Source organism: Aphelocoma coerulescens, chromosome 5 (genome assembly GCF_041296385.1).
Source record: "Aphelocoma coerulescens isolate FSJ_1873_10779 chromosome 5, UR_Acoe_1.0, whole genome shotgun sequence".
Lineage (NCBI taxonomy): Eukaryota > Metazoa > Chordata > Aves > Passeriformes > Corvidae > Aphelocoma > Aphelocoma coerulescens.
In genome coordinates, this window is record NC_091019.1 from 23,228,491 (window position 1) to 23,345,655 (window position 117,165).

The following is a 117,165-nucleotide window of genomic DNA, read 5'->3' on the forward strand; positions in this document are numbered from 1 at the left end:
TGCTGCTGACCTATCATTTCAATCTATTTCTTTAATGACAGTTCTGCAGAGTCTGCTTGTTGGAGATCCTGAGAGTGGCAGTCTGAGCATAACACAAATGTCTTCCCATCTTTTCTGTTCACATTTAATGGGGGTGAGAACAAATGCCCTAAAAGACTTCACATCATCAGGCACCTGACATATCTTATGAACACTTTCAAGAGCCAGGCACAAGAGCTCAAGCACTGACTCATTTATTGCTTTGATATTAAAAACAGAGAGTCACAGAGCACAGGGGAGATAGAATCCATTCTGTGTATGGAAATTGCCTGGCTTCATGTTCTGCATGGCACTTCAGACTGAAAAAAACCCACAAATAAACAAAACAAAATAAAACAAAGGAAACAAACAAAAATAAACCCCTCATACAATCCCATGTGTCCAAGAGCTTTTCTGTGAAATCAACTATGGAGTCAAAACAATAGAAAAGCTTCCAGATATCTGTATTCCAGGCTGAGACAAGTTTGTAAATACTTCCAGAAATTGCCAACAAGCCTGCAGGGTAACATCTCTAATGCACACCTCCCTGATACGAAATGCAGAGCACCTTAACTTCTTCAGCCCTCCCCCAGTCACAACCAGCTATAAATCCTGCCCTTCACTTGTTGGAATATCTCATCATGAGGCATGCATTTTTTAGGCTGAGAAATACAAATCCACCTTGACAGAGCCAGTCAGGCATATACATAGGCTATGCTGCTGATAGGTTAGTACCAAGCACTCCTAGTGTGAGAATAACTTAGAGTGACACTAAGCAGGTAACATTTTTGCACACTAACTTGTTGCCAGTTTAGTTTATTCCAAACTCCCCACCTTTCCCCCAGAGAAACAAGCTGTATTGGCAATAGCAGTGTTTTGAAGATAACCCTGCATCTGTACTAGGTAGCCTTGCAGGCACAACTCTTCACCCCTAGCCAGCTAGTCTAAGTTACTTCCTTGCAACAGGACGAACTGAAACACACAGGCCACACTTGCAAGAGGGTCTGAGCCTGAGCTGCCTTTCCTCCAGGAGGCCATGGGTTCAGGCAGTACAGAAGGGCAGCATAAGGTGCTCTCACCACCAAGTAAGCTGGCACCAGAGAGGCTGCATCAGGAGGAACCCGCCATCAGCAGAAAAGGAGCCCTGCAAATCAGCCAGTGTAGGTTACTGGGGTGTGGAGAATCGATACTGCCCTGATGGAAGCTCCTGATACCCACATCTACCCTCATCCAGTGACTCAGAACACAAAGAGAGGAAATGTGGAGGGACAGGAATGTGCAGCACTGAGGAAGCAGGGGCATCATTTTGCTCCAGCCTGTCTGCAGCAGTTCTCACATGGCCAGGGCAGTCCTGAGTCCTACAGGTGGAGGCACATTGTTCCATGTACTCAATGCCCCTCTCCTGACAGCAATCTCAAGTGGTCCCTTTAAAAATGGCTCTCACTACTTTGGGAGCTCACTGGCACCAGCTCATTGCCAGGAACCAAAGGTGGTAACCAGGGGTGGGAACAAGCTATTTGTGGACAGTTGAGGAAATGCTGGATAGAAACAGAGGTGTTTGGTAACCTGACTGATAAAGAAGAAAGGGTGCAGATAGAGCTGGAGAAGTACTCCAGGTGGGAACAAGCTGTATAAAAAAGTCTTAAGAGGGTGAAATGTAGAAAAAATATGCCAGAGCAGAATAAAAGGACTCTATTCCCATCCCACCCTGGAATCCTGAATCCCAGTTCAGAGTAAATGAAGGGCTTCGTGTGTTGTGCTAGTGAGAGAGATCACCACGAAGCAACAGCTCAGGCTCACCCCCTGCAGTCTCCAGGAAAGGAGCTCACAGCCCTGCAGAGGTTGATGTGGCAGTCACCAGACCCACAGCTTGGCATTGAGGTGTGTTAGGTGTGGCTTTGGGTATGCACTAAAACCAACGTTGAATGGAAAGTGTCTGTCAGTACTCAGTGAAGGGAGAGAAAATTTCATGAGCCTGGGAACTACTGGAGGGGACTGACTAATTTTGGTAGTCCAAAACGGTCTGTGCTGGGAAATAACTTCCATGGCAATGCCTCTGAAGTGTGGGGGCGGAGGCGTTGCACTGAAGCCTTGAGCTGTGGGAGAGTATCACACAAAGATATGCAATGCTAGCACAGGCCAGAACTTGCCTGAGCCAGAGGGTGCCTACTCATGGCTGGTACAGTCCTCCCTGTGGCAGGCTACAGCTGCATCCCCTCTGTCAGCTGCAGCTCCAGCCATGCAGGATGCTCCCTCCTGTCCTGGAGAGCACTGGCACACCTCTGGGAGTTTTGGAGCTGCTAATAGTTGCAGGCTCTGGTGCAATGGAGACTGGCTCTGTGCGTGGTTTGCCAGCCTTCCTTGCCCAGCAGACTGTTAGCTGAGGCACGGCCACTCAACTCCAGCATAGATACAGTGTCCAGAAAAGTCCCCATCTGCTTCCCCGTGATCCTAATCCTGTCAAAGCCCATTAGAGTTTGGCATTTGTCTTGAATGCAAAATAACTTTCACTGCAGGGGAGAAATCTTCAAGTCTCTGTTCAGTTCCTGTTTCTTCTGCCTTTATTGGGCGGAATTGCTGCCTGCAATGAGAGCTACTCCACATCACAGAGAAGCTGGGTACTGGCATGCCAGGAGGGGAAAAAGGAGAATAAAACATTCACTACTCCAAAAACAGTGTGAAACACCAGCTGTCAGGTATTCCATGAGCCTAGCTTTGCCAGGTAGCTAAAATCAAGTTAATATAAGAAACAACATGGGGAAGCCAGAAATTATTTTGTTATCTTTCTTCTTGCTAGAATTCTGGGTCTGGACAGTGGCCAGCTCTCCCTTCCCCAGTACAGGGCTGTGAAGCCTGGAGACTTTCTGCTTTATCTCTGAGCTGCTCATTGCCATGTCTGCAAAGCACTAACAAGACATCTGACTGACCCAAATATATCAGTGATCACAGTTTCAGGAATGCTTAACATGCTGTAAATTGAACAGCTTGGCTGATGTTTCACCCTCTACCAATTGTCTGGTTTTAAAAAATATTGCAGCTTGTAAGCAGGACGTTTAGCCACAGGGATGGCTCAGCTAAACTCTGGCCTGTACTTCTTTCAAAGAGTGCAGTTAGGAGGCAGAGTATTTGGGGGAGGTGATGTTTTCCCAGCTATTGATCTAAGGGTGTAGTCACAGTATAGCTTGTTGATTAACTGCTTAGCTTACAAGAGGCAAGCTGTAATTGAAATTAATGTCATCCACAGCCTGGAGGTTATATTCACCTTAATACCAGGAAATGTAGTGTCCTTATCCATGGCAATGGTTCTGCTCCAGGGGGAATTCCCAGTGCAGACACTGGCAGCTGGATGCTCACTAGAAGCACAACTCACCTGAAAGAAACACAAATTCATATAAAGCAAAATACATGTCCAACCTACATATGGAATAAAATTAGTTTTTTTGCTTTCAATAATTTTCCAACAACCTAGGAGTTTTCTTAAACCTATTTCAAGCTAGAAAGTGGCAGAGAACAGAGGAAATTCTGTGTCATTTATTTGGTAAAAATACTGTTGGATAAAAGCCTCCTGCGCAGGGTAACGGTACTGTTCTCATCGACCACTGTGAATTGTAGCAGGCACCAGCTCCAAATCACACACCGGGTGTTCACCGCGCAGCTCGGGTGGTTTCAAAGGGTGAAAGTGTAAAGCGTCATCTGGCAATAAGGCTTCAGGGTCGGAACAGCACGAGACCCGAATTCTTGGGTAGCAAGAGGAATGTGTCACAGCTTGTATTGCCTCTGAGGGGAGCCGGGCTGGTCAGTATCTCTCGTTATCATTATTACCGGTGCCGGCGGTGCCGCCGGCGGCCGCAGCGCGGAGCCATGAGCGGCAGGAGGTGCTGCTGCAACACGGCCGCGGCCGCACGGAGCGGCGGGGAGGCGCCCGCCGCGCTCTGCCCGGGAATTCGAGGCAGAAGACAGGGAAAAAAGACACCGAATTCAACTTCTGCCTTTTTTTCCTTTTTTTTTTTTCCTTTTTTTTTTTTTTTTTTTTTTTTTTTGGTGTGTGTGTGTTTCGGTTGGTTTGGATTTTTTTTGTGCGGGGCGAGGTGTATGTGTTTGTATAAGTGTGAGTTCTTAAGGTGGATTAGGAGAGTTTGAATGTTTTTAACAAAATTCTGAGAAAGAACGAATTCCCTAACTCTTACACCGAAAGTAAACAAACTGTATTCCATCAAACTTGGAAGACTGGGGTGTGGCTGAAAAACTAGGAGTTGTTGTGATACCTCAAGAGAGCAAAGAGTTCAAGAGACGTGAAAGAGAATTTTTTTCTTTTGCAGTATTTAAGATTCTGCGCGCCGTGGTTTTGCTATGCTGATCCAACTCCAATAACTACTTTGGAGGATAGCCACGGCAATGATAGCAGAAGGGAGAGGTGTTTAATCTCGCTCGGCTCACAAACGTGTTCTTCCCAAGAGAGGTCGCCAGTAAAATACCGAAAAAGCAGATCTAAGCTTCTTTGCCTTGCGAAGGCAGAAAAATTGAAATGGGGAATAGAGAAATAGCTACTCTTCTAAACACCTCAAAGGGACACAACTTGAAAGAAAGGTTGGCTGTCGTTCCGTCGGGCAGGATATCCCGCAAGGTGGGTTAACCCCTCTCAAGAGAGCTAAAATGCCAGGAAAAGCTTGGTCCGCACACTCCGTAACCTGATATTGAGCACCGCGCACACCCCGGCGTGTAAGGACGCGAAGGGCACTGCCCTCCGTGCAGGCGGGCGCCCACCGGCCGCCACAGAAGGGGGAAGAAGAGGTGATGCCCCGTGAGGTCTCACTACCGCGCCTCGCCCACGGTCACTGGCGGCCCTGCCCGGCAGGGAGCCCCGGCATCACGCCGCGGTGTCCGGGCGTGTCGGGTCCGGTTCCGCTGCCGGGCGGACAGGTGTCTGTCCGGGTGTGTACCGCGCGGCGCTCGTGTTTGCAGCGATCCCTTTGTGCAACCACCTGCCGGCTCCCGGCCCCCGCGCGGCCCTGAGCGCCGGCTGGGGCTGAGGGTGGTGGAGCGGAGGGGGAGCCGCTCTGCCGCTGACCGCGGCGCGACCCCGCCGTGCTGCCGTGGGCGGGAGGCGGCGCGGCCGCGCCCGGGGCTCCGCGGCCGCCCGTGCACCGGCGCGGGGGGCGGCCCCACTGGCGTGCGCACCGCCTTCCTCTTCCCCTTCCCCCTCCCCGCTTTCCTTCCTCGGTGTGCAGGCTCCTTTGTGCTGCCCGCAGCGGCGAGGAGGAACCGGCGGGCCAAGAGCCCCCGCCGCAGCGCTCTCCCTTCCCGCTGGACGGGCGACCGGCGCGGCTCCCACGCCATCCGCGACCCTTCCGCCTCCTCGACGGGGCGCCCTGCCGTGTGTGGGACCACCGACGTCGCCGCGCGGGCCATCGCCGTTTTAAGCGGAGGGCCACGCCGGGAGACGGGGCGGGCCGGGCGCGCCCCCCCGGCTCCCCCACGTGGTGCGGTGCCCGTGTCTCCCGGCCGCCGGCGGAGCTGGGCGCACACGGCGTGGGGCAGCCGCCGGGGCTCGCCCGCTCCCGCTGCCGCTCCCCGGGCGGCAGATCCGGCCCGCGGCCATGCGCCAGCGCTGCGCTGAGCGGCCGAGCGGCGGGGCTGTACCGCCGCCGCGTCCCGCGGTAGCGGCGTGAAGCGGCGTGAGGATGAAGCGGGCGACGCGGGCCGCGCCGGGGCCCCTGCCCGTGCTGGGGCTGCTGCTGCTGGGCGCCCTGCCGGGGCTCTGGACGGTGCTGCTGCGGCGGGAGGCGGCGGCGCTGCCGGAGCCGCGCTTGCCCGCCGGGCAGCCCCCGGGGCGATGGGGCTGGGGGCGCTCCTCGGCGGTGCGGGGCGAGTCCGGCGGCGGCGGCGGGCAGAAAACTTTTCGGACGCTGCTGGCGGTGCCGGCGGCGGCGACGGACCGGGAGGAGCGGGACGGCGAGGAACAGCTCGCTGTAACCGACTCGCAGCCGCCGGCCGACACCGGCTCTCCGGTGGAGCGGGGCATCTTCTGGAGCCGTGAGCTGGAGGAGCAGGTGCCGCCGGGCTTCGCGGCGGAGGAGGCGGCGGCGTGGCTGTCGGCCGCCCGCGCAGCCCGCGTGGCCTCGCTGGAGCGGGGCGGCTGCGGGCGCAGCTCCAACCGGCTGGCGCGGCTGTCGGATGGGAGCCGCGCCTGCGTCCGCTATGGCATCAACCCGGAGCAGATCCAGGGCGAGGCGCTCTCGTATCACCTGGCCGGGGTGCTGGGCATGCAGGAGCGGCTGCCGCCCATGGCCCTCGCCCTGGTGGAAGCCCGCGGGCAGCAGTGGGAGCCGGTGCGCGAGGAGCTGCGCGGCTCGCACTGGGCCGAGGGCGCCGTGGTCAGCCTGACCCGCTGGGTGGACAATCTCACCGCCGTGGTGGCTCCCGCGCCCTGGGGCGCCGAGGCGAGCGCCGGCCGGCGGCTGCAGCCGTTGTCGGCGGGGGAGCTGGTCGGGCTGCCGCCGTCACAGCTGGTGGAGCTGGTGCAGTGGAGCGATCTGATCCTCTTCGACTACCTGACTGCCAACTTCGACCGCCTGGTCAGCAACCTCTTCAGCCTGCAGTGGGACCCACGGGTGATGCGCCGCGCCACCAGCAACCTGCTCCGCGCCCCCGACGGCGGGCTCGTCTTCATGGACAACGAGGCGGGGCTGGTGCACGGCTACCGCCTCCTCGCCATGTGGGACCCCTACAACGAGCCGCTGCTCCGCTCCGTGTGCGTGTTCCGTGAGGGCACGGCCCGCCGGGTGGCCGAGCTGCACCGTCGCCGCAGCGCTGCCGCCGAGCTGCGCCGCCGCTACCGGGCCCGGGAGCCGCTCTGGGCGCGCCTCGGCTTCCTCTCCGAGCGCCAGGCCGAGCTCCTGCAGGCCCGCGTCGACTTCGTGCACCGCCACATCGCCCACTGCCGCGCACAGGCCGCCGTGCTCTGAGGGCCCCGGCGCGGCCGCAGCGCTCCGCCTTGCCTCTGCTCCCGGGCAGCGGGACGTGCTTGCCCAGGCAGCTGCCGCGGGCCGGAGCTGACCCAGCCTGCCACCTCGGTGCCCCGTAGTCGCTGCGACTGCCGGGGCCGGGGCTGCTGGGGGTGGGGACGGCCGCCGGGAGCGGCGGGAATAATGGGCTACCTGCCTGCCGGGGCTGTCGAGAGGAGCGAGTAATTCGCTTTGTCAAGGTCTCTGAAGATGCAGAGCGCAATCGGTATAATTACGGCCCAGTTCCGCTCCAGGACTCTGCCCCCAGAGTTGGAAAAATGAGAGGGTTCAGCATCTTCAGTGCTTTCCTTAACTACCTTGGTGCACTCGCCCTTGTAGGAGACCCCATAGGAAAGCAGTCGTCTTTGTCTGGATTGGGGTCGAGGAACTTTTTTCCTTCCAACGAAGGCAGGCAGAAACATTTTTTATATATTCTTCCTTTTGCAACAGCATATTTAAGTATGAATGTTGATGTTCATAGACCAAGAACTGATTGCACAATAGGGGAGCCCCTAACTAGCAAAACTGCCCTATTTATGAAACTTGTTTCCTACCAATTTTCTTTAACGAGAGTGAACCTTTCCACTGATTGTTAAATCTTGTTGATGAGAAGTGTATAGGAAGCCCATATTCCCTTTGCTCTTAGTTTTTTTGTGGATTCATCGGGTTAAATTGTTCTGATTCTTAAGGGTTTGTTTGTAATCATCACCATCATAATTTCATCTCACCGGTAAAGTAACTGACTAATGGGTGGCACAAGAAGATCTCCCATTTTTAAAAAATACTGCTATGTGCTAAGACTTTGACACAATAGTTAAAGTGGAGGAAAAACTGTTTCATGCACTTTACTTTGACTTTTTAAAATTTTTTTTATAGAAGACCTTTTTATTTTACAAAGTCTGCCTTTTATGTACATTATATATGTTCATAAACTTTTGTGTAACATACTAAAGAAACTGATATTTCAGTAAAGTGTGTTAATGTTTTGCCTTCTTTGGCCTGGATGTTTGCCTGAGCTTTGACAGGGAAGCATGTGTCTCCTCAGTCTTTCCTGATGTTCGATGCAGGCCACCACTTTGCAGCTTCTCACTCCACTGATCAGAATGAACTTTTACTCATTCCTCTGAGGCAAGGAGGGGTAGCTTTCAAACACTACCCTTCTCTCATTCCTAGGTGTCCCTGAAAGAGGAAAAACTCTTCGAGTGCCTAAAGTAGTGTGAGCACTTCAGCTGAATAGACATTTATCTGGTTTTCAAAGGCTGAAATGAGCTGCCTCTCTCAGGGCTAACCTTGAGATAACTGAAGCAGTTAGTTTCAGCAAACTGATAGCCCACACTGGTGTGGGCTAGCTGCTGTCAGCCTTTTTGGGTGCTGGGACTGGATACCAGCCTGGTACATGTCATGTCAGCTGTTTCTGCTCCAGAGGCATGTCCAGGGATGGCAGTTGCTTTCAGTGGTGTTCATACTGTCTTCTCTTCCCATTTTGGTTATCTTTGCAATGAAGAGATTGAGGCAGAATTGAAGAATAAGAAAGCTTTTTAATCATGCTGAAATAGTTGGTGGGTTTTTTTTTCCCTACACAAGTTCTGTTTTAGGGCGAATCAGTAGCAGTGGGTGTACAAAATAAAATATTGGCATCTCTTGCTTGCTTCTTTACGTGTACCAGTATTCATAGAAGGGGCCATTGTATGGCTCGAAATAACAGCCAGAATAAGGACAAAGGATAAACTAATCCTTTTTGACCCCAAATGCCAGTATATGTCCTGCTATAATCAAACAACAGCATAATCTCTTCTACATCTGGACAGACAGCTCTTGATGAAGGCAGCAGCATGGCCCAGTGGCTGCTGTGCAAGTAGGTGCTGTTTTCGGTGTTGAGCAGTAACCCTCCCTTGAGCTCAGGGAGGGCTGTGCATTCTTACCTGCAGGAGGTCTTTGGTCTATTAATATTCATTATTTAGATTAAACATCATATACAGACAATTTTCATTGGCCATTACAGTTTTGGGGGGGGGTTGGGGGTAGCTTTTTTTAAAAGACAACAGTTTTACAAACAAAATTAATGGTTGATTAATTAGATGTGTTAGATATTGCATCTTTGTGTATGAGTATTTATTTCAAAATGTCCCAGCAGCCTCCAAGACTAGCTTTCATTCAGCTGCTGAACTGTCAAGGCTTTCTATTGAACTTGTATTTATAGTTCACTGCATTTATCTCTATGAACAATGCACAGAATCCCATGTGACATTCCCTTGTCATTTACATGATAATACACAACTTAACTGTAGTTCTTAATTCTTCTTTAGGATTGCTTTGTAACTCAAGTTACAAAAAGCAGCAGTTTCTGTCGCATTCACCTCATGAAAATATATTTAAATAATAAACTGCTGGCACACATTTTAAACCACTGTGAAGAGCAAACTGCTGTTCCACAAGCATCTAAGATTTTATTTCTGTTTAAGTACTTCTATAATTATGGCACAACTGTGGCTTTGATGGCTAATGGGAAGTAAATCTCGTTTTCAGTGTCTTTAGAGCCAGAGTGTAGATAATTACCCCTCTCAAGAAGAAACATGATTTCCTCTTTGGTGACTGGTAACTACCTCAAGTTATATATAAGTTACATGTTCAAAAATGGTGTAGTTGTAGGTTGGTGTGAAACTAGACATGCTGTGCTAGGGAAGCTGTGCCCTGGGAAATGTGTTCATTCAAAAAGGACAGACAAAACTAGCATAGATGGATGATGATATTTCACTTTGTTGCTCTATTTTATTCTTCTGGTGCAATCATCTGCTTCTGTAAAAGCTTTGAATTATCATTATATTAAGGCAAACTTACTCTTTTCTGTGTGATTTCTTTAAGGCAAGCAGTGGTTTGTAAATTAGTGGTCTCATACACTTTTTGCATGCTATTTTAGCAGAACCAAGGGATGAAACTCTGTAAAACTTGAGGTGGTATAATTTTAATGGCACTCATCTAACTCTGCTTACTTCCAGTAGAGTTTCCTTTGAGTCAGAGTAGTCAGACAGGCAAGGAAAACCATTCAGAACAGGAAGACCTGAGGACCTGAAAGTTGTGAGTAGAAATTTGTTAATAGTAGGATAGGCAGATTCTGGCTGTGCATTGCCAGCAGCTCAGCAGCACTGCCTGAGGCTCAAGGAATTGTCTGCGCAGCCCGTATCAGAATGGAGCTGTAGGGCTTTAGATGTCACTCAGCAGAACACTTAAGGATGCACTTCCCACTGCTTTTCACAGGCTTTCCATGAAGTGTGTGCTGACAAGGGAGGCTGCACTGGTGCCCTGGTCAGGTGTGGCCTCTTGTACAGATCTGAAGAGGCTGGGTGGGGGTCACAGCCCAGAGGTGGTCTGGGTCTGTCCCAAATGTGAGACAGGAGGTGCTTAACTAAGTAAAGTAGGTAGGAGACCTAGGTGCTTAACTGATAACAGAAGCTTCAGGAAAACAAAACAGAACAAAACAAAACCACCAACCAAAAAAATCCCCCAAAAACCTGTCAAAAACCAAACCAAAAAGAAACCCAATCAAAAAGAAAAAAAAAAGGAAATATATATAGAGAGGATGTATTTAAATCCCCAGTTAAAATCAGAATGACTCTCCTGATTTTTTCTTTCATTGGAATCTGAGGAGGCTTGTAGAGTTAGGGGGTTGCTGCTACTCCCAGCTTGAGTTCAGTCAGTGGGACATTACCTCCAAACACCACCACAGTGAAGGGAGGACCGGGTTCATAGTTTCTGAGAACTAAAGGGTATCAAAATTGTGCTTGCAGTGGCTACTGCACCCCCAGGGTGCACTGAACAGCAAAGCATGTGAATTCAGTGGGGTTCCCACTTGGTGAAAAAAGCAAGAATGGCATTTGCAGCACAAATCTCCTTTGCTTCTGTTTGCTTGCATCTGAAGTAATTTCCAGTATGGATTTATTTTCAGTGAGGATTTCCCTTTGAGAATTTCCTTCACAGCTTGGGAAGTTCTTCCCAGCTGCAGAGTTCCCTTACCTCTCACACAAAGCAGCTGCCCCAGGGATAGAACTGTGTTGACCTCTGGTGCCACACTTCACTGCCCTGCTGAGGCTGTGTCAGCCCATTCAAAGATTGGGGAAATAACTCAGAGCCAGTGGAAGACAGTGAAAATATAGTTAGTAACACTTTGACTCACTGGTTATACAGCATTCTCTTGACATCACCAGCATATTTTTTTGCTTTCCCTTTGAAGTTTGATGCCTTTTTTAATGTTAATAAACTTAGAATTATCTCACTGACATTACTAGGTGGTCCAGGACTGTGAGATATGAGATTATATTAAAACTTAATCCCATTTTGCGTGTTACTCCTACTTTGCAACCACAGCATGAAATTTAATCACTCCTTCAGAGCTGTGTTCCCTGGGTTAAATGTGGCAAAGCTCCCAGGAGAAGGGGCTGGGCTGCACAGTAAGCAGTGCCTGCTGGGCACCCACAGAGCTGCTGTGACTCTCAGTGACCTAGAAAACCTTTTACCTTGCTGGCTTGGGTGCTAATACAGCTCTCCCTTCTGAAGCAATGCATGCTCATCTGAGCAGAAGTTACTTCCCAACAGGAAGTATTTTATTGTGGATCAGCTGGTGTTTTAACGAACATTAGCAGTCCCACACTCAGAGACTGTTTAATCTGAGTGCACTTTGGGTATGGGGCAGGAACAAGGTGTTAAACTTGTGAAGTTTTAACACCCTCGTGTGCTGTGGCTTCCATTGCCCACTCCAGTGCTGGACGAGTTTATGGGAAAGAAGGACACACACAAGGCTGCATGAATCAGGACTGCTGCTGGGTGCAGGTGTGAAAGGAACTGTGCAAGTGAAGGGGACTGATCCCATCTGAGAGGAAACCAGTGCTGTACTGAAGGAAAAGAGTTCTGGCTGGATTATTGGAGGATGAACAACAACAATAAGACAACAAAGAGGGTCTGATGTTGCAAATGGATTGTCTGGTTTTGTGTGATTCTGCTATTCAGCCACTTCTTGTGTGGTTTGGCTTGTGGGAGTTTGTGTGTGTGGCACTTTGTCCATTTCTGCGAGAAAACAAACACAAGGGAATACTGACTGCAAAATACAGCGATTGCTGCTGCAGGGAAAATTGAGCAGACATCCTGAAGACCCAGACCCTTCCAGTTCCTATCCCAAGGAGGGATATGCAGGTAAGGGGATTTCAGGTGGAATACAAACAGAATGCAAGCTGGTTACAGGGACAATTAAGACAGGGAGATATAAATTGTACTGCCAGGATGTCACCATGCTTGTCTACCCTCTGTCACCTGGGCTTTTTCAAGTGACACACTGTCAAGCCAGTCTTTGTTGTCAGTCCAGCAGAATGTGTTTTATAAGAAGTAGTCAAAGGCATGAAAATTACAAAAAAGAAGAAAAAAGATGTTGAGGCACTTTAAAACAGGGAAATTCCATCCCAGATGCTGCGACCAAGTAGCAAACATCCTTTGATGAAATTGGATGGCTGCAGGGATAGTGTGTCTCCCACAGCCCCTTTCTGTACCTTCTGTGACAGCCTCTGAAATGGGTCATTTTTAGCCAGTCTGTGTCACAGAACAAGGAGAAAAACGTGTACCGGGAGATTTTTGGCACTCCTGGGGACCTGCCCTTTCCATGTGTAGACTGTTGACAATTAGTGATCTTGAAAGAATAGGATCATTTTCAAAATCTCTCATTAAATGTTTTTGTTATCTGGTGGATTTCAGCCTGTGTAACATTATGTATCCTCAATGATTTTTATTGCCTTCAGCATTTTACTCAACCAATTCAATATTATTTGCCAAAACTCATGAAGTACTTTCCCCCTTCCGAGTTGTGAGCAGTTCACTAAAACTCTCTTTTGCTGCCAAAAAAACCATTATATAATTTAATATCCAAGTATGTACAGTTAAGGTTTTCCCAAACTATTTGGACTAGATGATGCTGTTAGCCTTGGGGCATCCTCAGACCTTACACCTGCAGGTGTGTGATGGTGAGGATTAAGAGGTTTGGGATCAGTGTGGTTTTGTTTGAGGAGTGAGGCTGGGATGGTCTCCTTGCTGCTGCCGCTTGCTGCTCCTTATGTTCCCCAAAAGCATGTGCAGGAGTTAAAATTACAATTGGTCTGTATGGTCTGAGTTGATTTTCCTCTTTTAACTAAAATGTAGCTGAAGGGCTTTGTTCCCAATAGTATCTCCCAGAAAGCAAAAGACAGCTGTTTTAAGTGTCCATGTCCATCGTGTCCTGTCCCTCACCAACTATCCCTTCCTTAAACTCCCTCTTCCTGCCAAAAGCCTTCTCCCCTCATGGTGGGATTTTAAAAGATGCCTTGCAGTGAAGACAGGCAGGCACTTACCTCAAGTGATAGCAATGCAGTAATGCCACCCAGTAATGAGGTAAGGAAGAAGCACATTTTTTATCAGTATCTCCAGCCCCAGCACAAAAGAAGGGAGGTGTATTTCTGCATAATGTATGTTTCAGTCAGAAAAGACATAATTTTTTAATGTGCCTGTTTTGCCAGTTTCCTTTGTGTGTCCTGCTGTGGGGTAAAGGCCATTAATAAACTATGATTTCAAGCTGCTGCTGTGAATATTTTTTAGCCATACATGATTTCTTGTAGGCATCTAGAAGTCTGCTCCCAGAATTTATTTGTTTAAGTGATTGCAGTTAGTCAATTTGCTTTAGTTTGGCTGGGTCTCTATCACCCCCAAAGTTTTCAATGTCCTTTACTATATTCAAGCTAAGGGGAGCTAATTGCTTCCTTTGCTTTTTTGAAAACATGCAGGATTTGCTCATCAGAAAAAGAGTTACTTTTTATTTTTCAACGGTGCAGTTCAAAGTGAGGTGGCACAGATTATGGATGAACCTGGATGAGGATCGGAAGGATATTAATGGTATTATTTCCTTTCACACCAGCTACCCAGCAAAGCAACTGCCTTGTGGAGTTATTCCTGGTTTGATAGCCACCAGAGATCAAAATTAAACCCTCTGCTTGTGATTTGTTAAATGCAAGTAGCATGCTAAAGTATTTTCTGATTTACAGCCCTGCCGGCGTAAGAGCATGAATTTCCCTGCAGTTTGGATGCAAAAACTGCTCATGAGTATATCCACAATGAGTGTTATTTAAGATATGCTTTTAGAAACAACAAGGGGGACTGACAGTGGTGCCTCTTGCTGCTTTCTTTGCTGACTAACCCAGCAGACTGCTGGGATCCCAGCTAACCAGAGCCTGTTGTGAGAGTCAGGATGACAGGAGGTTTTAAGACCTCTAGCAAGATACATTTCAGGTTGTGCCAAAAATGAAGCCATTATCTTCTAACTCATAAAAACAATGAAGATGAGTGGTTGGAGCTGATACAGTTAAACGGATGCTCCTGGGTTGCCTTCTGTTTTTCTTTAATCACAGAATCACAGAATGAATAAGGTAGGAAGGGACCACTGGAAGTCATCTAGTCCAACCTACCTGCTCAAGCAGGGTCTCCTAGAGCATGCTACTCAGGATTGTGTCCAGACAGCTTTTGAATATCTCCAGCGAAGGAGACAGTCTTCTTTAAGGAAAAAATTATATCGTTTCCACTCCTTAGGTTTCTATTGGTGCTTCAGGTGATTAAATAAGAAATGTAATTCACTTACTAGTGAATAGTCCAGATAGTTATTTTACTCCTCCCAGTATGTTGCTCCTCCCAGTCAAGGTGCATAAACAAGGCACTTTTTGTCAATAATGAGTCTCCAGGCAGTTTCATTTCCTAGACCTTTTTCTACACAATCAGGGCAGTGCAGTAACTACCATTGGTATTCCTTGAAATGAAGCTATACCCATGCAAATAATTAAAATCAATCACGTATTTTATAAGAGACAATATTTAGGATATTTTCCTTGTGAATCTTAACAAAGAGGCTACAATTCTTTTCCTCTTTCAGACTGTCAGGTTTAGCTCCTTTATGTTGAAGGCAGAGGAGACAACTGCTTCATGTGACAACATCTATTTCCGATTAAACAGCACAGCAATCCCATCTGTCTTAGCAGTGCTTTTGGTGACACCAGGAAGGTTGTCTCTGATCAAAGAGGCACAGTAGAGGTAGGCTACTTACTGAAGTATGGATCTAAGGCTTGGCTGCTTCATGGTGATGTACTGATGCTTTGTGAGTGTATGGAGAGTTTGGGTTAGTATGTAGATCACGGATGCATATGCAGCATCAGAAATTGATGGGAATTGTGACAGCAGTGAATTCAACTGTTAGATAGGCTCTGTTTCACACTGGGAGAAGAAAACCCTCAGATCAGCCCCACCACAACCATCCCCCTTCCTCCTCCTTCACCTCCCTCTCTCTTCGGCTGAAAATAGATGTTTAAGCCACAGAGCAAGCCAAAGCAAATTCAGGCAGGATCAAAACAGGTGGCCCATGAAGCTGCAATGTCTGTGCTAACCCCAGTGTAATCCTGTGTCAGTGGACTGGCAGCTGGTGCAGAGGGTGGAGCTGGGCTCCTCCAGGAGCAGTCACCCTCTCTGCCACAGAGCCATGTCATGGCTCTGTGCTCTGGCTGGCCACATCGCCAGCTGTGCTGGGGAGCAGGAACTGGGACAGGCATAGCTCTCTTTCTACACCAGAGGGAAACCGGACACATAATCTCTAGAAGATACAAAGTGGCAAAAAACCCCCTGATGTTTCCATAAATTGGCTAATGCAAGGTATCTTCTTGCTCCAGGCTTGGTGCTTTTCCCTGCCAGGATCATCCACAGCACTTCAGCAGCTAAGGCTGCTCTTGAGACACAGTTTGACCTCAGAGGTGGGAAGCAAAAGTAGAAGGATCCATCAGGAAGAAGGGAGACATCCTGCAAGTCAAGGCTTCAGCTGTGAGCTGCTCAGCTGAAGTTTGTGGTCCTTGCCAGTGAAAAGGCTGGAATAGGGGCACTGCCAAAACATAGAGGTGGGATGGCTGCTTCTGCAAGAGGCTCAGCAGAGTCCAACCAGCAGGGAAGAACATGCTTCAGCAAACTCACCTGTTCTGATGGCATTTAAAATGCTTAAATCCATATTATCTGGAAAGAGAACTGGAGTGTACTGACTCCTCACTTTGTTCAAACTGCTCCACTCCTTCTCTTTGACATCCAGGTCATTTTTGCTGCAGTCCACACTTTGCTTCAAGTTCTCAGATGTCACTGATGTTCACATGTGCTGGTGCCTGTTATACCATACACAGGCTAGTCTTTCTGCCCCAGGGTCATGCTCCCTCCTCTTTGCTACTCTGCATCAGGAGGACCTACCCACACACATGGTGCCCCAGAAACACCAGCTAGGGCGGTGAGGAACACATGACATGCTCTTTTATGTTGAAATGCAAATAAGTGTTTTCCTCATTGTAATTTTTCAATCTGCTGTCATTTTAATGATACCCATCCATTTCTTTCAATTCCAGCAACTATCAGTATGTTCAGAGTCATCAAGAGAATTTTTTCTCAGAAAGTATACTCACTGAAAAACTTTAAAAATTATCCTGCCTGATATGAATTACTCACAAAGCTTTTTAATATTTCAGTTCTCCGTTTGCATAATAGCTGAAAAATATAGGTGTGCCGGATGGAGTCTTTTGTGCATTAGAAATTACAGAAATTTGACTTCTAACATTTCAGATGTGCATACATCTTCCTGAAATTGTTAGGAAAGGGCATATACAAGAAAAGCATTTCCAACATCTCTGAACAACTGCCAAGAATCTAAGATATAGCATGGATGCATAATAAAGAATAATATTCATGCTTAATGATAATGACATGGACCATTCAGAGACAATAAATACTGCGGTAATATTGATGATGTGCTTTGAACTTTTGCAGAGCATTTCATGATGGATTCAAAGCATTTTATGAAGATGAGTTAGGCATCACAGTGCTGTTGTGGCATGTGTCTTACTGTTCTCATGTTACAGAGAGAAAACAGCTATAGAGAAACCATGAGAGGATGTTGCATGGCACTGGCAGAGCCAGAGCACCTAACTTAGCAGGAAAGCACAGCCGGTGATGGGTTAGCTCCAGCAAATACTGCATTGAAGGCGGAAGGGAGCAAAGGCAATTCTTGCATCCGTGCAGCCAAGACTTGGGCACAGAGTTTGTCCTACCAGCCATGCTGTGCAGGCAGCAGCACTCTCTCACTTCAGTGGTGCTCTCGATGCTGCTGGATGGCAGGAGCCTTCACCATCCGCCATGGGCAGGAGGGGCCCTTGTTCGTGGCCCCTCTAGTGACCCACTTCCCCAGAGCTGGCAGCTGCCAGGCTCAGGCTGCTCATGCTGCTGCCAGGAGCCAGCAGAAAGCTCACCCCTACTGCTTGGCTTCCCCCGAACCTCTGCCCAATGCCATGTTGCTGCCCTTGATGGAGCAGAACAGCCACACTGAAGAGCTCCCCTTGTTTCCTAAGAACGCCAGGCAGGCTTCAGGAAAAAGAAAAGGTGACACAGTCCTGGAATTATAGATACAAGCCTCATCCTTGCATAATTGCATGTAAAAGAAAACTGTGACACCTTTGTCTCATATTTCTCCTAGAGTCCTTTGTGTGACACATCTTGAAGGGCAGTGATGTGAATTCAGTGGAATAACCCAACTGCAAGTACTCCTCAGTATCCAGATGAATTATTTCTCTTTCCCCCATATTTACACCAGATCTTTCCGTTCTTAATGACCACAAACGTGGCATCAATGGCTCACATGCCTACATCTGTAGGCTTCTGGGATCCTGACCCTGGAAAGATGGCTTAATGCACAGCCATCAAGTATGCTATAAAATCTGTGAGGTTTTACCCAGCAGTGCTGTATTAACTGCATGCATTTTCTGCCAAGACTGTGCTCTTTGTGCCTGCTTTTGCTAGCAGCCAGACAGAGCATCTTTGGATACACTATTAACAAGAGACCAGGCAGAAGCTCTGTGTTGGTGGAGCTGTTCAGGTCAAGCTTTTCCTCTTAATGTACTGTTCACGCAGGAGTGCCAGGCTTGCAATGTGCGGGCAGGAGCTTGCACGGTGGTTTGTCCAACGTGATGCTCTCCTCCCTCTGGGGCTGTCTCTGGGCTTCTTGTAGCAGGCAGTGCCCACACCCACCCACCACTGGCCTGACCCCATACCTGGGTTTCCTTCGCCTCAGCAGGGGGACATGCAGCCCCGCAGCACACCTGATTCCAAGTTGTTCCTGGAAGAGCAGAGCTTTAAAGCTGAAATTTGAAAATTTGTGATTGGAGGAGTCAGTGCAACACTATATATTAGCACAGGCATTTTCACTTACAGGGGGCATGGTAATGACTTGAACAGATTTGGGATTTCAGTGCCCTTTTTTCATGTGGATGTGGATAGACATTCAACTAGGAAATGGTTTTTCCACTGCCTTGCTGTTGGAGTAGGAATTTGCACTTTGTGTGGATCATAATGACTGTAAAATGAAAACCTTACAAGAAATGTATAGTTCTATGCATTTTACTCATACTCTATTTGTGTAAATAAAACCCTAGGGCAAAAGCAGAAGAAAATCAGGCCATTTTATGCTGATGACTGCCTAATTTATTCACTGTTCCCAACTTCGGAATAACTGGGTTTGAAAAAAGAACCGAAACCTTTATTAAGACAAAGTAATGAATTTAAATCACTAAACATAGGTGAGGCTTCTGTAGATCATCAGCTATCAAACACAATTTTATCACAAATGTCACCTAATATTAGCAAAAATTTCCACGGTTCAGGAACACAGGACGGACTTTCTTTTGATTTAAATCACTGCAGCTTGAAAACTGATTTTCTAGCTTTCTGCCAGTAGAAGTCAGATCAGAATCAGGTTTAGAATATTATTAGTCGAAAATATAAATGTTTGATAATGCTTGGTAGGTTTTTATGTCGTTGTTTTGTTGTGATTTTTTGTTTGTTTGTTTATGGGGGACTTTTATTTTGTTTTGGGTTTTTTTTGGTGAGGGTTTTTTTTGAGTGAGTATTGGGTGTTTTTTTCCTAAAATTACTTTTTGAGACTAACTTGTTTGAATGTTTGTCTGTTGAGAGCTGCTGATGACTCTGCATTAGACTGTGAGTACTGTCAGCTGAAACAAATCTGGAATTCATATTCTCCTCACAGAGTCTCAAGTTTTGCTCTATCAACACTTTTCTTAAGTTCACTGCATTAAGGATTCAATATGACAGGTTTGCACCTGGAGGCAAAGCCCGTTCCCTTCCCTCCCCTCCTTCCCTGAAACCCCAAGTCTTTAATTTTCCTTTGTTCAGTTTGAAATGATATGTAAAGTATGTGTTGCCATGGTTGCAAAACTGAGAGCCTATTGATCCTCCCCTTTCCAGGTAGATTTCAAGCAGAATATTTAACATCAGAGGGCACTATGGCATGGATTCCCAGACAAAGACAGATTGGGGCAGGAAGAAACTACTTGAAAATTGCAGTTCCCATAGCTCAAAAGTATCCTGGTGAAATAAAGCAACTTGTGCTCCCTGGGGAAGCTGCTGGACTTGTTCCCCATGTGCTTGCCAGCACTCCCTCTCCTCCTCCATGCGTTCCCACCATGCCAGTGACATGGTTCATTCCCATTTCCCCCCCAAACACGCTCAGATTTGAGCTGTGTCCCAGATAATAAATTTGGTGTGTATGCCACAGATGGAGTAGCAATGGTGTTTTAAATGCCGTAGGAGAGTGCTGTGAGGGTGGATGTCTGTGAGTGCTGCCAGAGGATCCACAGCTGCTGAATATCCCAGCAGGGTCAAGCTGCTCATGCAGCTAGGGCAAGCAGGTAGGGAGAGTGGAACACACTGCTACTCATGGCTCAGGGACTTCTGGAGACAACACCTCTGCTGCTATGTTTTTCTCTTGCAGCAGATGAGAGCAAGCACCTGTTTTTTATGCACAGTACACGGGGTAGTGTTGAGCGGCTGTAAGAGGCAATCATCTCACAAGAGTGTTATCATGCCAGAGAGGGACACAGTTGGGTTGTGGTATAAATAAATACATTTCCAAAGTGGTTTACTATGTTTCCCTAACTTAATTTCAACCTTATTTTTTTATACCTATTGTTTTTGCCATGGCTTCATACCCTTTCCTTTCAGGAGCAGCATACTTAACAGAACATCAATTTTCCATTGCAATTACGTTGGACTGTGGCCTCCACAGAACTCCACTAAAATTGTTTTATTTAATTTTGTCTAAAGAGTGTAGTGTTGCCTCCACAGACTTGCACCAAAATTGACTCATTTTACTTCAGATTAATTTTTTCCCCACAAGATTGCATTCTTACAGCCAGCACTTGTTCTTCGTTGCCGTAAGCACACGCTTTCATCCAGCCTGGGTCATGTGTTAAATGCCTTTTCAGAGGGGTTATACTTTTTATTGCTGGGCAAGCTCTAAGTACTCCTGGGCAGAGCACCACCAGAGCCCTGCTCAGCAGTGCCTGGTTCACAGCGGAGGAGACCAGAGGTGAGCACCAAGCTGAAATTAGCTTCTCATTCAGGCAGCTCAGTGTCTCTGTTACTGGGGCAGAGGAAGGTGAGGGCATTTGCAGAAGCACCAGGGACCATTGTTTCCCTTGTTTCCAGCAATCACCCCATTGTAGGGCCCTTGCTCCTTTGTCATTCATAAGAGCCACTGCTGCAGAAAGGCGCTTTCTTTTTTCTTTCTGAAAAGGGCTTTAATAAAGCTATTGTATTTGATCACTGGCTAAGGAAACAATAATTTAGCATAATAGAAAAAGATCATTAATGTTCAATGAACCTAACACTCTGCTCCAGTTTTTTGTTGCCCTAGAGAGATGGAGTAAACTCTTCTTCCTTAATTGAAGACTAAATAGAGTACATTTCATTTTTCATTTGCAGCACTTTTTCCAATAGGTTTGTGATGTTCGCTAATGTGTGCTGAAAGGGGTGGACTGCCTGGCAACAGCAGAGAAATTGGGTAGGAGGGTTTAGAGCACATAAAAACTCACTTGTTCTTCATCAGACAGCTCTCTAGGGCCTTTGACTTCTTTCTTGACATGCTTAATTTCTAAAGCCCCTAAGGACCGTGCCAAGGAGATGCAGTAGTCCATTACATCACAAAATAGGAACAGAGGACAGTGCTCCTGTCCCCAGATATCCCACAGCCATCTCTCCATGGGACACCTACATCCAGGGACACTGCTAAAATTGGGGTCAGGATGGCATTTTGACTGGAAATGCAATGTTGTATGAAACCAAGCAGATAAAAGCTTACAGGCATAAGCTTTGCACCACTGCAGCTCTGGATTCAAATCCAAGGCCCACTCCCAGGAAAGTGCAGCCATTGTACTTTGCACTGGAGACAGCTCAGGGCTGCCTCCATCTCTGCAAATCACTTCAAACACTTTAGCATCATCATTTGCAGTCACCTGCACTCATGTCCCCCTCCAGAGCCACAGCACAGTTCCTGTCCTGAGCGCTCCCCTCACACGTGCGAGAAGGTGCCTCTGTGTCCTTTGCCAGTATTGTTGGCTTCGAGGTTGGCTCTGGCTGCTGTGGCTGGTGTGGGAGTGAGCTCTGGCCACGTTCACCTGTGTAAGACGAGGAGGTGAAACACATGGCAGACACTGCTGTTTCAGCTCTGCCCAAGGAGCTTGCTGAATAAAACGCCTGAGCTCAGCTGTCATGAAACAAGCAACTCCACAGAAAAGCTGTGGCACAGCTAATAGCATCAGTGTAGCCTTTATTTAGTGCAATAAAAAAGGGCACCGCTAAGGACTGGTTTTCCCCTAGAGTTTTCCTTGATGGATTTTGCCATCAGAGAATGCATCATCCTCATTCCCTGATGTGCAACAGAACTAGAGGATTCAACAATCAGCAGTAAGAAGCAAACTGAAGCAAACGGGGTAGCAGTGCTGCAGCAGGATCTTACCCTAAATAAATAATAAAGGACTTAACAGTGCATGTTGCTACACTGCCTGATGTTCAGGCCAGACATCACTGACAAAAGCCATGCCAATTGCAGTGATAATTAACAACAAGATTAACGATAATTGCTTGTTCCTAAGCCACAGCAAGTCCCTGGTGATGCAGAGCGGGTTTGCTGTCCCTGAAGAGTCTCTGTGTGGGCACGACTGGGTGTCATTGCAGAACGCTGCATGTTTGGGCTCCCAGGGTGCAATTTCTGGGGGTGCCGGGCTCTGCCGGGCCATGGACTCCCCACAAACTCTACCCACGGATCCCAGCCGGCAGCATTCCTGGTGTAAGGCCTGGGGGGCCACCCTGGCCCTGCACCGCAGTGGGAGCACCAGGCATGGGGGGTCGCGGTGCCCCGTGGCCCTGAGCGAGGGGGGTCTGAGGCGGAGCGTCGGCCTGTGAGGGGGGGAAGATGTCGCCATCGATGGCAAAGGCTGCTTTCCGTGAGGGAAACAGCTGGGAGCTCCTGGCGTAACATATTTGTGCCCGTGGATCTTGATAACCATCAAAGTGATTTCCTGGATGTCTCTGCCACCCAGCCGGCCTCTCCTGAGCACCGCCAGCCCACTGCCATATCACTCCTGGAGCAGCTGAGCCTGCAGGGCTGCCCTGTCAGGCAGCAGCTTGAGGCCTGTTCCAGGAACGTGCTGGTGCAGGGTGCCCTCATAAACCCAGTAGGTACTTCTGTAATGTCTCCTGAGAAGTTGCTTGATGGCTGCTTTCCTGGAAGCCAAATAAAAGGGCAAAGCAGTGGGAGGCTGTTAAACTACTAACTAGACATGGGCAGGGAGGATATTTGGATGAAGCTCCAGGGACTGGAATTTCATTACTCAGCTGACAGTCACGTTGTTCATTAACAGACAAAACAGTAATTGGAAGAAGCTAGCACCGTCTGTGTTCTCCCATGTTCCTTCACTGCTGGATGCTTTGGGAAGCTCCTCTTCAATCCAGTGCTAGTGAGGGAGGGGAATGGAATGGTTCAGGGTGGTCTGTTAGCAAAATATCAATCCTCAAGCCTTCAAGTTGCTTCCAACCATAACGGGCAGCTGCTGCCATGGGATGATTACTATGGGTAGTGCATACCCCAAAAGTGTTGCCTCAGCTGGCAGGGTTATCAAAAAGGCTAATGGTGAGGGTTTTTTTTCCAAGTGCTAGATTAAATCATGGTGTGAAAAACATGCTGTTATTACTTAACATATTTTGTATATAAGATTGTGATTTGAGTCTTCAGGATTTATAAGAACAGCTCCTGTTTTGTGCCCAGGGTCCATTGTGACTCTAGTGGAAATTAGGCATATTCAAGTTTTTCTGAGAAATAAGGGCTGTTATCTAGGGGAATGAAAGAAATGTAACATGAAGTCTTCATCTAGGGAGTAGTCTGTGGTCTTTCCTTAATGCTTCAGGTTACTCCTGAAGATCACAGCTTTTCCTTATTTCTTAAGGAGGTGTCACACCACAGACCTGTTCATACAAGTAAGGTTTCTGTATAGCTGTGCATGTTTTTGTTTGTCCATGTCTGCTTTTAGACATTAAGCAAACCAAGAACTCCAGAAAATCAGGGATAAACACAGGGTTGGGTTGAGTTTTTTTGGAGGGTTTTTTGGAGGAGGGAAGGATCTCTTGTTATATTTTGTGCTTTGGTTCAAGCTACTACTAAAAGAATGAAAGCCTTTGAGACAGCCTCACCTTCTTAAAGTCTTTTCTGGAGTCTGGTTTGGAACAAATTGACCTCTGGCTGGCTTGGTGTTGCAGTAAGATTACTGACAGTCCTTTCTGTCACTGCATACCCCCCCATGCTCCCTGGAAGTTGTTCATAATCTGCCTTTGATCCATGCTCTTAGGTATAAAGTACACAGGTTAAATTAATTGAGTGTTACTGATTTATATTTACCCAAATTTAATCATTACCCACCCATCTCCATTACCAACAAGATAAATAGTTGCTAGCTAAAGCTTTAATTTCCTTGGAGTACCATTTTTCTTGAAATGAGTTTGCAAGCTGGTGTTCATCATATGTCACCTGACACCTTCCCAGGCAATTGGTGCCTGGCTGTACCATCTGTGTGAGATGGGCTGTGGCTGAGGCAGCTCACACAGGTAAAATTGCAACGAGTTAGAAGTGCTCTGTAGGACAGCATCCACATCTATGTGTTGGTAGGCTTCCCGCTGTGTGGAGTGAAGGTGGGTCAGGTGGAGGCCAAATAAGATGGATTAGTCTGTGCTGGAAAGGCTTTAGTGGCTAACATTTTTTAGCATTGGGTAGATCACAATGTCTGCAATGTGTGTGTGTAAGCCTAAAGGACTCATCTCCTGTCCCAGCAGAGAGGTGCCCCTATATGTTGTCATTGTGCGAACTTATTAGTTTATTAATGCTTCCTTCAGAGAGAACAGTGATGCAAACCAGCTGGGACAGTATCTCATCCTGCAGAAGAGCCTTAGAGCAAGGGAAACCAAGGGTGCAGAGGGTGCCTCATGCTGATCAGTGGTCAGAGCTGTGGAGCTCCCAAAGTGGAGCCAGGTCACAGCTGAAGCTGGAATCAGGTGGAACTTGTACATGAGTCTCTCTGATTTCATGCTCAGTGTCTGCAGTGTCTCTTGAGAAAAGGAAAAATGTTCACGTTTTCTTCCTCTATCAGTCACTTCATGGGGATGTTAATGGACTATTGGGATACTTCTTGGCTCATTTAAATCATTCTGCCTTCTATCTTGGGTATTGCCAGTCCCTCAGGATACTTGACACCAATGCTGCTTGGAAAAAAGAGTATCTGTTTGGAAGCCATCCCGCTGGCATACCATCTGTTAGAAGTTTATGGTTTCCTTTGCTTGGCATCTTGGGGCACCTCTGTGAAAACATTGTGGCTTTTGATTTTTATCTCTTGCTGCTATTTATGCTTGTTATGTCACAAGCTGTTTGCTCAAGAGATTATTGTTCTGTCCAAAGTGGAGGATGCAGTACCTACGAAATGTAGTGATTGGCACTCCAGAAGTATCATGACACTTAGGGTGAGAAAGGCAGGTGAGGATCAGGGGAAATTCATTCATTTCCATGCACCAAACCCCAAATACGTGTGAAATGGGATTTTATTTTGTTTTGTGACTGTCAGGTAAATGAAGTTTAGAAGGGCTCTTCAGAAGTGGGATGAGTACCATGAAGTCAAAACGTCTTGAGGTAATGGTAATTGGTGGCAAGGGGGCAAGGCAAATATGGCAAGGGGGCATTCACCTGCATCAGAAGGAATTCTGTTAGTGTCAAACAAGGTGCATACAAAAAACCCCAGATTGTTGGTTCTGTTGTTGGAAGCCATCAGTGCCCTTGGGAGGTGATCTCCTTTCCTGCCTCTCACTGTCTCCAATGGTGCAGTTAGCTCAGCCTGGTCTTTGCCCCACACTCACTTTGTAAAGCTTCTGTACCAGCACTGATTACCCTCATCTTTGCTGTGGTATGCCCCTGGAAGGCTGAAACCATGGGTAGCTATGGCATCTACACCACTTGTTTGTTTCCACTGGGAGTGGAGGTAAGAACCAAAGTGCCTGATAGCAGATGATGCCTGCTCAGTGTAGCAGTTTCTTGTTCCTGGTGGGCCATGGTGGAAGGATAAAGCAAAAGTAGCAGCATGCTGATATAAAAATCCAGTCTTGTTAATATGTGGTTTGCATTACTGGGCAGAAACACAACGAGGACCTCCAGCATTCTTCCTGCTCTTCAGTGTGTGAACAAGAGGGAGTTTGTCAAGAGTGGTATCTGTGAGGGGCTAGACTTGGAAAGGAGCCTTAACTTAAGTGTCACATCTCCCAGCTTTGGAGTTATTAGGCAACTACTGTAATACCAAATGTTCATCTGATTTAGGGCCTAAGCTTCCCCTGTTATGTGTGAGAACAGTTACTGCCTGAGAGGGTGATTTAGGAAACCCAGAATGTGGATCCATGAGGTCGACAGATGCTTAGGAGAAATATATAGTTTTAAGCTTTATCCTTTGTCTTCCATGCCAAGGAGAACACCTGTTTCCTCTTGGGAAATACAGCAATGAATCTTCTCCCTTTTTTTGTATTCCAACCAATTATTTATGCAGAGAAGAGGAGATACTGAGATATTGAGTCCTGCCCCAGAAGGGCCAGCATACCAAGAGCTGGATCACTTCTCTTGAGACGACCTGGCTTCAGGTCTGTCAAACAGACAGCATCACTGACCCTGACCCTTGTTGGAATGGTGATGGCTATGAAGGAAAGGCGATCATGAAAGCATTGTTTAAATTTGTGTTATATGTCGCTTGCCTGGGGCAAAGGCAAAAGAATGCCTCAGTGGATGAACTAGATGGGAAACAATGTGCAAGGCTGCTGCCAGGCTCTTTGGTCTCTGAGACTTAGGCAGTCTCCTTGCTAGAGGAGGGGAAAGGAATATCTAGAGTATGTTGTTGGTAGACACTAAAATGTTTTTAGTATTAGATGGGAGTTGAGGATTGACATTTTGGAAGTCAGCATTTGAATCAATGTTTAGTTATCTAAGCCTCCCTCTAGCAAGGTGTCAGGACATTTTTTGGATTCTGTTCTGTTAAATGCTGTAGATGAAATCAGAAAATGCTCCTGGAAAACAGCTCCATTCGACTTTGCCTCAACTCTTTCCTTTTCCAGCAAGCTGCTGCCTCTCAAATAAGAGCAACGATTTTTTTTGCAGGGAGTTGTTGAAGCAAATTAAACAAATATTTCAGGTATTCCTAAAGTGCCTCACACTTCATATTTTCTCTCCTGAAGCATGAATCCTTGATTGCTTCCTTAATTAGTACTTTTAAAATCTCTCTACATTCCCATTTATAAATAAATCAAAATAGATATTCAGAGTATTAATTTATCAGGCACTCAGTGTGCACTCTAGAAAAGCGAATTTAACACCTGTGCATGCAAGAAATGAGTGCCCCCCACAAACTCCTGATCCACTGACTTTGTTGGTGGCAGTGGAGCATCCAGGAGCATCTCTCATAGCCCAGCTTCATTAACAAGGATACAAAAAAGCCATGAGAAAAAAGAATTGCCTGTGCAATTACATTTAATTTTCTTTCTAGTAGTTTTCCCAGTTCACTTGGCAGCTATTCTTTCCTCCTTTTTTTTTTTTTTCTTTTGCCAATTCATGCGTTCTTTCATTTTTTCCCCATTCTTTCTTGGTCCTTTTGACTGAACAAAAGCAGTCCCACAAGGGCAGGCTAATGTATTCATAGTTTTGCTGCAACTTGGCTGATAAAATAAGCTGAAAAAATTGCTGCCTCCTATTGTTTACTGAGAGTCTTTGTTGTGCTTTGTAGAGTTGAAATGAGTGCTGTCTCGTGCCCTCTGCTCCCCATCCTGACAGAACAGAGCCTGTTGTGTGGAACCTGTTCAGGCTGGAGATGGTGGGAAGGCTAAAGTTCAAGTTCACAGACCCAAAAGTAAGTTACAGAAATGATTGCTTGTTTGAGCATTCGCTTGCTTGCTGCTGCCTTTCATTCTCCTTGATCTAAGTGCAGTGTATTGTTAATGCCTATCTGAACATTGCATTAAACTCTAATTAAGCCTGCCAATCAAAAAAACTCAGAAAGCAGCCTTCTAGTGTGCCTAGTAGTAAGTTGTATTTTCACCCTCAATTTTCTGACTATGAACATGTAATGGGTTTTTGAGGGTTTGTTGTTTTGTGTTTTGTTTGTTCATTTTTCTCTGAACTGCAGACAAATACCTAATTAACTTATACCCCAATGTTTGCCTTAATGGCTAAATTTCATTATAAAATGGCTTTGAACAAGCATCACATGAAAGGTCCAGACCTTACCAGGCTGTAGCTAAGGTCACACTGGAGGATCACAGAGAACTCAAAGCTGTTCTTAGCTCTTCATGCAGTGTCAGAAAACGTGCTAGTGCTAACGTGATCAGGAAGGGTGAATATGAAAAATCATTCCATAAGGTCTTTTTGTAAATAGGAGAGTATTGGAGTACTGAATCCTCTATCTGACTTTGGAGCAAGAGCCACCAATAGTTACAGTTAGTGTAAATCCTAATTTGCTAACCAAAATCCAAAAGTGGAAGTATCAAATTATGTGGCTTTGGACCTTCCACTGAGGCACTAGGGGAGAGGAAGCTGGAGGTCAAAGCCACCATCTAGCAGTACCATTTTATAAACAACCCCAAAAGAAGAGAGGTGGTTCCTAGTCCACAACATATCTCTCGAATAAAGCATACTGGTAGGCTTGAGATTACAGTATTTGGTACAAGATTTTCCTGACTTTAAGGAAAAACAAATAGGGATCATACATTACAAAAAAAGTCCCAAACCTCAAAGTAAGTAATTTCCTTTCAGAAAGAAGCTTAGCTGCCTTGAGAAAAAGTGAACAGGATAAAATGGTAGCATAAACCAGAGACTAGAGTGAGACTAGGCAAATTACCCCAATAGCTCTTTCCCATCTCTAGCACTCAGCACCTGTTTTCCTGTGGAGCACAATGGTGGTTTCTGCCCTTTGGAACTGCTGATTCTCATATTTCAGTGCTTGTGAAGTTTGCATCAAGTGTAGAAGTGGTACAGCAGTTGCAAACCAAAGCTAGGTATCTGAAAGGCCATGGAGGAAGGTTGTGTCTGAAAACATGTTGCTCCTAGATAGGTTATCCTGGCTCATGGACCTTAGTAAAAGATCTCAAACTAATTAAACTTTAATACTATTTTTGGGGAAGGCTGACAGCTCTGCTCTAGCCTGACCCATTTCTCAATGTGCTTCTGTGCCTGTCTGATTTTTTTCCCCTTCCTTCCCCTGCTGTAATCCTTACGGAACATCTGCCCCAGTCAGGAGTAGACACTTGTTCTCTGGACGTCTCATCCTTGTGTCCTTGTTGGTACACTCAGGTCCTGAAATCCTTCCACCCTTTGTTCCTCTGCTGCTTCGCCCCTACAACTCCTTAAGACTTGATTAAGCCAAACGCTGAGACCCCGCAGGTGCTGTAGTTATTTTTAGCATTAATGTTAAAGCTCTGCAAAGGGTAGAGGAAAGTTTATAATTTTGTCTCCTACAAATCTCATGGCTTTTCCTTTCTCTTCTACAACTTGGATGGATTCCAACATCCCCAAAATACTCCAAATTGCCTTTTATTTCTTTAATTAAAGAGCTGTGAAAGCCAGCAGTTTTGCCTCATGACTGTGGGGCAGAGTGAGTCCCTCATCCCTTCTGAAGTTCAGCATGTTGAGTTCTTGTCTGCAGATATTGCAAATCTTCATCCTAGGAAGAGCCTTTTTAGCACCTTCTGTGGTGAGCTGGGAGAAGAAAGGTTGCTTAAGCATCTGAGCAGCACCCAAACACAACTTTCATAGCAGATGCTTGCATTATTTTCTACTTCAATGTTTTCATCCACTCTTCCATTTCCTTGACTTCAGCAAGTTCCCAGTTTGTACTTGTGCAAGAGTGGGGAAAGACTTGTTTTCATTAAGAAATGTCAAGAATTAATTTGTGTCTCTCTTTGCTTGTGCCTTGAATGTTACTCTCCTTCCTGGGCTCTGCACATTCAAGCGTGGCCATGGTGTTTCAGTATGACCAGGAATACAGCTCTCTCCATGGATTTTTTTCCCCCAAGTCAGGCATGCCATACACCATAGCTGTTTCCTGGTACGCCTAAGTCTTACATCCCTAACCCAAGTTTACATCCCACTTAAAATTAATTTGATGCATCAGGGAGCCAGATGTAATTATCCTGTATTTTCCATCACGTGTTTAGCCATGCAGGTGTGCCCCCTTGCGCCAGTTGGGAGCTGCTGTTTTCTCTGTGTGCTGCTCTGGCTTGCAGTTGTTGTCCTCCTCCCCATACACAGGGAGGGCTGCATGCCTGGTTTGTGGGGGCACAGAATGTCACTTGATGAAGAATCAAGAAAAGTTATTGCTATCTAAATGATTCTGCTTTTCCAAAAGCAAAATTTCTCTTTGGTGCAATATTTTCTAAAACCTTGATGATTATCAGCAATGCCTAGTAATGCGTCTTTGCAGCAAGGCTGTAGGCTTTGCGAAGTTTGGGGGTTTTGTGGCTCTGGACACAGGAGTAGTTGCTGTGTTAGACCACTCCACTTCTTCCTCCACTGAGCAAAGTTTGCAGTGTGGCTGTGCTGTGGTGCCAGCCATTGTAAGACTAACCAGCTAGGAGTGTCTCCAATTATACATTTCCTCATACAAACATGAAATCAATATGCTGAAGCAATTAACTAGACTTCATAAACTTCATCTGGCAAGCTTTCTGGAATCTGTTCAAAAAGGCAGCTGGGTTGGCTGAGATGGAAGTAAGCTCAGGTCATTTCTTTTGTTTAACTGGTGAGGAGGACACAGGCAAGCCAAAAGGGGAGAAGATTTAATTACCTTGCTTCAACCTCAAGTTTTAAAAAAATTTAAAAAAAAAACGATTCAAAGATACCTCTATATTTTCAGTGTTATCAGTGGAGAAATTAATCTTTTCAACATCTGAGTAGGATTAAAAATTTGTTCTTACTCTCTACCATCATCAACACTTCTTTTTGGTAGCAATCAGTGAGTTAATTCTGGTAACTTCTGGTTTTGAAAATTGTGGTTCTTTTGCCTGAAGACCTGAATGAGATGACTGCTGTTTTGACAAGCAGACCAAAGCTGTCAGGCTCCTTTTCCCTGTAGGTGACTGTACTTCATATTCCTGGTGCCAGATAGTATTTGACATTTAATTTAGGACCCTCAGTGCCTGCATATAAAGCTTTACTATGATAATAGTGATAAAGTATCTGAGTGTTGGATTTGACAGTCTTTTCCTTCTCCTGGTACATCCCCATGCCCAGTTTGGGCTGAAAGATCTGACTTGAATTGAGGAGACTTAACCCTGAATATTTTTTAATTAACTGAGAAGGCCTTACTTGAAGATAAATATCTAAATATTAATCTTATTCTGCCTATGAGATCTTTCACTGGCTCACTCCTAAGTTGGCAGGCAGAATTTATTCAGAGGAGAAGGAATGGGTGAGGGATAGGGTCAGCAGAAGGACCTTCTGTATGTAATTCATCCAATTACTCATTTTCTTACGAAACAGTACATCCTGCATTGATCAGTAGTGCATTTCCCATAGGAAAAATATAGTGTTAATAGTATCCACAAGGCTGTGTTTGTAGTGAGAAGGAGATAACTGGATTTTTTTCTGAAATCATGTTTAGCTGCATCTGCGTTGAGGGTGCTTTAGTCTATCCTGCAGGGGAAAGTAGGTCAGGTCAGTAGCTCTCAGAATCAGAGGTCAGTGATGCCATGGCAGCTTGTCCCCTTTGGGGACCAGGGGCTGCACTGTTCTGGAGGGCATGACAGAGGAGCAAATGACAGAGACAATATGCCTGTCTTTCATCAGCAGACAAACTTGGAAAGAGCTGAGGTGGTAATGCTGGGGCCCAGGCTGTGTCCAGTCAGTGGTGCATTGTCCTTGCAGTTCCTCTCCCTGGTGCACTTCCACAGGCTCTCTGCAGCAGCAGGAGTTGAAGATTGTGGTGTCAGTGCCTTAGGATCTTAAACACATGTTATTTTTATGCCTAACATACACATGGTAGCTGTCCTGCCCTCTGACTGCAGTAGGCTGTTTTACTCAGTAGTCTTTTAGTTGTGCAAAAGGTGGCACAGAAACAATTCTTGTCTCAGGAGATATAGGAACATAATGGAAACAGAGCTCAATTCTTTTCTCCTTTTGCCTTGCACCATTTAAAAATGCCCTTTTATTGGGATCAACACTGATGCTTTGTCACTTGTGTTAGTTGAGTGGTGAGAAAAAGCCATGGTGAATCATGCTTTTAATGTGCAGATTAAAATATTATTCATTAGTGTGTTGGAGACAGTCCTGGTAGAAAGCAACTGGGAGGTAAATTCCCACAGGAAGATAAGAATTGTTTTACGGAGTGTCTGGAATCTAATGTGTTTCCCCTGAAGAAGTTATGTACCCAGTCCTACAGCAGGGACTAGAAAAACTAGATGGATAATGTTGGAAGTCTTCTAATTTAAAGTGAGTGGGCATGGCACAGTATGGGGGAATGGATTTTCTCTGAGCAGAATAAACATTCCACATCAGGCTTTCAAAATAGTGCCTGCCTGCATGAAGGCCCCCAGTTCCTTGTGTCACTTCCAACCACCTACTTCCTCTGTAATTGTGTGGAGTGCACTTGTTTCTCACTAGCTCTTAGCAGTTGATAAGATTGCTATTTTAAAAAACCCAAACAGCCAAAACTCAAAACAAACAAACAAAAAGGCCTAACAAAAAATCCCCACTAAAATTGTCCTGTTGTTCTTGGACAAACCTGTGGCTACTTTAGGATACGTGTGATGGAAAAGGTGTGTAGTTGTTTAAGATGTGGTTAAAGCACAGGAGAGACAGCTCACACAGAGGGGCTGAAAGTTTGCTGGTGAAACTTCGCTCCAGTGCATACTTGTATTGCTGGGATTGAGAATAGCCAGTGGAGACTAGCCAGGATCCCCACTGCCAGTCCACATCATAAACAGTCTGCAAACATGCTGCTTTTTTGTACATTTTTTGTGTCAATGTTGCTTAGCCTACATTCTTATATCTCAGCAGATATACTTGTCTGAGGGATGGCTGGCAGGTCTTGCCTCGCCTTGCTCAAACCTCACTCAGGAGTTGGTTTTAAGCTACCACCACCTCTTTGCTAAGCTGTTGTGTTGCATACTTTGTAGTGCTATGGCAGAATAGCTCTTGACCATGGCTCAGGCTTTTACAGGAGACACACCTCTGTGATAGCAGGAGAGGCTCTAGTGAGAGCAGGAGATGAGGCAGTGGGGCTCACAGGTGCTTGTCTGCAGCAGGTTGTAGCCACTGCCACATCCATCCCACTGTTGCTGCCAGAGCAGAACACAGAAACCCACAAAAAATTCAGATGGAAAGATGTTCCAGGAAGCATCGAAGTCCGCCCTTCCCTTAGGGCAGGATCATTTGTGAAACAGGTATTTGTCTAACCTTGTAATGCTAAACTGTCTGCGGTGGTACTCCACAGACTCTTTGAAAAGTCAGTCCAAGTCTGTTACTACCTTGAGCATTAAAAAGCCTTTCCCAATATCTTTTTTAAAATATTCCTTGCTGTAAATTAAACCACTATTATTAGCTCTTGCATATTCCTACCACTACCACCTTCCATTTTTCATTAAGAATAACTATTGCAAGTACTTATTCCTTATTAATAAGTGGCTTGTTCAGTGTTCCCACTTGCAAAAGTGCTTCATACCAGAAACTCTAACATGAATTTCAGATTAATTCATTAAGTAAAGTGGGGGGAGGGTTGGTGGGATCTGGCTGAAGCGATCTAGAATAATTAGCTATGCTATTAGTATGTCAGGCACATAGAAGCACTATATGATAGTACCATTTATGAAATGACAAAGCAGAAAGACTACATTTGCCAGTTTTTGGTGGAATTGCACAGACTGCTGTAAGATTTTGCCTTGCCTGAGTGGGACAGCCAAAAGGAGGTGGAGGGGCTGATGAGTTGCAGGAAGAGGAAGCACTGGGAGGGTTACCTTACCTCAGGAACCATAAATGGACCTTAGTTCAACCATCAAAGAGAAGTCATCAGAGTTCTGGCTATTTGAGAAGCTTGAGTGGGGAAAGCATCTCACTTTTTAGTGAACCTAAGGGTAAATTACAGGAAAATAGACTGGAACTTGGGGAACAAAGGTTAAGTGCCATAAAAGACTAAATACACTGAAAGCAGGTCCAAAGAAGCAGGAGATAGGAAAACAGTTGTAAGAAGATGTAGAGGGCACAGAAATATAGAGACTGTGGGAAAGATACTGGAGACTTTCTCACTAGCATACCAGGAGCCCATGCTTTTGTTGCAGCTGCTGTACAGCAGAGCAGGGAGCAGCAGGGATTAGGTACAGCTAATCCCACACTGCATGGGTTTGGCATGTGCATGTCAATGTTTTGAGTGTTAATTATGACTGGGCAGCATCACACTGCAGGCCTGCTGGGCAGAGTTGTTCTCAGACCATGTGTTTCTTTATCATTTCCTTATTGAGGTTTATTATTTCACAGCAGAGAAATTAGAACCTGGTTTGGGATGTTAAACAAATAGATATGCTCTAGCAAGACATGAAGTGTCAGCTGAATAAGTAGAAAAATTAAGAACTCTTCAGCTGTGTTGAAAAAGGACTGTTGTTCATAATCCCTGCTTTATACTGGCCAATCTACCTGGCCACTGCAAATGAACGGCCGTCAAAAGGTAAAGGGCACATTGTGCTAAGGAAATGCTAAGCTATTGTTAGAGACATGTTTCTGAGGGAACTAAAGTGTATGTTAAACAGATGAACTTGGATATATGCAAAAGACTGTCCCTGAAATTGCTGAGAGGGGGAAATGTGGTTTTAATTGCCTGCTTTATACACTCATGAGTGTCTGGACCAGGAACAGAGAAGTGTGTTTGTCCTATCCTGTCAGCTGCCTGTAAGAGCAGGCGGGCTGCCTCTGCCCTCTCTCAAGGACTGCACAAGGTGCAAAGCAACAGAGGTGTGAGAGTCAGGAGACATGAACTCAGTGTCTTGTCAGCTGTAAACTTGATCTGACCCTGGACAAATCACCATACCAGGTGCCTGGGTCCTGCTCAGCGGCTCAGCGCTGGTCGTGTCACAGCACCACTGCTGTGGGGAGGGCCTGTGGATGAGTCCTCCTTAGTCCTGCAGTTGCTTAGTGCAGCTGCTCCGTGTCTCACTCCTTGTATTATGTGACCTGTTGTTCTCAAGTGAAAGATTTCCTTTTGTAAAGTACAGTGGTTGAAGTCTTACATCGTTGCATCTTAGAGATCCATGAAATTGAGTATAAGCCTCCCTTTGAACAGCCAGATTTTTTTAAAAGCCTAGTAGAATTGTTAGAGCTATGTTTAAAAATACCCAAAACAAACCACTAAAACAAGGTAAGTCAACTGTTCATCTGCATTTTCCTCTTTGAGAACCCAACAAGTGTACTGCAGAGGTAGTTTTAGAGCAAAGCAGAATTTGATGTCCTGATGGCTTGCTGGTGCTGCTATGTTTTCATTAAGGCTTTACTATGTTTTCAGGGCTTTTGGACAAAGGCTGAGGTCTTTCTGTCCTCATTAATGCCCTTGTCCACTGAGGGGCTAACACCCCTTTGACAATATTATTTGGTACATGTAGAGACTGTAGACCAGGGCTGATGTGGCATTTAGAATCATGTGTGGATTAAAATATCTCTGTGGTTATCCAGAGAGCTGCAAGGGGACTCTTAGCTGCAAGGGGGAGTACTTCTTCACAGCAGACAATTTTGCCCAAGGAGGGATTCCCAGCATGGGTGATGAACAACGCCAGGTGTAGATCTGGTGGAGAAGGGGAATCTCCTCACCTGCTGCTGGCATCTGCTCCAGTGATGGGGCACAGAACTGCTTCAGCAGGACAGACCCAGCTCTTTCAAATATTTAATTTTATTTTTCCATTCATTTATTACTTGACAAGCTGCCATTGTTTTCTGAGGAAAACAAGCAAGAGAAAGCAAGTTGCCTATTTTTTTTTCTTCTTATATAGCAGTAAAACTTGGAAGGTGCTTCAAGAAGCAGAAAAAAGGTGCTTCACTAGCCTGAGGGCTTTCCTCCATGACATGGAAAAAATGGATCCTTTCCAGGAAAGCATCAGTGCCAGACTTTTCCTGACAAAGATCGCATTTATCTCTCATTCTGGAAAGTCCCATTTAGGCAGCATAAGTGGGAAGACTGCCTGCCTTCTTTCTGTGCATTTCGTTGTAGGTGTGAGTACTCTCTAATTTTCCAAGGTGGTGCTGAATTTAACCATGCAATAGTTGGTGAGTAATGTGGCAGTCAAAAGTTGTTGAAAGTTACAGTAGTTTTGCAGTAGTGTTGGAAGTAGGTAGCTCTAAAGTGTAAGACATGGTGCTGCCACATTGCTACCAATTCCTTGATTTCTCAGGAAGCTGCATATAGAGCCTCCTGCAAGAGAGACATTAAATTTAAATTCAGATTGGAAATGCATAGTTATTCAGCTATCCCTGTGTGCAAAGGAAATTTTCAGGTATGTGCTACATGATCATCTGTAGCTCCAAAAACAATTAACTGACAGGCTGATACCCAGTGAGTGCCTCTGAGAAATACCTCCGCCTGACTTTGTCTCTACTTCTTATTTTTTTCATTCTCCCAAACTAATGAAGAGAAAAGCTGGACTGTGAATAGTGTAAGGATTGCAAATTCTCTCAAGGCATGGCCCTTACTTAGAGTAATCAGGTTTTATTTTGGGAAGAGCTCTGTGCAGAGGGTATTTTTAGCACTTGGTTCCAGTTACCTAATTAAACTTCTCGAAACAACAACAAAATGCATCACCTCTGGAGCAGACCAGAGTTTTGGAAAGCAGCCAGATAAGCTGACTGAGAATGAATAGAGAAATTCCTATTCCAAGTTTATAAACTTTAAGATCTCATGGGGTAGGCCTCCAGTGAGTTGTTGCTGCTGTGCAGACCAGGCAGGACATACTGTGGCAGGAGGAGGATGTCTCCTTTCTCTTTTCTTACCTTTCTCCTTTTCAAAACAGCAGCCATTCAGACAAGTGTCTGAAGTGATGCTTCTGTCTTGATTTTTATTATTAGATCTCCACTTTCAATTCCACTGCCCTGGTAAGCTCTTACTGGAAGATGCCTTGTGAGCAGTTGTGAAGAGAACTTTCCACACAGGCTTCCACCAGTATCTAACTGCGTTAATTAGAAGCAAACCTCTAGAAGAGAAAGTTATGTGCTGGTACCAGCCTTGCCCATCAGTCAGGGTTAACCTGTGCCAGTTCAAAGATGCTACCTGTGGATAGCATCTAGCATGACCTATAAAGGACTTTATTTTTCTGTCTCTGTTGCAATTGCAGTAAGAAATTTTAGTAGTACACCTAATAAGGTCACCTCAACACTGTCCTAAGCAGTTCAAACCAGATTATATTATTACCAGATAAAAAGCACTTTGGCTGAATTTTTCTGTCTGAGCTATCTACCTCACCATGTTATTATTTTTAAGTTGTCATCCAGAAAAAAAATGTCCAGCCTTTTTCAGCAATAGGACTAGAAGGAGAGCATTGATTTACATTAAAAGAAATGGGCAAACACATCTTGGCAACTGTCTTCTTAGGAGCTAGAGTGTCCTGAAAGCTTGCTAGCCAGTTTTGGGATTTGGGGCAGGACAGCCTGTGCCTGAGAAAGTGTGCCATGTCCTATGTTCTGGAGAGGAACCCATGGTTGCTGTCAGCCAGGATCTCAGCCTGCTCTGCTGCCAGAACTGGCAGCCCAACTCTCTCTCTCTTTTGCCATGTTCCTACTGGGCAATCCAGATAAAATTACCCAAGTTTTCCTCTGCATTTGCTGCCTGACCCAACTCCCCATGACATGACATGGCATTTCAAAGGAAGCAGGAGTACAGGATGAGGAGGCTGCACTTCTCTGCAGACACATGTCCTGTAGAACTTGCGGGCAACTAGTGCATTTGAACTCTACTGGCAGCTTGCTTTATTCCTTCTCCAGCTGATCAATACAAAGGCCAACTACTGTTACTCCTGTAAGATGATGTGTTTGCCCAAGTAAAGGAGGTCTGTGAAGCAGGTTGGTCGGCAAAGCACTGCCATTGATCTCTGAGGGTGACAATATGAGATCCTTTTCGGGTACTTTTGTTCTGTGTTTTTTTTCAGAATTTCTTCTTGCAGTTAATTTTGATTTTGATTTTCTACATATGGATCAATATTGAGACTGCAGGTAGTTTTGACCATGGTAGACCTATGCTGAGATTAATGATGTTAGAGAGGAATGAAAGTTACTGAATCCCTTCATGTTTTTCATAGAGGCCATACTATAAGCAGTGGATGGAATAGGCAAGGAGGAAAAAATCTAATGATATAATTAAGGCAATTACACAAGTTGGTGTAGGGATTTTTTTCTTCTCTCCTCCCCCCACCGAAAAATCTCAATGGATGCTTGAAAAATATCTCCTGATTATCTTAATTGAAGCAATTCTTATATTTAAACATCATAATCCTCTTTTTACATTTCCAAAGTGGTCAGCCCTCTCAGCAGCTTCTTGGAAGCTCACACAAAGATACCTCTTTCATTTGTGACTCAGTTCTTAAAGAGAGAAGGGGACCCTGTTGGGAGGTTATGTCCTTTCGTCCAGAACACTGAGTCCCAATTTTATTACTCCTTTGTCCTTCTGAACAGACCCTGAACAGATGAGATTTTACCTCTCGTACTCTGCACAGCTCAAGTGCATGTAGGTGAAGGAGGAAATTAGATCAAAGCTTCTATTTTGCTATGTTCTCTGTATGTACAAGGCACAAAGACAGTCTGTGCCCTGAGGAGCACTGGAAGCCACTCTGAAGAACGGTCACACCCCTTTTGTCTGCAAATTTTTCCCTGAGTTCAAGTATCTTTGCAAAATTCACAAAACTGTAAGGCTACTGCACTGTGGTCTCTGTGGAGCAACTGCAACTGCACTGAGTGAAAATGGTGGTGCATGTTTCCTTAGGTGTCCACATGGAATACATTGTAACAGGGCCTAGGAGCAGCAGTTTTGAGTTGAGTTTAGAGTAAGTTTTGGCTAAGAGGATTGTGTTAACAGACTTGACAGAAAAAACCTTCTGGGGCTGAATTCCTGGGTTCTGAGATGAGATGACTTTTCTTCTTTTTCTCTCTAATGAGAGAAGATGTCCATTTTGGCACTGTTGCACTGCTGAAATAGAGCAGCTACTCACAAACCTGGTCCCACTGCTTACCTGTGGGTAATGTGGACAGCAGCCTCTCTAAGTTTCAGTTCATTGTCACATCTCACCTCACATCTTATATGCATCTTTTGACAGAGAAGTCTGAGGTCACAGGGTCCAGAAGACATTCTGTGGCCTCTGCAAGCTCTTGCTCTTCTTCCAGAGGAGAATCTGAGACTGTGCATTTGTAGGACACGTTGAAATGCCTGCATGAGGAAAGGTGAACACAGTATATAGGCACTGGGTGGAAACTCCCCTTTTGGGACTGGGATAAAGGGAAAAAGGTTTCAGAGCGCTCATCATGTTTTGTGCTGAGCAATTTGGGAATATTGGAGTCAATACAGAAACTTAGTTGTAGAAAGAGTATTGGTAATCTTCTTTCTCTGGTAGATTCTCCTTTCCACAGAGAAGAATAATATTTTGTAGCTTACCCCCAGGATCTTCTGGATCATGAGACTGCCTGTCTCTTCAGGCTTCCTAGGTAACAGCAAAGACCTGTGGGATTTTTGCTTTATTTCTGGGGCTGCATCAGGGCATGGAGCCTGCATTGCCCCTAAACCTTTGGGGATGGTCCTGGCTATTCATTATAAAATGCTAAATATGTGCCTGTATTTCCCTAGGATATTTCTGTTGCCATCAAATGCAATTAATTGCTATATCTAAAGGGAATGTTTTACTGTATGAAAGTGTCAAGGGGAAAAAAATACTTCTTGTTCATGTGCCTGTGGTATGTGTGTGGTCTTAGTATCAAGGTCTGAACTTTGAGAACACAGTGATTTTCTTTGCTATGTACATACAGGAATGTGCGGGTAATATTTAATTAATTGAAGTACAAGGGACAAGCCAAAGTGGAAAAATGTGTGGAGAATATTGTATTTTGATGTCTTTCAAAAGATGTCCTATTTGAGAGGTGTGAATTTATGCATTTCATTTCAGGCTCCTGTTCAGAATGAATATTTATCAGGATTAGCAGCCTCTTCTTCATGAGAGGTATCAAACCAGGCTGCCAGTGTTTGTTCTCTGGTTTAAGACTCATTCTGTCAACTCAATACACCTTTTGAAAACTTCCTATTGATTTATGTGATGCCAACTATCTGCTGAGGTCTGTAGACACAGGCTAGATAGAAAAAGATGGTCAGTCACTTCACTGTATTCAGGAATGGTTTGATCCTGTAAGCAGAATGACTCCTAATTTGCCTCTGGCATTACAGATTCCCCTCTGTCAATCTAGTGAAAAGGAGTTTTAGTTTGGCATTGACCCCATGCTTTCATTTCCACAAACACCAGGACAGAAACATATTTCTCAAAGTCCTTTGTTTAGAGATAAAGGCAATAAATTTAAATTATGTTTCCTAGTCTTGAATATTCTGCTTTACATGGGGAGCCGGGAAATAAATGATAAGAGAAAACTCTTTGTTTATCCATATCAGTCACTCTGATGAAACCAGAAAATCAGTCATGATATTAAACTTCGTGTCCCCGGACCTTTGTGACCCTGCATAGAATATACTCTGACAAGGAGGAAAATCAGCTTAATAAGCTTTACATTTAGGAGCATGCTGAATCTGTAACTGCTACATAGTTTTTGAACATGATTTGTTTTGTTCATTATTTTTGCTCGGTGTGTTGTCAAAGTTGTGACAATCTAAGGACATCATAAATCCAAAGTCTGTAGAGGTAATGTTTTGCATTAAACCTGCAGATAGAGCTGGAAAAGAAGACACTTTCAAACACTCAATCGGCACTTAATTATGACTTGTGTGCCCAAAAGCCTCTCTGCTTCTCTGAGCTCTACTGTTTGGTCTTATCTGAGATTATCTGTCTGATCACAAACCCTGGTGCTTACAGAGCACAGGAATCTTGCTGGTTTCTGCTGGCTAAGGTATAGCCCCTGCCTCTGCCCACTCGCATATTTTTTTCAGGAACAAATGAACAAAATGGATTTTTCACCAAACAATTTTTTGTAGGTAAGGTAGGAACCCTTGAAGCAGTGAAGGAATGGCACAGTTTTGTTGGGAAAATACTCCTCCACCCTGTTGCTGCAACTGTTTAAAACTACTTTTCACCATGAGCCCATTTTTTAATATTAGCTTTTGAAACCTTCCCGAGTAAAATCAAATTACTTTAATCAAATTTCTTTTTAGTGTTTGTAGCCAAATTGCTAGTAACTGAGATAAGAAGTTTGGAAATGGCCATTATCTGGTAATTGACCATGTCAGTTTAGTTAAGCCTCTGCAGCTTTAGCTTATCTCGCCTCTGTATCCCCCAGTCTCAAGTCATACATTTCCTAGATGGTATTTTTTTTCCAGAATATTTTCTTCTTTGCTTCCCAGAATATCCTATAGGACTCTATGTTTGGTGATGTTCCTCTGAGTAGGAACAGAGACTCAGAAGTACCCTGAAGCACTGGTATATTACGGATTCTGTCAGGTAACAGGGGTTTGCATTCTTCTGGGTCTGTTAGCAGATCTGTGCTGCATCCCAGGAACTGTGGGTGCTGCATTCCCAGAGGGTCCTCATCCTTTTTCCAGAGGATGATTCACTAAAGGAAGGGGAGAATGAGTTTCAGGGTGAAATTCTCCTGTTGAAGGCACAACCCTGTGTGGACTCAGTTCTGAGGCCGCGTCCAAAAGTACAGCCAAAGTCCAGTTATGTGTTTCGGCTACACTTTATCTGCAGCCAGGCAGTCCTTTGAGGACAAACAGTGTAGGCTTAATGAAAAGAGGTTTTTCTTCCTAAGATCTGCAGGTAACCTGGAGAGGCAAAAATCTATATTCAGCAGCAGCAGTATTGATAAACTGTCTGGCAGGAGGACCAGAATGCTTTCCACCTCGAGAACCTGCAGGAAGCAGTGGCTCCTGCTTCTCTGTGGTGCTGACTGGATTCCATGTCCCTGTGGCAGATCTGATCAGCAGAAACCTAAGGACAAACCAGCACCTGCCTTCAATGAGCTGGCCTTGCTCAAACCTGAAATAAAAGAACATATGGCTTACTCTTCTTTTGCTTGTATCAGCATTAAATACGTTCATAAATGCCACTAAGTATCTGGGTTGATAAGCCATGACATGAGTAATAATGCAGGAAGTTGTGCAATCACACTTAGATGCCCACATATTGTCAGTGGTTACGAAGGGCGAAAAGCCAAATGTCTTCAGCCACTTAATACACAATTTCTGGTGTATTGTACATAAAATTCTTGAGTGCTGCTGTGAAGGAGTGCTTTATCATCTTTATAACTCAGATGACAAATAGAGATGCCCAGCTATTCAACGCTCACCTATAGTGCAGTATATATATGGCCTCCTGGCTGCCAAGGCATTGTTGACTCATATTCAACTTGCCATCAGCCAGGACCACCATGTCCCTTTGAGTGGTGCTACTCTTCAGTGTCTTGTTCCCCAATCTGTCCATACATCCTTGGTTGCCCCATCCCAGGTGCAGAATTCAGCATTTGCCCTTGTTAAACTTCATCCAGATTGTGATTGCCCAGAGTGAAAGAATTTTGCAGGGTGCAGCAAGATTAACACCTCCAACTAACTGGGTTTCTTTTTATTCCTCCAAAATAGGCATGTCACCTAATGATCACCTTCCATTAGTAAACTTGTCCTTAGAGCTAGCACTATATACAAAATCCTGCCATGGCCCAGTGTTGTCCTCAGTTATGTTAAGGTAGGTTTCTGCATCTGTCCTAGAATATGTTTTTCTTTCTGTTTCCTGATGGGGAGATGTTATGCTTTCATACTTTTTTTATTGCCTGCTCACTTTGGTTGTAAGTATTGGGTAGGTAATATTTGAGTTGGATAAACTATCATCCAAAATCCACTTAAAGCTGAATTTTATACCTCATGCACCTGAAGTAAATCTCCTGTGACACCTCTGGTTCTATAGTTTTGGTCTGAATCAAAACCACAAAGATGTTTAAGAGAAACTGTGGTTGTGGGAAGGAGAGGAGAAGCCTATCCAAACATTTTGGAAATGTACAGTTTGTATTTTCCTTGAAAACTTAAAAAACCTGTGATGTGGTTTCTTTGTTTTCTCCCAGACAGCTTTGACTTTTCCACATTAATCATTTTACTCATCAATTTGTTTTCCTTTGTCTTCCCCTCAGCAAAAGCTTAATGAAACCCTTGCTGTTTGTAGTTTCAGTATTTGTTGCAAGGTGAGGAAAATTGCTCCATTTACATCAGAAAGCAACCCAAGTGCTAGATACACAGGTATGAGTCAGGGCTTCAGGTTTCCAAGCCAGAGCTGTGGAGCCTGTTCTTCACATGGGGCTCCCAAATTGACATTTAAATTAGTGTTAAACCCCTAAAATGACTGTGCATATGCTTGAATATCAGTAGTCTTAGTGTGGAATTTAAACAAATTTTCATGCAGTCAATCAAATTTCTATAGGCAGGGTAAGTACCTCTTGTGCATAGCACTGTATGGGTGCTTGGGAGGAGAAAAGAGAGTTTGCAGTTCGGTATCAGTATTTCCTGAAGGCTTATATATTTCAACTGGAAGCTTATCATCTCAATAGATGCACTTTTAATTCACATAATTCTTTTAATTCGGCCCTCCAAAACTCAGCTCTGCCGAAATTCAGTTCATTGGACATTCAGTTCACTGGTATTACAGCAGTAAAAGTTGTAAGAAACTCCAATTTGAAAGAGCCCAGCAAGCCTGCACCAGAACTTTAACTTTTCTTAATGCTCTAGGGAGAGGTTAATTCTGCTCAATCACCTTTTATTCACCTGCAGCATAAAAGGAACTGCAGACACTTTAGTATCTGAATTGAAAGGTTGTTGAGTCACCATTATATCTCTGTAGTCTTTGTTCGCTTGCTATTTTGCAGCTGCTTTTACCATTATTCACTGAGTTGCCGCAGAAATCTCTGATAGTGGTACTAAGAGATTTTTATTTCCCTAGCAGTGGGAAATAAAGTGCTAATCCAAATCATTACTGCTAGCACCAGGGGGCTTTGCATTTAAAGTGCAGGTTGTACAGCAGAATTTGTAGCAGCAAGTGACTGTCTCCAGGCGTTTGGGAGCATATACTGGGTTATGTGTGTGAAGGTCTCTGCGATTTTGAATCAGACTTTATAGGACTTGCATGAAATATGCCTTGTCTGGGACTTGACCCCTTGACTACTAACATATTATAAGTCATTAATAACTTGGTAAGTATTTTGTCACAGCTTTACAGTTCTGCTATATGAGCTGAGCTGGATTTCCTCTTATGTGCAAGCTGTAATTTGTGAGTAGCACCAGATTAAGTTGCACTGTCCTGCTCATCTCTCAGAGGATGTCATGGAAGAGTACTATATATCTCTATGCAGTGATATTATATTATATTATATTATATTATATTATATTATATTATATTAATTATATTATACTGTATTTTGTGGAAAGGTATATAAGAAAGGCAAGTATGTCATGGATCCTGAAGTACCTTCTGCACTTTGGAATGGTACACAGACTGGAGTGCCAAGGAAAGCCAGAACAGGTGTTTGTTACCTTTACCATACTATATCTGAGTAGAAACCCCAGGGCCATAGGTTTTAGGTCATGAATGGGTTTGCCATGTGGGCCACTGGCTTTCCAGTACAGAAGCATGGGCTCAGCCCTTCCTATATAATCACATAGGGTGCACCAAGGCCCCTATAAATTGCTACACCATAAAAAAATCAGTAAAATAAAATAGTCTGAGAGGACTGAAATAGTGAGGAAAAGCTTACCCTTTATTCTGTTCTTCTTCCCAGTGTGTATGAAGAGACGAGCAAACCAGGGCAGCTGTTTGCTACACCAGGTCTCCCAGTTACCTATAGGGCTGCAGAGAACCACAGCAGCAGGGTTACACAGTAAGTTCAAAAGATACTTTAAGCCATTTTTTCCTGTTCAGATAAGCAATATTGGATAAAAAAGACACCATTCTGATCTAGGAGTTTGATAATTAGTGTATTTCATCATCACATTTAATTTCATAATCAGTTTGTGCAACTATGAGAGCTCAAAGCATGTTGTATCAAGTCAGACAGGCCTTCTATGACCTGCTTTCTGACAAAGCAGTCGGTGGCTTATACAGGAGGTGGCCTGCTCTTTTCAAAACCAAAGGAGCAAATCAGTACATGCTTTAAATCTAGAGACTCCAGACTAGTTCCACCAGTGTCCCACTAACTGATGTGTTAGGAATTCGGATTCCCTTATGCTACCCAGAACAGTTAATCAGGTATTAAGCAAATTTGCACCTGCTGTCTATAAGCAATTAATGATGCACAGGATTACTCTTTTTATTGCTCAAAAGGGAAGGAAAATGATTTTTAGAATGGTTTGTGGGTTTGGAGGAGAGGTAGAAGAAACAAGTATTTTGTTTATTTTCCTCTCCATTCAAATAAGTCCAGTGAAGTGATTCTTGCAATGGTGCTTGCAACTGAAGCTCGAGTGTCTCTGTGAAGAGATTTCACAGAGCAAAGTCAAAGCAATGAAATGGATTGCACAACTGGATCTCACTTGTGCTCTCCTCTGAGTTCAGAATTAAAATGAACTACAAACAAATGTAACAGTGTTTCCCTTATCCATTTTTCCTGTGAGAAAGTGGAATAAGAAAGGCACACAGCATAATAATGAAAAGAAAGCCATGTTTTTAGAATTCTATCTGTCACAGCCAGCAGTCTGGTGAATAGTCTCAGAGAAGGGGGTTGATTTCTAAGAACCCAACTGGTTTTTCACTTGTCCATGGGCTTTGTGTTTTACTCTGTATCTCAGGCCTTTCCCTCTGTAAGCCTTTCCCTCCTATAAGGGTGAAAAATAGTAGTGAGTGAATCTACACAGCCAGATTTCTGTCCTTGCCATGATGGATGGTGAGAAATCAGTAGCAAGAGGAGAAAATAATCTGCATTGTCATAGTTTATGTAAATGCCTAAATAACAATAATAAAATCATCTGTAAGCAAAGGTGTCTTAATGTAATGTCTTTCACACTGCTGCCCACAAGGCTTCAGCGGGCCTAAAAGGTGGTCTGAGCTGTGCTGAGCTATTCTGTACATGTTCAGTTTCTTAGTTATGCAAAGCATGTTAAATTGCATGTCTGCTGTGGTTTATGTGCCATAATCCCTTTCCAGATTGTCCAAGTACTTAGCAATCAATGCCTGCTTAGTGCAGTTCCATCACTCCGTTTTCTGGGTGAAAACAGTGGAGAACAGGGGAAAAGGTGTTTTTCATGTGTGCCCACTGCAAGAATTCCAGTCTGCACAAATCTTGTGTGCTTGATGCAGTTACCATCACCTGATAAAAGTAATCTTAATTCCTTCTGTAACATATGTGGCTTTGGAGAACACTGATTCTCTTCTGATACTTGCTTTAGACCTCTGGTTTTGTTGACTTGACTGGAGTTCGGTCTTATTGCAATGGATTGTGAGAAGAAAGAATTGTCCCTATGTGTTTTGCAGAATTTGCAGTTTAATTTAAACCTGCTATGAAAAAGAAATGGGATCTCTGAAAAGCTTGGTATCATAAAGCTTCTGGTATTTACACACCATCTGCTTCAATACACAATGGATAGCTGATCAGCTCCTTTCTGTAGCAGCAGGTAGCATGGTGCTCCTGTGAATGGATAATATTGGCCCCAGTCCTCTACTAGTGTAAGAGGAAAGAAAACAGGTCTTAGAGAGGGTGTACGTGTATATTCATTCTTCCTAAATTGCTGTGATCACATATTGTTGTGCAACCCAAATGCAGTAATAAAAGCATTTGGCCTGTTAGCTCCTTCATGACCCAGTCATCTGTAAGGATGATGCCCTCAGCCATCAGACTGTAAGATCTTGTGAGCTAATGACAGCAGGAGAAAGAGTATTGTTGCTAAGTGTTAGGTTCAGAAAGAATAGTTTTCCAAAGTGCTGAATCTAACACCCTTGACACACACTCTCTCTCTCTCTCTGTTTTCTCTCTCTTCTTTTTTTTTTTTTTCTTTCTGCCTGCAGAGCCAAAATGCAGGCAAGATACTTTTGTCCCCTGCTGTTCTATTCTGGCTTTCTTTGATATATGAAATTCAGTTTTGAGAGGAGAAGCTCTTAGAAACTTGTATGGGCCAATTGGGACTGGTCACAGCACTAATGTTGTAAAACCTTCTACTCCAATTTGTGCCAAAAGGTGCATGTTGTTAAAATGCCCAAACACATCTAAAAGCAGCTGAAATGGTTTGTTCTTAGCATGTGTTATGGATCCACAGGTCCCATTAGCTTTGTCTGGCCCTGTGCTTTGACTTTTGGTTAGTTGGGAACCAGTTTTTACACTACATTCTTTCACACTACATTTTTTTACACTACATTCTAAATGTCAAGCACATTTAGACTGGAGTGGGAAAGAAAGCTTCTCATCCTCAGATGAGATAAGTCCTTTACCAAAAGAGGTGAGAGAACAAGATCCCAAAGAGTTCCAGCATTGTTGTGTTTATTAAAGGAATTGTGTGCTTGAATCAAGAAGAAGCTGACAGAGGGAAATATGAACTGGTGGACACAAAATATTTTAAATGGCTGTGTTACAAAGGAAAAATTAGCAAATAATGTTCTTGAAGTCTTAGGTGTTTGTGGGTATGGGTTCTTCTGTGGGCAGATTTACTTTCAACTTTATAGCTATAAACCTAAGGAAACCCAGCTAGATGGCAACCCATTGGTCACTAGTATTATGTATCACCTGCGTTCAGTCTGAAATATTTTTCCTTAAAAATGAGGAAATTAACAAGCACAAGAATGTGAGAAACATTGTATATGATTCTTCCCATTACTTTCTATTTTTGATCCTTTTTCTTTTTAGTATCTCCAGCCTCTTATGTGCTTACAGAATTATATGTGCTCAAGTCCATCTGCTAAGGTTGCATCTGAGAAAAAATGGGGACTCATCTGAAGCACATCTGATGTGTCATTTAGGAATCTTTTTTTCTTGACTAATGTCAGCTTGTCAGCAATATTTAAGCTGCAAGCTCGTAAGCTGACCTGCTGAAGGGTTCTTTCTAGTTCTTTCTTTCCCAGATTCCTGCTGGACTTTTAGAATGCCTTGTCGTTCTGCACTGAACAGCCTACTTTGTTCTTAGTTTCCCCAAGGAAACTGATAGCATTTATAGACCATCAGCTGAGACTCAGGAGGGATGCTCACCTTTCTGAGGACCCACTCGCTTCACGTGGATGAAATCTTGGAGATCTTTGACTTGTGGATAGACTGAATTGAACGCTGTGGTGAGAATGAGTTGGTGAAGGTAACCGTGGGATGGAGCAAAAGCAGATCTTCCCGTGCTATCCTTGTGGGACTCTTGCTCTGGTACCATATGTTTTAATGCCATTTTGAGACTAGAGACAGGGAAGAGGAAGGAGTGCTAACTTCTTAGAAGCCAGTGATGGAGTGCTGCCTCCGCAGAGCAGCCCTGCTACACTTGTTGGTGCTAATTAGTTTGTATCTGTTGAGCTTCCTTATGACACAGTCTGTTCTAATTAACACCTCCCTGTAGATTGCTGCTGAACTCCAGAAATCTCGTTCATTTGTGACACACATTTCACCATCCCAGGGAGACAAATTTATTTTGTTGACAAAGGTGCTGATAATACTATCAGACTGCAATTTAATGTGTGTCTCAGAGATGGAGAGAGGTGACAAGACAGCCTGAGTGGGAGAATGAGTTAAAAATAACACTCAGAATTGCAGCTGTAGTTTGTCTACCAGGTTGAATTGTTGAGCCCCAGACCATATACTACTTTATTGGCTACAGACAATTATGGTTAGTGTTTATTCCTCTATCTCTCCCTCTTTATTCTAAGTAGTAACATAAAAAGATACAATAGATACAATTGCTAGAATGAGAAGCTCAGAAATTATATACATATCCTATGTGTATATTTATAGCTAAGCACACTATACACAGATCTCTGTGTCTCTCTATAGTCTATATATATAGTTTGCTTTAAAAAGTAAAAAAATCAGGAGCTATACGTAAGTTAAATATAAGCCTTGCAAATAGAATATAGCTGAAACTACTGCAAAATTTGGATCAGAGGCAGCAGCACCTAGGGACCTTACAACTGGTTTTAGAAATTTGCAACTAAATATATGAGACCTTTTTTACTTGGGCTGTGGCACCTGTCAGTGAGGCTGGCTGCTGCAGCAGAGAAAGGAGTCTGACTCCATATGTACAATGAAACAGCATTGGACAAGGAGACTTGTGCTATTTCCAACGTAGAAAAGAACTCTGGAAATTCTGGAAACCTCCCCCTGCCATCATAACTCCTCCTGCACTCACAGCATAGCCACAGTCTGTGCAGGCTGAAGCCTATCTGAAAGTGGGAAGTGCTGGCCAAGTGGTGGGGCATTTGGCTCCTTCTGCTAGGAGGAGGCACCAGCTAGAAGGCACCACCCTTGTAGTTTACATGATCTCCTCTATGTGAAAGTCCATATTTTATAGTTACAACCATTGAAGTCAGGAGTTTGTATGGCTGTTAGCATGAGTCCTTCCTGAGATTGGCTTTTCCTTCTCTGCACCTTATATTGCTCCCTTCCAACTGGCTTTATGTTTTACTCCTGTTCTGTAGCATGACAAAATCTCCTCTGGAAATGCAAAAAGCAATTTTTCTGCCTCAATGGCTAACTCAGAATGACTTGACTTTTGCCATTTCTCTTCAATCCTCTCTGCAACATAACAAATAGCTCATCTCATAGCGGGGTTCCCTCTAGCTATGTTGGCAGTACTCCTGTACTGTGGTATGCCAGAAACTATACTTTCTTACCACATTCTTATTTTCTTGGGTCCAGTTAGTAATTATTCTAAGCATCACATACATCCCTGAGAAGGCTGAAGAGACCAGAGTAAAACTGGCAAGGACAAAATGAGGCCTGAACACCCTGGTGCTACAAGTAGTGTAGAGAGCTTGCATGGAATTCTCTGAATTTTTCTGATATTGATCTCTAATTCTGTTTTTTATGGCCATGGGTTGCTTTTGCAGCCCCACTAACAAAGACTTCAATTTTATATATCAAGGATGATCTCTGTTGTTAAAACAACTTCCAAAAGTGACTTTGGGCACCCATTCAAACCTGGACTGCCTTTGGGAAGTCCAAGCCAAGGTAAAGCTGTCTTCCTCACAATAATGAGATATGAACAGGATCCCAGCAGAAGAATAAATCATGAACCAGAACAATCTGCTCACCTTACACAGACCAGTACTGAGTAAATAGCTTAGCTTTGCCACTGGGGAGTGGTTATCCATTGACTTCCCATCTGCCCATCTTCTGTCTCAGTTCGATTAGCAATGGCTGCAGATATGGGTGGAAGTGGGGATTCAACTAATTCTTAGTCAATTAAAAAGGGTTTTTGCAAAGAATACCTTTGAAGAGTAGCTGTTTAAATACAAAGCTTCCTGTTCTGAAGAAACATTTTTCTATTTCTGCTTTTCTCAAGTTTTCTTTCTGTTCAGCTTGGCTTCTGCTTAATCTGAAAGGAAAATGGTAAATTATGGCAAAAGTTGTGGAAAAGTCTAGCAGCCCAAGCACAAAATCTTCCTGGGATCATGAAAAGGCAAGTGGTTTGCTTGATTTGACAGGCTAGTACTTACCCTATGTTTTACATCTCAAAAAGCAATATTGCAACTCCCAGGCTCCATATAATGCTCATGTCACTTTTCCTGTACAAGTATAGGAAGTTGTTTTGTATCCAACTAAGTTGTATACAAAAGTAAGTTGTATACAAAAAAAGGCACAAAATAATTGGAAACTTGAGCAATAATGTCTGTGCTGATGCCTGAGGTGGCCACCTAAAAACAGAGGTTAGACAAGAATAAGAGAATAAAAGTATGTATTTATTTGAAGGGCCTTCAAAGGTACACCCTGGGCAGTCAAAGGGCTGCACCCAAGATGGACCCTGGGTCACGGGTTCTTCACCCTTTTATAAGTTTAGTCCATTTGCATATCAGTGTTAATTCTCCAATTATAACTTCAGTTAATGATGTAATTACCCCAAGTTTACCCTCCCTTCTTAAGATGTTAGTTTACACATTTGGGCCTAGGACAATCTGGGTGTCATTGGAGAGCAGGCCTGGAGAGGCTTTGTTATGTCTAACCAGCATGAGAGAGCAGAAGTTAACAGGCTACAAGAAACTTCAGAGTTACACACTAGGCAGTGCAGGATTTGAAAAATATGAAAGTTAAAACCTAAGGCATCATTGCAATTTGCAGGTGCTAGAATACAGACATTCAGTGTTTCCTATGCCAGGACTCCTCATGGAGGGACAGCCTAGCTTTGGAAACACCACTCTGCTCTTGCAGAGCTGATCGGCTTTCCCGTACTCGGAACAGAGGCCTGCTTCCTCCCAGGCTGAGGTAAAAACAGTGTTATTCAAAAACTAATGAAAAGAGCTCCCAGCTTCCATAGGAATACATAACAGGAGATTCAGGCTTCTGTATTCACTTTAACATTAGCAACATCTATTTAAGATAAGCAATATCTTCTGCTTTGAAGCATCTGTTTCATTAATCCTTTGCCTGCTGCTGTGCATTAGACACACAAAATGCTTCTCCAGCCACTTTGTGGCCCAAAGAGCAGAAGTGTTACTTTGGCCACTTCTTTCCATTTTTCAGATAGTGGTCCATTGCTCATTTGTTGTATTGTCTTAATTTCAGTGTACTTGTGAAGAAACACAGGCATGTGGCATGAGGCTAGGGAAGCATGGGATATGGAAGCATAGTCATTCATCATACAAAGAGATGTTGAGGCATTCCTGTAGGACTGACATGTGAGGGCCTCTCACAGGGAACATAAGCTGAGTTTTTTTTCCCCTTCTCATATGAAAGAAGAAAGCATTTTGTATAAATTTAGTCACTTTTTCTTTTGATTTAATTTCTACTAAAGCAAAGTAGTAATTCATTTTTAGAATAAACACCTCAGTAATCACAGCTGTCACTCTGAAAGCTTCAGCATGCTTCTGACAGACTCTCCGCCAAAACAGTTCATGTGAAGTGGCCTGTTAATTGCTTATTGTATTGATTTAATGAGGCCATTTTTCTTTAAGATGGTTTGGATTTAACAGAAATCTTCATGCTTGTATTTTCTACTAGCATCTTTAGTGGACTCACCTACATGCCACAGGCTTCTTAGGCATACCTTATGCATGTTAATTAAATGGGAAGGAATATCAGCATTCACAACAGGTAGCAAAAAACCCAAAGTAACAATACTTTGCTCTATGTCATGTGTATGACTCGAGGCACTTTCCATAAGACATATCTCATCCATTTGACATAGAGAGAAATGAAGACTGGGAAGTTTTGCTGAATTTCTACAGGTAACCATGGCAGAAGCCAAAGATTTGAGAGTTTCTTGGCCAGTTTCTCAGGTAAATAGCACTTTTCTTATACCTGTATGTTCTTGGTTATGTTGTTCAATACTGCCTTTGAGGAGGTGAGATTTTACAGTAGCTCCAGTTCAAACTTTGGTCCACTCAGGACAAAGATAATTGAAGGGTGTTTACAGATGCCACAGCTGGTCAGTTTTCTTTGTAGTGAAGAACTCTATTCTGTTTGTGTTGGTGTTCTTGAGGTGAAGAGCTGAAAGATTGTTCAGAGCTGCAAGATTGTTCAGAGCTGCAGGCAGCCAAGCAGTGCATTATGCTGCTTTTTGAAGAACAGCAGAACACACAGAATGTGCAGCCCTGTCGAAGGGTTTCAATAAATGCCTCGATGCAAGTCCCTGTGGCATGTGTGGGCTATTTTCCTTGTCGATGTTAATTGCTTATCAAAAGCGGCTCAGGTGTTGGGAAACCAATAGCAACTTGTAGTCTGCTGTGTTCAGGCCATGCCTACATCATCTTTGAAGCAACTTTTTCTATGTCCTGAGAGCACCTCAGTTAGTAAATCATGGGCAGACCTCAAGAGCGCTCCATCCATCCTGATATAGCATCCTCTGGCATGGTCTGGATGACCCCTTGCCAAGAACAGGCATGGTATGTAGACTTACTCTGCACATTGTGATTGACTCTTCAAATCCGGAGGCAATTTTTTAATGAGCGCATTGTTTTCAGTTTTAAAATGTTGCTCAACCCACTTTGCACATAGTTAACACAGACCATTTTACAAGGGCTTTTTCAGAGGGTGACCTGTCAGTATGGATGTGGCAGAAATCTGTAATGATGGTCTGACTTGTTTTAATTATTGGCCGGTGAACTCTCTTGATTTGCAGGGATTTGGTTGGGAGACTGTTCCTGTTAATTGTGCATCACTGAAGTGATTGTCAGGCTGGGCAGGTGGAGGGAGATCTCAGCTTTAGAAAAGCCAAGGAAATAAATAAAAGACAAGGTCAGGGAAATGTTTCTCTTTTGTGTTCAATATTTAACATTCATGTACTTTTCAACTTTCTTTGCTCCTTCTGTTATCATATCATTTATAACAAAATTTCATATTTGTTTTGTGCTCACTTAAGTTTATCTGGGAACTTGCATTGTGGCATCTTTGTCAAAGTCATGTCATTTCATGTTGCAGGAGGTGCAGGCCAGAGTGAGGTCTTCAATGAGTTCATTTTTTCTCACTAATTTAATCTGATTATTCTGAAATACCTGATTTTCCCATTAGAGAAAAACCCAAACCCCACAGATTTATCTCTAAACAAGCAGTTAACAAATCAGATGCACAGAAAACAAGGTACATTCAAAATACTTTTATTTTGATATTTTTATTATATGGCAATACAAAGCTGTAAATGCGTCCTGTCCCACACTGAGAATTTGCCCTGAACTGGAGGAATTTGGTTGCTCAAACAAAGGGTCCGTATTCAGGTGTGCAAAGAGCTGAAGGCTGTTACTTCTCCTATCCAATCCATATACTGCTGCTAAAGGAAATTAAAATAAGGGCCTGCATCCAGCTTTCCTCCGGTATTCAAATCTTGCTTCAGGCCTTGTATTGGCTGAATACGGCCTTTCCCGAAATACCTCTGCAGTGTCTTTAAAAAGAAAATATCATCAATGTAAAAAATAAATATTTGCATAACAAATAGCAGTTAACATTGGTGACCCCTTTTTTTTTTTTTTTTTTTGATGAGGCCTGGGTGATTTTTTCTTGTCCTACTGAATGTATCAGGGCTAGGAAAGTTATCTTTTAAAATCCCAGCCGTATTTGTGTAGCACTCCTTGGAGTACATAGACAGCTCCTCAGGATGACTCTCAAAGACGCTGCTGACAGCAAGATATCAAACAGCAGAAGTAAGGAAGTTTGCCCTCTCCCAAAGCTTCAGGGACTGACCCATTAGCAGGGCAAGAAGAGCCAAGTGTGTGCAGCATCTGGGAAGGAAGTGGCATAAGTCACTGCTGAAAGCTTTCCTGATCCCTTGGCTGTAACCTGTCTCACAGGATCACGATCCTATGGCTGCTGGAGGCCACCTGCTCCCATGCTCACTCAACAAACAGAGGATATATTCCTGTCTTCCTAGCTGAGTTTTCCTTTTCAGCTGCCTCCCAGAGGCTGAGTAGCTAGGGAAAGAGGAAAGTTCATTAGTTTCTCCGTTGGTGCAGAGTTTTCTGCTCTTCCCTCCCCAGGGGTTGTGTTTCACATGTAGAGTAATAAAACAGGATATTGTGGGAGAAGTTAATGGGAGGGTCAGGCCCTCTCAGTGTGAAGCCTTTTTTGATTAAAGGCTGCTGCTGAGAAACCTCTGGACTCTCACCCGCATGTGCCCTCACTAACAACACAATTAGCCCCTGAGAAATGGGACTATAAAATGAGAGAGGTGGGAGAAAATAGGTTTGGTGTTATGTGTCCCCCAGGACCTGTGTGTCTTCTGTCTCTGCACTTTCTTTTCTAAGAATGGTTGAACTAGAGCAGTCGATGTGGTGATATGTAGGATTTGAAGTAACTAGTGGCATATATGATACATAAGGATCTTGTGTGGTAACAAGGCAGAGACGTACAGAAGGCTGCCAGCTGCTCAGCTGTAACACTGTGGGGACCACACTGAGCACTATGATCAGGTCAGTCTGTCGTGAGGGTCTCACACAGGGCTCACAATGTGGCCAAGGCTTTGCTGCTTTTTCTTCAGTTGTTGCTCTTACATGGCAAACTCACCTGAGGCTGTTGGCAGAGACCATGGGACACAAAGACGACATCTGGGTATGTTGTTCTTCTGTGCAGTGGCTTTAAAGCCACACTAGAACACTCCTTCCCTTTTGCCCCTCCTCCTTTCCCGTCCCCTATTTTCTCTCTCCCTTTTCCCAGGATCTCAGTGGTTGGGGATGCCTTTATTCCTCTCCTCTCAGGCAGCTATCTCAGGGCCCTTACTCCACAGACTTCCCTGCCGGCAAACTTTTTGTTGCTGGGTAAGTTTTCTGTTGTTAACACAACATCTTGTCACTGTTTCCTGTTTTCACCCTCTTAGAAATTAATTTAAAATGCATAATTTGGTTTCTTATTATCTTTCTTCAAATATCTGCTTTCTTAGATTTTTTTTTTCTCAAGCTCCCACTTTTGCTTGTTCATTAGCAAGTAAGTGCTTATTAGAAATGTGTTCCTTCTTGTGTACTGTTTCCCAGACTTATTGGGATATGTAGTGTCAGAAATATTCTTCAGATACCCATTCTTAGGAGTTGGTTTGTGTCAGCTGAATAACACTTCTGAACTAAAAGCAATTCTCCTCCTCTTAAATTTCCCCAGGATGGGGGGAAAGGGGAAGCCCTCTGTGGTCTGAAAGTGATATACAGTGATAACCACCTGCACATTTTGCACAAAGCACCCGCCCAATGATTACTGACGCAAAGCTCTTAATATTTTACTGAGGTCCAAATTATGACTCATGCATTTGCATCAAACCTTTTATTGTAAGCCCCGTTTTCTTATAGAGGCTCAGGAAAACCAGTATTTCATTGTCTTAGGATTCTTGGACAAAGCATTATGCTTTTCTTGCAGTTGAAAGTGGAAGGAAAAGTTATGGCTGTATTTTACACAAAGAAGATGCCAGGTTTAGGTTTCTTGTTCACACTTGCCTGTGTTTAGTTTCTTTCTGAAAGATATCTTCAGCTCCCTTTTCCAGATGGAAAGGTAGGAACCTTTGAAATGTATTTAAGACCAAACAGGAATGCCTCAAATTTAAGAAGGGAGCTGAATGCCCTTTCTGAATTCAAGTTGGTGGCAGGACTGCAGGTGCCAAGTCACCACACTGTCATTTGGATACAAATCCTCTTGCTACAGTAGGTATTACTCTCCCTGTGATATCTCACCTCCCACCTCTGTCTAGCAGCATTCTTCTTATCCCTTCCTGTGTCTTCCCTGCTCCCCTGTCTGAAGACGATATTAGACACTCTCTAGGAAGCAGCTTCTCTTGGTCAGGTCTCTGTGTCTTATCTAAAAGATAACAGCTTGTAACTCCCTCCTGTTATTGCCTTGGTCCTTGGCTTAGGGCTGAGTGGAAGGACATGGGTGTCACCTACTGTGCTCCCCCTTCACTGCTCTGGTTTCTCCTCAGCCAGCCCTTTCAGGGTGCAACTGGGCTGGACCCTGTCACCTCTGTGAGACTCGATGGCTCACAGGGAGCGTGGTTGGGCACCATGGGCCGCTGCTGGGGCTGAGATCTACTGCCTCTGTGCTGCCCCAAGGACTGCCTCCCAGATGGTTTGGGCAGGAGAGGTTATGGGGAGGAGATGTGGAAGGTGGGTGTGCCCTAACAAAGTGACCTACTTCTGACCAACCTGCCAGCATGTCTGCAGCTCCCACTGCTAAAAGAACAGACTCCAGCCAGGCAAAGCTGGAGCTGCTATTGGTTTTACTTAATAAGAGGAACTGCCTGGGTTTCTTGCCCCCTCCTCTTCCTGGAATTTTACTGCTTGAGAAGAAGCTGCTGGAATTTGGAGAAAAGCAATTAACGAAGGAGTTGGGATTTTTGACTGACATAGTAATTACGCTGGAAAATGTAATTTTCCCTGCATATTAGAGATGGGATTATTTCAAGGAGATCTTATTAATGTGCTGTTCACCAACAAAAAGCCCAGTAACCTCTCTCTTAATAAGATTAGCATGGGGGTCATAATGCAGGAGGCTGCTAGGGTGATATATTCAAGGTTTTGTCCTAAAGAAATAAATTATCTTCTCCTGTCTGGTGAGGGCATACAGGAGTTGATTTCATTTAAAAGACATATACTCATTTTCTGATAGCTAGTGGATAACCTGTGCCCAAATTCCTTTGTCCAGATGCTGTACATCAGCAGCGAAATCCCATGGTTCAGGGGGGAGCCTGGAGCAGAGGTCAGAGCAGCTGAGAATGAGCAGGCAGGTAGATCCTCTGGCATCCCTTCTTAGATCAGTGACTTCCTCCTGTAACTGCAAGCATGACCCTCTACTGTCTGCTTCTCTTTCTCCGTCTATAACATGTGGATAATAATTGTCCACAAGTCATCTAAGATTAATGGCTGTTTGTGCAGTTCTCCAGCTCCCATGGAGCAAGGTCTGCACCCCTCGTCACAGACTACAGCTACTGCCATCATGTATGACCTGTTGTGCTCCGAAGGGACAGGAAATGGGAAGACAGAGGGATAGAAAGGGGTGCTGTCGGTTTGGTTGTAGTTCGAGCAACATGTGAAAATTCAGGCTTTTCTTGGACACCATAATGCAGATGCTTTTTCTGGTTACACCAGACTTCTTCCACACCCTGCCGATGGCTGTGGGTAAGCCAGAGAGTGACACTGCTAAAAGCATTTCCAGACAGCTTTCTTCTTCCTGACTCTGCTCACATCTGTCCACCATCTGTTTTGATTTTGCCTCTGTCATGCTACATGTAAACATCCTCTTGAAATGTTCAGGGCATGGAAAGTTTGGGAGTTCCTCCCTTCCAGCATGGGATGTGAGGTGCAGCCTCTGGCTGCTGCATTAAACATGGGAGATGCTGCCCAGTGCCATAGAGGAAAACCAGCTGGTTATTTACTATTGACACTGTTGGTCTGTGGGAATCTCAGTTATGGGTCAGGGATCCCGGTCATTGGGCTGAACGTGCAAACAGCAACAGAGTCCAGTCCATACTGTCCTGTTCTAACCTTTCCATGGCAAGCTCTACCACCATCCAGGAATATTTTTAAAGTTAAAACTACGAGTTAACTCTACCCCAAAAAGGGAGATATGTCAGATGGTAGAGTCTTCAAAGTCACTATTGATTTTTACCTGAATGGCACTGATGTATTGTAATAGAGTGCAGTGGTGTTAAACCCCTTGATAGCTTACCTGGGAAACCCAGGACATCTCTTGCATACAAGTTGTGTGCATAACTGCCATAGCATTCAAATAAATAAATGAAGCATTGTTTATCCTCTTGATTTCTTGATATCTCATTTACCTTTCAGACAATATGCAAAAATAGGGGTAGGAAAAGGCTACTTCAAATCTATGTAGGTTGAAAGTTTGCTCAGTCCAGTGTAGTGAGCGGCAGTCAGGAAGTATATTTTGATGCAGTTTCAGTTTGCTTATGAGCTAGATAGCGCCAACTTGTAACATTATGTTTATTATTCTTATAAAACCACAGGTAGAAGCGGTGCAATAAATTGCAGAGTCATAAAGCTTTCACTTCTGGGGCATACTCTGGTCATGTCCGAAGGTATTTGTGCAAGGTATTGTATGTTAAATGTTATTAATTTATGGTTTGACCCAGGGGAAGGGTAGCACGTCTGAGAACATTGCTTTGGTGGACTTGGTGAAAATTCAGAATACAAGGTGGTCCCTATACCAAACAAATGCTTTTTGAAAGGCATCTTTTTTAACTTAGATATCTTACAGTCTAAACAGATAAGCATGTTAGTGATAAGGCAGAAGAGCTCTGAGGTGAACAGAGGAGGACTTGCGGTGCTCTTGTTAGTGCCACAGTTATATTTCTTGGGCAAGGGATTGTAATAAGTTCTCTTTTTCCCCAAAACACCTTTCTTAAAGGCCACAGTGAGTTATCAGTTAAGTGAAGTAGTTGTATAGCTGAAAAACATCAATTCTTAAGAGTTTTTTTAATATACTCTGTGTCTCAGTGGAGTTGCAAATAGGATTTTCATATTTCTGGATAGGGAAATCATGGAAAGAGTTCTTCTGGCCACACAGTACTTGATTACTTTCTTTTAGCCAGTTGCAGGCATAACAGAATCTCAGTTATGCTGTACTATCTGCTCATCCTCTCTTTGTTAAGGCAGACTAAATATAAAAGACTGATGATCAGGGGGTTCATTGGTGATAGTGGAAGGAATTGATAGACAGTACAGTTTCTCACCATTCCTCAGTTACAGATTTTGGAGGTTCTCACTTTCTTCCTCCTAAAATATTGCTGTTATGTCTGTTTTTACAGAAGTCTCACTTGCCAAATGCAATTGCATTTTCAGTGTAGGTAAACCAGGTCAGAGTCAGTATCAGCAGAGATAACACTCCCCTTTAGTAAGTAAACAGAAACACTGAACATGTTTCTTTCCACTGAAAGCTGTATACATTGCTTCATCATCTGCTCAAATAATGGAGTGTTATTTATGTATTAATTTATGATTTCAATGCTAAGGAAAATTAATTCCCCTGCTCTTTGTTAGGCAATGCTTCTTTAGAATAAAGAGGGTGTAAAGGCTCCACTGGATTGCAATCATAAGAAGTCAGTAAAAGCAAATAGCATGATTTCAGTGAGTTACCACATGTTAATGTTAGGAGGGGCGGCCAGATCATCCTGATGTCCTCAGAAGTCAAAGCTGGGAATTTTATCTGGTGCTGCTGCACTGGACCTTTGTTCAGCCAAGGCATACCTATCCAGCAGGATCTCTGCATGGGACACAGGATTTGAGATACCTGTTCAAATGCATTTTAGCCTGGTCAGAACCAGAAGAGTGGTTGATTGGTAATGCAGGATGGGAGCAGGTGAACCATCTCGTAAGACAAATGATGTACCAAACTGCCTGACTGCCTTCTGCTCTCAGGGTCCTCTATGAGTAACACCAGCAGCCACATTACCCTGGTCTCCTTTGGGTTTAACCCTTTTTGGGGCTTTCACAGTATCACTTTTTTGCCTGTCAATCACTTTGGAGACAGTACTTCTGTCATCTGTGTCTCGTGTATCGTTGGATGTTCTCCTGTCAGGGTTTTACTGCCTGCTTGTATGCAACAAAGCAGAGGGAAGGCTGTTACTGGAAGGATACATGTTTAGTGTTTAGATTTTTTTTTCCACTGGTTTGTTTTACTGTCACAGTGAGACAGATATGGGGGAAAATGTGCAAAATGTGTACTCAGCTACTGTTGTAGTTGGGTGGTAACACTGTAGAATATTCTTGTGTTTGAAAGACAGAACTTTTCAGACTATTCTAATTGACATCCAACCTCCATATCTGGCAGGATTTCCAAGTCGACTTTTTTTTCTTTTTAAAAGTTTCTAATAACTTCCTTTTTAGCAGTTTGACTCTGCAACATTTGCAGTTTTAGTGTGATACGCTACTCTTGGTGCTTGTCTGTGGTGAAGTCTGGCACTGTGCATTTTTTTTTGTTGCACTTAGGAAGGAGCCTCTCTTGCTTGCACTTCGTTTGCCTCAGTAGTGGAGCTGGCCTCTGAAAGAGGGAAAATTGTGTCTTGCAAAGATAGTCTGACCAAAACCCGAGAATATTACGATTCCCCCTTTGCATCCAAAAGCTGGGCACAGACAACAGGAGAAATATATCTCAGTGTGGAAGCCCCACAGTTCGGGTTTAGCTGGGCACATGGGCCATTTCTGGAAAGGTTATGCCTGTTAGCCGCTGCCAAGGTGGAGTGTAAAGTCAGGCTCAGGTTCTTCTCACTGACTTGGGTCTTCAGAAATGGAACAGGGCAGCTTCCTGGCTGTATTTCAGAACGTGGTGAGAGAACTGTGTGACTTGTTATTTTCTTTTATGATGGGTTTGGAAGCCAGCAGAAAAAAACTCAAAGCAGGGTACCCTTCTCATGAATTCACTAGAGCAGCAATTTTGTATATTATTGAGCAATAGCAGCCAGTCCACAGCCTGCAAATGAATTTCTTGGTTGCTTTCTAGCTCCCTTTTTAGAAACATACAACAGTGTCTTTTTGGGCCTGATATACAGCTTGTGTGGAATGTGACTATTTTTTACAAAACATTTATATTGAAGCAAAGTGAAAACACAAAAGCAGAGCTTCTGAATGAGAGCCTTTTTTCTATTAGCACATTCTAACAAATATGAGGTGTTTTCAAGCTAGCTTACCAAGTTCTTGTGAAACTGACTGCAAAAGGAATCATATTTTAAAAGCACATAGGAACAATTTCTTCCTTGTCATCTATTTCCAAAAGCAGCTTAAAACACAAACATCACTAGTTTTCATAGAAACTTAATGACACTTGATTACAAAGATTGCTTTTGTGTATGAGAGCTCAAACCTATCTGTTCCTAGCCTCTGAACTTTTAATTTTTTTAATAAAATTTCTGAGGTCATAAATGTTATTGTTGTGAAAGCATTCTCAGGAGCATCATCTTAAGACGGCACCAGCAAATGGTTCTTCTCATTTCAAGCACAAAAAGTAGAGTTTCTAGATCTTTTTCAGTTTATAGGGCAAGCTTACAATGTAACTCCACCACCCTGCTGTGGCCTGTCTGTGTTAAAAAAGGAGTTTTGTATTACAGGGAGAAGTTAAGGGACAGCATAAAAGGAGTAGGAAAAAGAGACGTTTTACTGTGGATCACAGGTGTTTAGCAAACCCAAAGAGGTGCACAGGAGAGCTGACTTCATGTCCTCTGTGGGGAGAGCCACAGAGCTTCTGATTTCCATAATGTGCTGAAGGCACTGAGCCAAAATTAGCACTGATGGCACTGACCAATACAACACCTGTTTTTCAGTAGTGCTGCACTCATTTACTTCAACAACTCCCAGGTGCTCTGCTTCCTGTTGGGCATTTTTGCCCTGAGTTGTTGTGATGAATAGCTAACTACCTGAGATGCTTTCGATCTTCCATCACAGGGATATGGAAAAACAGAATTGCCAAATGCTGACACAACTTCTGCTGGTGGTGTGATTTGGTTACAGCCGTTGCTGACTGTCATAAATATGGCATCTGCATGGGCAGTCTGAATATTTGTCCCAGGAAATATTTCTGGCCTTACTGGTCTGTACATGCACACTTGTACATTCTCTTCTCATTTTTTGCACTTAGGTGAGCTTCATAGTAACCACTGCTTTGCCTTCAGTGAGATGAATTTGGTCTTTGCTGGATGGTTTGATGTAACAGTAGAAATAAAACTTGCATGCCTTAGGTGTCTTCTAATCCTGATTGTAGATGAAGAGAGAAATGAGATTTGGATTGAGTTACAGGTGCCTGTTCCAGCACTTAACCTTTCTGAGACTGCATAACATTTTCCAAGGGAATGGCTGAAACCCTCTCTTTTCAGATGTCTGAAAATTAGGTTGGATATGGCAGTAGCAAGCATCCTGTAGGGAACATTTTAGCAGTGTAAAGTGGTCTACATGGCTCAGAATCAGAGACAGAAAAAGATCCATTAAGTACAGAGCAACATTAATTGTGTGGCTGAGGTGCTAAAAACCACAAGCATTTGCATTTCTCTTTTGAGTCTTTGAAGCAGCAGCTTGCCAGTAGCTGAGTTCCTCTTAAATATATGTGACATAGCCATTTCCTTATTATCACTTTTATAGACAAGGGATCCAGTAGCACATTACTTCTTAACTATCCTGCCATTATGAAGGGATTTGCTGCTCATTGTAATAATGCCAATCATGATGAATTCATTTTGCATTCATGTAGATGTCATGAGCACTTTAGATTATTTTCTCCCCTAATTTAAATCAGTAAAGGGACACTTAAAAGCGGTATCCGTACAGCCATTGCTCTGCCAATGAGCAAAGGAAAAGCGTGCCTGTAGATTCAGGCTTGCATAATCCGCTGCGCAGCGGGGAAGCTTCCTCCTGGCTAGAAATTAGCAACCAGCCCTTCTGGATTGATTGACTCTTCCTTGTGACAGCATAGACCTTAATCAATTTGTTGCACACACAACAGGCACATCTGTGCTTGCCGAAGGCGTTCCACTGTCATTTAGTGGCTGGCTCAATTTAATGGACCACTTACTGTATCAGATACCTGCTTTGAGGGTCTTTTGGAACTGGGGAAGGGAAGGGAAGGAACTCTCTGTATTTATCAGAAGAACCATCCTCTTTCTTTTTTTGCAGTGTGCTCTGGGTGCTTCCCCTCACATAAGTGCACTTTATCTGTGAAAGGTTGGCGCTGCCATGATCAGCCTGTTGTCAGTGGATAAACTCTGTAGTTCAATGATGCAGAATGTGTGCTCAGTGAACTGGGAGAGAGAAATAATTTGGTGGCAGATGTTTGGAGTTCAAACAGCACTGAACTTCCAAGTGCTAATGTGAATTGCAGAGTGTGTGGGGAGGGTACAGGAGGGGAAAAGCACTGGGGGGACTAGAAGGCTTGTGCAGAATGAAGAGGGCCAAAAGGAGGCATTTAAATTACTCCAGAGCTCTCATATTTAACCCAATTAATCCTATTTAACCTCTACTGGGTCATAACACTGCAAAGGAGAACATGCAAGTTTTTACATACTATACACTCACATAATTTCCTGATGCTCTCTAAGATTTTTGAAGTTCTGAGCACTTCAGGTGGCTCTGGAAACCCACCAAAGCTATTTTGTGTATCACTGGGCACATAAGTTACTCAAGTTTCCCAACACTCTTGTAAGTCAGCTGAGAAAACAGTGGTGTTGAGGAATTAAGTCATTGAACTGAGGGTCATTGATGAGGTAAGCTGCAGGAAAGATTGGAATGTTGAAGCCTCAGTCCCCAGATTTCTGTCCTAGATTTCCAGTCGCCTCTGTTCTTTCCCCATGTCTTGGTAAGCAAGTCTGGTGCCATGTTATTATACCAGAATGGCCCCAACTGGCCCCAAAATATCTGTGACTTCATGCCAGCACTGTAAGGTTCAGGTCTGTGTCCGGAGCACTGAGTCATCAAATCAAGCACTCAGGTATGCAGCTGGCTGGCTTCATTTTCAGAGGCTGAAAGAGGGAAAGGATGGGAAACAAAAGAACAGGAGATGCAGTTTAAACAAGAGCAGCACAAGTAGGGAAAATGCTGAGTAGAAACCCATAGACATTTTTGATAATGCAGTCACGATCTCATCATGAATAAAACAATGTGTTTCACTTGACCACTCCATCTAATAAGGATTCACCTCCACTGGATTCTATCATTTTCAAAGTAATGAAATCTCTGCATCACCTTGAAAGAGATAATTTGACCTCTGTGTTTATATGCATGTACATGACAGCAATTTCTAGGGGCACCCAGTAGGTCCACTGCTACTTACTTTTTGAGGCAGGAGAAAGGCTTTTTCTGGTTTATTGGTTCAGACAGCTAGCTGGGAGTCATGGGCTTGAAACCACCCATCTTCCCCTGCTGCGATCAACACTCTTTTTCCACACCAAGAAGGCTGTCATGTGGTTCAGGCATAATCGCTTCAGACGCTGAACTGCAAGGAGGAATTCTTAATGTGAAAGGGGAGTGTGCAGATGGGGAGTGAAAGCAAAATAGCTGTTGTACTTCAGAAATAGATTCTTAGTTGATTTGGAAATATTCCTTTATGGATAAGCTCTTCCAGGTACAACTACACTTTAATGCTTTTTTTAGGTGGAAATTTATATTGGTTAGTATCTGCTGCTTTGTGCCCATGCTAGAAGAGACTGGGAGGGGGGCAATAAACCTGCCCAGGTCCTGTGGTCACTTTGTCATGTAGTCTTAGCATATATGCATCTTAGCATATGGTGCCAAGACTTCCATATACCTTATTTCATAGCTGAATCCAAGGTTTATAATTTTGGGACATTATTCTCTCTGGTTTAGTAGAAATGAAGGGAGCAGATTTAGTTTGGTCATGCCCCTCCTGTTGTGTAAAGTGGCAGAGCTGTGGAGATTCATCATACAAGCTGCCATAGCTTTCGGTCCTGGATCATTTTTTAACCATTCCCAAAAAATGCCAAGTATTTCCAGTACTGAAGGTCTAGCATCCTTCCTATCTCATGCTTCAGTTGAAGTTCAGGTAAGTTACACCTTCAGATGGAGGTTGTATAAACCTTGGTGATTTTTTTCTTGAATAGTTTTTATGGGGGTTTTTTTGGAAGCATCCAAGAATCAAGTCCAAATTAAATTTAGGAACAGCGGCAGACTGTGCAAACATATGTGAAGTTAGAGAGGAAAGCAGTTTGTTGTGAAAGGAGACTTTAGAATTTTTCACCTTCCAGGCAGTTGTGTAGCAGCAGTGCACACTGAACCTCGAGAGATTACTGTGAGTGAGAGTGTGACTGCGGTGCTCTTTGCTGATGATTTACTTGAGATGCAGAACTCTTTTTGTGTGCAGTGCTACTCTGCTACTCTGCAAGAAAAAAAAAGGAATCCAATAAATAGGCCAATGTTTGCCCCATTATCTCTTAATTTAAGTTGTTCTTTGGCATCAGTACTTACAGGCATGGCATCAAAGTGCCACTCAGAAATGCTTATGGAGATTACAGCTGGGAAATTACATCCTCTCTTAAGACAACACCAGTGCTACGTGGGTGAAGGACAATTTCCTAAGTGCAGTGACAGCAGCACTACCATCAGTGCTGCTTCTGCCAGGAGCCACGCGTTGCCCTAGAGGCAAAACTTAATGGTGCTCAAGCCTTGCAAGCTACCTCAGTGACCTGATGGTACCAGACTGTGAAATCTGTGTAGAAGAGCATTTATGGTAATTAATCCACTCTGTCCCCAAGCCACTGGTGGCAGACTGTAATATGTTTTTTGTCCAGTTTTAATCACAAGTGGATTGTATGGGAAATGAAAAAGAAGAACTGAAAAATTATATTGGATCATAGACCTGCTCTAGTTACTTCACAGGGTTTATTTTTAATTCCTGCCCTGGCTGTGTTCAGATGAGCCCAGCCAAAGTAAGGAAGACTGCATTACAAGAGGCCTGGAGACTTTACATTTCACCACTGGAACTGGGGATGGTTTGAGGATGGAGTGTGGGAATCCTGAGCTGGCCAGTCTATCCTGAAGAACAAATGATGATGGTGAGATTAACCTGAAATACCCTGCAGAGTTTCAAGGGAGGTGTTTTTCTAAACACTTTCTAAATGATTCTCAGCTTTTAAGAAATGTGTATTTTGCAAGAAATATGTAGTAGTCACTCTTCAAACAATAAATGTAAATTACCCTCTTTAGTGAAATCATGCATTTTTGTATAAGAGAGAACATTTTCCATTTTAAAGCTGCAATTACCCCTTGTTTTATCTGGTATAAAACCTTTGCATTAGCTGGCAGAGTGGCTCATTAAACCTTCTCCAGCTTGAGTGTGTGTGTGTTGGGCAGGCAAGGGCACATGCCACTGTCAGAGGTGAAGAAAGCTGTTGTGCTCCAGCTTCTTGGGAATGGCAGTTCCCACTCCAGTCCTCTCTGCCTGGAGCAGGCCTGGAGAAAATTTTGCTTCAGAGGGAGGCCACCACCCTGGCCTCTATGCCAGGATTGTGACACTGAGTTACAGCATATTATCAAGAAAGAGGGTTTATCTGCTTTAAGACATCTGGATGCTGAGTTCCAATTAAAAATAGAAGGGTAAGGACATCCATATTGCCCAGGCAGCTTCTGAAACATCAGTCTTAGTAGTAGTATAAATTCTAATTCATTAGTGTTAATTATAGAAGTGCTTCTAGAAATGACTCAGAGGTCTAAGAGGAAAATAGTCACTGTTTGAAAGACCTTGGTTAGCCATGTTTATACAAGAGTCCACTTGACCGCAGTGGGAATTCTGGTTTGCTTTGTTTGGGTTTTTGGACAAATGTTTGGATTTGGCCAGTATAACAGTAAACTCTTGCCAGAGTTTTTCTGTCAGCTGCTTTTTCCAGCTATGTTGGAGTGTACATGTCTTCTGAGAAGCATAGCTGGTTCCTGCAAGCAGGTATGCTGACCAGCTGTCTCCTGGGACACTTGGGCAGGGCTCCAGTAGACACATGGGCAGCAGGATGAGGCCTGGGTTAACGTGCTGCATCTCAGCTTTGTGCCTGCACACGTGCCAGTACTTCATGTTGGATGTGCCATTTGTGTTGCTCTGTTTGGCTGATCTGCAGGCACGCTACCAATTCTGTCCTAGCTACTGTTGCGTGTACATGCAGCTCAATTTTGATCAATGATTTTTAAAAGTCAATCTGTACCTTTTTCTGGCATCTAATGGCTCTGGGGGTAGGTAATTTTATTGTCTGGTCTAGAAATGGAAAATTATTGCAGTGCTACTTTTTTATTTATGGTCCCAGATGGAAAGCACTCAAGTCCTGAAAAACATCCAGATGTCTCTGTGGCACAGTTTCCCTACTCTTCTGAGGGCGTATGAGAGGGGCAATTCTATCCTTCATTTAGATATAAATGCTACCCATTTTTCTCATTTCTTAAATACTCTTTTTGAGTGCTTAATAATGGAAAAAAGTACTGCTCAGATTTTCTGCCCTTCTTACTCTATAAAGTGAGCTGTTGGAAGAGACATTTGCTGTTGCAAAATAATCCTCACTAAATTCACTGTTCCCAGAGGAGCCTGAAGATGAGCAGGCTGAGAGTCTGGGACACCAGACTGTACAACTGTACAAGACAGTTTAACTCTGCCCTTGGAGCTGCTGCCCACTGGAAGTGATGGAGAGCTGCTAGAGCTCAGGTTTGCATGGGAGCCCCTTATAGCAGTCATAGAGCCTGTCCCGGGCTCCCTGGCTAAATGGAAGCCTCATCACCCCAGCGCAATGCAGCCTCAGAAACCCTCTGAGGACACGAATTCCCTTTGACATAAATACCTCTTTGTCCATTTTGTCCAGTGTATCTGGAAAGGAAATTGCTAATGAGTCATGGTAATGAGTATGAGTTCTCAAACATTTAAGCAGAGCTAGTGAGCAAGCAATAACTGCAACCTTTTGTCTTCTAGTCTTCCTATCTTTTCCAATGTGTATTTAGTAGAAAATAGTGTTCCTGGTCCTTGTCATCTTTTATTATTGTTGTTCAATAGCTGGGATCCCTGGGAGATATTCCTGTTTTTAATGTGAGTGAATGTACTACTTAACTTACCAGATAATCATGGAGCTCCCCCTTCGTCACTGAGAGGAAGTGGAAGAATTAATTATGGAGACAATCAACTGTTCAACCTCAAAGACTGAAACAGTGTCAGACTGTGGTGTCTAATGAGGAGTGAAGTAACATGAATGAGATTTGTTCTGGGAGTTTCGTCTGTTCCTCTCAGTCTTCAGGTCATCTAAGTCAGAAAATTTTTATTCAGGCTGGATGTTTAAACTACAGTGAACATGATTGTTGGACAATCTCAGCCTTAACATTACTCTTATCCCAAGGGTGATTCCCACTTTTTACATTAAAAATTCTAAAAATCAGAAATAGAATTTTTAGGCCGTAGGTCTAAATTAATGAAGTAGCTTAAATAAGCACAAAAGTTTAAAACTAAGAGGAAAATTTCACGTGACTCCCTAGAGAGAAAGAACTGTCAAAAACTAGCTTGAGCTGCACTCAAAGTAAAGGCAAATAAAGCAAATAGAAAAAAGATCTTGCAATCAAATAATTACAAAGCGAGGGAAGAGTGGGGGGATGGAGGGAGATGCACTGTGTAATACGGGTGGGTTACAATTAAATGCAACATCAGTGAAGCTCCAAAACTAAGAAACTGCATTGCCTTTCTGTTCAGGAAAGATGATTTTGTTGGACCTGATCAAGCCAATACTTTCCCACCCTTGTTCAATACTGGACAAAAGGAAGGTGACAGTAGCTCTGAAGTAGAAAGGAGAAACAACTACCTCATTCTAGGTGGTGCAAAACTTTGGGACTTCAGTGGACATGCCGGAGGGGTTGGTTATATCTTTCCCAGAATCCTGCTACAATTTGTGCATGAAGTCCTGGTGTCAAAGTAAGAATCCTGTGGATTTTTAAAAGGAACATGTGAAATCTGAATTTACACCATTTGACTAAACAACAGGAAATCTCAGGGACAGGCAGACATACTAATCTAACCTCAGTTGCTATTCAGGAATATAGAGCAATTTGGGAAGCAGAGAATGACCAAAAATGGATGCAAAGTAGGAGAAACCCCAAAGATTATCCTGATTTGGAAGGGACCCACAAGGACTGACCAGTTGCTGAGTGGTGTGCACTTTGATTCTCCCGCTGGACCAGTGGAATAGCCTCCTGTGGAGAGGCACCCATCCTGCGCACTGCTGTGCCACACCCTGTTCACCAGCAGTCCCCAGGATTACTTAATGTGGCACTGGAGGCATCCACTGTCACTCCCAATCCCACCTACACCTCTGCAGCCACTCCCCAGGGAGCTGCCAGCTCCCAGCCGGTGTTGGTGCTCTCTGTGGCTGCCCTGGCTCTAGGAACTTGCCTGGTTTGCTGCAATTTCCTGCTCCACGGCAGGACGTGCCTGTGCCAGAGCTGTTATCCTCGGCAAATGACCAAATAAATATAACATAGGGTTTTCAGAGATTGTGCCAAATTTATATGATACCTTTAAGTAATGAAATAACTGATCATCTTGGCAAAGAAATGCAATAAACAGAAATTATTTGAAGCCACAATTCACAGGGAGTTGAACAAACTGGAGAAGATGGGGATTAGAAAGTAGCAGAAGCAGATGGGTAACAAGGAGATGCCAGGAAGTGACAGGAAGGTTGGAGGGAGGTTATTGAGACTCTTTCAGGGAATGGTTTGGGGACCAATCTTGCTTAATGTTTTTATTAGTGACTTTGGCTCAGAAAGTAGAGATAGTTAATGAAATAGCTTTCTGTTACTGACATGAAGTTGTGAGACACATCGATAAAAGGAAGATCAAGATACTGTGCAAGAAGAATTGGATGACCTTGAAGATTATGCAGTAGAAATGTTGTAAAATGGCATGGTACCAAGTACAAGGTTATTCACCTAAGGATTAAACATAATCTGCTTTGCTGGAAAATGGGCTCATAACTTAGAGAGGAGTGAGGCACTAGTGCTTGTGGCTTGGTCCAGATAAGACTAGCAGCATTTGTTTTGTCAGGAAATTCAATTATTTTATTGCAAAAAGGGGTTAGGTTAATTTGTGCAATATGTTTTTTGAAAACCTGTACTGTATTTTGCAGCATAAGATGCCAATTTGATGCAGCTGGGGAAAGGGCAAATGCAATTCTCTCTGTACAGTTGATAGAGAGGGGAATTGCAGCTGTTGTGTTTTTGGAATCAAGAGTGCAGTTCTGGTCACTCATATTCAAAAAGGATGAACTTAAAAATGTGTTCACTGATGGTTTGCTTTAAGGAAAAGGTAATAAAAAAGGAGAAGAAGATTTGTGTCACATAGTAAAATGATGGTGAAGAGGCAACAGGGGTTTGCCCTGTGTGTTGGAAAGAATAATTTAAGATAGCAGTCAGTCTTGGCACAAGAACAGCAGAGCATAGATTATTGAGGAATACATTCAGGCTAGCAATTAGAAGAAAGTTTTTAACTATAGGAAAGTGAGGCTCCAAAGTAGACTTCCACTTAGAGAATTTGGAACAGCACAATTTTGTTCCTAACAAAAAGGTGAAAATAGATGAGTTCAAGATGGAGCCTAGTCTGGACAGAATGTATTTACCTGTGATAGATGGAAACAGGATGATTCAGAGAAAATCTTTGTGTCCTGGGTTCTTCATTTTATCCCAGGATGAGTGAAGAGTGAATGGAGTTGCCCTGTGTCCCTGCAGATCTCAGTTTTACATATACATAGTAGGAAACACTCCACACTTGGGCTAAAGAGTATGGTTTGACCACATTTGGTGCAGCACTTTGAGAGCTTGAGGGGAGAGGAAGCGATTTGGCTGAGATGTTTGGTGAAGCAGGTGAGAGGAGCGTACTAGCAGATAGGAAACTATGTGGCAGCAATTAAAAGACAGGTTTACAGTGGTCTTTCTAATGAGAGCATCGTTTGAGACCTTGTGAAAGTAGATGAATACATCATCAATGACTACTCAGCTCTCTCTAGGGAAATGGACATGTGATGAGCCAGTGCATCAGTGCATGATGTGGTTTTGGTGAGTGCTGGGTGTGCTCTAGGGGCTCATCTCACTGTCTTAATTATGTGGATTTTTTTTAATCTTCCTTTTCCCTCTTTCTGTTATTACCCATCTGTCTAGTTATCAGATTGCATCATGAAATTTCTCAGCTCCTCATTTGCTAAGGAATATATTTATAATTCCTATAATTTGTAGGTGTTCAGTTTTTTAAAAAGAGGCACCTGAACATGAGCCAAGTGCAGCCTAAATAATTTTCTGATCTGAGGAAGTCAGGGGATTGTTGCTGGAAGAAACCCAAATATTTATGATTTAGCAAACAATCGCATTTCTAGGCAAAGGACTTTCTAATAAAAACAATTTTGAGATAAAAATCAACAGCTCAAAGAAATAATGTTCTCAAGTCATGCTTCTTTTGCCATTTTTAAGTACAGCCTTGCTTTAATGTGTCTTTGTTTACCATAAACCATGACTTCAAACCCAGTGCAGGCACAGCATCATCTCATACACTGTCATTGAACCATTTTGATGAATCAAGTAGGCTGAAATTTGATTCAGAAGAACAGTTTGGTCATGTCTCTTCTAGAAATCTAGCAGGGTCCTGGATATTACAGAAACAACAGTATCAAGCAGTCAGTCAGTTAAGTGCCTGCATCTTTCTCTTGAACTTTAGAAATGGACAAAGACAGTGTCTTGTGTAATAATTCATTTTTCTGCTGGCCCCAGTGCCCCTAATCAAAGGCATCATTCCAAGATGCTGAGTACAACATTTGGAACAGCACATTCTTGTTCTTATGAAAAATGGAGCTTGAATGGCAGCGAATGTGTGCATCTTTCATGAGGCAATGAACTGACTGCTTGTCAGCTGCTCCTCGCAGGTCACGTCTGTCAGGCAGCAAGAATGAATTGGAACCAGCCTGACATGGAGAGCCTGGTGGAATGCCCCATGGTGCTGTGAGCAGAAACAGCCACTGTGGGAATGGGTGGGGCAGTGGTACAGCTGGGGGCCGTGTGGACCGTCCTGGTCACTCCTCTTTACTTTGGGATGTTTACATGCATCTGTGATGCGAACTAGAGGATTTCATGCTTGTGCTGGAAGTTGGCCTGCTTTAAAGGAAGCTGGTCCTTACAAGATCATTCTGCTGTTGTGAGTGGCACAAAAGATGTTTCACACTGTTAAATGTGGCAGTGGTTCTTGTCCTGTTGCAGCTCCAATGCAAATGACTAAAAACACTCCTGCACCAGTTGCATGGGAGGAATTATGGCTTTCACTGGCTCTGAAATCACATTTCTTGTGAGACGCGGTGACAATACAGAAAAAATCAAGTATAGATGTATGGTATGGTTTACATTACAATGCATGTAGTAGTTCACAGAACACAAATAAGAAAGGGGTGAGAGGTCTGCTGTTCAGCCATATTTTGTAAACACTTTGAAAAGATGGTAGCCAATCTTAATCCAAAAGGCCCTAGTACCCATATTGTCTGCAAAGCTTTACCCGGATCATCTATTTAACTTACAGAAACAATGAAAAATAATGAAAAAAATCAGTATTAGAAACAGAAATGTGGGATTTTGGTTACTTTAGTTCCCTCTGGTCCCCTTGAACAGTGAACACCAGCAGTACAAATCCAGTCTGCTTTCCCTGTAAGATGTCTTCCAAAAACTTTTATCAGCTCCTTAGCAAACCCACCTGAGGCTTCTTTCTGTGTGCAGAGCAGACATTTCATCCCTACTGTCACTATTTGGATACTTCATCATAAAATGGTGCTCTGTAGCGCTGTTGGGAAGTCAGCATTCCCAGTCCTGTGATGTCTAGAGGTTTTTCATAAGCCTGTGTTCCCAGGGAAAATGAATCACTTCCTCTCAATTTCTCCTGGTCCAGCCTCAGTTTAGTGGTTTGCAATGCTTAGGAGACACTGTCTGCTTCATATTATGAACTACTATTAATGATCCATGCTTTGTTCACTGAGGTTGGAGCTGGTTTCCATAGTCTGGGTCACAGTGCACAGTAGAGTGCAAAGCTGTGCTGGCCACTTTACATGCTGGGGTAGGGTCCACTTCTTTCAGTGTCCCTGTTGACAGCTCTTAGGCAGTGACACATTCATGGCCTTTTGCTGTGGACCACGGTCTGGATTCTTAAGTCCTGGACCATAAAAATTGCTCTCCATGACTCTGAATGGTCCAGCAGTGCTAGGAGTGCACTGATACTACAGAAGTTTGAGCTGACTTAAAGGGTTAATAAAATCAAACATCCAGCTTGCTGCTTTCTGACTGTGTATTAATCAAATTATAGGGCACAGCTTTCCTGTCCCAGTCCCGTTTTGGAAAGTGTAGATTCAGTACACTGGCTGTTATGTTCAAGTTGCATCAAAAGCAGCCAAAACGGATACTAATTGCTTCCTGTGGATATCTATGGTTTTGTTTCTTTTTTCCTGTAAGTAGTTTGAATAAAATTTCTTAGTAGAATTTTTGTCTTTTTTCTGAGAAAAATTATATTGTCTCTCAGTCTGTTGCCATGTGCCTCCTATTTCAGCTGATTGCTGTGATGAAGCACCACTTGGGTATGTTCTCAATGCTGATTCCACTGGGAGCAGACCAGAAATCTCATTACAGAATTGCAAAGACTTTGTGAAGCTGAAATGTCTCCTGTAAAACCATTAGTGTCCCTATATAACTTACTTTCCCTGTTCCTTTTTTTGGAGCTGTCAAATATCTTTGTTGGTGTCCTCCTCTCTTTAAAAACTTAAACATGACACTATATAACTACTTACTCTTAGAACAGTGAAACCATTTGCTCTTTCATGAATTTATAAAATGTTTTTAATTATAAATCAAACAATGAGTAATTTCTTTTCCTTGGCAATCCTAAAGAAGAGTCAGTCAATTGACCTCATGTGCTTGGTGAAGCAGCATCCAAAGGAGAAGCAGTACCTTTGGTTTAGACAAGCACCACTGAACATACTTGAGCAAGTATCTACTGAACCACCAGCCCCTCAGTCAAGGGTGTAACTGAATTTCAGAAGTCATGGTGTCAGAAAGATATTGATCTCTATACTTTGTTTTTTTGCCTAAAACTTCCCTCAAAGGAAATGTTTTGTGTGTTAGCAGCAGTGACAATTTTGGTAGAGAATAGTTACAGCTCTTGAATGGCATGTGCGCCAACCTGTTGAACAGAGGTCTCAACAACTTTGGCTTCCTCTTTGTCCTTCTTCAGTGGGCAGCTCCTCCTCCTCAGCAGCACACTAAAAACAGAATAGACCCACAAAGGCAGATGCAAATAAGCAACCAATCTAATGCAAACAATGTAAGGGGTTAACTAGACTCCAGGGGAATGGGGCTTTACAAATCTTTGTAAACTTTAGGACAAGGAACAAGAGGTTGGTTGCATAAGACGATGTCAGATTAAAATGAGAGGCCATGGTTCCTTCTGGAAGACAGCCTGTTAGCTCTGACTTCTTCCTATGATTTATATGAAAGGAGTCTGTGACATCCTTCTGGTTATCAGTGAGGTGCAAATGTAAATAATAATAAGAAAGATGTTCTAGCAGACACAGCACAAGGCAAAGTGTAGATGCCTTGTGACACATGAAAAATTCCTCCTGGCCAAGCTGGAAGTGCATTATTGCAGGAGTGCAAGCATGGTTGCTGAGCCTGTGAAATGAATCATTTGGGAACTTTGCCTTTTGTCCCCCCCTCTTTTCTCATTTTCCAATTTTAATTCATTTCATTATATCTACATGCATATCATAGTCTCATCCCATAAACTTGCTGTCCAGCTGTGGGGAGCCTTTAAGATTGTCTGTCTTTATGAGGAGATGGTAGGATTGTGTGTGTGCTCAAATGAGTGCTGGCACATGCCTGTTTCTGCTGCAGCAGCTTACAATGAAGTAGGCTTTTGTCATCCATCTGTCTTTCATCAAGGACCTTGTATATCTATTCTTCTCTTTTCCAAAAGGAACTGCAGGCAATTAAAATCATCCCAAGGTCTCCTTGGCATCCTGCTTCTAATCTATAGTCTCAAGAATGAAATAAAGCCATGGAGAGGCAATTGTCTTTGCTCCTATAGTTTTTAGAGGCCTGGAGTGGAAGAGCAGGGAAGAAAAGCAATTAGATACATTTATAAACCAAAGACATTCATCAGACAATTCAAGGTCTTATATGAGCACACACACTGATGTAAAGAATAGGTATGTGTGCAGCGTGTCACTTACTCTTCTTTCCTTAATAAGAGGCTACCATGCTGTAACTGCTACTCCAAGTGACTTTAACATGTTTGTCCTATTTTGTCTTACTCTTTTGCTACAGTGTTTTGTATGAAGTTGGGTTTTTTGTTTTTTGTTTTTTGTTTTTTTTTGTTAAAGCAAATATTTTTGTAGTTTCTGTCTGAATTAAAATAGGGAAAATGCAATGAAATAAGTTGCTAGTTTAGGCTAATGCAGGTGTGTTTGGTAGGCACTTACCATTTCTGCTGGGCAGGCCCTTACCTCTGAAGGTAAGTGAACGTTAACAAAACCTGGTTTAGGACAGTCCACCACTTGAGGTTTTCTTTCTAAATGAAAAGTGGCTCTGGAAGTCAGGTTGCCTATGATCATTTGCACTGCTGAATAGCCAACAACAAGAGAAAAAGCTAAGGAGGGATGTTCAGGACTGGGGCTTTGGACACAGAGTCTCATCTCTAGACCCCAGTTAACGATTGCAGTCTGTTTTAGCTGCGGAGACTGAAATGCTGCTGCCTTAGCCCTTCTCCTGCCAAAGCTTCATTGCTAAAACAACTTCTAAATGGAGTACATTTCTAGTTCACAGCCCTTTGTTTCAACACAGATAGAAAGGAAACTGCACAAACCAAAAATAAGCTGCAGCAGCCAAGGACCATACATTGCTCTCAGCCATCCCTGTTCCACTGGCATCAAAGTCTTAGAGAGTGAAATACAGACAGCTGAAATTAGAAATTTTATCCAAAGGCAACTCTGCCTTTGTCTACAGATGCTGTGAAATTGAAGTGGCCCTTTTATTGCCCTTTCAGGCTTCTTCTCTGGGCTGTTTGCTAGGAGTCAGGTCTCTGAGTGAAGAACTGTTGTGTATGATGCTTTAATACAGCAGGGCCCAGATCTGGATTCATAAGGGCCCTTCAGCACAACTGTTGAACAAGTTATTCTATTTACAAATACTTGCAGCTGTCTCCTGGGTGAACAAATAGCATTTCTGGACTTTTATGTAAAGTGATCATTAATTTCCAGGGGGCATGCTCATGTGTGCATTATATGTATTTACACAGAGGTGTGTGAGTTATGCATGAAACCAAGATTGCATTTCATCTACAGAATGGGAAGAAGAATTGCTATTTGTGTACTTTCATTTGTTTTTTTCCCTGAAACTCATTGGACACTAAAGTAAGGAGGAATTCAGAGGAAATTCAGCCGGCTTCCTTGGTAAATCATGCGTGATACTGTGATCAGGGAAGATGACAGAATCTGAATTTTCCCAAGCAAGTGTGAAAGCCCTGGAAAATGAGAAGGCAGATAATAGTGATGATTCAGGGGGGCATTAAGAGAGTGATTTCATTATTGACTTGCCCTTGAAGACACCTCTCCCAGCAACAAACCAACAAGTAGCACACATACCATTCCAGCCATTTTCCCATTTGCGTGCAAGGTGTAGGACAGCTTTGAGAGCTTTGAAGTGTGAACGCACCTACTTGAACCACTCCTCATCTGCTTTCAGACATCTGTGTTTTTGCTGCCTCCAACAGGGTCATACTGAAAATGTCAGATTATTTAGTAGAAAAAGGGAATTACTGAACCTCAGACTTCTCTCTTTCCTACAGGGCCATAAGTACTGCTTGCTTTCTCTGGAAGATAAGCAATATATTATATTCTCTTCTTTGAATATTTCACCTCTTCTTTTTGCTGGTTTGTTTGGGTTTTTTTGTCTGTAGTCATACTGTACCAAAATAATGGTGTTTGAACAAAGCCAGAGCTCAGAGATCAAGTGTGTTCAGTACTGCTACATAAGTATATAGCTGAACCAGTGAGAAAGGTCAGCTTGTCTGACAGAAGTGATTAGTCCTGGATGAGATTTAGCACAAAGCAGTTGGATAGATTTATTAGGCATAGTCTCCAACGTTAAACTATCATATGAGCTTTGGAAGTGTGCGGCTGGCATGAGAGATTTTGGTTCTGCTTTGGAGTTGCATGTCAGTTGAGACTGCACACAAGCTGATGGAAATAAGGCCTGCCACTGAAGGAATGGGGGAATTTCCACTCCAGCTGCCTTAGAGGTGATGGCCCGAGATGCTCTTCCAAAGCTCATAAGACAAAGGCTTCATTCCCAAATGACCAGGCTGGCCTTCTGTCTCCCCAGCTGCCTTCCCTCCCTCAGCACTGCCCTATTCCCTTTCTCCCTTTCCTTTCTATCCCTGTCCACTGAGGAAGCTGCCCAGAGCACTGTCACTGCACCCTCTGCCCTTACCCCCTTGTACAACTCATAAAAGGTGGGTTGAGTGTTTGTGTTTGTTTTCCTGCTCCGGACTTCCCCTTGCCTCTCAGATGATGGGTGGACTGCAAAACAGACACTGAAGAAGATAAATTTGCCAGGGAAATTTCGTGATGTCCTGGAAAGTGGAGACGACTTGCTGAGATTCCCTGGTGGAGCAATGAGTTGCTCTGCTGCCATTTACCACAACTGCTCGGGACAGGCCTGAAATTTTCCCTCATGACTGCCCTTACTCCCCCTTTAGCCTCACGTGCTGCCTCAGCACTTGTTATTGCTGCAGTCATGCCAGCAGTGATTGTATGTGCAAAGCACCTGGGCAGCATTGATGCCACCTTTAAAAGATATGGCTGGCAATAAAAATCTCCATATTAAAGGAGAGAGAAAGGCAACTGAAACAGTAGCCTTGTTATAAGACATATATCCAGACAGTAATTTAAATGCAGGAGGCTTCTGGAAGAGGCTCTGTGTTCTAAACATTAATTTGTTTCAAGTTGAATCTACTTTCTACAGCAGTAGTGACTATAACACAAGTGGAAAAGCAATGAAAACCTTTCTGTGCACAGAGTTAATAGATATGACTGGTTTTGAGTATAGTGGGGAGAATGTACACACAGGTGTGCAATCAGTATTTTCTGTGCACTGTGTGACTGTCCCTTACCCAGAATGTAGTGGGGTGTAGCCCCACATGATCACCCACAGTGGACTAATACACCTCTGGAGTCTTGACCTTCACTGAGCTGTGAAGCTTGCTGAAAAGGAGTGAGCTGCTTGCTGGGACAGCAGAGCCTGAGCTGTGCCACTGATACGGTTCTTGACCCTAGGAGGTCAGTTGATCTCCTGCCACTTTGGTCCCTTTTGCTGCAAAGTGGAAATGAGGGTGCTTGGCCTCTCTCTAGTGCTGTGGTGGGACTTTGCTAATGAGCTCAAGAATCTGCCAAAAAAGCCCAGCTAGACTGTAAAGATGGAGCTGTCTGGCTTCCATGCCTTGTGTCCCCAGACACCTTGAGGACAGAGTGGATAGGACAGGCTATGGAAACTTGAAGGGCAGGATAGCTGGATGCCTCGGTATCTCACCTTATGTTTTTTAGATACAGGTTTGAAAATACTTTCTTGACAAGACCAGTGTGCTAAGGGAAACTGCTTTGAAGGATTTCATCATCACACAGAGACCTGGCTTGTTTTACCCACAGCTTGCATGGCTGGAAGGGGCTAAAAGACAGAGGACTTTTGATTTTTACCATCAAAGTCCCTGGTGGTTTATTAGGCACATAGCCATCGTACCAGCACTCTGGGTGATGTTCATTAGCTCTTGGTAGCTGCTCCAGGAAAGACTAAGAACTGATAGGTCCTGGACATTTGGCCCAGCTCTCACCAGCAGGACTTTCTGGCAGGGTGGGAGATGGTGCCTGTTATAAGGCTTAATGAGGCATCGCCTTCCAGGGCTGCAACAGCAGCATGTTTCAATGACTCCAAAGTCAGGCATCTAAAGAAGCAAATGAATTAGTCATTACAAATTAGAAATTGATTTCAAGGTTACGAATTGCAACTAAACTCGTAGCACAAAAGGTATGGGCCAGCCCTGTCCTCAGTTGTTCTCGGGGACTCTGTCCATACAGGCACCTTTTTTCAGTTAGTTTCCATTTTCTCTCCCCTGCATGTCATAGTTAGGCATTAGATGCATGTAGCTGTGCATGTGTGTTTGCAGCCAAACAGGAGCCAGGCTGGTCCATGGGTTCACACGGCTGCTGAAGCCAGGATGTGCACTCTGGGAGACTTCTATTGATGCACAGCATCTGTGGGTGCCTACTTTTCTCCTAGTATTTTTTTGCTGCTGAATTTTTCCTAGCAGTAATGCAGTATTCTTTATTATCAGCCCATCATCCATTTGTGCTGCTAGTCCTGCTTGTTTATGATAACAGATTTCTTTGTCTGATCTCCCCCTCAGAGTGAAGGTCCAGTTGCTCTTTATTTCAGTGTACTGTACACGGTGGTTCGGCAGTCCCTGTGCAATGCCCCAGCTTTACCGATGTTTTCAAGAAAGAGGGGAGTGAAAGAGGAAACCAAACTCATTTTAACTGTCTCTTGGAGAAATCATTGGACAGCCAAGCTATGTCTTTGAAAGCAAAGGGGCTGCTGAGATTATGAAATTCTCAAGCATTAGCTCAGCACGGCTGAGCTAGGGCATAAGGAGATGTGTGAGCCCATTAATCATTGCAGGGCAGCTGCCAGCTCCCTGACTTTAATTGTGACTTTCTAATATTTACCCTCTTTGGAGGTTTTTAGGTCCTCATGATAAAGGATTTCATTCCTCTCCCGTGAAACTGTGCAGACAGCAGAGGTGTGAGCTTAATTCAAGGCTGCTGAATGACTTGCAGCTACTGGGGAAAATTATGTTACTCAGCATTGTTTTCCTCCTGAAATTGTTGCCTTGGCAGCATCTCGAGGAGTTTTGCATACCTGTCTCTTTAAATTTCCTGTTCTTCAGACTGCTCTATCTTCACAGTTTCCAGTCACTGCATTTTTATTAAAGATCTCCATGGAAGTAAACAGTCTCAGAGGGTGCATCCTTCCAATACCCCGGCTTGAGAGGAGGAAGCAGGAGTGGAAGTGTTTCTTAACAAGGGGAAGATCGGAAAGTATGCTACTGACAGTGTAATAGGTTGAAAAATCATTAATGTGAACTCAGACTACATCTCAAATAATAGACTATAGAAGATTATTATGCTTAAAAGATCTCCTTTCCTTTCAATCACCATGATGTGTCTGTCTAGGGACATGCCTCAGTGCTCACTTGCAAACCAGCCCAACACAGATTTGTGAGTTTTCAAGCGTGCATGTGCCTCTTTTACCCCCTCCCAGCTGTCACTCACTGCCTTCTTCCCAGCAGGAAAAGTCAGGAATGTTTGTGGGAAGAGAAAGAGCAAAACAGACTCATTCCCCAGTATTTGCAAGGTGGCAATGGTCTACATAAACTCTGCCTTCCATGGGGTGGTGGATGAACTAGGATTTTCATGGGAAGTTTCCTTCCAGCTTCACCCAGCTGCATAACTGCAAATGCAATAAAATAAATTTTCTGGAAACTGCTTTCTCATTTTGCATTTAAAGTGTTGCAAACTTTATTACTGAGCACACACAAGACAATGGAGCTGAATCTGAGTGTTTATGCCAATATATCTGCTTTGATTTATGTGGCATTGATCATCTCTTTATAATAGAGTTAATGTGAGGGTGATCTACCCCCCTGAACACAGGTTGATGCTACATTTCTTTTGCATCCGGTTATTCTGTCAGTTCAATGTGCAGTCCTTTGTCGACTCTGAATATCCTTTGTAGGTCAGCTGCCATGCAGGGAGCCTACATGTGTGCAGGGCTTAATTGGTCTCTCAGCTCTTTCCCATTCTCTACTTTGTTTTGCTTACAGAGCTCATCCTTTCCCTTCCATTTCTCTTTCCCAGGAGGAAGACAAGACAATGATGATGATGCATCCTCCACTAATGGATCCTGCTGAGACAGGGATTTAGGCTGCAAGGAAGACTTTATGGGCATCTTGCACTTCACATTCCTGAGAGAAAAAAGGAAAAGGATCACACAACTTCCACTGATCTGCCTTTTTTCCAGGGACCACTGCTGAAACCCCTCCTGTCCTGGCAATATCTGCAAATCAGCCTGGACTTGGCTTTTACCCTCCAATCCCACAGCATCTCCCACAAAGCCTAAGGCAGTGTAATCGGTCTAGATTGACTTCTCAGAGTTTCACAGCAAAGAAAATAAACATGAAGGTTATTAGCTGCGAGTTATGAAAGATGTTACATTAGCTAGGTTTTTAAACCATTCAGAGCCAAAAGGGATTTTTGGAAGGCACTTACTTCCTCCTAAAAATCTCATCCTTACCTAATACATTCTAGTTCATAGACAATGCTACAGACTTGATATAACTTCATACGATGAACGAGCAGGGACTCATTGTTAGAGTCTAGGGATAATCTCCTCACTGTGTTTAAGCACCTTACCCTCTCTCACCTTCTGTCATACTCTTTTTGCCATAATAATGATAATAGATCTTCTTAAATTATAATTATGTTGATTCATATCCCCAGAAAAATGCAGCTCAGTCCTAGTTAATTAGTCAGACATTTTAAAATCTGTTTGTATTTTCAATAGTAAAAGGAAAGACAAACAATAAGATCTTACTTTATGTCTAATACTAGTGCGGGCTGTGGATGCAGTTCAAACTCTGCAAGGCTTCTGGTGGGAATGTTTCACAAAAGACACTTTGTCTCCTTTGGAACAAATGCCACCAAATAGTGGAATTTATTTCTCAACTATTTTTTCAGGGCCCCTCTATTTCCAGCATGCTCTCAAACACTTCACATAGAGATTTTTTTCTTTGGAATGGCATGAGGGAGGACCAGCAGTGGGGATTTGCTTTCTATGCATGGCATGGTTTGCCTCATCTGCATGAGCTCTTTCTTGTTCCTAGGATACACTAGCTTGACTTAATTTATGGGCTTGCTTTATTATTTTTTCCCTTTGGCTGAGATCTGTTTTGACTTTCCCACTAAGCTCCTTTTGAGCAGGGGCAAAACCAACAACACTGAATTTATTTAAGTGGAATTAAAGGGCAGTCCTTGTGTATGAGGCTGGAGCTGGGCTGCTAAAGCATGCTCAGCCTCCTGAGGTGCTAAAAAACCTCATGTTTCATTCAAAAGCCAACTGCACTGAATAGCAGAGGACCACTTCTGAGAACTGCAGTGGGGCTCTAACACCAGCAGCACAGAATGAAAGATAGGGCTTTAGGAGATGATGAGATATAAATTGAAAAGAGAAAAGAGTTGACCAACCACATTCCATTAAGGTTCCTAGTTTTGTTGCCCCAGAAGCAATTTCTGGAAGATGAAGTACTCCCTCTGCTCTTATGGTGCAATGGTGACTTTTGAAAATGGGTGAGTTAGTTAATGCACATATAAACATTGAGCCACTTTCATTAACAAAGATGAAATTCACCTTCTTCAATAGCATTATGAATTGCAAAGAGGGACATTTCTGTATTGAATCATCAACTGATTGTCCTTGAAAATTCACCCCTACTTTGCATCTGCAGATATTTTTCTTGTTCAAATGTGTGCTGTGTTTTGATTTTCCTTGTCCCCTTTTAAAATGAGAAGCAAACTGAAGCGTTCATCAGAACCACGTAGAAATGCAGTGACTGGACACGAGAGCAGAGTACAAAAACACAGGGCTTTTGTGAGCATACCAAGGGTACTGGGCATGTCAGCAGTACATCTACCCAGCAAAATGAGGGGTTTCTAGTGTTCAGAGCAGCTCTGGTAGCTGGTTCCTCATTGTGAGCCTGATGCAGTAAATGGAAAGCAGTTTTCTGGAAGATTCTCTTTCCATGTAGTGCCCTTTGTATTGGTGGGTGGAGAGAACTGTCCATGTATATGGGACAAGGTTTATTCCTTTTCTCCTTGCTTTTTCTGCTAAAAGAGAAGAGACAGAACTGGAGTTCAAGAATTCAAGGAAACATGTTTGTGTCTGTTTATCAAATTCAGTCTCTCTGCCAGATGCTAAATGAAAAGGGCAACAGGTAAGGTGAATTACTGAATCGTTCAGCCCTACCCTTGAAGGGCGCAGATGATGGAGGAAATCCAGTAACTCCAGAGATGCAAAAGATTAAGATTCCTTCTCATACCTGCAGGATGTAGCTGCTAGAACAAAACTGAAGCTGTTGGGAGTGGCAAAAGAGAAAGTTGTTTTTCTTGTCCTGCACTTCTCCTGCTCTGCAGATTGAAATAGCGGTTCAGCCTCAGGGGTGATTACTCCTACATTTCCAGCTGGCACTAGATTACTTTGAAAAACCAACAGGACCTTTATATAAATCACCTCCAAAATATCCTTCTGGTGGTAGAGGTCCCAGGAAAGTACTTTTCATTGCCACTTTAGTACAACCACATATGCTGAGGGTTAAAAGTTTTGACCCAATCAGATGTTGGCTGTGTGCAGCAGAGCTTGTTTTTGTCTTTTCTTATTAAAAAGGTTAGAGAGGAATGAGAGACATCATGTAATACATCATTTGTCTTGTAAAGAAAAAAATACAGCGCGGTCTCCAAAGATTTCCCTGCATTTTCTACTTTATCTCTGTTTTCTGAAGTTATTGTTGGTCTTGGGATTTTTACAAGTAATGAAATTGGAAGCACACGTGTAAGAAAGAAACTAGACAGAAAAGGAATTACTCTTGTTGTACTAGGTGGAGGTGAATTTAAAAAGATGATGACTGGATACATTGCTATTCCCTGAGGAAGAAAGCCCATTACTGTGTTTGACTTTGGGATACTGAGGATGTAGTGCTGGGCATTTTACTGTCTCCTCACATGTGCTCTAACCTGAATTCTGGGGATAATTATTCTTGATCATCAGCTGACAGGAATCACATTAGAGAACCTGAGGCCAGTTTCCCTGCAAGGCAGTGCCTGTACCATGAATCTATGAGGTGTCACAGCTAGTGTGCAGGTGTGTCCACACATCACGGCAGCGGAATGGCTTTGGCACAGGCAGCTGGCCTGGGGAGCAAAAATGAAAATGTAGCATGAGAGGCTTCAGCACCGACTAACAACCAAGGTAAGGACATTGTCTTCCACACGCCAGTGTTTCACTGGGCAGTATGTGCCGTGTTTTTTTAAAAAGTCTTTTCTGGTTAGGGAAAAGCAACCAGAGCTGGCAACCCCTTGTCACAACCAACCCTTTACATTCCTAAGGAGACTTTTCTAGCTGCCCTGACCAGCTGGCAGGTCAGTAGGGGGCTCTGAAGTGGATTGGGCCACACAGATGACACTCTTTTAACATTCCTGAGTTTAGTTATTGCTCCGGTGTACTGGTGCAGAGGAGTTTGTATGGTGGGTGTCCACCATCTAGACCACTGACAGACCTGGAAAATAGGATTTTCATGACTAAACATCTGTTCTTTGAATCAGAAAAGGTAATGGCAATAGGAGGACTGCAGCACTTAATTGTTAGGAGCCATTGGACAGATGAGGATTATTTTGGGCTGGGGTTATTGGGTGTGTTCTGTGGCTTTGATTAGATGTGATCTTGATTTCTTTATTTAGGAATTTTAGCTGGGAATTCTTGTTATCCTTTTAGTCCATAAACCTTTTTTTGCAGAAGATCTCTTTTCCCTTTACAGAAAAAAATCTACTCAGTCTCCTTCTTGTAATGAACACCAGAATAATGTCTTGCACAATGCACACCCTGGCAGGAGAAGTAGATGATATTTCCTCCTGTTGCTTCACTTTGACATGTCTTTGGTTCATCTAGATAACATGATCTTTTTTCCACATATTTCTCCTTCAAGAATTCACTGCTTGTCACACCTTATGATTTATGCACTTGTCAAACTTTTTTTTTGGTTGATAAATACCCTGCAAAGATAAGGCACTGGCCTTTGAAAATATGGTGCCAGTAATTAAAATGAAGAATGCATTACAGTAAAGGGTAGAAATATGGATCTAAAAGCCACACTGGTATTTTTAGTGATGGGAGTAATTGAGAGTTTCATTTTAATAATTCAGTGCAGCTGAGATTAATAAATGGTATGAGGTATAACTGGTCTTTGAAGACCAGGGGTATAGTTAACAATTTGTTTTAGTATATCCTGAAAGATGCTGCTGGAATTAGTGTATAATAACTCAGCACAGTCCTACAATTTCCAAGTCAGTTTTGTAAGAGTGAGGATTATGCTGAGTGAAGTGACCCATGTGAGGAGAAGCCACAAAGGCCCCGTGCCCCAGCCATAGCTGCAGTGGGTCGCTGTGCATCGGTTTCTGCACAGGCGGCAGCGCAGGGGGGCTGTGTGCAGGACCAAACATCCGCCCAGCCGCGCGCTGGGGTGAAGTGCCTGCTAATGACATGAGCCCTCCAGGGCAGGCCTGAAGGAAACCCTCTCCTTCTTTTTCAGGGGTAGGCTGGTGCAGAAAGTGGGGGAGAAAATAATCAATGTATAGGTGAAATGTGACTGGCCAGGGAGCAGTCCCACCTACTATGTCCCACATCACGAGTTGCTAGAGAGAGCACTCCACAGGGGCAAAGTTCTGGGTAGGTGAATAAGTCATGATCACTCTTATCCTCCTTGCTCCATCTCCCAGGAGTCTCAGGAGGTCCCAGGCTGCCTTCTGCCATTAGTGAATAGCTTTTAGGGGAACAGATCAGCTTTCAGTTTGAAGGGATGCTTGTATCACTGGAGTCCAGCCATGCAAATCTTACTTGCAAACACCGTAAAATGTCTTTCTACACGTGGTCCCATGGGGTTCATTACCTTGTTGTCTTTTCAAGTGCTGTGCCAGAGAGCATTTTCCAGTTGGACCCCTTAGTTCTTATCACGTCCCACTTGCACAGGAACTCTGCCAGTGTAGAAGCTGTGAGCTTCATCTGCTTATGTTCCTTGGCTCAGCAAACCTATTTGAAAGGGTTAGCTCTGTGCAGCCAGCAGAACCACTTGTCAGGATAATTCGCTGTGTGTTCCTTTATGGATCCTATAAGCATCATGGTTGTTTTTGATGAGAATTTTTCTCCAGTTTATGAAAAGACTAAACCAAATAAATGATTGTGCTCTCTGATTCAGGTGTGAGGCCAAGCAGTGCTGAGCTGTAGCTGGTTGATTCATAATCTTCTGTTTGACTACAGAGTATCTCGTGATCAGGAGCTGGCCCTGGACCTGCCAAAAGGTAGAAACCTCCAACAGCTAAGTCCAGTTTAGATCCGAATGGAACAAGATGCCATAAGCATCTGAACAGTTGTCTGGGCTTATTTCTGCTCTGGTCTTGATAGGGTTAAACTCAACAGCTTTATCTTGTTACACTCAGACACTGGAAAAACCTTATTTCCTGTCTGTATGTTAGGTGGGTGAGTTACATTGCAGATGTATGTTACAGCTGGGATGCATATGTTGCATTCTGCCCTGACTTTGCAGGGATGATTACACACATGGAAATTATTCAGGCTTTCTCCCATTTGCTTTGCAAGGTATATTTTCTATACCTTGTATATACCCCTAACTTACTGTTCACAGCAATTGATGGGGAGAGACAAACACTGTCTGCCTTTTGAAGTCATAGAGGGATCCTACACAAATGGTCAATTGGTTTGCACATAAGGGAGAGTTTAACAACTTTCTATACTTCTGTTTCTCATTTCAGTTTCTAGGATAACCTGAAATTATATGGGAATCTTTTAAGGGAGAATCTTCCCCTCTCTTCTTGAAATGCCAGTTTGCATCACAGGCTGTTTGATTTGGTGGGTTTGGTTGTTTTTTCATCATCTGCCTGACTGTAGTTTTTTTTCCTCATTAGGTTTAGCTTTCTGATATCACGATAAATTTCAAAGCAAATAAGGTTTTTCAATCCAGGTTCAAACATCTCAGCTTCCTCTAAATCAAAATTTGTGGAACACTAAAGATTATGATCTGAAAACTCTGTAAAACTCAGTTACCAGTTAAGAGGCATGGCAGTATTCTTAAGAGAGTTTCTAATATTTTTTACAGTTTAATACTGTCTAGGTCATCTGATAAACTGAAAGCAGCAAGTACATTAAATACAGTGCAATGACTTATACAGACCAAGGCCAGGGTTTCTGGTTTACTCATTTTATTGGTTTAAGTCTATGGTAGTTCTCCTGATTGCCACAGCAGGTACCCATAGGCTACACAGTGCCGTCTTAGCTCTTGAGCATGAAAATCACACTGTTTCCATTTTGTTCCTGGACTGTGCTGCTGGTGCATTATTCAGATTTGGACTGAATTATGATTTGATTTGACCTGGCCTACATTGCACTGCTTGCCAAAACACTGAGTAAGCCAAGGAGGCAGGTAACAGCCTCAAGTGGCGTGGTCTCCTGATCTCAGGATCAATGATCAGCTTTCACTGTTCAGGTTACTGCTGTTACCATAGGCTCATTAACCCCACTGCAGTGTGCTGGAGCTGTGCAAGCACAGGACAGAGCCGTCTGCTGCCCCCAGGAGTCCTCAGCCTGGGCTTAATGCAACAGTGCTCTCTCAGCAGAACAGCCACTGAGCTCCTCTCCACGTTTCTTTGCTTCTCTGTTAGCCTCACAGTATAGACAATACCAAGGAGGAGAATCTGAAAGAAAAAAGTGATGCCACTTTTGAAATAGAACTATCTATACCCTCTGTTTGGCACGCAGCAAATAGTGACTCAGCCGCTGTTTGTGTGCAGTGCTTCTGGCCCACAGATGGTACCATACACTTTGTTTAGGCATACAGATCTTAGCCATTTCATTATACCACTGCAGTCTCTCATGTAGGTACATATATTTTTGTGTCTCTGCCAAAAAGAGCATTTCTTCTAAATATTGCCATGAAAAAAACCCACCTTAAACTTGCAAGCATGCTGTGCTCAGTTTGGCTGGGATAGAGTTAATTTTCTTCAGAGTAGCTGGCATGGGACTATGTTTGGATTTGTGCTGGAAACACTGTTGATAACACAGGGATGTTTTCTTTATTGCTGAGCAGCACTTACACAGGGCCACAGCCTTTTCAGTTTCCCACACTCTGCCAGTGAGTAGATACACAAGAACTGCGAAGGAGCATAGCAAGGACAGTGGATATCCATAGGATATTCCATACCATAGAATGCCATGCTCAGTACATAAAGCTGGGGGAAGAAGAAGGAAGGAGGTGATGTTTGGAGTGACAGTGTTCGTTGTCCCAAGTAACCATTACACGGGACAGAGCCCTGCTTTCCTGGAGATGGCTGAACACTTGCCCATGGGAAGTAGTGAAGCAATTCCTTGTTTCACTTGTGAGCTTGGCTTTTGCTTTCCCTTTTAAACTGTCTCAACCCACAAGTCTTCTGAGTTTTACCCTTCTGATTCTCTACCCCATCCCACCAGGGGAGTGAGCGAGTGGCTGTGTGGGGCTGAATTGCCATTTGGGGATTAAACCATAACACATGCATGGAATGGGAACACTACAATGAAGATTTTCACCACCTCTCTGCACACCTTATGAGCCTCTTTGATCATTTAGCTTCTCAGACTGTTGATTTGAACTCAGATTCATTCCTGTAAAGACCACAAATCAAACCCTGTCATAACCAGAGGGCATGGTGTGTTATCATTATTGCTTACCTCTGAATGAACCTGAAAAGCAAGGTGATCAATACAGACATAATTGCCAGTGTCACCAATTAATTGTTCCTGAGTAACTGAGGGCCTCTTCAACTGGCAGCCTGTCAGTCTCAGAAAAAGCAGCAGTCTCAGGAACAGCAGAGTAATGTGGCAGACTTCATGTGGGATGAAAACACCCTTTTGAGCAAATGTCAATTATTAGCAGTAGACTCTTCTTTCACTGCTTTGCTGCACGTCTAACTTTGCCATCACCAGATGGGGATGCCCTGTGCAGCCTGTACCTTTCTGTGTGTGGCAAGGATCGACCAATCTTGGTTTAGCCCTGCTTCAGCCATATGCTTAAGCAGGTACTTAGGGTAAAGCATGAGATTAAGTCACACTGAATTCAAAATTAGTCAGATACTTAAAGGCTTAATTCAAAAACTACACAAATAAAACTCATCCTTTCTCAGTTCTTAATCACACAAGTTGTATGGAAATCTCATCCAAGCAGCATCTGGGCTGCTAAAAATTAACACTTGAAGAACACAGTATATTATTTGTAGAAGGTTCTAAAATATTTTTGACACTTTTTAGAATGAGGGCTGACCTTAGTAACCATGAAGGTCATTCCAGCTAACTGGAGTTAATTCCAGCACCGATCTCCGTGTCTCTATCAGTGGAAAATGGAACCAAGAACATAAGGGGCTTTTCAGGAAAGCAGTTTCATGGTAAGCCACGTTACCCTCTGTAAGTTTTTGAGTTGATTCTGCATTTAGCTTTTATCCCTCAATCCATCTGTTGAACACAAATCATTTGTGGCCAAGGCTTATAGAGAGAAGGTCACTTTTTCATAACATGAGTGTTTAAAAAAACCCTCAAGATTTTGTCATGTGGCTTCAGTTTAAATGTAGTTCCCAGCTAATTAGTCTGGTAAAGCATGTATATTTGCAAACAAAGAATAACTATACTATCCCAGTGGAGATCAGCAGAGGAATTCGGGGAATGGAAATGTTGATAATTGCAGTTCCTGTGCTATAGTTAGCTGGAGCAGACAGACGGCTGCCCTTAAGGAGACCTCTCTTGGTGCCAAGACTGTTACACACAGGACAAAAGGCAGTAGATCAAATTGCAGGATGAAAGGCCAGATTCTGATGTCCTACCTCATTTTATTCAGTCCTTTCTCAGATAAAATTATCATGGGGCATTTCCTAAAGAGAAACTAGAAAGATTCCCAGGAATCTTAAGCGGAGGGAGACCCAGATACCTAATTTCTTTTCTGAGAGGTGTGTAATTCTTCTTTCCTTTTTTTCTTTATTTCTTTTTTTTTAGTCTGTGTCTGACTTACTAACTACCAATATCAGTTAGGTAATTCTGCCTGATTGCACAGGCATTCCTGTGGGTGCACGTAGGTGCTTTTGGCATCCTGAAGAATTATGCATTTTTAACACTTGCCATTCCTCTGGCTTGGAAAGTAAAGATAACACTGTTTCTCTTTAAAAGCAAATAAATATCACTACCATCACCAACTCAACCCACTGATAGCTACCATTTCGGCTTAGTTTGCATTGAGCTTTCACTTCATAACATAGATTTTACCAAGCATAGGATGGTTAACATGTCCCAGATGATGAATGGATGAATCAGATGGACTGATTTCAGATGGGGGAGAGTGTGTGTGTGTGTGTGTGTGTGTGTGTGTGTGTGTGTGTGTATTTTCTGGCTCTGCATTGAGAACTGTGTGCTGCAGGCTGGTTGTCCAGAGGTGCCAGCTTACAGCTTACTTTGCTTTCTGAACTCAACAGACACTTTGCCGCTGGTGCAAAGTTGAAGATGTATCTGTTCAGGGAGGCAACAAATGAAGTATTCTAGCAGTTAGTCTTGATGACAGAGGTAGAAACAGGGAAAAATACTTCTTGAATAGACCTGGCAATAAGCCTTCAATGTGGCTTAAACACTGCTGCCCCCATCACAGTCAATCTAATTTGGTTTTTGCTCTGGCAGTCCAAGTGTGCCTGACCAAGAGGTTTGTCTCAACCTTGTGCTTCTTCATCATCTATTTCATTGGAATGCAAAAAAAGAGCATGCTGTACATTTACTTCATATTGTCGTTTCTACAGCAATGGAAGAAGGGTTCTCTCTCTCCCTAGTGCAGCTAAAGCATCCCCACTGGTGCTGATGCCATGTGAAGAGTTCACTATGAGCTCAGTGCCCTTGAGTGAGGCTCTGGATCCTGAATTTGCAGTGCTGCAGCACTCACTCGAGCCTGTACGCACTCTTCCAGCTCCCAGGCACTGTCTGCCTCCCCTCCTCTCCCTCCCTCCTTGCCACGCTTTGGCTGTGACCACAATAGGAAGTGACACTCTCCCGATGGCCACATCAAAACTCTTTAAGCACTGGAAGCTGAATGTTAGCCAAGAGGGCTCCCCTGGCCAACAGCCGTCACCCCCTTCTTCCACTAAGCCTTAAATAATGAAATCTTCTGGCAAAACAAAGAGGTTTAAGGATGTAAAGCATCCCTTATTTCCTCTTTCCTTAGAAAGCATTTGGTTGAGGTTGATTTAATGATACAAATGTAAGGTTCTAGTTATCATTTGATACCTCTATAGGCTTTATACATAAAGGGAGACCCAAAGGAAGGATGCAGTTGGAGCAGATGCGTGTACACTCTGTGTCCCATTTGCCAGTGCTGGTCAGCAAGTACTGCTGGATGGTGGTGCTTCACACACCAGCTCCTGTAAATCAAACTGGCAGGAGGGGGCACAGATAAAGGCTATTTTGTGATAGCTACGTGGTTGAAATTTCTGGTGACTTCTGCATGTGTGCAGTGAGCAAGAAGATGGTTTGGTTTCTAAAGATGTGAAATGCTTTGCACTGAGAGAGGTGAACATGGGCTGATGAAGAAATGTAGTGATGTGAAAAGATGCCAAAAATGAACAAGACAACTCTTAACCCAAAAGCAGCATCATGTCTGAGCCCTGTTTGTACTTGGCATGCCAGAGGAGGAGAAGGAGACAGGAGATGAGGCTCAGGCACAGTGATCAGCCTGCCACGAAGAACTGTACTGGGAGATCACAGGCTTGCTGGGCACTTCACTGCCTCTGACATCAGCCCCTACTGTACAGCAGGAGGCAGGGGTGGTTTTGCTTCGCAGCTCATCAAAGCTCAGCTTCCGTCCCGAGCAGACGGATGGGTCAGCTGGGGCACCATCCTGCCAGCAGGACCTGCGGCTCCAGCCGCTTTGAAGCAAGATGCAGCTCCCTTAAAGGGACGTTTTTTCTACCTCCAGCCTTTGGATGACTTGGAAGACCTGAAGCCTAAGAGCTGATGAACCTTGTCATTTTAACATGGCTGAGCTGCAGATACTGTTCTGCGCTACTTCAAAGCCAGATCTTTGTTTAAAACTTGCCTGCATGCTTTATCTCCCTAATGGCTGCTGGCTCTCACAGGTCGCAGAAATCATCTGCTACAGCAGTCGATACCCAGCTTGTGTCTCTAGTGCCTCCAGTGCATCTCGTGCAGCCTGGCAGTAGCTCCCCTCACTCACATCTGCTGTTTGCAAGGCAGGCGGAGAGCTGATCACAGAGGGAGAGCAATGCCAGGCAGAGGAGTCACGCTTGCCTCCACTTCTGTTACAGCCAGCAAGGATGAGAAACATGCTTCTTCCCCTCGGGCAGCCGGAGAAAAAAGAAACCACAGAGGAGCACAGAACTGTCCCAGTACAACATCTGTGAATACTGCGCACCGCCTCTAGTGGGCCGGCACACAAGCACACGAAGACAACCCTGTGAGGCAACTTTGCATCAGTTGTGCTGTGGTTTGCTTTCACATGAGAGGAATTAAATGCAAGCTGACACAAGATCAGAGCCAACAAAATTATGTTTTCAAAGGCAGAAAAAAAAACCCCACAGAAACAGAACATCTCATAGATGTATCCCTTCTCACACAGCTCCCACCTCCTTTAATTGCTGGTTCACAAGCACCTTAATTAGTCCTCAAACCACAAGAGTGCTTGTGTTCTTCAGCCTGAATCTGTAGCCAAGGGAAGGGGATTAAGTTCTTTACCTGTCCTTTCAGTGTCCAGTCACCTAATGCATAAGCACTTCTCTCCTACAGGTGTTCATTTTTGAATGTACTCTTACCATTGTGCCTCTGTTAGAGCAGCTTCTTGTTGCAGTTAAATGAGCGCTGTTCTCAAATTCTTTATTAAATGTAGCTTCACCTGCTGCTAGAAGGGTTAAATTGTAATATGCTTTGGTACGATCAGTGGTGGAGAGAAGAAGGGGAGCCTGACTGGGCTCCTGCTTTTGCTTGGGATCTGCTCTCTAGAGCACATTCACACTGCACCCAAAAAATGCCAGGCACACCTGGAAGTTCTCTAAAGGCAGACAGCAGCCTGTGTCACAAGTGCAATTCAGCAAAAGCCAGGGTACACAGCATGCATGTCTCCTTGGTGAATAAATTCACGCTGTTTCAGCTTTTCCCAAGACTAAACAAAAGTTTGATAATTGCTTCTCCAAAGCGAAGAAAGAGGTGGGCCTGAGAGGGGGGTGGGTTGAGGCAATATTAAATAGCTACTTTTGGAAAGTTGAAATGCGGTTTGGACAGGCAGACAAACGGACGTGGTGATGCGAAGTGTCTGAAGGGAAACCTTTGGTTTTTAACATGGGTGCTCAGTGGCCGCCATGCTCCTGGGCATCCTAGCACAGGCTTTACATTTCAGCTGGGAGGCTTTATAAGCAGCTAAGTATTTGCAGATGGATATGCCCAAACCAGTGAAGTACTGAGCTGCCATGAACTTAGCTCTCATGTGAGCCCTGGGGTGCATGGGTAGGGCTGCAGCACTTGCAGGGCAGCCCTGCACATGGGGCTGACTGCAAAACTAACTGCATGTGCTGGTGCTGCCACTTCTCTTTTCTATCTAATGCTTCTGTTCGTTTGTTAGTCTCTTTCCTGGAGCAATGAGCTTCCTCTACTGCTTCAGAGGGGCTGGCCTGCCCACCTCTAAGACAAATGCTGCAAGCAGCAGCAGCTGGAGGACATTTCAGTGCGGTTGCTGAGGCTTTGTGCTCTCTTTTGGATCAGACTATGCATTTTTGAAGGTACCAAGATGTTGTTTCATATGCTACCCTTATTCTCTGTGGTTGTAGTCCAAGAGCTGGTTTGGGGGTTGGTTTTCTTTCTGTTTTCTCCTTACAAAGCTGCCTACCTATGAATAGTTATCTCCCATGGACTCACTGAGAAAGTGACCTGGTTTCAGGGAGGCAGTCCAGGTAGATGAGGTGATATGTTTGGCTCCAAGACAGGAATTCAGGATCTAAGCAGCTGGTTGAGTGCCTAAACCAGGCTGAAACACCCACTGAAGCTGGAGGGAACAGATTTGGGATCCTGCCTAGGAACACATGCATACCCATCTCCTGCTGTTTCCAGAGTTGCCAAGTATTTAATCCTCTCTGGGATGGGACTTGAAAAGGTAATATTTGACCTCCTCTGAATGGGAAATGCTCCTGACAGGGTACAACAGAAACAAAATCAAGCTGAAAGAAAGACAAGAGTGTGGCTTTCTAGACTTGGGATTAGACGGCATGGATTTATAAAGATGTCTCCCACCCTGCTGTTTGATCATTACCGTGTTGTGACGAGTGGTGAAAACCACCTCTGTATGGTCACGTTTTCCTTCTGCAGCACTGGGGCACCTCTCAGCAGTGTGTTGGGAGGAACTACAGAACACAGGAAAAGAGATCTCAGACTTTTCAACCTGGACCCATCAGGGTTTAAATGCAAATATTGCTGCTTTAAAACTTGAAATTCCCTTATATTTTGGAAAAGTCCAAATTTGAATATTGTGCTTCAAGCCCTTTATGGTGCTGCAGTGGTATGAGTGAGGTTAAACAAACAAAAAAAAACCAACCCAGCTTTAAAAGAGCAGCAGCACTGAGCAGACCTTGTGTGCAGTGGGTGGCTTTGTCTTTTCTGTACAGCCAAATGTCACAACTGCAGGTAAAAATATTTCTCTCTGTACCAGACATGAAGAGACCATGAGGAGTCATGGCATCTCCTTGCTGCTCTCTGTTCAGATGCTCTGGGGAGGGTAAATACCCTCAGTGTGCAGATGCCCCAGCTCAGGCCATTGAGAGAGAGCCTCCACTCAGAATATTATCTCCTGCCACAAAATCTCATTGTTAACTAATACCAGTTGAGATGTTTCCATAGGGAAGTAAATAAATAAGGGCCTTCCTCCCTTCCCCAGATTGTTGCAGGGAAACCACCCACGATGTGTTTGAGGGGAAAGAAAAGAAACAAGCTCCCTGATGTGCACATCCAAAGAAACTGAAAATGATTGATTCCTCTCTGTTGAGGTATAGTGCAAATAAGGGCTTTGTCTCCCAGCTTTAGAAAAGGCAGTGTCTTTAGACCAGGTCCACTTCCTTGTGCCAGAGGGGTTTCAGCAAGGAACTAGGGGGTGAAAGCAAAGCAGCCTCGTTGGGGGTCAGGGAGGAGCAGCCCGTGCTCTTCTGTGGCAGAGGGTGAGTCAGGGGATGCTGATGTGGTTCAGACAGGGCTGGGGAGCTGCCAGAGCCACCTGCTCACACACCCAGGGAGTGCCATGGCCAGGAGGGCAAGGGTGAACACCCAGGGCCACTGAAGCTCTGTCTGCTGTGTGCAGTCTTGCCCCGGTGCTAATGTTAATTTATAGTCTGAACTGGCTCCAAAGCCCTGTTTAATATTAACAGCCAGGTCCTGTGGGGCACCACTGTGTGTGGCCCTGGAGAGACATGCCAGCAGATGGTTCCTATCCCTGAGAGCCATGCAGCAAAGAGGCAAAACATCCCAGAGGAGGCACAAAAATCCTGTGTATTTCTAATCCTGTGTATTCCTAAGTGAGGAAACTGAGGCATGAAGCAGCAGCCACAGCAAAAAACATGAGAAATAAATCCTCTGCCTCCACTGGCAAGGAGATAGGGACTGCAGCCATGTGCAAGGGCAGGCTGTGGGGAAGCAGCAGCATTACCCTGTACCTGGGTCTTAGAATCATAGAATAGTTAAGGTTGGGGAAGACCTCTAAGATCATTGTCCAGCTGTTAACCCAGCACCACCATGTTCACCAGTAAACCATGTCCCCAAGTGCCACATCCAGATGTTTTTTGAGCACTTCTGGGATGGTGAGTCAACCACTTCCCTGGACAGCCTGTTCCAATGCCTGATCACCCTTACAGTGAAGAAACTTTTCCTAATATGCAATCTAAACCTGCCCTGGTGCCACTTGAGGCCACGTGCTCTTGTGCTATTGCTTGTTAGCCGGGAGAAGAGACCAACCCCTCCCGACTACGACTTCCTTTCAGGCAGTTGTGGAGAGTGATATGGTCTCCCCTGAGCCTCCTTCTCTCCATGTTAAACACCCTCAGTTCCCTCAGCTGCTCCTCACAAGACTTGTGCTCCAGACCCTTCCCCAGCTCTGTTGCCCTTCTCTGGACACGCTCCAGCACCTCAATGTCTTTCCTGTAGTGAGGGGCCCAGAACTGGACACAGGACCTGAGGTGTGTCCTCATCAGTGCCAAGTACAGGGGGACAATCACTGCTGTTACTGTTTGGTTTTTTAACCTCATTGCTCTTTCCAGCAAATTGTTCTATCTCAGCCTGTGATCTCTGCCTGGTGTCACCCACCAGAGGGGAGTAGGGAGGAGCAGTTCACGGTTTTCTTTTTAATGGGAGCACTAAATTGGGTGCACCATTCCTAAACCATGACACAGGGGTTTTATTCTGCTCCCCATCTCAGTTTTCCAGCTCAGGGGGATGGGTACTCCAGGGTTCTGAGATCCCTGTGGGTGGCTGGGGCCACTCTTGATGGTCACTGCTGGGTCTGGCCAGTTCATCTGCATCAGCCTGGACATGCAGCATCTGGGAAGTGTTAATGTTTAATCCTCACCCTCAGTCCTGGACATGGCCTCGGTGGTTTCCCTGAGTCCACTGTGATCTCTTTGCTGGTGATTCTGGAGATGCTGGGTTCCCACTGCGTGCAGGCAGGTGACAACGGAGAAGAGGGAAGCCTCATGCTGGAGCTTTGAGAGACCACCCTGTGTAAGCCACAGAGGACATTGTTCCCCCCATTGCTCCCCACCATCACATTGTTGCTTCCTCATCAGTTTTGCCAGAAAGACCCTGAGAAAGGGGGCGATGTAGAAAGTGTAGCTGAGGACTTACCCTCTTCAACAAAAAACCCACAGTCCTATGGACCCCTCCAGGACTGAAGAAACAACTGATACATGAGGTCTGCTGATGCACCCCAATATATCTTTAGTGGGAGGCAGGAAAAGTAGCAAGGCCCTTCCCAGCAAGGAGAATCATCTGCCTGCTTGGCTGAAAGCAGAGAAGTGAAGTGATGGATGCTGCAGTTCCTGCTGAGGGAGGTACAGCCATGCAGAGGTGCTAAAAGCACTGGGAGAGGAGGCAAGTGAAACTGGCAGGGCCAGGAGAGGGTGGCTGTACTGACACTCTCAGGGTGCTGCTCTGATAGACACCAGCTCCCTCTGCTGCAGTGGGACTTCTTCCATTTCTGAAGTTGCAGTCATTAGTCACCAATCTTGATGGCATCTCATCTCTTATATCAATTTCCTGCCCTAGCTGCTGATCCAGGCTATAATCACTTTGTTTTTTCCCAGGGCCAGGCAAGAAGTAGAGTGGAAATGAGTTGAGAGCTGAGGTGAAATGAGGAAGAAGTATGATCCCCCAAGGAAAAGCATTTCTCAGTTAATGAAGTGTGAACCTAAATAGCAGGGAAGGGATGAAGAGCAGCAAGCCACCATATTCATTAAACCTCTGAGTACTCTGAAACGTAACGAGGGCCACAGCCATCCTGGTCAGGAGCCACAACATGGGGCAAAGTGGCAAGCCTGGTGCAGTGAGATAGCCAGAGGCATCAGGGTCACATGTCTGCCCAGTTCTTGTGTTCCTGTGCTCCTGTTAATTTATTTTCCACTTTAAGAAGAGGCAAGGCAGGAGAAAAGATGTCATAGATGCCTTTTTCAGGTGGGAATTGCAATGCCGCTCTAGGTAGTGTTATGGAGCTGAGGGATGAAATTCCAAAGCCACAAATCCCACTGGCAGGCAGCTGAGTGTTTAATGCTAGGTTTAGATTAGCAAGCTGCAGCTTTCCCTGAGAGTTCAGCAGAGCTGCTTAGGGCAGTGCGACCATTGTCGCCTTCCCACAGTCCATTTCAGACGGCTCTGCACTCTTGCTCCAGCAGCTCTCAGCTCTACACCACAGTGATGGCAATGGAGGCAAGAAGGGTCTCCCCATGAGGGTTTCAGAGGACTTTTAATGGTTACATCTTGTCCCAGCGATCCCCAGAGGCAGAGAGACCTCGTGATCTGAGCGCAGGGGGGTTTTCTCAGGGGCTCAGGGGCGGTACATGGGCAGAGTTGGGGTACAGGAACCAATAGGGAAGACCCGAGGGAATGGCCAGGGCCAGGGCAAGGAACAGGGGGGGAACAATGTGAAAGGCATTTAAGAAATGAATCAGTGGGAAATACAACACCACAGCTGAGTGTGTGGGAAGAGGTAAGCTGGCAGGCAACTACTCCCCAGTGTCTGTCAGGTTCAGGGTGTCTTTTGTTCTATCAGGGGTCTGACAGCCACACTTTTCACATGCCAGGCCCTAAAAGAAAAATGTGCCACTCATTTTGTGGTCAGGAGTAGCCTCTTGATGCAGCACTGCACTCAGATATTATGCATATGCACAATACATATGCATACAAATATTGTGCCCCCTCTCCTAATGGCGAGACCAGCAGTAACTGGTCTCTTAGTCTTTTTGTAGATAAAGTAAATCATGAGATTAATTTCCTCTCCTTTTTTTGGATACCCTTGTCAGCAGTAAAGTATATTAAATACGTCATAAGCAAAAGCCCTCATGTTACCCTAGAAAATATATTCGTTTAGGGAGACACCATGCCAGCAGGTTTTCAGCATGTGTCTTTACTGCAGGCTGGTTCTTTGTAGGCATAGAGATAGGTCATGGCCACTGGCAGATCACTTGAGCTCCATGGAAGAGCTTTTTTCATAAAAAACCAGCATTTTCAAACAAGCAGCATGAACGTACCAACCTTCTTGAAATGTGGAGGACTCTGGGTGTTGAGCCGGGGGCAGTGCTGGAGCAGCAGCAGGATCTCAGAGCACCTCGTTCAACCTGGCACTCCCCACTCTGAGCTTCTGTGCAGGCCAGGGCACCCTGGGGCCGACCTGGAAACCTGCTGACCCCTTCAGTGTAAAGACACATCCTGGGGTTTTCCTGGCCTGTGTTAGTGTAAAACCCTCTCATCCACCACCAGTTTCAGAGGGAACAGCCTTGGGAAGGCCAGGGTCTAGGGAGCAGGGTGTATCCAGCACCTTCAGAAGCTCAGCTCTGTCAAGCTCCAACCCATAAAAACCAAAGCTCCTCAAACTGGTAACAGGCTTTGGCAATGCAGTGGCTCTACTCAGAGATGGAATAGAGCAATATCTCTGATGGGATTTCAAGTGCACACCCCGAGGTTTCATCCACTGAGGAAGCTCCTTGCTCCCACCTCCTGCCCAGCCTTTGTACTGCTCTGGTGGCTTTCACAGCCTTTCTGGCAAGTGGGGTTCTGCCTGTGGACTTCTGCCACCCCTGGGGTGGGAGAGCCATGGTGCTGCTCACATCTTAAAGAGATTATGCCATTCTGAAAGACCAGGGTGAGCAATGGGGAATTATGAGGACACCAAAGGCAAAACCCATGGCTCTGCTGGGTGGGAGTGAAGTGGGGGTGAAAAGAGAATCCTGCCAATATAAACCCTGCTTCCTGGAGGCCCAGGAGCTGTGTGGTACATCCTGTCACATGGACAGCTGTCAGCTTTCAAGAGGGCAGGAGAAGTCATTGGCAACCCTAAAGAACACAAAGTAAACCCTTCCCATGCCTCTCTGTTCTGGATCTTGTGGGAATATCAGCAAAGGAGAAATAATACATCAGTCAACTGACAGCTCCCACAAAAAAAAAAAAAAAAAAGAGAGAGAAAAAGTAGATTTTCCAGTAAAAAGTGTATTTCTTTGGCTTCTTCCCCATCTGCAGAGCAGACAAGACAAATATGGCCTAGTTTTCACAGGTGCTGGGCACCCATGAATCCCACTAGCTTTAGCAGGTGGTGCAGATGCTTGGTTCCTCCGGAAGACAGAAACCAGGTCATAAATCTCCCTGCCTTTACCAGTGTCATCTTCAAACTTTTTAATTAAAAAACTCTGCCTTCTATTGTTTCTGGGATCTGGAAATTAATTGTCATTAATACAGTTTAAGGTTCTGTTGCTCAGATCCTTTTGTCCTTCAGGTGAGTGGTATGACCAGAAATCTGGAACAGACTGTATCCCTGCTGCCTTAAGGGAAAAAATTAATCTGTTTTTGAAATTCATTTTGCAAGAGTTGTGAGCCTCGTTACACTCTGCGCTGCTGCAGCTCCCCTTTGGTGGCAAGTGGTATTTCAGGTGAGCGGGCTGTGTGACTGTATTAGACCCACATCACTACTGCTGCTAAAACAGCTCCTGTGAATGAAGTGGAGAGGGGAGAGAGCAAGTGAAATGAGATTTATCTTCACTTTGTGAACCTAGATGGAAATTTTCCCAGTACTTCATATCCATATTCATATCTTTTTTCTCTTTTTCCTCTTTTTCTTTCCCTGTATGTGTGTATATGTCATCTACAGCACTTTCTGCATTGCTTTGCTCCTTCATCTTTGCCTGTCAACACCTCCCAGACAGAGGACTTTCCCCTGACTTCTTTCTCCCCACAGCTAAGTAACCATGAGTAACCACGGCCATGCCTCGTGCACTGTTCCTTGAGCCGTGTGTGGTCTCTTTGGTATGTGGCCCTTAGAGCCTCCTGCATTTGCTCAAAAGCAGCTGGTACGCAAAGAGCACAACAGCACACGCTGGGCTGCTGGGGCTCTATCTCCGTTTCTCTCCTGATCTTCTGTGCATCATGGGAGGATTTCTTATTTGCATGTTCCCTACTTCCAGGCGTGCTACGTGTGCACAGACACACGCTCAAATGAAAGGCAGTCGTGTTTAATGCCTTTTCTGCATCTTGATCTGAAATGCAGAGAACAAAAATCTCAAGAGTAAGTGCTTCTTTGGTGTATATTGCAGCTTGTCCAGATACAGCTTTCCTTCACCAGCTTTTCCCTGTCACTTTGTTCTGCCATCTTATATTACTACTGCACTGCTCTGTGCCCTTGCAAAAGGGCATTCCGTTAAGGATGGAGCTATTATTCATTAATAACTAATATTTTTTGACATTGTCAACTTCTGCAGCATGGCAGATGACTTTGATACAGAGAAGAAAAAAGAGAATTTCCCCATAACCTTTGTAGCCTGCTTCCCTCTCTGGGAAACACAAGAAAAGCTGTCAAGGTTTCTTCTTCATAGTCAAGGTTTGAACACATGAATGTTGAATGGCCCAGATTAACAGAGGTGCATTATCATTTTCAGCACCTTGCAGGATCATGTCCACATATCACACTAGAACATATGGACTTGTGTAGCAATCTGATATGCATGATCACAGACTTCTACTCCCTCTGTCGAAGTGCAGCCCTACCTGTGCTCACCTGGTGAGCATTGCTCAGACCATGGACATCTCTGCCTACCAGGTATGGGCTGTCACGGGGAGCAAGGGCCAAAGAGGAACTGATGCTACACAGCTCCGTTTGTTTCTGTCTGACATCAAGGCTGTTGAAGAAAAATGCCTAGATTTGAGCAACAGCTTGAGGTGTCATCTATCCATGTAAATTTTCTAAAACACTTACAGGAAAGCAATTATCTTACTCCATGGTTTATAGGCAGCAGTACATAACTCCCACGAGAGAACAGTCACTTTTGAAAGCTACACATGGGAAGTGTATAAGGGAGGATTACAGAAGACGTTTATCTGTAGTTGCAGGAAACTGGCCTTGGTGGTCCATCAAGTCCCTTCCTTACACTCCTAGTAATCTTTAAGAAACTTACCTTGTAACCAGTAAATGTCCCAGCAGCTTGTGAACGATGGAGAAGCAGAATGTTATAGTTGCCCATCTCTGTAGCCAGTGGGTGGGTGGCTCTTCTGGGACTTGGCTGTAAGGCTCTGGGTTGTGTTTTCCTGTTAGGCTTTACTGCAAATGCAATAACCTTATACACACAAATCATAAAAAATACTTTTAAAGCAGAATACTTTTTTTCCCCCTTAATAACTAAAGTGACTGAAAATGACCAAAATGCAATCCTTGGTTAGGGATACAGCTCAAATCAAACCAACCAAGTCGTGAATTGGCAGCAGTATGAAAGGAAGGCGACAGCTGATCAAATCATCAAACAAGCACATACAAGATTTGAGTAATGAAGCCACACAACATATGGTGAATTTTATGAAACAATAAGCACTGGTCCTTCTTACTTCAGTTACACTTGTCACGTGCCCACACATACTTTCTTTCTCTTTGCCTTCCTTAAAATCTTTGGCATTTTTTCCTAGGAAGTAGCTGAAGAAGGTAACTTTTTTCATTTTAAGCCAGCTAACATCACCTGTTGATGGTGGATATATTTGGTGTGAAACCAGCTGAAGAAATACTAAGAGTTTGAAAAATAAGAGTAGTTGGAGTTGATTCTTGTTATTATATGCAATATGATAGTTTTATTAGATAAGCCTATTTCACAAGATGGAGGATCAGAGTTGTTTGGAGAAGCAAGAGAGGAAACCAAGGGAAAATCTCTATCTCCTTGAGAGCTTAGAGAAGATCCTGACCACAACCAACTGACACAACTTTTTCCTTGGCCTAGCTGCAACCCCTGAGCTGCTCTGGTGCACCCAGGGCTGTGTGGGCTGTCCTAGGTGGTGAAGGAGAGACAGCAAAAGTCAAGCTGGTACCCAAAAAAAACCAAGAAAAAGGAAAACCTAGCTGGCATACGTGCTGCAGTTTGACTTGAGGGGTTTGGTGTGGGGACAAAATGCGACACCTCATAGTCATTAAGCTAAAGAAAGTAGATACGTTTCTAGAAGCCAACATTCATACAATACATCCTCAGTTAAATTCTTATTAGCCTAACAGCAGCTTGCTGTGATAGTACCTACTTCCCCACTGAAAATTATGTTAGCTGTCTATACATAATGTTTCTTTTCTCATTCTGATGATCAGAACTGCCCTCTGTGTGTGAGAAAGCTCAAGCTCAAGGATTGAAGATTTCTCAGGAAATCCAGAAACATGGCATTTTAGATGCTATATATGCAACGTTGTACTACTTCCATAGTTTGTAGGCTCTTGCTGTCACAATGAAGAACAGTCTTACAGAGGCCCCTCAGCAGTCCTAGTGCCACAGAGGTTTCTTACTCATTCCAATTTGCACATCCTATTTGCTCTACGTGACATATTTATTACTAGCTTCAGTCTTGCATGGTCGACCTACCTTACAGACTGTGCAGTGCAATGCAGGAGAGAAAAGTTAATGAAGGCAAGTCAGATGGCACAAGATATTCCTCCAGGCTTTTTCTGGGCTGAGGGAGAGACGTTGAGTGCAATTTCGTTTCCTGTGCAGATAGGCTAAGAGCACACCTGCCAGAATTGCTTGCTGAAGAGATGGGCTGACAGCACTTCACCAAAAGAAGCTGCTGTTATTTACACTAGGAGAGGATTACTCAGATTCTGGTTCTTTGTTGGCTACAAGTGCTTCATTCAGTGACAGGATAAAGGAATGAAATTCAGATGAGAAGACAACTCATGGAAACTTTGCGGGGAAGTAGCACTGCTACATTGAGTTGAACCAGGACTGGCATCAATCCTGGCTCTTGCTGTTACTTTACAACGCTGTCAGTGAGCTCAGGGCTCTGGATTGCTTGTGGTGACCATATGTTAATGCAGAGAGCATTTCACCACTGTGTTTTCTGTTAATTAGCTGTAGTGATGCTTCAGTGATGCAGAGAAGCCAGGACTAAGTGGCGGCAGAGTCTTCAGCCCGTAGGCACACCCCAAGGCAATCACCACCTACTTCGAGGCTGGTCCCTCCCAGGCTGCTAACGCTGCTTACTGAGGTGACCCTGGCAGTTCTCTCCCCTGTCCAAGGAGTTCAAGAGAACTAACATAGAGCTGCAGTTTGCTTCCTAGTTGCGCAAATGAGAATTTTCCTTTCTTTTTTTCTGTTGTATGATTCAAAGGATTTGATTCCTTTCCAACAAGAATCCTCAGTATGTATATTGACAGTTATTTGGTATATCAGGGAGGTGGAGCTTCAGGACAGAAAGGGAAGCATCTTCCCAAGAAAGTCTGCAGCAGCAATATAATGGAGAAAAGTTTCCTCTGTTTTATACCTCACTTGGGAAACAACTGCTCTCATGGCAAATAGTCACTGCAGAACTATGTTAAAGCAGGAGAAAGACATTGCTTCCTCAGTGAGCAACTTTGACAAGGGAGATGACTCCAGAAACTGAAGGAGGAAAGCAGGAGGAAGGAGGTAGTCCATACCTCCATGTACGTGCATTCGCACCCTTCAGCCACTGAGGCTGGGCTGCATCTTGGCTCCTCAATATTTATCCATTCCCATCTATTCTAACACATCTTCTCTGAATTGCTCTTACTTGCAAGCATGAGCTGGCCTTATTCTCCTTCATATTGCTGTTGTCTGAATGAAAACATCAGTGGAGAAACCAAAGCAACACAGCAGGCCAGAAAATAAATTGCGTACCATGCATGTTTCCCCATCCTGAGCTCCCAGGCCATTCTGCTTCAGCTGCACCCTCTGGCTAGCCGGTTATGAGACACTTGCACGTTGAGCTGTGTCCTGCTGCCTTGCACCAGCCCACTCCCCTACCTGTGACAAGGAAAACTCCTGGTGTCAGCATGTCCCCAGTGGCTGCATTTCTCCTGTGAGTGAGAAAACAGAGAGATCCTGTGATGAGGTGAGAAGGAGAACCTCTCAGCCCAAATGTGTCAATAAACAGTACAGCGCCACGGTATGGTGTTTCAGGCAATTTGGACCCAGGATCAAGGCACACTGAAGCTGAAATAATGTTTTGGTGGTGAGCTTGTCAGCTCAACAGACAGCCAGGGTGAGCTCACCTCCTCCCTGACTTGTCTGTGTGGCTCTGGTCCCACACTCTTGTACTGCATGTGGTCTGGGCTGGCATCAGGTATCTCTAAACCTGCCTCTCTGGATATGCCACTGAGTGCTGGGAGAAGCTGGCTGGAGACAAGGAACATCTAAAGCCAAGAGAGCTGCAAAAATAGTGTTAAAGATTTCATTTAGGTGCATCTTGCATCCCTGTCTTATTGCCAATCCCTGCCCACCTGTCTGACTAAATGACATTTTCCCCAGTGTCTTTTTCCCATGAAAAAGAGGTTCTGCTTGTGGGCATCAAATGTGTGAATGGATTTGGGTAGAGGGGCTGAGGGATCATGCTTATATCTGAGAGGAAATAAGAAGGAAACAGAGGGAAAGAAACAATCTTTGAGCACTGCTTCCTGTAAGCAGGCATCGGGGCTAAGACAGTATCTTTCTCTACCTGCGTGTGATCATTGGATTTACATTTCTTGCCTGAAGTTACAACCAATTTCAGGACACATTTATAAGCTGATGATGCCTGACTCTTTGAGGTGTGTGCAGGCCATTTCCTCTCCTGTGAGAAGGCAGCCAGCTTTTTCCAGTAGGATGTACACTGCATGCCAGGCAGGAGCTTAGCCAGGCTCTGGCTGCCTGTAGGGGAGCTATGGAGAGGATGGTGGGGTGTGGAAGGTCCTCACCCCGGTGGGCAGGTGGCCAGCAGCAGGAGAGCAGCCCTCTCATCTTCCTGGAGGTAATTTCCAACACATATAAGGCATAATTGCACTACTGAGTACAACATAGACTCAACTCTGGCTGCGAGGAAGACCCACTGTGGTGGCTTCCCTATGCAGGTGCTGCTGCTGCCCCTGTGGTGGAGGAAGAAAAGAGCTGGAGCATCTGCCTGCCAGTGGTTTACTTGAGAAAAATCACCTTTCTGATTTTCCTGCAGCCTTCCTGTGTGACCCTGGCAGCTTGCTTGGCCCCTGAGTGCTACCCAGGTATCGATGGATAAGGCTCTGATGTGATGTGAGCAGCACTGCCACCAGATGAATGCCCATAAGACCAAGTAGTTCTTTCACCAAAAAGAGGGCTTTTCTTTCTGTTCTATATAAAATCAACCAGAAGATATCTCAGAAGAAAATTCATTTTCCATGAAACACTTGGGACAAACTATTGCCATTTTGGAGTCTGCTAGGATCTGCTCAGGGTCTGGGTTCTTACACTGATGAAAAGTGGCTCAGGAAAAAGCAGAACATCTTTCATCTTTGTCAGCCCAGCACAAAATGCTCTTTGTTTCTCCCCCTCTGCTCTTTTCCTGCTGCACAGGTGTCCTGTTCTTGAGCTGCAAAGGAACAACCAGTTTTGTTTTCTTCTTGCTTTAATTGTGCTTTCCAAGTGTTGTGTATAGCCGAAGGGCAACATGCACCTGCATGTACAAACTTCAGATAGACCCATTTGCTCTCATTGTTTAAGCAAGAGATTCAAGGGATGTCAAATGTGGGCATCTGTTTCTCAAAGGAAATAGTGGTGTCAGCTTGTCATAATTCACTCCTGCTCCTGCATCCTGTGTAGCGAAGCGGCAACCCACGCACAGCTGGAATCCTTGCCAACAAAAGAGCTACAGCAGGTAGGTGAAATCCACATAGTGCCTCATTTGGGTCTTTGAACTTGCACTCTTAACAGGATTCCGGTGTTGTGTGACCTTTTGCTAGGTTGCCAGGCAGAGGTGAATTTTTCTTTTGTACGAAAGCAAACAAAAAAATCACCTGACTTCAATGGATTCGCTGTCAAAATTCTTTCCATGTGTGCAGTATTCTGTTTGTTATTTGCTTTTGTCTTGTGTTCCCAAGGGGTTAATTAAGACATGTATACTTCCTGGGCTATATTTTTACTGTAGAGAGACTGAAAACACAGATTTGTTTTTATCTATGGCAATGTAGTCATATGTCCTGGATTGCCTCTGGCAGAGCCAGAAGCAGCTTAGGAGAGCAGCCAATATATCTCCCTCCTGATGCAAAGTTCCTCCTTGAAGGGCACTCCTTGTGTTTTAATCAATATGATATATAGGAACTTCGATTATTTCCCTTGCTACTGCCTGTTTCTCTGTTGTTCACAAATCCTAGAGTTATCTGGAAACCCTGAAGATTTTGACTGGGTTTAGAATTTTGGCAGTCCAATGAAGTCTAATTCTAGTAGCAATAAATGCATATTAAGACTCATACATTCAGATTTGTTTCACCGTTTGCTTTTAAATGCTGGAAAGGCTGTGCTCCTCTGCCGCAACATGTCTGCTGGAAAATGAAGGCTTATATCCTTTGAGTTTTATCTCAAACCATGAAGTTCAATATTTTCTGATTCCACAGAAGCCTATATGTTATCTTGCAGCTTATAGAGATGCTGGTGAGCATCTAAATATCCCTGCCTCAAGGCCCTGGCTAGCACAAGGGCTTGAGCAATCTGTTGTATTCATTTAGAGCCTTTCTCTTTAAAGAAACAAAACTAAGAACAGCAAAAACAGAAGCAAGGGGGGGGAAAAAAGAGAAATCAAAAAATCCCCAGAAGGGCTGGTGGGTCAGAAAGAGGTATAGGAAGATGAACTTATAGCCCTGGTCCAGAAGACCAGAAAACTCAGTGGGTTTTGGCTCGAGTGCTGTATATAGGCCAAACTGTTTGGCCTCTGCTCCAGTGAGGAAAGAAGGCTTTGTCTTGAGGCTAATTTGGCTGCCCTCATTTGTAACACAAGTACTGATTTTGTGGCAGCAAACCCAAAGTATGAGGACCCTTCAGGTGATGCCAAACAGAAGACCATGGAACAAACCAGAGGCAAACCCACTGCCAGCCAGCTCCAGTTCTGGAGATCATCCAGTGAGATGCCATGAGTGTCAGGTTGTTACAGTCCTCCTTGGCAATGGCCTCTTCCTTGCTGGGTCAAGACATATTTTTTATGTCAAGAGAAGGGGCTGTATCAGGACTACACATGGGAATGTTTCTGTAAAAAGAGCAAAGGCGGGCTGCCATCAAAGGGAGCCCAGTCCATACTGAAATCTTAAAAAGACCCAGCAGAAAGACAATGTCAGTGTAAGGATTTCTGCAGTTCTATATCCAGCCTATAAAGACCATAGGCCCTACTTTCTGGCTCAGTCAGCAACACGGAAGATAAGGGTGTTATAGCTCCACTGAAAAGATTAATGTCAAGCATGAGGATTAGTTCTCTACTGCGCAAGAGATTAAGTTTGGATTTTGCAAGCTTTCCCATTATCAGCTTTCTTCCCAGACAGTCCCCACAGGCCTGTACCACCCTCCCTGGACAACACGGAATTTTGGGGAGTGTCTCTCATTCAGCTGTATTTCCTTTTGCTCCAACTCCACATTAAAGAAACTATTGCACTGAAACTGTCCTTCACTGTGCAGATTTACTGGGCCTCTCCCACACCCCCTCAAGGATTAAACCTGTGTCCTGTATTAGAAAGAGGAAACGAGCAAGTTTTCTTCTGCCAGGTGGAGGGCTAAGGCTACAAGTCCTGTCGTCAATCCAGCTGTGCCAGTCAGAGGTGATACCTCCTCCTCTGGCTATAGCCACCACTGTTCATCAGCTCACCTGGCAAACTGGTTTGTGTGAGCATTCCTGCTCCTGTTCCAGGCAAAACCAACCAGAATAACTCACAGCAACCTCTTACATTTCTTAAATTAATCCAGGTCATTTTGCCTGGAATGGATTAAGGGGTGGTCTGACTGGGAAGTCAGGGGAGAAATCAATTTTTCACCCTCTCTGAACCAGCTGAAGGAAAGGCTTCTCCTGTGTTCAGACATCTGCACTACCAAGAGCCAGGAGCAAGACACAGGTGTATGCCAGATGGAGAGCTGAGGGGATGTGACAGCGAAGGATGTGCTGACAGCCTTGAAATGTAAAGTGCCTATGGCCTGACTTCACCCAGGAGCGTATGCTCCAGCAGCTGTGGCTGTTTTGGGTAAGCCTGGGTTCAGGAGGTTCCTCAATCTTCTGCTGTTAAGATGATTTCCAGCAGTGTTTTTTGCCTTACTGGTTAAATAGTCCCCACTTTAGGCAAGGCTGGGTGCAAACCTGCCCCTTGCTGGCCAGGGTACAAGGTGCAAAGCCCACGGTGCTGTTATCTCCTATCATTTCGGCATCGTTCTTAGCTTGGTTCTGTTCTTTGTTCTGGGTCTGTGTTCCACTGGCTGAGTAAAGTGCATAGAGGAATGCTTCTTTCTGCTTGTGTTAAATGCTTTAACTTCTTGAGGCAGAGACCCTGAATAGGAGGACCTCTACCTGTTGGCAAAGCTGTACTTGAAGGAAAATCAGGGCTTTGTTCACGAATCTTTGAGTTGCTTTGATTGCATAGTAAGGCTTCATATCATAATAGGATCAAATACGCTTTACAGACAGTAAAACCAGAGTCACAGAAGAGAAACAGATGTCTAACTTTTCACAGGAACACATGCCAAGGCAGAGAACATGAATCTCAGAGTAGAAAAGGTCAGACTCCCAAAATAATAGAACAATTTAATTATCTTTTCATTAATTATGTATTTCTGTGCAAACTTGGAAACATTTTTACTATGCCTTAAATTAACATCTTGGCAAAGGGAAAGTACTTCATGGTGTAAGCTGGGTGATCATCTCTGATTCTGTGCCTCTCTGTTTCATCTGCCTAAGAAACAGCAAGGAAAGAGCACAGTGGCTGTTCTGACTGCCATCAGGCGGTACCACCATTCTGGGGCCCTCCTGCCCACACTTGCCCTCTTCACCAAAATCCTGTGACTTTCCCTATAAAAACTGAAGGAAGGGGAAAGAGGAGAGTTTGTATCTTTATTTATCACACTGGCTTCAAAACACAGTCTTTTTAAAATCTTTGAATTCATTACATTGTTATTTCCCATAGCAACTCTACATCAAGGCCCAGCATTTAGGCTGATGCCAGGCAGCCAGGGACATTAGCATGACTGACCTGTGTCTCCTTTCAAATTACATCACTCTCTCTGCATACTTAGTCTGCAGGACCCCACAGATTTGTAACATGACCTGGAGCTGCACTGACACCATACAGTCTATGCACTGTTCCCATTGAGCTGATGATGTAGCAATGAAATCTGACAGCTAAGAAAAATGCATCCCAAATTGAATAATCAAGGAGGTGTCAAATAAAAGGTTTTGTTTTATTATGACCTATAAAATAGTAGGAAAAGGCCCATGCATTTTTCTCAGTTTTTAATAGATTGCTTAATGGGTTGTGCTGAGGTAAAGATACGTGTTTATAAATGACAGTTTAAAAGTTATTGTGTCCATACAAATGGTCCCTCCCAGTATAAAAAAAAAAGAAATACGATTATGTATGAAAATGCAAATACTTCTATATCTTTCTTGTCAGTTTTTATTTTGCACCTTGTGGAAGCTTCATTTAATCTCTAGCAATAACTAATTTCCCCTGGGTTCTTAGCCTTGTCTTTCCTGCCTCTAATACCAGATTGGCAACCCAGTCACAAATAGTTAAAAGCAGTATCATGGGGTGAGTATAATCATGGCCAGTAACTGGGCAACTGCCCGCTTAATCTGATTACTGGCCTGTGACGCACTGTAGCCCGTTAACCTTGTTTTGACCAGCTTCCTGACACTTGTGGCACAAATGAAGTGTGACATGATTAAATGAGACTGATCAGTTTTGCTCACCATGACAATACCCGGCAGCTGCTGTGCTGAGGATTTACAAAGCAGTGAAAGCTTTGAAGTCCCATGATTTAGCTGTTATGATTGCTCTCCTCTGGCTGGAGGGATGGCTGTCCTCTCCAAACACATGTAGTTCAGTGAGGACACGGCGACTTTTCCATGGTGGTTCCCTGTAGATCTCTGCAGGGCCCAGTTCATCTCCCAGAAAGCACATCTGCAGAGCAGGGGTGGGTTTGGTACATACCTGATGCAACAGGTAGATGATGAGCTTAGCACATGAGAGAAAAGCGGGACAGTGCAATGGGAGAAAGACAAAAAGCAAACACAGCTCTAGGGATATATTTGGTATTCCAACTATATTTTAACATGTTTTTGGGGTAGTTTTTGGCCAGGTAGTTTAAAAGTGGAAATATCAGTCATGTAATAATCCAAGTACTCTGTATTAGGTTGTTTTCTAATGGCTTGAGCTGCATTCAGGGGATAGGCTTTCTGCTCCAAAAGGATCGTTTCCCTTACTTGAAGCCTTGCATATTTTAAGGCCAAAAAGACTTCTGCAGTCGTCCTGATCTTCTGCATAATGTTTTGGACTGTCTCCCCTGGGCACTGGAGGGCACTGTCTTTGCTGAAGAGCACACTGTGTTGCCTGCTGTTGGTGCTGTTGTTGCAGTGTTCTGAGCAGCTACAGATGCTACATGTCCAGTAAATTACCGTGCTGATGTGCCCTTCATAAAGTAAAAAAATTAAAATCTCAGCTAACCTTGCAATCTCTCTTGTTTACTGGAAAGGGCTGGTAAGGAAAAAGGAAGGAGAAACAAAGACAGAGGAGCACTAAGTTGAAAAGAAAATAATTACCATGGATGAGATAGGAAGTCAAGGAAAGTATTTTCCTCCCTGCCATGGCCATTAATTTTTTGCTAATCCATGTGCATGCAGGCACAGGATGTCATGGGACAGGACTAAACACACATGGGAGAGCTCAGTGCTGGCAGGGCAGGGGAAATGATATCTGGGAAGATGGTAACTCACTCTTCAACTCTGGTGATTTTGTTAAAGATTTCAGGGCCAAACAGGCACATGTTCGGGATTACCTAGCAGAAAATTATATGACTCTCAGCAAACGGAATGGTTTTGAGTGAAGATGAACAAGGCACGTAAGCTGAGTCAGAGAACTACTGTTAACTAATCACTTGTCTGACCTTAACTGCTCCCTAATTACAGTGTCTGGGTCCCGGGCGCCTTAGATAAATGCTTATAATAATATAATGCCTGTTAGAGGAGCACGGGCAGTGCTTTGTATGTAGACACATCAGGTGGAGAAGGGGACTAAGGGCATTAAGTCTCCTGAGACAAAGTGCAGGCAGGTCTGGTGCCTGCTGCCAGCTTCTCCTCCCTGCCCACTGCCTGGGGTGACACTGCCACAGGGCCCATCAGGATTTGGGGGGGGCACCCCAGCCCCTGCTTACTCTCCTTGCACCCCTCCCCTCTCCCAGGGAATGCTGTGTCAGAAGATAAAGCCTCAGATGGCCCAGGCATGGACAGGGGCACTTCACTGCTCCCATGACACGTTTTTAGTGGGCTCTGGAAATGCAGGGAGCAGGCAGTGGGCCATGAGGCTGTTTTGCTTGGAAGCAGCCACCCCACATTATGGTAGTCTTAATGTGTAAGCACAGTACCGCATCCAGCTGATGTGTGCCAGGCTGCTGGGCACTGCCAACCACAGCATGGATGGGGTGGCCTGGGAGACCGGGATGGAGCCTCGAATCTGTGAAATCCAGCTCAAAGCAGAACCAGTCTGATCTGATGGTCCCCTGGTGGGGTATGAAGCCCTGGCAAGCAAACACCAGGCATCAGTCTAAGCTTCTCTTCTGGAAACACTGTAGGGGAAGAAGCCCTGACAGGTATTTAGCCCAGGCAAGAAAAACTAGAGCCTGGAGGCTTCCCAGAGCCTGTGCCTCATGGTCCCTTTCCTTCCCTGGGGAGGGACCGGTCTCTGCCATGTTGGTAGGCTTTGGCTACCTGGGACCTCACACTGAACACCACCTGAGTGCAGCAGAAAGGCAGCTCTCTGCCTCCCCAAAAACAGGGAGGTTGTCCCACCACCTAAGGCAAGCAGCCAGGTGCTGCACCACACTTGCAAGAACACTGCTGTAGCAGCCTTGAACAGAGGTCACAGTCATGGGTGGTGTCTTCCTTGGGCTGAGCACAGAGCCAGCACCTGGGGAAACTGTCATCCAACCAGGTAAAGAGTAGTGGGGAAACAACCGCAATGAAACGCTGTTGGCTCACAAAAGGGAGCATGGATGGAATAGGATATCCTCTTGGTCGGCTAACACAACTCACACTGGAAATGGATGCCAGCACATCAGTACTCTGCCAAGACAAAGACTTTCTGGGCTAGTTTTACAGTGTGAAATTATTTTTCCATTCCTGGTGTAAGTCCCCATTCTCTCTTCTGAATGCAGGTTAAATACAAAGATTTTTTTCTCTATTTTTAATACCTTTTTTTTTTCCCAGGTGCCTGCTCTTGCATTTCTCTGATGTTTTCCACAGGGATAGTTCTCAGTGATTCTCTACAATGACACTCATGAAGACACACTGTTAAATAGGAATCACAGATGTCATGAAGAATTCTCCAATATCACTGCCAGAAGGGAGCTGAAGGAGGTAAGAGTTAAGGGCAAGAAGTTTGTTTCAATCCTACATGCTGCAAGAAAGAATTTTTTAAATGTAATTTTGCAATCTTTTGAGAGTATCTCTTTCCTGAAAGGATTTCTTGAAGCTCTTAAGTGCCTTTGGTAAGTCTTTGCATTGCATTTAGGCCATACATCTCTGATATGGATGTTCTGAGAACTCTATCTCCTGCTTCAGAACAATAGGGCAGACTCTAAACATTCGTTTAACTCTTTATCTTTTATTTGGGACAGGATTGATGCAAGATCTGTAATAACATGCTGGACAGAAGTTGACTTGACCAGGAGATGTTAGATTGCCTGACGTTAATCGCTGTTTCTTAGCATTCCTGTTGCCTGGCTTCCTGTTTACTTACCATTTGCTCTAAAGTATCTTAACAGACCTGATGTGGTATCAATTCATTAACTCCATCTTCGTCTGTACAGAACAGAAGAAAATTGTGTCCTCCTGCCTTAGTGATGAAGACAGGAATTTTACCATGAGGGGCTCATGCTATTGCTACGATCTGTCTCAGTCTTGAAGAAATACTTTTACAACTTGTGTTGCTCTTTTAGAGTCTCCAACTCTGCTTGCCATAGGATTCTCCTGATTATTTTTTCTTTACTTATCCATTTTCTATGCTTTACAAGCTTCACTTACTGTATAAAACAAAAACTTATACTCAAGTGTGTTTCCAGGCTGGAGCTTTCTTTTTTTTTTCCCATGGAGAAATTTGAGCGTGGACAGCTGTCTTTTAAATGACACCTCTCAGCTTGTTTCAGGCCAGCTTAATCTGACTCACTAAAACTCAGTGTGAGTCACAATTTAGCCACTAAAAAGGTCAAACTTGCAAATAATTGACTGACTCAAAAATAAAGTTTTGAAGAGAGAGTTAATAAGGATAAATCCCATTTTCATGCCAGCCCAGCTAGTTCAGACACCAGCATGTCAAACAGTTCTGCTAGGGCCTGACTTCTGCTAATGTCTGCAGCTCAGGGGAGTACTCCCTGTGTATATCACTAAATTTTTACAAGCTAACCCAAAGGAATGCCTATACAGTGCTCTAGTCAGCCTTAAAGGGCTTCTAACAATACACTGAATAAATAAACACTCAGCTGCTATCAAATAAATCAATCACCCCTCTGGCCATCTTAGTCCAGGACAAGCCCATGCTAAGGATTTGTGTAACATCTCATGCACAACTATAAGTGTAACACAAACAGTAATTAAGCTATTTCATGGGCATTAGCACCAGCTTCTAAAAAATGAACCTTTTTGACTTTGGCTCATTTTGTTTTCAGATCCAGATTTGCACTGGTTGCATATGAAATTTCAAGCCAGTGAAAACTTCATTTTGTTTTCAGTTTAAGTCTGATGCACATCTATGAGACACTTGGCTCAGCAGAGCAGATCCAGATTCACCTGGGCCCAAGCAAGGAGGTTCTCAGAGATCTGAGTGTGTGCTGCTGAGTAGGGAAACCCAAACCTTCTCCCGTACAGTTTCTTCCCTTTCTGCACAACCCCTGTTGTTATGCAGCCACGTGTGAAGAAACAGGGATCACTCCTGTATTCTGCTATACCCTCTCCTTCACCTCCTGTTAGACTGGTACCTTTCTTCCAGACTTTTGTGCTGAGGTTTGATGGTAAGCCTACATGACAGAAATAGCTTCCCTGATAGCGATTCTGTGGTGTTTCCCTATTGCCATGAAGTTTGTCCTTTGTCTCTTGAAGTCAGCTGGATAGTCCTTTACCAGATACCTTGCCACCCCCGTGTAACATGAGCTTCATGTTACTACGTGTGGGTATGTGGCTTTGCACAGTGCTCTGTTAACTCTGGCTGGAGCATGAGGAAAGATGGCTTCTTTCCTTATCAGTGAGGTTGGAAAGAACATTTCATAAACATAAGCTGTCCTTTGCTGTAACTCAAACCTGCCCTTTTTGTAGGACAGAGGAAGAGAGGAGAGGGTTTTTTTGCTGGGGGAGTCCTGTTGGCCAGTGCTGTGCCAGTGGGAATTGCTGGCTGGAGAGTTTCAGGTGAGACTGGAGTTGCTAGGGCTCAAATTCCTGTTCTGGTTTGTGGCAAAGTCATTCATTTTGCTCTTGGCCCTGCTGATGCTGCAAGCAGCTTCTGGACCTGAAAAGTCCTTTGTGCTTCTGGCAGGTGAAACAAATACCAATGGATGCATAAGAGAGGTCACTTTGGATTTCCATACAGACAGGTTTTCTTGTTTTTTCCTTCCTTTCTTTCTTTCTTTCTTTCTTTAATGAGATTTCAGGAGAGGGTGAGGGAAGGTGGGTGATAGAATACTATGATGGAGCTTGTAATTGCTTATACAGCTTTCTGACCTACCTCTATTAACAAGAGTGTGATGGAAGAGAGGCAAGGGGCCGACTGCTCTCTGTAGAATGGGGAAGGGCAGGGATGCATGCAGAGGTGGAGAAGGGCTCTTCTGACATTGCATGCATAATCTAATCTAGGCCATAATAATTTCCAACTGGCTCAGCATCAGTCACATCATTAGCCTAATGCTGAAATTAGATCTTGTCTGTCACTGACATTTGTTTTCATATCTGGACCATCTCTGTACTGCAGTACTTCCTGGCTCAATTCATGTGGGACCAACAATCCCAGTTATGTTGATCCAGACGTAGCAGAAAGCTTTTACTGAGCACTCCCTGCAGACAAGGGAAACCATCAAAGTGAGTGTTTCAATATGCCATTGCTCTCTTGTGTAAAATAAGAGCAACTCCCCATTACAACTTGGGGTCTTATTCCCATCCAACACCCTGCACTGGTCGCAAACAAACAGTCGATAATAAAAATATCACAGAATCATAACCCTTATTGTCCTGGGTTTGGCTAGGAGAGAGTTAATTTTCTTCAGAGTAGCTGGCATGGGGCTATGTTTGGATTTGTGGTGGAAACAGTGTTGACAACACAGGGATGTTTTCCTGACTGCTGAGCAGTGTTTACAGGGAGCCCAAGCTTCCTCTACTCCTCACCCCACCCCACCCCACCAATGATGAGTCTGGGGGGGCACAAGAAGCCTTGAGGGGACACATCCGGAACAGCTGATCCCAGCTGACCACAGGGATGTTCCGGACCCTATGACCTCACACTCAGCAAATGGAGCCGGGGAAGTAAAAGGAAGGGGGTACATTCTGAGTGATGGTGTTCATCTTCCCAAGTCACTGTTAGGCGTGACAGAGCCCTGCTTTCCTGGGGGTAGCTCAACACCTGCCCATGAGAAGTGGTGAATGAATTCCTTGGTTTGCTTTGCTTGTGTGCATGGCTTTTGCTTTACATATAGAACTTTATCTCGACTCACAATTTTTTTCACTTCTACCCTTCTGATTCTCTCCCCCATCCCACCAGGGGAGAGTGAGTGAGTGGCTGTGTGGGGCTGAGCTGCTGGCTGAGGTTAAACCACAACACTTGTCTAAATCCATACCATACCTGTGTCTGTAGTGTGTGCTGTTAGGCTGAGACGACTGAGCTGGTGGGACACATTCATTCAATTATTGCTCCTCTGCCTCCTAGAGTTCCTCTCTAGGAAATAGAGATGCAGTATTTCTGGCCCCTGCATCAGACCTCGGGTCATGCAAGTTTGTGCTGGGATCTTAAATATTAAACATGATTTAGCCATCACATTTCTCAGTTAGGAAGCATCCAAGTGTTCAGAAGCTGGGGCGAGGAAATGGAAGATGCGCTTTTCTCAAATCAGGAGTGCTAGAACCACCACACTAAAAATGCTGCAGATACTGAAGTTTTTCCTTTTTCCCATGCACCCAAAATTATATTTCATTAAGGGGTTCTTTCAATAACCAGTGAGTTTTTCATCCTTCAGAAAATTAGAGAAACCTGGACAATTTCCTGTGTGAGTAATAAATTTCTACTGAGCCTCCTGTGCTTCCCAGGGTGCAAACTTCTTGCACTAGTGATGGTTGTACCTCAGGGGTGAGAGAACAGATCTGAGCCCCAGTTTAAGCACCCCCTCTTGCCCCAGAAGGGCTGCAGCTCACAGGGTGTTGGCTCTGCATCTGTAAAAGCTCCAGCCATTTCCAGTGCAGTTGTTTCCACTGGAGCCAGACATTGTGGGCTTCTTTCACATTTAATTGAGAGAACTAGACATTTCTGGGGATTTAGCTCATCCTGAAGCAGACATTTAAAAAGCCAGATGAACCCTAGAAGTGCTTAAGAGGACTTTATCTGTGAACAGCTTGAGGAACATTAGCCATTGAAAAGACTGAATCTTGGGCAAACTCCAAATTCCAGGTGATGATTTAAAAATAAAACATTTTAAACACACATTTCAATGTAAAAAAAACCAATTTACCCTTGTTAGCAAACACAAAATTACTTAATTCATGGTTTTTCAAATACCAGCCAGGTTCCTGGTTAGGA

At 44.1% G+C, this 117,165-nt stretch overlaps 1 protein-coding gene and 1 long non-coding RNA gene across 2 annotated transcripts; both read left to right on the forward strand.

Annotated features, from left to right (window-relative positions):
- Nucleotides 1–5,249: 5,249 nt before the first annotated feature.
- Nucleotides 5,250–7,994, forward strand: FJX1 (four-jointed box kinase 1). The gene has a single exon (XM_069017119.1). It carries the CDS (start codon nt 5,700–5,702, stop codon nt 6,981–6,983), a length of 1,284 nt encoding a protein of 427 aa, XP_068873220.1. The 5' UTR covers nt 5,250–5,699; the 3' UTR covers nt 6,984–7,994.
- Nucleotides 7,995–11,590: 3,596 nt separating this feature from the next.
- LOC138110766 (uncharacterized) lies at nt 11,591–81,339 on the forward strand. The gene is made up of 3 exons (XR_011151045.1): nt 11,591–12,206; nt 27,245–27,367; nt 80,675–81,339. It is a non-coding gene; the product is annotated as an uncharacterized lncRNA (long non-coding RNA).
- The last annotated feature ends 35,826 nt before the right edge of the window (nt 81,340–117,165 follow it).

Bases quoted from the DNA above. Each gene is read 5' to 3' on its own strand.
- FJX1 (XM_069017119.1), top strand. From the start codon at position 5,700: ATGAAGCGGGCGACGCGGGCCGCGCCGGGGCCCCTGCCCGTGCTGGGG.